The 139,865-nt window shown below is 54.4% G+C and overlaps 5 protein-coding genes and 1 long non-coding RNA gene across 11 annotated transcripts in view; 2 read left to right on the top strand and 4 right to left on the bottom strand.

Annotated features, from left to right (window-relative positions):
* The window catches only part of FKBP4 (FKBP prolyl isomerase 4), an 11,762-nt gene extending 9,918 nt beyond the window's left edge, over positions 1-1,844 (bottom strand). The window contains exon 1 of the mRNA XM_038768045.1: positions 1,710-1,844. Coding sequence (XP_038623973.1) covers positions 1,710-1,805 — 96 coding nt within the window. The 5' untranslated portion in view covers positions 1,806-1,844. The remainder of the gene's footprint in view (positions 1-1,709) is intronic.
* A 9,826-nt stretch (positions 1,845-11,670) lies between these two features.
* Positions 11,671-36,243, bottom strand: TSPAN11 (tetraspanin 11). 3 transcript variants are annotated; one of them, XM_038768033.1, is made up of 9 exons: positions 36,159-36,243; positions 25,644-25,738; positions 21,050-21,241; positions 20,261-20,335; positions 19,768-19,872; positions 19,250-19,408; positions 18,493-18,579; positions 16,006-16,089; positions 14,114-14,195 (listed from the first exon to the last, which is right to left on the bottom strand). In XM_038768033.1, the coding sequence occupies exons 2-8, from the start codon at positions 25,728-25,730 to the stop codon at positions 16,009-16,011; spliced, it is 786 nt and encodes a 261-aa protein (XP_038623961.1). In that variant the 5' UTR covers positions 25,731-25,738; positions 36,159-36,243; the 3' UTR covers positions 14,114-14,195; positions 16,006-16,008. The 3 variants fall into 3 exon arrangements, with proteins under 3 accessions (XP_038623963.1, XP_038623961.1, XP_038623962.1); XM_038768034.1 differs by lacking the exon at positions 36,159-36,243 and adding an exon at positions 36,034-36,103; XM_038768035.1 differs by lacking the exon at positions 16,006-16,089 and having other exon boundaries at positions 11,671-14,195.
* On the top strand, positions 19,035-19,618 carry LOC119946618. The gene is made up of 2 exons (XR_005456431.1): positions 19,035-19,176; positions 19,263-19,618. It is a non-coding gene; the product is annotated as an uncharacterized LOC119946618 (long non-coding RNA).
* An 8,064-nt stretch (positions 36,244-44,307) lies between the features above and the next one.
* Positions 44,308-64,321, top strand: PRMT8 (protein arginine methyltransferase 8). Of its 2 annotated transcripts, none has more exons than XM_038767877.1 (10): positions 44,308-44,385; positions 52,634-52,828; positions 53,512-53,667; positions 54,602-54,665; positions 55,530-55,672; positions 56,226-56,313; positions 59,173-59,288; positions 60,409-60,496; positions 61,793-61,914; positions 63,489-64,321. In XM_038767877.1, exons 1-10 carry the CDS (start codon positions 44,311-44,313, stop codon positions 63,570-63,572), a joined length of 1,131 nt encoding a protein of 376 aa, XP_038623805.1. In that variant the 5' UTR covers positions 44,308-44,310; the 3' UTR covers positions 63,573-64,321. The 2 variants fall into 2 exon arrangements, with proteins under 2 accessions (XP_038623805.1, XP_038623804.1); XM_038767876.1 differs by having other exon boundaries at positions 60,346-60,496; positions 63,489-64,317.
* Positions 64,322-68,698: 4,377 nt separating this feature from the next.
* CRACR2A (calcium release activated channel regulator 2A) lies at positions 68,699-87,051 on the bottom strand. Its single transcript, XM_038767980.1, has 17 exons — positions 86,857-87,051; positions 86,025-86,136; positions 85,126-85,294; positions 84,634-84,780; positions 82,646-82,736; positions 81,770-81,865; positions 78,301-78,488; positions 75,718-75,789; positions 75,466-75,511; positions 74,280-74,386; positions 73,139-73,496; positions 72,278-72,410; positions 71,528-71,609; positions 70,796-70,910; positions 69,581-69,682; positions 69,142-69,218; positions 68,699-68,948 (listed from the first exon to the last, which is right to left on the bottom strand). The coding sequence occupies exons 1-17, from the start codon at positions 87,049-87,051 to the stop codon at positions 68,858-68,860; spliced, it is 2,181 nt and encodes a 726-aa protein (XP_038623908.1). The 3' UTR covers positions 68,699-68,857.
* A 14,626-nt stretch (positions 87,052-101,677) lies between these two features.
* On the bottom strand, positions 101,678-127,184 carry PARP11 (poly(ADP-ribose) polymerase family member 11). 3 transcript variants are annotated; one of them, XM_038767896.1, is made up of 8 exons: positions 127,110-127,184; positions 105,641-105,781; positions 105,211-105,331; positions 104,746-104,821; positions 103,722-103,794; positions 103,460-103,590; positions 102,640-102,791; positions 101,678-102,245 (listed from the first exon to the last, which is right to left on the bottom strand). In XM_038767896.1, exons 1-8 carry the CDS (start codon positions 127,110-127,112, stop codon positions 101,929-101,931), a joined length of 1,014 nt encoding a protein of 337 aa, XP_038623824.1. In that variant the 5' UTR covers positions 127,113-127,184; the 3' UTR covers positions 101,678-101,928. The 3 variants fall into 3 exon arrangements, with proteins under 3 accessions (XP_038623824.1, XP_038623823.1, XP_038623825.1); XM_038767895.1 differs by lacking the exon at positions 127,110-127,184 and adding an exon at positions 115,025-115,071; XM_038767897.1 differs by lacking the exon at positions 127,110-127,184 and having other exon boundaries at positions 105,211-105,351; positions 105,641-105,676.
* Positions 127,185-139,865: the final 12,681 nt, after the last annotated feature.

Below are 139,865 nucleotides of genomic sequence, written 5' to 3'. Positions count from 1 at the left end.
CTCATCTGTAAAATGGGGATTAAGACTGGGAGCCCGACATGGGACAACCTCATCACCTTGTATCAATCAATCATATTTATTGAGTGCTTACTGTGTGCAGAGCACTGTACTAGGCGCTTGAGAAGTACAAGTTGGCAACATATAGAGACAGCCCCTACCCAACAGTGGGCTCACAGTCTATCCCCTCCCAGGGCTTAGAACAGTGCTTTGCACATAGTAAGCACTTAACAAATACCATTTTTAGACTGCAGAGCACTGTACTAAGCGCTTGGGAAGTACAAGTTGGCAACACACAGAGACAGTCCCTACCCAACAGTGGGCTCACAGTCTATCCCCTCCCAGAGCTTAGAACAGTGCTTTGCACATAGTAAGCGCTTAACAAATACCATTTTTAGACTGTGAGCCCACTGTTGGGCTTACCTGTATATATGTATTTATTACTCTATTTATTTATTTATTTTACTTGTACATATCTATTCTATTTATTTTATTTTGTTAGTATGTTTGGTTTTGCTCTCTGTCTCCCCCTTTTAGACTGTGAGCCCACTGTTGGGTAGGGACCATCTCTGTATGTTGCCACCTTGTACTTCCCAAGCGCTTAGTACAGTGCTCTGCACACAGTAAGCGCTCAATAAATACGACTGATTGATTGATTGTTGGGTAGGGACTGTCTCTATATGTTGCCGACTTGGACTTCCCAAGCGCTTAGTACGGCGCTCTGCACACCGTGAGCCCTCAGTAAATACGAGAGCCCGCTGTTGGGTCGGGCCTGTCTCTCTGTGTTGCCGACTTGGACTTCCCAAGCGCCTAGTACAGTGCTCTGCACACAGTGAGCGCTCAATAAACACGAGAGCCCAATGTTAGGTAGGGCCTGTCTCTCTGTGTTGCCGACTTGACCTTCCCAAGCGCTTAGTACGGCGCTCTGCACACAGTGAGCGCTCAATAAATAGGAGAGCCCGCTGCTGGGTCGGGCCTGTCTCTATATGTTGCCGACTTGGCCTTCCCAAGCGCTTAGTACAGTGCTCTGCACACCGTGAGCGCTCAATAAATACGACTGATTGATTGTTGGGTAGGGCCTGTCTCTATATGTTGCCGACTTGGCCTTCCCAAGCGCTTAGTACGGCGCTCTGCACACAGTGAGCGCTCAATAAATGAGAGCCCGCTGTTGGGTCGGGCCTGTCTCTCTGTGTTGCCGACTTGGCCTTCCCAAGCGCTTAGTACAGTGCTCTGCACACCGTGAGCGCTCAATAAATACGACTGATTGATTGTTGGGTAGGGCCTGTCTCTATATGTTGCCGACTTGGCCTTCCCAAGCGCTTAGTACGGCGCTCTGCACACCGTGAACGCTCAATAAATGAGAGCCCGGTGTTGGGTCGGGCCTGTCTCGGTGTTGCCGACTTGCACTTCCCAATCCGTAGCATTTATTGAGCGCTTACCGTGTGCAGGGCACTGTACTAAGCGCTTGAAAGAAGGCACCGTCCACCCGGGGTGGGACACGAACCCACGGTTCCCCAGCGCTTAGTAGGGTGCTCTGCACACAGTAGGCGCTCAATAAATCCGACTGACTGATTGATTGATTAAAAACAAAAAACAAAAAAAACCCTCCCCACGTGCGGGCGCGCGTGTGTGTGTGTGTTTTTGGGGGGGCTGCAGCCTCGGCCTCCCCCCCCCCCCCCCCCGGCTCCACGCGCTTGCCCTTGGCCCAGTACCTTGAGCACCCCCCCATCCTGCTTGGGGCTGATGTCCAGCCCTCCGAGGGCCGGCCGCGGGCCGCCCTCCGCCGCCTTCATCTCCTCCGCCGTCATCGCCGGGCCCTGCTCGGCCGCACCGGAGGGACCGGAGGGAGGGAGGGAGGGAGGGAGGGGACGGGAGGGAGGAGGAGGTGCCCTGCCCTGCCCTGCCCTGCCGCCGGAGGAGGAGGAGGAGGAGGAGGGGCCGGGGACGGGGAGGACGGAGAACTTTCTAGAGACGGAGGCGGAGGCGGCCGGGGCTCCGCCTGACGCCACCCCCTCACCGGAGGGGACGTCAACCCGCCCCTTTAAATCCCCCGACCTCACTCGATCAATCAATCAATCGTATTTATTGAGCGCTGACTGCGTGCAGAGCACTGGGCTAAGCGCTTGGGAAGTCCAAGTTGGTAACATTTAGAGACAGTCCCTCCCCACCGCTCCTCCCTCGACCTCAGTCGATCAATCAATCAATCGTATTTATTGAGCGCTTACTGCGTGTAGAGCACTGGACTAAGCGCCTGGGAAGTCCAAGTTGGCAACATTTAGGGACAGTCCCTACCCACCGCTCCTTTAAATCCCTCGACCTCAATCAGTCGTATTTATTGAGCGCTTACTGTGTGCAGAGCACTGGACTAAGCGCTTGGGAAGTACAAGTTGGCAACATTTAGAGGCAGTCCGTACCCACTGCTCCTTTAAATCCCTCGACCTCAATCGATCAATCAATCAATCGTATTTATTGAGCGCTTACTGTGTGCAGAGCACTGTGCCAAGCGCTTGGGAAGTCCAGGTTGGCAACCTTTAGAGGCAGCCCCTACCCACCGCTCCTTTAAATCCCTCGACCTCAATCAATCAATCGTATTTATTGAGCACTTACTGCATGCAGAGCACTGTGCTAAGCGCTTGGGAAGTCCAAGTTGGCAATATTTAGAGACAGCCCCTACACACCGCTCCTTTAAATCCCCCGACCTCACTCGATCAATCAATCAATCGTATTTATTGAGCACTTACTGTGTGCAGAGCACTGGGCTAAGCGCTTGGGAAGTCCAAGTTGGCAACCTTTAGGGACAGTCCCTACCCACCGCTCCTTTAAATCTCTCGACTTCAATCAATCAATCAATCAATCGTATTTATTGAGCACTTACTGCGTGCAGAGCACTGTGCTAAGCGCTTGGGAAGTCCAAGTTGGCAACCTATAGAGACAGTCCCTACCCAACAGTGGGCTCACAGTCTATAAGGGGGAGATGGAGAACAAAACCAAACATACTAACAAAATAAAATAAATAGAATAGATATTCACAAATAAAATAAACAGAGTAATAAATATGTACAAACATATATACATATATACAGGTGCTGTGGGGAACGGAAGGAGGTAAGATGGGGGGATGGAGATGGCACCTCGTTCTCGCCTGTCCTGCCATCAACCCCCGGCCCACGTCATCCCCCGGGCCTGGAATGCCCTCCCTCCCTCTGTCCATCCGCCAAGCTAGCTCTCTTCCTCCCTTCAAGGCCCTACTGAGAGCTCACCTCCTCCAGGAGGCCTTCCCACACTGAGCCGCTTCCTTCCTCTCCCCCTCGTCCCCCTCTCCATCCCCCCATCTTACCTCCTTCCCTTCCCCACAGCACCTGTATATATGTATATATGTTTGTACATATTTATTACTGTATTTATTTTACTTGTACATATCTATTCTATTTTATTTTGTTAGTATGTTTGGTTTTGTTCTCTGTCTCCCCCTTTTAGACTGGGAGCCCACTGTTGGGTAGGGACTGTCTCTATATGTTGCCAACTTGGACTTCCCAAGCACTTAGTACAGTGCTCTGCACACAGTAAATGCTCAATAAATACGATTGATTGATTAAGCACTTACTATGTGCAAAGCACTGTTCTAAAGGCTGGGGGGATTCAAGGTGATCAGGTTGTCCCATATGGGGCTCACAATCTTAATCCCTATTTTACAGGTGAGGCAACAGAGGCTTGCCCAAAGTCACACAGCTGACAAGCGGCGGAGTTAGGATTTGAACCCACGACCTCTGACTCCCAGGCCTGGGCTCTTTCCACCGAGCCACGCTGCTTCTCTAAGTATTATAATAATAATAATAATGTTGGCATTTGTTAAGCACTTACTATGTGCAGAGCACTGTTCTAAGCGCTGGGGGGATACAAGGTGATCAGGGTGTCCCTCGTGGGGCTCACAGTCTTAATCCCCATTTTACAGATGAGGTAACTGAGGCCCAGAGAAGTGAAGTGACTTGCCCAAAGTCACACAGCTGACCAGTGGCAGAGCTGGGATTAAAACCCACGACCTCTGGCTCCCAAGCCCGGGCTCTTTCCACCGAGCCACGCTGCTTCTCTAAGTATTGTACAAGTATTGTACTTTAATAGTACTACTAATAATAATGATGGTATTTGTTAAGCACTTACTTTGTGCAAAACACTGTTCCAAGCGCTGGGGAGGTTACAAGGTGATCAGGTTGTCCCACGGGGGGGCTCACAGTTTTAATCCCCATTTTACAAATGAGGTAACTGAAGCACAGAGAAGTTGTGACTTGCCCAAAGTCACACAGCTGACAGGTGGCAGAGTCGGGATTTGAACCCATGACCTCTGACTCTAAAGCCTATGCTCTTTCCACTGAGCCACGCCGCTTCGTACAGTGCTAATAACAATAATAATGATGGTATTTGTGAAGCGCTTTCTGTGTGCCAAGATGCAAGCTAATCGGGTTGGACACAGGGACCCTATCCCAAATAATAATAACAGCATTTGTTAAGCTCTTACTATGTGCCAAGCACTATTCTAAGCACTGGGGTAGATACAAGGTAATCAGGTTGGGGCTCACAGTCTCAATCCCCATTTTACAGATGAGGATACTGAGGCACCGAGAAGTTAAGTGACTTGCCCAAAGTCACACAGCTGACAAGTGGCGGAGCCGGAATATCTATCTATAATTCTATTTATCTTTTGATGGTATCTACGCCTGTCTACTTGTTTTGTTGTCTGTCCCCCCTTCTAGACTGTGAGCCCGGTGTTGGGTAGGGATTGTCTCTATCTGTTACCGAACTGTACTTTCCAAGAGCTAAATGCAGTGCTCTGCACACAGTAAGCGCTCAATAAATACGACTGACTGACTGAATGAATGAAGTGACTTGCCAAAGGTCACAGAGCAGTTAGGTGGCAGACGTGGAATTAACACCCAGATCCTCCGACTTCCAGGCCCGTGGTCTATCCGCTGAAGCCCCGGATACCCTGGGCCGATGTGAGCTGTTCACACTCCCACAGGGTCATCGCCCAGCAGCGTGGCTCAGTGGAAAAGAGCACGGGCTTTGGAGTCAGAGGTCATGGGTTCAAATCCCGGCTCCGCCACTTGTCAGCTGTTTTGACTTTGGGCAAGTCACTTCACTTCTCTGGGCCTCAGTTCCCTCATCTGTAAAATGGGGATGAAGACTGTGAGCCCCACGTGGGACAACCTCATGACCTTGTATCCCCCCAGCGCTTAGAACAGTGCTTTGCACATAGTAAGTGCTTAATAAAATGCCATTATTATTATTATTATTATTATTATTATTATTATTATCTCCCAGGGGCTCCCGTGAAGCCTGCCAACTCCGGCTTCCCCGAAGCTCCCAGAGCTCATGCTGCACCACCCTGGGGCCTGAGGATCCCAGACCCATAGGAAGGGAGCTCCTTTCCATAGCTGGATCTGGAAAGGCCGGCGGGAATCAGACATTGGGGGTCTGGGGTTCCATACTGAGCCTCCTCTTCCCTCCCCACTCCCCAGGTGTCACACAAGCCCCCCGCGGACCTGGCATTGGATGGAAGGCACCCCTTAGTGCCCAACGTGAGAGTGATACCCGCAGCCTCCCTGGGCCCCAGGGCCGGCCGGCTTCATGCCTCTCCTCTGGGCGCCGAGAAGCACGATGCTGCCAGCTGTTAGACTTACTCGTCTTGTCCTTGCCCGCAGCCCGATTTCTTCGAAGGCCAGACCAACTTCGCCCAGGCCCTGTGCCTGTGCTTACCGACCAGACCTCCATGTGGAATTTAGGGTCCCCCTCCAGACAGTGGGGGTTGGGCTGAGAAGGAGAGGGAGGCGTCAGCCATGTCCTCAGGAACAGGACCGTCCCGGCCAGTACACTGTCTCAGACAAGTGGCGAGAGGCCACACGCAGGCCAATTCCAATAATAATATTTACTGAGCCCTTACTGTATGCAGAACACTGCACTAAGCGCTTGAGAGAGTATAATATAACAGCATTCTATGCCACCAGAACCTTACAGTCTAGTGGAGGAGAGAGACATTAATATAAATATATTATGGATGTGTACCTAAGTGTTATGGGGCTGAGGGAAGGGTGAAAAAAGGGAGCAAATCCAAGCGCAAGGACTCCAAAGAAGGGATTGGGAGAAGAGGAAATGAGGACTTTGGGAAGGCCTCTTGGAGGAGATGTGCCTTCAGTAAGGCTTTGAAGGTGGAGAGATTAATTGTCAGATATAAAGAGGAGGGTGTTCCAGGACAGCGGTGGGACGTGGGTGAGAGGAAGGCCGTGAGATAAACGAGACTGAGGTACAGTGAGTAGGTTGGCAGGCTGCATTATAGTGGGAGGGCAGTGAGGTAAGGTAGGAGGATGCAGGGTGCTTTAAAGTCAATGGTAAGGAGTTTCTGTTTGATTTGGAGGTGGATGGGCAGCCACCGGATGTTCTAAGTGCTTACTATGTGCCAAACAGTATACTATGAGCCCTGAGGTAGATATAAGATAATCAGGTTGGAAACAGTCCTTGTCCCACTTGGGGCTCACAGTCTAAGAAGGAAAGAGAATAGGTATTTTACTCCAATTTTACAGAGGAGGAAACTGAGGCACAGAGCAGTTAAGCAACTTGCCCAAGGTTACACAGCAGGCAAGTGGCAGAGCCAGGATTAGGAGCCGGGGCCTCTGACTCCCAGTTCCTTGCTCCTTTCAATTATCTTCAATCTTTCTATAGTGATAGCCCACAGTCTTTACACCCAGCAGCCTGGTAGGTGAGGGTTGTAGACGACTATAAATTCCTTTAGGGAGGGAATGTGGCTGTCAATTCTGTTGTGCTGTACTCTCACGGGCACTTAGTACCATGCTTTACACACAGTAAATGCTCAATAAATAACACTGATTGATTTGGGGTGAGGGGAGTGGGGATATTCTGGCAGAGGGCACTGGGCTGGGAGTCTGGAGACCCAATTTCTAATCCCAGCACTTCAGATGAAGAAACTAAGGCTCAGAGAAGTGAAGTGACTTGCCCAAAGTCACACAGCATGCAAGGAGCAGAGCTAGCATTAAAACCTTACTATGTTTTAATAAATGCCTTAATAATAACAATTAAACCATACTAGGAAAAACTCATACTGTGCCTGATGCTATGTAAGGACTTACATGTACTACGTAGTACTTACGTGTACTTCTCCAAGTTCCTTCTCCAAGGAAGTTGGAGAAGCAGCGTGGCTTGGTGGCCAGAGCACGGGCTTGGGAGTCAGAGGTCGTGGGTTCTAATCCTGACTGTACCACTTGTCTGCTGTGTGATCTCGGGCAAGTCACTTAACTTCTCTGTGCCTCAGTTACCTCACCTGTAAAATGGGGATTAAGACTAAGCGCCCCACACGGGACAACCTGATTATCTTGTATCTACCCCAGCACCTGGAACAATGTTTGGCATAGAGTAAGCGCTTAACAAATACCATCGTTATTATTACACGTATACTTACCATGTCCATCAGAACAGAATACAGCCCCCCACAGGGTCGGACAGTGCTCTACACACAATAAGTGTCCAGTACAACACTGCATGTGGTGGGCTTTCAGTTCGGCACTCTGCATATATTCGGCACAAGTACTCTGCAGTCAGTACAGTGCTCTGCACACAGTAGGTGCCCAATCCATATGGAAGATACTGACAGTGTAAAGGTAAATGTCTTGGGCCAACTGACCAGAGAGGCTCCCTCTGCAGAGACCTCATGACACTGTTGGGTAGGGACTGTCTCTATATGTTGCCAACTTGTACTTCCCAAGCGCTTTGTACAGTGCTCTGCACACAGTAAGTGCTCAATAAATATGATTGATTGATTGATTGATTGATAGGGGGTGGCGTGGAGGGGGTGGGGTTCTGCCCTGGCTCTGAGTCTGGTTCTCCTTGCTCTCTAAGCTGGCAGCTGCCAGGGACCTTGTGGTCCTGGAGGAGGCTGGGAAGGGCTTTGTTGGACTCTCTCTTTCTTGTACCTGTGGCTGGCTGCCGGGTCTCCACTGAAACCGGCTAATCCAGTTTGCTCAATGAGAAGGTGGAGTCAAAAAAGGAGAAGCAGGCCCCCAGAGTCCCCCTATCAGAGCCTCTCCAGGATATGCTGGCATTTCCTATTGCCTGCACCCACACGTCCCCTGCCTTCCTCCCTGCCCAGCCATTACCTACCACCATGCCTACTCCTTGTCCAGCCTGCCCACACCCATCCACCCCCTGCCCTACTCTCATCCCAGGGTCATTTCCTGGCCCCAACTAGGACTGTGCAGATGAGACAAGGAGACCTGGAGTGGGGAGGCTCTTGGCCTCAGCCCTTGGCTTCCCCAGTTAGAGGCTGTGGCCAGGGAACCAGATACAATAGATCGGGGCTCGGCTTCTTGCCGGGGGCGGGGAGGAGAAGGAGGTAGGAGGAGGAGGAGGAGAAGGAAAGAAGAGGGTGAAAGCTCAGAAGAGAAAGGATAGTGCCAACTAATACCTACGCCCTCCCTGGGAGTTCCAGATCCCCAGTTGATTCATTCATCAGTATTGACGGAGTGCCTACTTTGTGCAGAGTGCAATGTTGGGTCCCTACTGTGTGCAGAGTATTGTACTGGGTTCCTGCGGTGTGCAGAGCACTAAACTGGGCATCTACTGTGTGCAGGGTGTTGTGCCGGGCCCTTACTGTATGCAAAATGCTGTCCTGGGTGCCTACTGTGTATAGGGTACTGTGTTGAGTGTCTAATGTGAACAGAGCACTGAACTCTGTTTCTATTGTGTGCAGAGACACAGTCCCTGCCCTAAAGGAGGTCACAAGCTAATGAGGTAGACAAAAATAGTGTACAACCGTGGGAACAGGAGTGGTAGTATGGAAAAATCAGATAACTGAATAAATCAGTGAAGCAGTATATGAATGGAATACATAAATCAATGAGTATATAAATTCTAACTAATCAGGGAAGTCATTTTGGGAGAGGTGATATTTTAGAAGAACTTTGAAGGGGAGAATAATAATAATAATAATGGCATTTGTTAAGCACTTACTATGTGCAAAGCACTCTGGTCTGGTGGATGTGGAGTGAGTGTGTGTCTCTTTCTTTGTCTGTGTGTGTGTATAAGGCTAGTTCCAGGCAAGAGGGAAAAAGGAAACAAAAGGTCAGAGATGAGAGAATGGAGAATGCTGCGCTGGGCCCCTCTAGACTGTAGGGTCATTGTGGGCAGAGAACGTGCCTACTAACTCTGTTGTACTCTCCCAAGTGCTTAGTATTATGCTCTGCACACAGTATGCACTCAATAAATACCACTGATTGATTGAGAAAGGTGAGTGGTTAAATTTGCTCGGGAGAGGGAGGAGAAGAAGGAAGAAGAGGTGGGGTGTGATGGCAGAAGAGAGCCAAAAGGTGACAGATGGAGAGAGATAAAAAGAGAGAGAGATAAAAAGAGAGAGAGAGAGACAGAGACAGAGACAGACAGAGAGGGAGAGAGAGGGAGAGAGAGAGAGAGAGAGAGAGAGAGAGAGAGAGAGAGCGCTGCTGGAGAGCAGAAAGGCTTTTAGGGAAGGGCTCTCTGGCCTGCGATTTTCCCTGTACTCTGAGGGCAGGGTCAGTCTCCCAGCAACTCTGCCCGAAGCCCAGTGCCACCCATTGGGGAATGGATAATAATAATAATAATGGCATTTGCTAAGGGCTTACTATGTGCAACACACTGTTCTAAGTGCTGGGGATGATACAAGGTGATCAGGTTGCCCCACATGGGGCTCACAGTCTTAATCCCCATTTTACAGATGAGGTAACTGAGGCACAGAGAAGTTAAGCAACTTGCTCAAAGCCACACAGCAAACTGCCATCAACTGCAGAGTTCTCTGGGCTCCCTGGAGCCACTGCAAGGCTAAACTACGGAGAGGGGTCGGGTGGGGGCCTGGTGAGCAGACTGTACATCTGTGAGTGGGTGGGAGAAGGCGGGGCGACGGGAATATCGCCGGTTCCGCTTGGCCAGCTTTGCTAAGGGGGGGCAGGAGCTTCAACTCCCAAAACTTCCGCCCTTTCCCAAAGCCCAAAAACCCAAGGATTTGAGCCCACCGTGGAACATTCACAGAGCCAGATGAGAAAGGCTCTGGGCCCTGATCAGCTCTGGCCAGAACTGCAGGAACACCCAGGGAGGGGAGGGCTACCCCTGGCTCACCCCCATGCCATCACCCCCTCACCCCTAGGGAGGGAGATCTCTAGGGTCTAGGGTGGAGGCTGGGAGGAGGTGATGGTGGAGGGCAGGAAGAGGGAGGAAGAAAGGGGCTGGTGGTAAGGGACAACTGTCATCCCAGGCCTGGAGAATGGCGAGCTGCGGTCCCACCAGCTCCCAGCGTAGCACAGGGCAGTATCGCGTTAGGAACACTTAGGAACACGTTAGGAACACTACCCAACGCTTTCTGTTGCTCACCAAAGATGTTCAGGCCTCATTCCAGGAAGCAAGGGCCAGCCAGGCCGGCCTCTGGGCTCTGGGCCTCGGCCCCCAAGCCGGGCATCAGCATCACAGCCGGGAGCCTTAGCCTTCCCACTTCGATTCCACAACTCTTCAACTCCCCGTCCTGTGCTCTTTCCACTCTGCCCTTCTGCCTCCCTGTCCCCAGTTCCTGCAAAGGACGAGGTGGGGAGGGAAGACAAAAGCACTGGGCATCTGTTATTTTTATCCTTGTCCTAGTCTTTTGTTTCAGGGTTCTTATTTTTATTTTTTCCTGATGTGTCACTAATCTCCTTTACCTTTCTGTCTTAGATCGAGAGCCTGTGTTTGAAGTTTTCAGCGCTTGATGGTGTTTTCTCTTTTGCCTTTCTCTCTCTCATACAAAGCTTTTGCTCAGAGAGCCATTCTTCGTGATGGCATCGTGCCATGCTGGTCTACCTTTGGCAACTGACTCCCACTTCCATCCCCCCCAAGCTAACTCTTCTTCCCCTTGGGGACAGTAGAAAATGTCATCTCTACACCCAGAGTCAATATAACCCCCAGCCCCTCTCAACCGGTCTATATAATGTTTAAACATTAAACACTAGACCATAAGCTCCTTGTGGGCAGGGATCATGTCTACTAACTCTATTGTACGGTACTCTCCCAAGCTCTTAGTACAGTGCTCTGCACACAGTAAGCGCTCAACAAATATCATTCACTCATTGATAAATACGGTCCTTTGCAACAATGACATCTGTCCAGCTGACTTCCCATACACAAAAGGGAGAACAAGAATGGTTCTCTTCTTTCCTCCCTTAATCAATCATTCAATCCTTCCAATCTCCCTCCTTTCTCGAGTATTTCATAATGACATCACCGCAGGGGAGTAAGCTACGTTAAAGTTAATTTAATATGTGTTTTCTTTCTGAGTGTTTCTTTGCAAACCAACTGCTTAAAAATTTCAGGTTTTTGGTTCTTCTGCACAAAAACACTGCAGTCCTAAAGGACCTAGGACTCCGTAAGAATGGCAAGGGGTCCCCACATATGTCCTAAAAGAATGGTGCATATTAATAAGAAAAATGATCATTATTATAATGATGATATTTATTAAGTGCTTACTATCTGCCAAGCACTGCACTAAGTGCTGCAATAGATACAAGATACTCAGACCGGACCCGGTCCCTGTCCCACATAGCCTTAGTGGGAGAGCAAGGATTTTATCCCCATTTTACACATGAGAAAACTGAGGCATACAGAAGACACCTGATTTGCTCATGGTCACATGGCAGGCAGATGGCAGAACCGGGGCTCTGCAAATCTCCTGACTCCCCATCCTGCACTCTTTCCACTATGCCCTTCTGCTTCCCTGCCAACAGCACGTCCCCAAGCAAAGGGCTGGAATTGGCAGAGTCGTAACAACTGTGGCATTTGTTAAGTACTTACTATGTGCCAAGCACTGTACTAAGCCTGGAGTAGATACAAGATAATCAGACAGGACACAGTTCCCATCCCACCTGAGGCTCGCAGTCTAAGGGGGAGGGAGAACAGGTCATAAAATCCCATTTTACAGATGAGGAAACTGAGGCACAGACAAGTGAAGTCACTGGCCTAAGGTCACACAGAGGATGTGACAGAGGCCACATGGGAACCCAGGTCCATGCTCTTTTCACTGAGCCATGCTGTTCCTCAGTTGACACAGCCCCAGGTGAGAGCCAGGGTCAGAGAGTAGAAAATGTTAGTGTGGGAAAAATGACTCAGTGCATCTCCCTTTAAAGCTACCTTCCCAGAAAGGCCAAGGAAAGACTTCTTTGCAGGCGATGGAACGACTAACTCCTGTCTAAGAGTAGAAAACACCCTTAACCTTCTGGGAAAGTAGTCCCTGAAGGTGGTTTGCTATGTCTACCAGCCTAGGGCCGGAACTAGCCCTTTGCTTTCCGGGAAATGTAGTCTCCTGAGGGTGTAATCCCCTTGGGCAAACTCTTCTTCCACTAAATCCTTTATTTCCACCTCCAGCAAGTGCTGTGCATGGCTGTTAGCAAGAAAACACAGTTTACCACAACTTAATCACGGGATTTGTGTTTCATGTTGGAATGTGCATCTTTTGTGATGGCTCCTTTCTCCTGAAAGGATTTTGTGATTTTCCTTGTATTCCCTATGGCGGTTTGTGGGGGTTTTGCATTTGTACGTGTGTTTCTACAGATCACATGTCGTGGAGGGGAAGTGTTAGAATTATGTGACACAGAAACCCAAACCTGGTTATTGGCGAAATCAGTGGAATTAAATGAAGTCAAATTTCAACGGGCCTGGGTGCCGTCCCACTGTAGGTGATGAGCTCCACAGGGCTTCAGACCAAGTACACGTTAAGGGCCTAGGTGAGCTAAAAATTGGAATACCAAAAAAAGATGTGGTTTTAGTGTGGTTTAGGGATATTGCTGCTGAAGGCCTGCAGTGACTAACACGTCATTTTGGAGGGTTCCTCAGTATCCTCCTTGCATTTTGGAAGCTAGAAATGTGTCCAGCAACAAATGAAAAGGCATTTGGCCAAGTTGGAGGTAGAGACCTGGCTGGGTATATTTGTTTTTGGATTGTTTGTTCATACATTCTCTTATTAAGTGCCTACTGTGTGCAGAGCACTGTACTAAATCCTGGGGGGGAAACCCATGGGTGAGACTTACACTTGGTCAAAGGGCTCCACGACTGAGAATGGAGGACAGGGTTGATGAGAGACATATCAGCGAAGACGGACTCATAGGGAGACAGAGACAATGCTAGGTACCTTAGGAGCAGTGGGGTCGTCTGTGGGGGAGTCGAGAGTTGCCCAAATTTGGAACCCGAGAACAGAAGCAGCTCGCCTGACCTGGAGAGGGGCTCAGCCAGATGGGGGGGACAGAAAGATGGGTGGATGGCTGGCTCAAAGGCAGGGCTGTGGTCGAGGAGAGTCCACGAAAGCCCAACAGTGACAAGCCCAAAAAGGGTCAAAGGAGGGGAGGGTGGGGATGTTAAAAGGGGTAGGGGAAAGGAACAGTTTGGGGCTGAGGAAATGGAGGGAGGGGGAAAGAAGAAAGGGGAAGGGGCGTGTGGGAAGGAGCAAGGCTGCCAGTGGGGTGAGGGAATGGCCGGGGGGCTGTGGGGTCAGGGGCCAGGGCTGGGGCCAGTACCATAATGTCCTACCTATAATGCACCTGTCAAAGCAGGGCTGGAGTGGAGGGTGGGGTGGGATGGGGAGAGACAGAGCAGGCCTCCAGAAGGGTCGGGGAGTGGCCAGGGGACCGTAGGGTCAGAGGCCAGAGCTTTGGCCAGTACCGGAATGTCCCACCTGTAATGTGCCCGAAAAAACAGGGTAGGGGATTTGGGGGCAGAGCAGGCCAAGGCAGAGTGGGAAAGTGGCCAAAGGACTGTTGGGTCCGGGGCCAGGGCTGGAACCACTATCATAATGTCCCACCTGTAATGTACCCATCAAAGCAGGGCTGGGGGGGTGGGGGGCAGAGCAGAGTTGGCGGCTTACATGTTGCGGCTCAACTTTAAGGCAATTTAAAATCTGTTTCCTGGGCGGAAACTAACTTGGCATTTGGTGCTGCCTCTCATAGATGGGGAATTACGGCAGTATGCCCCAATGAGCTCTGAGGGCGGTGACTTCCGAGATACCAGAGATAGATCTGTCATCTGTCCGTCAGCGAGCAGGGATGGCAGCCGAGTGTGCGGGGGCCGCGGTGTCTCGGCCCCGATGCGGACCCTCAGTACGACTCCAGCTGAAAACGCCGGTGTAGACAGCAGGTGAAGACCATCCCGCAGATCTGGGCCGGGGAGAGAGGTGGGATGGGGCAGGGGAAAGTAACTCTGTTACACCGCTGACCGTTCTCCCCCAGACCAGATTGAATCCACCCCAGTCAGTTCGGGTCTCATGAGCTCCCCCCGACCCCCACCCCCGACCCCTCACTGCAGGTCTGCTCTTTTGGCTGAGACACATCTGCAGTGGACCCTGCAGCTCCCCTGGGCCAATGCCTGAGGCCCAGAGAGGGGCGGTCCCCTGCCCCAGGAAACACAGCAAGTCGGTGACTACTGGGACATGGCTCAGGGTGAAAAGACCCAGGTTCCAGACCCAGCTCTGCCCCTGGCCTGCTGTGGGACCCCGGGAAAGTTACTTACCCTCTCTGGCCTTGTTTCCGCCCTTTAAAAGTGTGTTCCAAAGTGTAGGAGCAGGGGGACAGGCATGATTTTCCCCAAAGCTGCATCTGCCCCCTTCCTGATGGGCCAGCCCCCCACCCTGCTCAGGTACCTTCCCACAGCTGGCACCAAAGAGACAAAGGCCCTGGGCAGGCTAGCCATCCTGCCACCCACTGGCCCTCTGACTGCTGGGGAGGGGCTTTTCTCGAGCCATCTCCATCTCCACGCTCCCCCCGACTCCTGCCCAGGCATTCGGCTCACATCCTCTGTCCCGAGGACCCAGGGCTGAGGCTCCAGTGGCCGCCTGGCCAGGAGCCCCTCCCTGGAGGCAAATCACAATTTCATTGTCAGGTACCCAGTGAGGGCTTGCAGGCCTGGTTGGGCCTGAGCTTATTTGGACGGCTGGGCATGGGGCACAGAACAGAGAGTGAAACCTGCCGTCACCAGGCCCCCCGACCCCACCGACTCTAGGGTGAGGTGCTGCCGGAGTTGGGGTGGGGGGAGGGCGGAGAAGCCATTCACACTCCCCACCTGTCCTGGGTGGTCACCTTGGGCCCAGAAGGCTCCAGGGGCTGAGGACTGCTGGGGAGGAAGGGCAGGGGTGACTCCAGCTGCTCCAGGGACGGCCCGTGGAGGGGTTGGGGGAGGTGCACCAGCCCCTGTGGCTGCCAAAGATGCAATCACTAAATCACAGGGATGGAATTTACAATTTCCCGCCAGTCTGGAAGCTCCTGTAGGGCAGCGAGCATGTCTACTAACTCTACTGGACTCTCCCTGGTGCTCAGTACAGAGTTCTGCATTCAGTAAGTGCTCAATAAATACTATTGCTGGATTGACTGAGAGGGAGCCAAGCAGAGGCTGGGGGCGGGGCAGATTGTTGGAAGGGACAACCTGTGACTAAGGGGTCCCTCAACCGGGATAGGGACACCAAACAGCCAGCGATAGGGGCGGCTCCAGCCCACAGGTCATCTGGTCCAGTCCCCTACCTTCACGCCACTCAGCACTGACCTTTTGGAAAGTGGTCTGGAAACAGAGGAGTCCACAGCAGGAGCCCCCCCAACCCCACCCACTGCCACCTGGGGACTCCAAAAGGCACAGGGCAATTGGGTGCTGTGGGCTGGGTAGTCTAGGGTAGACCAGGTGCCCCCGAGAGCCCCAATGTCACTGGCCAGTGCTGGCATGGATTCGATAAAATCATATGTCAACAGCACCAGTATGCTGATAATGGTGATAGTGGCTGCCAGAGGGTGGGGGCTGACCCATTGGGGAGGGGCCCAGGGGGCAAAGGGTGGGCAAGTTAGTTTTGGCATTGCCCTCAGAGAGGGTAGGTCTGACAAGGGGCAGTGTCTCCCAGGCGTGAAGATACGGTAGACACAGACACACACGCACGCACAAAGACGGACATGCACACAGTCATGCAGAGGGGGAAAGTGAGCTGACCCATCAGATCCCAGAGGACACCTCCTCTTCTTCCTCTTGAGAGAGAACACAGAGGAACCAGCCTGCAGAGGTCACTCCAAATAACTGCCATGGAGCGAGCAGACACAGGCACAGGTTAAGAGGGAGGGGTGGGAAGGGCCGGAGACGGCCCGGGGGAGGATGGGAAGGGGAGGCGTGGGGGCACATGCTATCTAGGATCCCCTCCCTCCAGGAGGCTTTCCCTGACAGGACCCACCTCCTTCCTGGTCATAGGCCCTTCAACCCCACCACCCTCCTATGGACCGATCACTATTCATTCAATCGTATTTATTAAGCGCTTACTGTGTGCAGAGCACTGTACTAAGAGCTTACTATTGATTGATACTGGGGACCTGGTCATAGGTTCCCTCTACTGATATCAGTTTCCATGCTCTTCCAACCAAGAAAAATTTTCCATGGTGTGTCCACTGCCTACTCCGTTAGATTTAAAGCTCCTTGAGGGCAGGGGACCTGTCTTTTACTTCTTCTCTACCTTCCTCAAGCTTGTAGGACAGCTCTGCCTGCAGTAGGCATCCAGTACAGTGCTTTGCCTGCAGCAGGTCCCCAGTTCAAGGACCAGCATACAGTAGAAGCTCAGTGTGATCCTGATTTTGCCGATCCTGGCCCTCTTCCTCCCGGCAGCTCCTTGTTTTTAGCAATGGCACATGGGACTATCAGGCCTAGGGCAATGTCCTTCCTAACCCACCTCCAACCGCCACCAGCTCGGCTCTGGTCTCTGTCACTGACAGGGGCATCAGGACACTGTGAGGAACACTGACCCACATGGTTAGGGATGGATCATACAACAGGTCTGACTCTCCCCTAGGGATTCAGCACGGACCACCCAATACCCCTGATTCTCCCCTCTTCGTCCCTCTCTCCAAATGACCCACCACAAACCATTCAACACCTTTGACTGTCCCTCACTTACCTAGCACAGACCATCCAACACCCCTGACTCCTCCCCTCTCCATCCCTGACTCTCCTGCACTGACTCAGCATGGACCATCCATCAACCCCGACTCTCCCCCTCCATCCCTGATTCTCCCACACTGACCAAGCAAAGGCTATCCAACACCCTTGACTCTCCTCTCTCCTCTCCACCCTGACTCTGCCCCAGTGACCCAACATAAACATTTGTCCAAGGATCTCTCCACTCCTCCTGGATCCTGGGGTGCCCATGACAGTCCAGGACCAGGTTTTAGGGGGCTAACACTGGCCAGAACCTGGGTTTTATGGAGGAGTTTCCACATCAGACAATGGACATAGTCTTAAAGTGTCCAACCTCCTCCTTCCAGCCTCTTGGTTCCAAGCCCGAGAGCTTGCGGAGGGTTTTCACAGTGATCCGGGCCCTGGGAAGGGGAGGGAACGGGAGAGTATCCATGGCTTAGGGTTCCAGCATCACCTCGCCTCTGACTCCTGCAATGAGTACAGTGCATGGGGAGACTGAGTCCCTGGGACTCAGGGATCGTAGCAGAGCTGAGAGGCGGGGCAGGAGGGTCAGTCAGTCATATTTACTGATCACTTACTGTGTGCACAGCACTGTGTTAAGCACTTGGGAGAGTACAGAACAGTGCTTTGTACATAGTAAGCGCTTAACAAATACCATCATTACAGTATAACAGTAATATGAGACTTAGGCAGAATGACCGACCTTTAAGCATTGATATTCATCCGTCCTTCAGCCTCACTGCCCTTCTGTAAACATCCATATTTTATTTTCATGTCTGTCTCTCCCTCTAGGCTATAAGCTTCTAGTGGGCAGGGAACATGTAAACCAACACTCTCTCAAGTGCTTAGTACAGTGCTCTGCATGCAATAAGTACTCATTACATACCCCTGGTGGAGTGATTAATTGACCTGACTCTTCTCCAAGTCTCCTTCTCTTCTCCAGCTCCAGGTGGGAGCTGGGTGGGGACGGGAGCAGGGGAGAGGGGAGGGCACAGCGTGGAGTGGTGAAAACAGGGACTCCTTTTCTGACCAAGGAGGCCCTGCGATGTGGTGGTGTGGGAGAACTCTCTACGAGAAGCGGAGGCCAGCCTGGACACCCCTGAGGAGGTCCTGGCACCGTGGGCTCTTTTGGATCAGGCCCCAGACGGCCGAGCCTCACCCTAAGGGCTGGGCCTCAAGCCGCAGGTGGGATTCGGGTCCCTCTGTCTTTGGCAGGAGGTGCACTCCGCGGGTGAGAGGGCACCGCGGGGGTCGGGGGGAGGACATCTCTCCATGTGCCTGAAGTGGGGGGCCTCTCGTGTGCAGCTCGGGACGGGTCTCCTCGCTTCCCTGACTCTTCTCTGCATGGTACGCTGCCTGTACCCCGCTCCTCCTGTCCCTTCCCTGTTGCCCGCCTCACCCACCTGCCCCCGGCCCCCGGGGTGGGGGGCGAGATCCCGGCCAGTCCAAACAGCGTTCGGGCAGGGCCGGGAGTTGGCTGGGTGGGGCCGGGGTCCACGGCTCATCTCTCGGACTCACCTGCAGACAGGCGACGCCAATTCCTACGGCACCCATGAGGAGGAGATGGTCAGCCAGGAACTGCTCGAGTTTGGTGATGCAGCCGCCCTGCCAGACATCAGAGTTAACTTGATGGCAGGGGATGGGGCAACTGGCTGGCTGTGGGGCTTTCCTCCACATGGGAGGAACTCCCAGCTCCCATTTTCTAGAGGGGTGCATTGTGCGAAATCACTTGCCCACCCTTGGCCTGGAGGCCTGAAACACCAGGCAGTGTAGAGAGAGCTCAAAGCCGGGGGATCCGAGACCCATGTTCCAGTAGAGCTCTGCCTATGGCCTGCTGTGAGACCTCAGGCAACCCACTTAGCCTCTCTGGTCTCAGTTCCCCATCTGTAAAATAGGATGAGATTCCCCACTCTCCCTCCTTCTGAGATCAGAAGCCCAGTGTGGGGTAGGGACCGGGTTAGATCGCCTTGCTCAGCATTGACTCTGGTGCCGAGCGTGGAGCTGGGCACATAGTGCCAAACCCAGACCGAAACTGAACTTAGTGGGGAAGGCTGACCGGGGCGACTAGGGGCACCTCTTCCCATTTTGTAGCTGGAGGTCCAGAGACCAGAGGCGATGTGCCTGAGGTCACACCACGGCTGAAGCTCTGCCCACCGGCTGGGTGTCCCAGCGTGCCCCGAGGGGAGCCGCCAGGATGCCAAGGTGTGTGTGTGTGTGTACGTGTGTGTATGTGTCTGTGTGTGCCCACGATCCCGCGGAGGCCGCCGCTCCTCACCTCCACTTTGTAGATGTTCGAGGGGTGAGCCCGCTGACCACAAAGCTCTACGAGTGTCTTGCAGCAGCTGTCGGGTACCGCACGGCCGGCGGCCTCGGGCGACTGGATGTAGGCGCTGTACTGCCAGTCGGCAGAGCTGTGGCTGCCGCAGCATCTGAACTGTACAAGGGGACAGTCCCGGCTCATTCTGCCAAGCTGTGCTACTTACTGGGCACCGACCACCTGCAGAGACCCCGACCAGGTTCCGGCCTCCAGCAGAGCAGTGGGTGGCCACCTACTGAGGGATCGGGTTTGCTAATTCCCAGCGCTTAGTACACTGTTGCTCTGCACAATCAATGCTACTCAAACAATACTGATTACCCATTTAAACTTGAGGACGTTTACTTCTCTATGTTCCCCAGTGGCTAGTAAAATGCTCTGCACAGAGTAGCCGCTCATGAAGCACTCTGCCCTCAGTTTGTGGGGAAGAAAGGGAGGGAAAGCCAGGGAGAAGCGGGCTGGGGTGGGGAAGCCCTTACGTCCTGCTGCAGTCGGTCGACTGAGTGTGTGATGTCCTGGGCTTGGGGCTGACCGTAGCTCTCCACCAGAGTCCGATTCAGGTGCTGCTTGAGTTCCTCGCTCAGCTGGACGGGACATGCTGAGGTCAGAGGCCCTGACCCCCCAGAGCCTTTCACCCCCACTCCATGCTGTCTTTTCCATCTTTTCATGTTTCCCAGCCCATGTCCAGTGGGGGGGGGTACCACAAGGGCAGGAAGGGGCGGGCACAGCAGTGGGAAAAGCCAGCCAACCCCCGGCCGGACTGGACTCCTCCCTACAGCCACCCCACACACCAGCGATTGGAGACTCCCACAGCCTCAGCCCAACCCCAACACTACTAGCCCTGTGCCCAGCCCCTATGGTTCCCAGCCACTGACTCTCCCACCTCCCACCACCCCAGCCTCTGCCCACCCACGGCCCCTAGTCCTCTGTCCCCATCGCTCCCAGCCTCTGCCCACTCCCAAAGCCACTCACCCTCTGATAGTACACGTGAGCGAGGACCCCAGCCACCAGCTCGACCAGGAAGATGCCGAGCAGCAGGCAGAAATACTGCGTGGAAAAGTGGGGCGGTCAGGTGGCAGAACCTCGGGTCGGCCTCCGAGACCTTGCATAGACTGAGACTCCCACCCTGCACACTCCTCCAACAGGGGATGGTCCAGTGAAACTCCCCCGGACTAAAACCCACAGAGTTTCAGTCATTCCGGTGTACACAGTAAGCGCTCAATAAATACGACAATGAATGAATGAATTTATTGAGCGCTTACTGTGTGCAAAGCATTGTACTAAGTACTTGGGAGAATACAATATAACAATAAACAGACACATTCCCTGCTCGCAACGAGCTTACGGTCTAGAGCTTCTGAAAAGGGTTACTCTAGGAGTGGGGACAGGGGTGCTGCACAGAGTTAGGGCTGGGGGCTGCAGCAGCTGGGTGGGTGGGTGTGTGGAGGTCGGGGCAGGAGGCTAGTGCAATGCCTCTGGTGAAGCAGTTTGGCTTAGTGGACAGAGCATGGGCCTGGGTTCTAATCCTGGCTCCGCTACATGTCTGCTGTGAGGCCTTGGGCAAGTCACAACTTCTCTGTGCCTCAGTTACCTCACCTGTAAAAAATGGAGATTAAGAGCATGAGCCCAGGGACTGTGTCTAGCCTGGTTACGTGGTATCTACCCCAGCACTCAGAGGAGTGCTTGGCACGTAGCAAGCACTTAACAAGTGTAATAATAAGAATAAATAAGATTGAGGCACCCCAGCCAGGACAGACTCACCACAGACAGACAGTCCCGCTGTTCACGGACCACGGCGCAGAACCCCAGGAAGCCGGTGACCAGGACGAGGCTCCCGGCGAAGATGAGGATGTAGGCGGAGACGGCGAAGGTGCTGGAGGGCAGGACGCTCAGGTAGTGGCTCTTCTCCACCAGGCTCCAGGCGCCCACGGCCGTCACCGCTGCCCCACCCACCTGTGACCCAGAGAGGGGACACAGGTGGGGTCAGAGTCCGACCCCGGTGGTGGTGGTGCTGAGAGCCAGGGAGGGGTCGGGGTCCGAGGCAGTGGGGCAGACAGTCTTTCAGACTGTGAGCCCACTGTTGGGTAGGGACTGTCTCTATATGTTGCCAACTTGTACTTCCCAAGCGCTTAGTACAGTGCTCTGCACACAGTAAGCGCTCAATAAATACAATTGATGATGATGATGATGATGACCACAGGAAAGGGCCAGCGGGAAGGTGGGTGGGCGCCGTCAGTCCATCAGTCAATTGTGTTTACTGAGAACGTACTGTGTTCAGAGTACTGTACTACTACTACTACTACTACTACTACTACTACTACTACTACTACTACTACTGATAGCATTTATTAAGCACTTACTATGTGCAAAGCACTGTTCTAAGTGCTGGGGAGGTTACCAGGTGATCAGGTTGTCCCACGGGGGGCTCACAGTCTTAATCCCCATTTTACAGATGAGGTAACTGAGGCGCAGAGAAGTTAAGCGACTTGACCAAAGTCACACAGCTGACAATTGGCAGAGCCGGGACTTGAACCCATGACCTCTGACTCCAAAGCTCGGGCTCTTTCCATTGAGCCACGCTGCTTCTTCTAGTCCGACTGTGAGTCTGTTGTTGGGTATATGTTGCCGACCTGTACTTCCCAAGCGCTTAGTAATCAATCAATCGTATTTATTGAGCACTTACTGTGTGCAGAGCACTGTACTAAGCGCTTGGGAAGTACAAGTTGGCAACATATAGAGACGGTCCCTACCCAACAGTGGGCTCACAGTCCAGAAGGGGGAGACAGAGAACAAAACATATTAACAAAATAAAATAAGTAGAATAGATATGTACAAGTAAAATAAATAGAGTAGTAAATACGTACATACATATATACAGGTGCTGTGGGGAGGGGAAGAAAGCAGTACAGTGCTCTGCGCCCAGTAAGCGCTCAATAAATACGACTGAGTGAATGAATGAATCCATACCCGCCTCAGTGCTTGGGGCAAAGTAAGCACAAGCAGTTAACTACAGTAATGAATTATGTTATGAATTTTTAGACTGAGCCCACTGTTGGGTAGGGACTGTCTCTATATGTTGCCAACTTGTACTTCCCAAGCACTTAGTACAGTGCTCTGCACACAGTAAGCGCTCAATAAATACGATTGATTGATTGATTATCCCTGTGTCCTGTAAGTGGCGCTGTCGAGCCGAGGGACCCGGCGCTGTCGGCGGAGGTTCAGTGTGGCCTGCAGGTGGCGCTGCTGAGCCGGCGGCCCGGCCGCTCCCGGGGTCGGAGCACATGTGCGGCCTGCAGGTGGCGCCATTGAGCCGGCTCCGGGAGCTGGCCGCGGCTCCTGCCTTGGGGCCCGGGGCTTCAATCAATCAATCAATCAATCAATCGTATTTATTGAGCGCTTACTGTGTGCAGAGAACTGTACTACGCGCCTGAGAAGTACAAGTTGGCAACATATAGAGACAGTCCCTACCCAACAGTGGGCTCACAGTCTAAAAAGGGGGAGACAGAGAACAAAACCAAACATACTAACAAAATAAAATAAATAGAATAGATATGTACAAGTAAAATAAATAGAGTAATAACTATGTACAAACATATATACATATAGACAGGTGGTGTGTGGAAGGGAAGGAGGTAAGATGGGGGGAATGGAGAGGGGGACGAGGGGGCGGCCTGCTAGCCCGTTAGACACCCAATAAGGACTCTTAATCCCCTCTTCCTCCAGCTGGAGCTGGGGTAACGACCAGAAACACCCCTGCCCCCTCTCCCCGGGCAGGAAAGCACTCATCAATCAATCAATCCATCAATCTATGGACTTTATCGAGGGCTTACTGTGTGAGCCCTGTGCTCCTGGAGGGGGAGACTCATTCTCCCCTGTCTCCAGCGCCTGGGCTGCTCACGGCTGTGGAGAAGAGAGAACCATTGCTCATAAAGTAACATTACTAATTAAAATAATTAGGCAGGCTGCTAATTAAAATAATAAACTAGAGAGCCGAAGGCGCTCTGGGGCGGCCCAGGCTGGCTGAGGGAGCAGAGGAAACCGTATTTTCTAAGCAGTGCCAGGCTCACTTTCAAGAGAAGGAATTTTCCCACAGTGCGCTTGGCTCGTCATTAAGAAACTGTGGTACTTTTTCATGCCCACTCTGAGCCCAGTGCCGGGGTGGATTCGGGATCACCAGGTCGGACACAGTCCCTGTCCATATATACAGTACCTGTATATATGCTTGTACGTATTTATTACTCTATTTATTTATTTATTTTACTTGTACATATCTATTCTACTTATTTTATTTTGTTCGTATGTTTGGTTTTGTTCTCTGTCTCCCCCTTCTAGACTGTGAGCCCACTGTTGGGTAGGGGCTGTCTCTATGTGTTGCCAACTTGAACTTCCCAAGTGCTTAGTACAGTGCTCTGCACACAGTAAGCACTCAATAAATATGATTGATTGATTGATTGATCCAGGCTCACAGTCTCAGAGGGAGAGGGAACAGGAATTTTGTCCCCATTTTACTGAGGAGGAAACTGAAGCCCCAGAGAGAGTGAGTGACTTGCCTAAGGTCACACAGGGGGCCAGGGCGGAGGGAGGGACTAGGACCTGGATTCTCCCTGCTTTTCCCCCTGGCTAGGCTATCCCCCCATAAATACAGCCCTCTGGTCATCAGCCCGGTGGCCATTTGGAAGGCTCGTTCTCCACTGTCTCCCGGTGGGGAAGGAGAGTTGGGAGGAGTGATCCCCAAAGGTGACCACGGGGTAGAAATGAACTGTGCTGCATCTTTGGCCCCACGGTTGCTGAGTTCAGAAAAGGGACAGCTGAGGGGGGAGGGGAGGAGAGGGAAAGGAGACTGGGGGGTAGCCTAGAACAATCAATCAATATATTTATTGGGCACCTATTACGTGCAGAGCACTGTACTAGGCACTTGCACCATAGCGACCCTCAGTCCTCCACTTTACTCCAGGGTGCAGTGACCTGGACCAATCAATCAATCAATCAATCGTATTTATTGAGCGCTTACCATGTGCAGAGCACTGTACTAAGCGCTTGGGAAGTACAAGTTGGCAACATATAGAGACAGTCCCTACCCAACAGTGGGCTCACGGTCTAGAAGGGGGAGACAGAGAACAAAACCAAACATACTAACAAAATAAAATAAATAGAATAGATATGTACAAGTAAAATAAATAGAGTAATAAATATGAACAAACATATATACATATATACAGGTGCTGTGGGGAAGGAGGTAAGATGGGGGATGGAGCGGGGGCGAGGGGGAGAGGAAGGAGGGGGATCAGTCTGGGAAGGCCTCCTGGAGGAGGTGAGCTCTCAGTAGGGCCTTGAAGGGAGGAAGAGAGCTAGCTTGGCGGATGTGCGGAGGGAGGGCATTCCAGGCCCGGGGGATGACGTGGGCCAGGGGTCGATGGTGGGACAGGCAGGAACGAGGCACGGTGAGGAGCTTAGCGGCAGAGGAGCGGAGGGTGTGGGCTGGGCTGGAGAAGGAGAGAAGGGAGGTGAGGTAGGAGGGGGCGAGGTGATGGACAGCCTTGAAGCCCAGGGTGAGGAGTTTCTGCCTGATGCGCAGATTGACTTGTAGCCACTGGAGATTTTTGAGGAGGGGAGTAACATGCCCAGAGTGTTTCTGGATAAAGACAATCCGGGCAGCAGCATGACGTATGGATTGAAGTGGGGAGAGACACGAGGATGGGAGATCAGAGAGAAGGCTGATGAAGTAGTCCAGACGGGATAGGATGAGAGCTTGAATGAGCAGCATAGTGGTTTGGATGGAGAGGAAAGGGAGGATCTTGGCAATGTTGCGGAGCTGAGACCGGCAGGTTTTGGTGATGGCTTGGATCCCCAGAAATCCCAGGGGCTCTGTGGGGGACCAAGGCTCTGGCCATTCTATACCCATTTTATAGAGGAGAAAACTAAGGCCCAGTGAAGTTGAATGATCTGCCCATGGTCACTCAGCAGGACAAGGACAGAGCACAACTAGCACCTGCGTCCTCCTTGCCTATGGGGGGTCGTGACCTTACAGGGAAGGGATCTAAAACCCAGCTCCCAGAGGCCTCCCTGAAAGGCCCACAGTGTCCCACGCCTGCCAGGATCCCCACCCGGTCTGTGGGGAGTGCAGTTCACAGGGGAAGAGAGAGAGAGAGAGCACCAAAGGGTGGTGAGGTGGAGGAACAGTAGGATAATCAGTCTGTCTGTCCGTCTGCCAGTCAACAAAGCCGAGCTCGTGGTCTCCACCCCGCCGGACATGGCTCGGGGCCTTCCACTGGGATCCCAGCTGCGTTGGGGGGGGAGTGGACGGGCAGTGTGGTGGGTGGGAGGGGCTCTGATGCAGGGCAGGGGGTACACTCACCCAGAACAAGAGGTTGAAGATGAAGAGTAAGTATTTGAGGTAGGCGGTCAGCCAGTCTCCCGACTCCACCTTGCTGATATGGACCATGGCGGCAGCTGGAAGGGGAGCACGGGCTATGAGTTAGGAGTGTGGCAGGGGCACAGGGAACCCTCTCCCTGCCAACTTGTTCCCCCACCCTCAGAGACTAACAAGGACTAAAGCTGGCGGTCGGCATCCTGCTTTTCTCCCTGCACCAGCCCCGAGTGCCCAGATCCACACTCTCTGGCCACCAGTCCCCACCTTGCTCTTTCTATTTTTCTTTGTGGTATTTGTTAAGCGCTTACTATGTGCCAAGCACTATTCTAAGCACTGGGGTAGTACAAGGCAATCAGGTTGGACACAGACCCTGTCCTACATGGGGCTCACAGTATCAATCACCATTTTACAGATAAGGAAATGAGGCACAGAGAAGTTGAGTGACTTGCCCAAGGTCACACAACAGAAAAGTGGCGGAGCCGGGATTAGAACCCACTTCCTCTGACTCCCAAGCCCGAGCTCTTGCCACTAGGCCATGGAGGGGCGAATCACTTGGCATCATTCCTAGGGCCGGACCCCAGCTCACTGTGCCCCCCGCCCCCTCACCCCGTGCCTGGTCGGTGAGATCATGGGTTTGGCACTTTGGTTGGCGCCGGGAGGCAGGATGTGAAATGTCACGAGCAGGGGGTTGGAGGGGGTGCTCCCCATCCTCCCCCAGAGCACCCCTGCTCAAAGCAGAGAGGAAGCATGAATGGAAGGGACAATCGCCCTTTGATCTGGCTGGTCTGGGGTAGTGTTGCCGGGTGGAGCCCATCATCATCATCGTCATCAATCATATTTATTGAGCGCTTACTATGTGCAGAGCACTGTACTAAGCGCTTGGGAAGTACAAATTGGCAACATATAGAGACAGTCCCTACCCAACAGTGGGCTCACAGTCTAAAAGGGGGAGACAGAGAACAAAACCAAACATACTAACAAAATAAAATAAATAGAATAGATATGTACAAATAAATTAGAGTAAAAAAATATGTACAAACATATATACATATATACAGGTGCTGTGGGGAAGGGAGGGAGGTAAGATGGGGGGATGGAGAGGGGGACGAGGGGGAGAGGAAGGAAGGGCTCAGTGTGGGAAGGCCTCCTGGAGGAGGTGAGCTCTCAGCAGGGCCTTGAAGGGAGGAAGAGAGCTAGCTTGGCGGAGCTAGCTTAGCTAGACCAGGCAGAGCAGTTAGGGGAGCCCCAGGGTCGACGGGGCAATTTGGTGCCCACCGAGGTCTGGGACGGCCTGGGTGGTTTGCAGACAGTGTGGTCCAGTGGAAAGGGCCTAGGGCTGGGAGGCAGGGGAACGGTAGTGGTCCTGCCCTCCCCCAGGACAGACCCCCAGCAAGAAGAAAATCTGCCACCAGGTCCTTGCTCAGGTGCTCTCAAGTCTGGCTGGAATTTTGGAGGAGCAGGGCTGAAGTTCAGCCTGGAGAGGTATGGGGGAGACAGTGAATTTGTCTGCCCAACCGCGACCCGGAGCCACCGGTCCCATCACCCCCACAGCCAGAACCCAGGGGCACCAGCCCCACCACCCCCCGGCTGGGGCACTAACGTCCTTGTTCCCCCACAACCAGAACCTGGGGCTACCAGCCCCACCCCCCCCAACAGCTGAAGCACTGATGCCCTCGTCCCCCCCACAACCGGAACTCGGGGGCACCAGCCCCTTCGCTCCACGGCATTGCCACTTCAGCCAAGGAAGGAAACCCTGAGCCCAAAGAATCCAAATGGATCTGATCCCAGGGACGTCACTGCCTGATTGCGCATTTCCCAGTTTTGGATATATATATTTTTTTATCAACCCACAGTTCCTTCCGTTTGCGTTTTCCCTCTTAGAAACGTGTTTCCCGATCTCACGGCCTCCTCAGTGGGCAGGGACAGACAGAGGGAGGAAGGGAGGGTAGAGGGAAGGCTCCAGCTGTTGGAAGAAAAGGCTTATCCCAAAATAAGGTGTGACTTTAGCCTAAAATACAAACATGCGGACAGCCACAATTAGATACAATCTCTTGTGGACACATACACACACACACACACACACAAAAAAAAAAAAAAAAACCAACCCCCCAACCCTGCCCTTTGTCACCTCCAACCAGAGGGAGCTTAATGTTTTCAAAATGGCAGGGGCCCACAGACCCGAAGAGAATTCTCTGTCTCCCCCCACAAAGTCAAATGGCCAGGCCCCTGTGGCTGGATGCATTTTAGACCCCGAGCCCAGAGAGAGCAGAGGCGGCTTCCCCAGGGACTCTGCTGTCCGCTGGTCTGGGCTATGCTGCTGGACACCGGGCTCGGGTTGAGCTCCCTGACATGGAAGCAACCCTTGTTCCTGTGAGCCTGGCCCCCACCCCTTCTCCCCCCTACCCCTTCTCCCCTTCCAGGGTGGAGATCATTTTCCAGCCAGCCCAAGCCCAGTCTTTCTTCCAGACTGGATGGACTGGTCTCAACACTGTCCCCTCACTGCCTGCATCCTGGGCATCCCTCGCTTGCCTGCTGCCAAAAGCTGGGGCTCCCGTTACCCAGACGTCATGGTGGCGGTGGGGCAGGGGGGAGACTAGGTTCTCACAGGGAGCTGTGAAGCTGGAGATATGTTGGGTCACCGGGGGAGAATCGGGGGTGTTGGATGGCCTGTGCTGGGTCACTGGGGGAGAGTCAGGGGTGTTGGATGGTCCGTGCTGGGTCACTGGGGGAAAGATAGGGATGGAGAAGGGAAGAGATAGGGGTGTTGGATGGACTCTGCTGGGTCACTGAGGGAGAATCAGGGGTGGAGAAGGTGAGTTGGGGGTGTTAGAGGGTCTGGGCTGGGTCACTGGGGGAGAGTCAGAGATGGAGAGGGAGAGTTAGCGGTGTTGGAGGGTCCGGGTTGGGTCACTGAGGGAGAGTCAGGGATGGAGAGGGAGAGTTAGGGGTGTTGGATGGTCCATGCTAGGTCACTGGGGGAGAGTGAGGGATGGAGAGGGAGAGTTAGGGGTGTTGGAGGGTCCGGGCTGGGTCACTGAGGGAGAGTCAGGGATGGAGAGGGAGAGTTAGGGGTGTTGGATGGTCCATGCTGGGTCACTGGGGGAAAGTTAGGGATAGAGAAGGGGAGAATTAATAAACTGACCACTCCCATGCGCTACCCTGCAAAATATGGGTTCCAAAGTCTCTGCACAGCCACCCAACAATGCTCTCACCTGAACACCCCAGTGAGCTCACAAGCCAATCATGCGCGTCCCAACCCACATTTCCTAAGCAATTTTCCATTGGGTAATTCGAAACCTTACTAAAGTCGCATCTCCTCCGAGAGGCCCTCCCTGATTAACCTTCCTTTCCTCACCCTACTTGCCCTCTCCTCTGTATCGCTTATGCACTTGGTCTACTCTCCTTAAGCCCACTGATATTACACCCCCAACCCCACAGCACATATGTCCATATCCTTACACTCCACCATTCCCCCTATCTAGCTCTCTTCCTCCATTCCCCCTACCTAGGCTCCCTTCAAAGCCCTACTGAGAGCTCACCTCTTTCAGGAGGCCTTCCCAGACTGAGCCCCCTTTTTCCTCTCCTCCTCCCCATCCCCCCAGCCCTACCTCATTCCCCTCCCCATAGCACTTGAATATATATATTTTTAAAGATTTATTACTCTATTTTACTTGTACATATTTACTATTCTATTTATTTTGTTAATGATGTGGATATAGCTTTAATTCTATTTGTTCTGACGATTCTGACACCTGTCTACATGTTTTGTTTTGTTGTCTGTCTCCCCCTTTTAGACTGTGAGCCCGTTGCTGGGTAGGGACCGTCTCTATAGGTTTCCGACTTGTACTTCCCAAGCGCTCAGTACAGTGCTCTGCACAAAGTGCTCAATAAATACGATTGAATGAATGAATGAATCTATACTTTATTTTAATGTCTGTGTCCCCATGTGGACTGTAGCCTTTGTCTACCAGCTTTATTAATAATAATAATAATGGCATTTGTTAAGCGCTTACTATGTGCAAAGCACTGTTCTAAACGCTGGGGGGGAGATACAAGGTGATCAGGTTGTCCCACGTGGGGCTCACAGTCTTCATCCCCATTTTACAGATGAGGTAACTGAGGCTCCAAGAAGTTAAGAAGTGATTTGCCCAAGGTCACACAGCAGGCATGTGGTGGAGCCGGGATTCAAACCCATGACCTCTGACTCCAAAGCCCGTGCTCTTTCCACTGAACCACACTGCTTCTCTTTTGTACTGTACTCTCCCAAGAGCTCAGGACCATGCTCTGCACAGAGCAAGCACTCAAAAAATACCATGGATTCAGTTGTGTACACATTGGAAAGAACTGCTACCACACAAACTATACCCCCCACACAACCAACCGAGTTTACACACCCAAGAGCACACAATCCCCAGGGAACACAAGACCAGGCCCCCACAGCTCCATACCTTGCTCTTCCACACTCACAGGGCACAAAAGAGAGCACAGATTTGGGCAGCGACAGAAAAACCCACTAGGCCCAAGTGAGCTGGTGCAACACAACAACTGAGTTTACACACCCAAGGGCACACAATCCCCAGGGAACACAAGACCAGGCCCCCACAGCTCCATACCTCACTCTTCCACACTCGCAGGACACAAAAGAGAGCACACACTTGGGCAGCGACAGAAAAACCCACTAGGCCCAAGTGAGCTGGTGCACGTGTGCACATACACACACACACACACTGTCACCACACCTCCACAATTCGGTCCTTTGAGAACAGAGCGAGCACCACCAGTCATAACTACTCCGGCGCTCCCATCGCCCACACACATAAATATGCATGCGTGTGCACACACGTATACACACACGATTGCTCCTAAGTGTACACATGAAGGGCACGTGTACAGACATACACCCAGACACACACTTTCTCACACTCTCTCTGTCAACTCCCCTAGATGCTGTGCTGGGGGGGGGGGGGGGGGGGCGGGGCTGAGGCCTTCATCCACACCTGCCCACAGCGGCCTTCTCCCCCAACCCCGTCACCCAAAGCTGAGGAAGGGTAGTTGGGCACAGGGCGGGGATGCTGAGGCTGGGGAGGGGAGTCGGGCACAGGACAGGGATGTTGAGGAAGGGGAGTTGGGCACAGGGCGGGGATGCTGAGGCTGGGGAGGGGAGTCGGGCACAGGGCAGGGATGCTGAGGTTGTGGAGCGGGCGTCGGGCACAGGGCAGGGACGCCGAAGCAGGCGAGTTGGCCGTTGGCGTGCCTCTTCTCTTTCGTCCCCTGTGGGCAGGGGGCTTGGGGGTCGCCCCAGGCGGGCCCAGGCAGGACGGTGGCACCCCCTGGCACCGTCCCCGCTGGGCACCTCCCCTGGCACTTACCGGTTCAGGAGAGGGGGCGATCGGCGGGTCTCTCGGCTAGTGCCCCGTGTCCGGAGCGCAGTGGGTCACCGATGGGGCAGCCCGCCGTCCTCGCCCCTCTCCCCGCCCCCCTGGGGGCGGCTCGGTCCTCCGGGGGGGGGGGGAGGCATCCCCCACGCCCCTCCCGTCTCCCCCGCTCCCCGGAGGAGTCCGGGCCCCGGGGTCAAAGGGCGCCGGCCACAGCAGACTTCGGAATAATAATCAGGATGGCATTTGTGAAGCGCTTACTAAGTACTTAGACTGTGAGCCCACTGTTGGGTAGGGACTGTCTCTATACGTTGCCAACTTGTACTTCCCAAGCGCTTTGTACAGTGCTCTGCACACAGTAAGCGCTCAATAAATACGATTGATTGATTGATTGCAAAGCACTGTTCTCAGCGCTGGGGAGGATACAAAGTGATCAGGTTGTCCCACGGGGGGCTCACAGTCTTCATCCCCATTTTACAGATGAGGGAACTGAGGCACAGAGAAGTTAGGTGACTAGCCCAAAGCCATGCAGCTGACAAGCGGCCCAGGCGGCATTTGAACCCATGACCTCTGACTCCCAAGCCAGGGATCTTTCCACCGAGCCACGCTGCTTCTTCTCCCCGCCCCACCCTCCCCTCTAAACTGTGAGCCCGGTGTGGGGCTCAGAGAAAATTTGCTGTATTGTGCTTCCCCACCGTACTAAGGTACGGTGCCCTGCATACAGTAAGCGCTCAATAAATAAGATGGAATGAATGAATTCCGCTGCGGGGAGGGACCGGCCTGGCACCGCGGGCAGAGCAGAGGGCACCGCCCCCCATTCCTCCCCCAGGGCCTGGCACTCTGGACTCCCATCTTCCCCACCCGACCTGGAAGCCCTCTCCTTCAAACCCACCCAACCGCCGGCCCGTCTCTCAATCAATCAATCGTATTTATTGAGCGCTTACTGTGTGCAGAGCACTGTACTAAGCACTTGGGAAGTACAAGTTGGCAACATATAGAGACGGCCCCTACCCAACAGTGGGCTCACAGTCTAGAAGTGGGAGACAGAGAACAAAACCAAACACATTAACAAAATAAAATAAATAGAATAGATATGTAATGATGGCATTTATTAAGCACTTACTATGTGCAAAGCACTGTTCTAAGCGCTGGGGAGTTTACAAGGTGATCGGGTTGTCCCACGTAGGGCTCACAGTCTTAATCCCCAGTCTTCTAGACTGTGAGCCTGCTGTTGGGTAGGGACTGTCTCTGTGTTGCCGATTTGTACTTCCCAAGCACTTAGTACAGTGCTCTGCACACAGAAAGCGCTCAATAAATACGATTGATTGATTGATCCCCATTTTACAGATGAGGGAACTGAGGCACAGAGAAGTGAAGTGACCTGCCCAAAGTCGCACAGCTGACAAGTGGTGGAGCCGGGATTTGAACCGATGACCTCTGACTCCAAAGCCCGGGCTCTTTCCACTGAGCCATGCTGCTTCCCCAATGCCATCATTATATGTACAAGTAAAATAAATAAATAGAGTAATAAATATGTACAATCATATATACATATATACAGGTGCTGTGGGGAAGGGAAGGAGGCAAGATGGGGGGGATGGAGAGGGGGACGAGGGGGAGAGGAAGGAGGGGGCTCAGTCTGGGAAGGCCTCCCAACCCCAATCTTTAAAGCCTCCTCCTCTTTTTTTTTATGATGGCATTTATTAAGCGCTTACTATGTGCAAAGCACTGTTCTAAGCACTGGGGAGGATACAAAGTGATTAGGTTGTCCCATGTGGGGCTCACAGACTTAATCCCCATTTTACAGATGAGGGAACTGAGGCACAGAGAAGTCAAGTAACTTGCCCAAAGTCACACAGCTGACAAGTGGCGGAGCCGGGATTTGAACCCATGGCCTCTGACTCCAAAGCCCATGCTCTTTCCACCGAGCCACGCTGCTCCTCTTCCATGAGGGCTTCCCTGACTGTTTCCCCCCACCCCGTTCCTGGTCATGCCAGCTCCTCAGCAACCTCAGAACTCTCGGATTTATCTAATATTTAGCCCTCCTAAAAAAACATTTCCTGCAAACAATAAGCAGCTCAATAAATACGACTGAGTGAATGAATGAACGTTCCTTTTCTAAGCCCCCTCCCTTCCGTTGGGCCTGTGGCTCTGTACCCCTTCCACACTCTGATACTCACTCCAGCCCCAAAGCACTTACAATCAATCAATCGTATTTATTGAGCACTTACTGTGTGCAGAGCACTGTACTAAACACTTACCTACATATCCATAATTTATGTTAATGTCTATCTCCTCCTCTAGTCTGCAAACTCCTTGTGGGCAGTGATCCTGTCTACCTACTCTTGTATTATGCATTCTCCAGTGCTTAGTACAGTGCTGCATACAATAAGAGCTCAATAAATACCACGGATTGATTGATGCTTTTAGTTTGGTGTTGATCAGACCCTTACTTTGTGTCAGCTCTGTGCTAGATACAGAATAATCTGATTGGACCCAGTCCCTGCTCCACACGGGGCCCATGGTCCAAGGGGGAGGGCTGAAAACAAATGATCATCATTACAAAGTTACAGTTCTACAGTCCAACGCAATAATGTCTTTTTCTTCTTTATTTCCCAAGTGCCCACTCCTGCCGCCTGCACACTGTAGGTGCCCAGTTCGGCAACTGCACACAGTAGGCACTCAGTACAGAGCACTGCACACAACAGACACCTAAATGCTCTGAAAACAACAGACATCCAGTGCACCCCTAGAGCTCTGGAGCTCAGCTGGAGGTTTCTCTCTGGAATGTCAGACAGGCTTGGCCAAGCTGACAGGAAATGCTCAGATTGCAAACAGATGTCCAAACTGCTGAGGCAGAGTTCGCCTTCACGGGGTGGGGGTGGCGTCCACGTGTGTGTGCGAGCATGTGTGCTTGTGAGTGTGCTTCTATATAACGATAGTATTTATTAAGCGCTTACTATGTGCCAAGCACTGTTCTAAGCGCTGGGGAGGTTACAAGGTGATCAGGCTATCCCACGGGGGGCTCACAGTCTTCACCCCCATTTGACAGATGAGGGAACTGGGGCCCAAAGAAGTTAAGTAACTTGCCCAAAGTCACACAGCCAACAATTGGCAGAGGCGGGATTTGAACCCATGACCTCTGACTCCAAAGCCTGGGCTCTTTCCACTGAGCCATGCTGCTTCTCTATGACTATATGACTTCTATATGACTATATGTCTCAGTAGTCTCACTGAGGAGTGTGTGTGTGTGTTGTGTGTATGTTGGGAGGCAGGGTTGTTGCTAGTCCTAGTTGTTGCCAGAAGCAGTATGGCATAGTGGAAAGGGCCTGGAATTCAGAAGGTCAGGGGTTCTACTCCTGACTCTGCCAGATGTTTGCTGTGTGACTTTGAGCAAGTCACTTTACTTTTCTGTGCCTCAGTTAATTCATCTGTAAACTGGGGATTGATAGTGTGAGCCCCATGTGGGACAGGGACTGTGTCCAACCCGATTTGCTTGTATCCACCCCAGGACTTAGTACAGTGCCTGGCACATAGTAAGCACTTTTCATTCATTCATTCAATCATATTTATTGAGCGCTTACTGTGTGCAGAGCACTGTACTAAGCGCTTGGGAGGTACAAATTGGCAACATATAGAGACGGTCCCTACCTAACAGTGGGCTCACAGTCTAGAAGGGGGAGACAAACAATAAAACAAAACATATTAATAAAATAAATAGAATATGTACAAGTAAAATAGAGTAATAAACATGTACAAACATATATACAGGTGCTGTGGGGAGGGGAAGGAGGTAAGGCAGGGGGATGGGGAAGAAGCGGAGAGGAAAGAGGGGGCTCAGTCTGGGAAGGCCTCCTGGAGGAGGTGAGCTCTCAGTAGGGCTTTGAAGGGAGGAAGAATACCTTAATTCACTTAATGAATACCACAATTATTATTATTATTAGTGTCTCTGTGGGGGGCGGTGGACAAAGGGTCCAACCCCAGGCAAAACTAAAGCATGCTTCCTCAGAACTTGGCCAAGCTGTTAACCTCTGCTCCCGGGAGAATTCTGGGACTGTTAGACCACACAGTTACCCAGCCTTCTGGGCCACCATTTAACACCTACAAGGTCCCCGGGCCAAGGCTGGTAGGGCGCATCATCCAGCAGGTTCCTGCTCCCTCCTCCCACCCCCCTCTCTTCCCTCCATCACCTCCCCTCCCCCCCCACCCACGCTCTCACCAGCAAAACTCCTTTCTCTGCCTCTCCATCTCTGGCCCATTGCTCACACACTGCCCGTGTGTGGGCTTCCTTCCCTCCCTCAAATCCCCACCCTCTGAAAAACGCTCCTGGTAAAAACAACTTCTCCAGGAGGCCTTCCCTGATTACCACCCCCAACATCTACCCAGACACGTCTTCCCATCATTCCTCCACACTGTAAACTTGTCGTGGGCAAGTGACTTATCTACCAACTCCGTACTCTAGAGTGTAAGCTCATCATGGGCAGGGACTATGTCTGTTCTGTAATGCTGTGCTCTCCCAAGCGATTAGTACAGTGCTCTGCACATAGTAAGCGCCCAATAAATATGACTGACTGACTTGGTGCAGTGCTCTGCACACAGTAGGTGCTCAATAAATACGATTGATTGACCCACCTCGGCAGGCCTGGGCTTAGCTGTGCGCTGACCTGAGTTTGCCCATCTTAGTGCCTGGAGAACGTTCCGGTGTCTACTCTCCCAGCCTCCACGACATCACATTTGGGGCTGGAGCCAGCTTGCCCCATCCTCTGGGCTGATTAGCCTCAGCCCAGCTCCACCTGGGAGCCTCCAGGATTGCCCTCTGATTCCACCCTGCCTGCACCTGCCCAAGTGTTCCTATGCTGGGAGCCACTAGCTACTCACACTTCTCCGCCTAATCACTGCTCACTACATGTTGCCAACTTGTACTTCCCAAGCGCTTAGTACAGTGCTCTGCACACAGTGAGCGCTCAATAAATACGATTGATTGATGGATTGATCACCACCTCGGGTCCTGGTTTAGGCAGATAGGCTGTGGCTGAGTTGGCAGCCCCCTGACCCCACTGTCCCCCAAGAAGCCTTCCTGATTCTGACCAAGACATGCTCGCTCTCCAGGAGAGACTGCACTTACCTAGCAGGGATGTGCAGCACGCTCAGGGTGGACCTACTGGGCATGCTCCGTTCATGTTCCTGCCACCCTCGGTGTGGAGCATGCTCAATCCACGCTCAAATTCGAGCATGCTCAGTCCACACTCAGGGTGGAGCATGCTCAGTCCGCACGGCCCGCCTGAATTTGACAGAACTTGGAGTCTGCAAAAGTCTGAAAGGACTCATGAGACTGAAGAACACCGTGGCAAACCAGAACACTGGGCGAGGGCACCCTGAATAATGAGGTTCCTTGCCAGGGGGGATGAATGCTGGCGGGAAACCAAGTCACAGGTTCCAGGATAACAGAGCAGGGCTGGCGAGAAACTTTTCTTTATCTCCATTCACGGCAGGGCAAGGGCATGGCCTGAGTGGATTCTGGGAGGTGACAAACTGGGCAGGGAACAGTTTTCCAAGGCTCTTTTCCAAATTTAAGATTCATTCTCAGGGATTCTCCCTACAAGGCTGTCCGTGAAGCGGTTAAGGAGCAGAAGAATCTTCATGTGGAAGAATTACTTCTGTTTCTTCAACGGCTCCCCACTGGTAGAGGCCAATGAACCATTGGTCCCGGGACTGCAGCCCGTCTCCGCAATGACCACTCCTCCCTGTCAGGGCAGGCACTCTTTCATTCGTTTAATCACATTTATTGAGCGCTTTCTGCGCATGGCGTACTATATTACACGCTTGGGAGAGTACAAGACAACAATAAACGGACACATTCCCTGCCCACAACGAGTTTACAGTCTATGGGGGAGACAGAAATTAATATAAATAAATAAATGACAGATGTGTACCTAAGTGCTGTGGGGTTGGTGGGGGGATGAATAAAGGGAGCAAGTCAAGGTGATGAAGAAGGGAGTGGAAAAAGAGGAAAGGAGGGTTTAGTCAGGGAAGGCCTCTTGGAGGAGATGGGCCTTCAATAAGACTTTGGGGGGTGGAGAATAATTGTCTGTTGGATATGAAGAGGGAGAGCGTTCCAGGTGGGGTGGATACAAGGTAATCTGGTTGGACACAGTCCCTTGTCCAACGTGGGGCTCAGAGTCTCAATCCCCATTTTACAGATGATCCCCATTATACAGATGAGGTAACTGAGGCCCTGAAAAGTGAAGTGACTTCCCCAAGGTCACACAGCAGACAAGTGGCAGAGCTGGGATTAAAACTCATGACCTTCTGACCCATGTTCCAAGCCCATGCTTTCTCCACTATACCATGCTGCTCTTGAGCAGGGTAGAGAAATTGGGCCACTTCTCCTCTCCAGCCTTCCGGATGCACCTGTGGAAGTGGAAAGGAGCTGCCATAGGAACCAGAGTGACAGGGGCCAGAAGGCGGAGATTGTCCAGTGGGTTGATTTTGGGAACCGTTCAGGAGGGGAAAGGAGCAGCCTCTGAGTCAGAGAGGAGAGGGAGGAGAAGGCTACAGTATTTGTGGAAAAGAGTGTTTTAAGGACAAGCTGTGTCATGGACCAGCTGGGTCTGGGCAGAGACTAGAAAGAGCCCGGAGAGGCACTCGGTAGCGGAGATTTTGATCGTGTGTCTGAGGGCGATCTAAATGGCTATTTAAGTATCTGGAGCAGACGGTGACAAAGAGAGTTCCGGGGCAGAACGGTACAGGATATTTTGGTGGGAGGCACACCAGCGGAAGAAAGAAATTAGACAGTGACTTTTGGGACGATTTCAGAGTGAGAGGGAGAAAGATGAAATGTTCAGAGAGGAACACTTTTCTATCCCTGAGTTACCAGAGCCTTTCAAGGGGAGCTATTGTCCGTGCTTCACTGGGGTAGAGAGAGGATAGAGGGAGACAAAGAAAATGACACAGGGAAAGAGACAGAGATGGAGGGAGATGAGACAGAGGCAGAGGAAGAAGAGAAGCAAAGACAGAGATGGAGCAGAGAGAAGGGAGGTCAGGTCAAGAGGAGGGTGCAGATGAAGAGAATTCTTCTCTTAATTTTAATTGAGACACTTATTGAGCCCTCATGTGACCCGGCACTGACAATCCACCATCCTATCTCTTCTCTCCATCTCTGGATTTTCCCAGTGACCCAGCACAGATTAGCCAAGACCCCTGACTCTTCCTCTCCATCCCTGATTCTCCCCCAGTGACCCAGCACAGACCATCCTGACTCTCCCATCTCCATACCTGACTCTCCCCCAGGGACCCAGAAGGAACCAGCCAACACCCCCGACTCTCCAGAAGAAGACCATTCCAAGATCATGTGGGCTTGTGTCTAAGGAGCGTGGGAAGGTGTTTGGCTCCCAATCTGGGTCCTGCCTGCTGGGATGCCCTGCCTGGCCCTGGCCCTCAGAGAAGGAAAGCGTGACAAGCACCCCGACTGGCATTGGGGGGGACCTGGAACGGAGCAGGGCCCCGGTGATTGTTCTAGAATAGTGTGGGGCAGAGGTCAGCTGGCACAGAGCAGGACACCCGTGGTTCTTCCTGGGCTGGTGATCTGATCGCATTGCCAATCATTGGCTCTGATGTCCAGATCAGGGCCAGGGGAAGTGGGACAGGGACCTTGGAGGAGGGGCGGGGCCCATGAAGGAAGGAAGAGGACCGTAGGGGAGGAGCAGGGCCCACTGAGGCGGGGCAGAGACAAGGGGGAAAGAGTAGAGCCCATAGGAGAGGGGGCGCTCAGGGGGAGATGGTGGAGAAGTGTTGGAGGGGGAGAATTTCAGTGCTGAGGTGGGAAGCAAATGTACCGAGATATTTTGAGGACTCAATTTGGGCTTCAAGTTAAACGCACCGAACGTGATGAGTCAGAAGTTCGAGAATCACTTGAGATTTTGAGAGTCGGTGGGTTGCCCGGGAGACGCAGACGTTGGGGAGATGGTGGGTGGTCGCCGATAAACGCTGACATGGCCCGGCGTGTGGGTGGGGGGATCTTAGCCCTGCCCAGAGGGATCACGCTGGAGCCAGTTGGGACTGGAGTGGATCCTCCCAGGGTGCAAAAGGGTGGCGAGCACCGGTGGATGGGGCCACCGAGCTCTGAATTGAGTGCCTGCTGTGGGCCGAACACTGTACTGAGCACTTGCCCAGGATAAGGCACTGTCCTGAATGCCTACCCAGGGTAGAACACTGTACTGGGTTTCTGGGAGAGCCCTCATTACTCCCTTGGTTGGAATCTGAGGTAGAGGTGGTGAGAAGGGACGTGGGCATAGCAGAGATGGGGGAGGATCCAGATGAATCTGGCCCTCAGCCTTCCGGCCTAATTTATGCCACCTGATGGTCGAAGAGTCGGGAGGGCTGGGGCTCGCTGACCTGCTCTGCCACTGCTCAACTGTGCGGCCGCCGACCAGCCGCCTCACACCTCTAGGCTTCCGTTCTCTCCCGTGTTCAAAGGGGCTCTGTGACTGTAGCTGGAGTCCAACCCTAAGCTCAGACCTCTACCCCAGCGAGGCAGCTAATGAACTTCCTTCCCATCAGCACACGAGACTCGCAGCTTGCTTTCTCTAAACCGCTAAAGTTGCCTGTCCCTCAGCAGCCTGCTTTCTCTAAAGGCACTAATGCCTGTCCCTCCAGAGCTTGTGTAGGTGCTTGTGCTGCGTCTACCTGTCTACCGTTTGACTGGCCTGGCCACCTTCTCAGGTCCCACCAGTCAAAACGTGGTTCCTTGCTCTGTTAAGAGAGGGCAGACAGATCCTCAGGGTGGCTTGGCCATTCTTTGGGGACCCCAGACCCCGTGGCCCCTCTGTGCGTCAGCTGGGCGGGTGAGGGGGCCTCCGGGAGGGGCCGTGGGGGTGTCAGAGGTGGAAGAGAGCGACTGTGGGGAGAGACCGAGAGAGAGAGAGACTGACTCCCCCTCAATCCAGGACCCTTTGAGTTGGTCCCTCCCGAGATCCCCTCCCACTCTGTGGTCCAAGACTCCTCGTGATAACTGCAGGTTTTCGGTCCCACGATGGTCCCGCTCAACCAACTACTGTTTCCAAGCTGCCCCAGAGCACTCCAGGCCGGGGCCTCTGACGCCCCATCGGCCCGGCTGGAGAGACAGAGCGGAAGGGCCTCCCTGCCTCGAGTCCCGCCACTGTGACCGCTGCGGCTGCTGCTGGCCGTCGCCAACCTGTCCACTCTGCCCGATGCGGTGCCCTGGCAGAAACCCGGGGTCCTCTCCAGGCCGGGCCTATCCTCCTCCCACAGCCTTACGAGGCCCCGAGCGTTGGCCGGGCGCGTTCTCCGAGAGCCGGTCGCTTTGTGCCGCACATCAGGGAGGAGGCAGGCGGCGGATCGCCTGCATCACAGGCCAAGGTTGAAGAGATGAACGGGGATGAATCACCGGCGTTGGATGAAAGGCCATATTATGTGAGGGAGCAGGAGAAAGGGAGAAGGGAGTGGGAGGGGCAGCGAGCTCCTCTTTACCCGCCACAAAGCAGCGTATTCACCGCCCGGCGTTCGCCGAGGCGAAGGCGGGCAGAAGAGCAAGGAGGAGGGGAGGGGACATTTGGCAAGAGGGGAAGGGTCCCTGGATGGACGCCCGCCTGGCCAGGCTGGGGGCGAGAGGGGGCACGAAAGGGATTAGGGTTGGGGGTGCCAGAGGGGTTGGAGGGCAAGGTGGGCCGTGTGGGAGGGGGAGAAGGAAGCAAGGGTGCTGGAACTGTAAACTCGCTATAGGTAGGGAACGTGTCTGTTCATTCTGCTGTATTGCACTTTCCAAGCCCTTAGTACAGTGCGCTGCACAGAGTAAGCCCTCAAAAAATACAATTGATTGATGGATTGATTGGGTTGGGGAGGAAAGGTCACGGGGTCAGGAGTCAGATGTGGCGAGGGAGGAAAGGTTACGAGGTCAGCAGTGGCTGGGGGCGAGGGGCAGCTTTGCTGTTGCTGGAGCTGCTGTTGCTGCTAAGCCAGTTTGAGGACAAAGCCGGCAGCTTCCGGCCCCAGCCCCTAAAAGGTGGAGTTCAGTCACTGGCAAATTTAGAAACGAATCTTGCCCCTCTCCTGGTTCACTCCTCAGACCGGGGCCTCCTCAGATATCTTTATCATTTGTCCAGCAGCAGCAGATGTGCTGAGGCTCACTTCGGAAATGCCCCACACTCAGTCCCACAGCATCTATGTACATATCTGTAATGTATTTATATTAATGTCCGTCTGCCACTCTAGACCGAAAGCTTGTCATGAGTAGGAACATGTCTACCAACTCTGTATTCTCCCAAGCCCTTAGTACAGTGCTCTGCACACAGTAAGCATTTAATAAATATAATTGATTGACTGACTGACTCTTGCTGGAGCAGCCGAACCCCCAGAGCCTGCCCCTGGTTCCAGGTAAAAAGACTCTTCACAGCCGAACTAGAGAATGGTTTCCTCTATTACAAACAAACAAAAACACAACTTCTGGAGGAGAGCCTAGTACTTCTCTTAAATCCCCTGCAGCCAGGAAGGCCACTGCAGACCCTAAGAAAATCTAGCCCTACCTTTTGGTGATGGTCCATATGCTCATTTAGGTAGAGAGATAGATAGATACAGAGAGAGAGAAAGTTAGGTGGATGGATGAATGAAGGAGTGAATGGACAGATAAATGAAGAAATGAATGGATAGGTAGACAGATTAATAAATGAATGAATAAATGGATGGCTGGGTGGATAAACAGATGATGGATAAATGAACGAATTAATATATAGATAAATGAGTGAATAATCAGATTAATATCTGGATGGACAGATGGGTAGATGGACAGAGAAGAGTGATTCGAGCTACCGGGAATCAGAACTAGCGAGGCTTATCCCCATTCAGTGGGAGCCTCCAGGTCCGCCCACTTCCGAAGACACACGTGTATGTTCTGTGACGTGACATGGGACGGACGGTCACATGCACAGTGACTGCAACATGACTTTTGTCCCACCGTGTCAGTCAGAGTGTCATCAAGACCCCCCCCCCCCACCACGAGGCAATTCCCCGTGGCCGTTCACAGCAGGACCCTGAAAGAGACCACCCAGAAGAGACCCAAGGGACCCAAGTCCTCTGCCCCCCTGAACCCAATTCCAGTTCCTGAAGAGAGCAAATGCCTTCAGACTGCAGGCCTGGGATGCAGAATCGGGGAACGATCTGCCCTCGGCCTGAGCGGGTCCCGACTCTTCCCTTACTCTCTCCTCTTCTAGCCACACTTCTCACTCTGGGTAGTCTCTGTGGCTTTCCCCTCGCCCCCCATCCTTCCCCCATTCCGGGCTGAACCAAGCACCTGCCTGCAGCCGGAGAGGCCGAGGTCACCAAAGGACGAGGCCAATTCTCCTCCCCTCCTGTCGGAGGCTGTCAGCCTGGGGCTGAGAAAATAGGCAGCGCCAACTGACTCTCCTCAAACGCCAGTGTGTCTGACCCAGGGCCAGGGCCAGAGCCAGAGAGAGGTGGAGACACAGAGGGGGAGACACAGAGGGGAAGAGACAATAGGAATGAAAGAGCATGTAAAAGTGAATACGGAGGAGAGATGCTTTGAATAATAGCACACACCCCCTCCACCGCCCATGCACACTTAAAAATGAGTAAGAGAACCCTGACTGGGATCACACAGGCGCACGCACACATGCACGCGCGCAGGCACACACACAACTCACTCATAATCTCACGTGCACGACTCCCGGAGAGATCAAATGGAGAGTGAACAGAGAGGTCTCCTGTGAGCTCGCCCAAGGAGGAAGGAGGTCGGGTAAAATCAGGGAACAAAAAAAATAAACAAAACCTCACACACCCAGTTACACACACACACACACTCACACCTACAGACTCACATTCACACACACGCAGACGCAGATGCACAGATATACGCGCAGATACACACAGACGTTCTCGGAGAAACACACATAGCCCCGCACGGATTCACACCTAAGAATAGAGACGCACAGACACCCACCCAGATAAATGCATAGGCACACAATACACACACACACACACACACACACACACACAGAGTCACCCAGAGACAAACACAAAATGGACCCCCACACATGGGGAAATCACACATACGAACGGACACACACAGACACAGAGACGAGATCAGAAACACAATAACACACACACACAAAGGCACGGTCACACATTCGGGTCGCCCCGCCTCTCAAATCCCTGGAGAGGCCTCTCTCGCCCCGAGCTCCTCTGTTCGCCGCTCTTGGGGGCGGTGCGTGGCGGGGGGCTGGGGGTGGGGGCCTGTAATAGAGGACGCCGCGACCCTCCGCTCCGATGCAAGCCGCAGCCGAAGGAGTTAACGGCCCGATTCTCCCTCCCCAATTCCCTTTCTCTCCTCCCCTCCCCACCCCTTCCCCCTCCCCTGTCCTCTCCTCCCTTTCCCTTCTCCAGATTACAATTTGCTTGGGAAGGCTGAGAGCTGGAGAGGAGAGAGAGAGAAAGAGCGAGCGAGGGAGACACAGAGAGAAAGAGAGACACAGAGGCGGAGGGAGGGCAGAGACAGGGAGAGAGGCAGAGACGCAGACACCGAGAGAGTGTCAAAGGCAGGAGAGACGGAGGAAAGTTGAGGGTGCGGGGCAGAGGTAGCCCCCACCCCCAATCCTCCAAAACCTGGTCCTTTGGCTTCTGGAGGGGGATACTTTGTTCTTGGAGCCCATCACCCGGACGGCGGCCTCTTTCTCCTCACAAGCCCCCGAGCTGGGAGACCTCCTCGCCCCCCACACGGAGCCTTGGGGAGGACGAAGAGGGGGCGTCAGAAGGGCGCTATACAGGGGGAAGGGGCGCCGGGCCCCTAGCCCCGCCGTCTTGGGTCCCGTTGCTGGCCCTGCGCCCTTCTCCCTCGCCCCCATCCCAAACTCTGCCCCCCCCCCGAAGACGCCCCTTCCCACCTCGCCCCCTCCGGGAGGCCGAAGTTGAGTCGAACGGCTATCCCGCTTCGAGGAACCCAGGCCGGGGCCGAGCGAGGCGGGCCTGGGTTCGAGGTTACCCCCTGCGCGGAGCGGGGCCGGGGCGCGGGAGGAGGGGAAGGAGAAGAAGTTGAAAGCGGCTGAAGGGCTCGAATGAGAGAGAGGAGTCGTGGTGTCGGTGGAGGCTGCGGCAGGGCGTCCTAAGCGGAGACGGGGCGCGGGCCGAGGGTCCCGGGTCCCGGATCCCCGTCCACCCCCGCCGGCCGGTCGGGCTGCCGGCCCTTCCCCCCGCCCCTCGCTCCTAGCCCCCCGTCTCCGGCCCCCCGGCGCCCCCCGTGTCTGACGCTTATGGGAATGAAGCACTCTTCCCGCTGTCTGCTCCTCCGGAGGAAGATGGCGGAGAACGCGGCCGAGAACCTCGAGGTAAGGAGCGGGGAGACAAGCCGGGGGCCCCGGCGTCCGGGCCCCCCGCCGTCGCGCCGTGAAACTTTCCCCAACTCCGTCCCGCTGCGGCGGCGGCTGCGCCCTGGGCGCACGCGTTTGTGGGGTGTGTGTGTGTGTGTGTGTGTGTGTGTGTGTGTGTGTGTTGGGGGGGCATGAGTTTGGGCCAGGGGCCTGGAGAGGGGGGTCGTCGGGGAGGAGAGGAGGTGGTCTGTGTCTCCGCCGTTCTCTTGGTAACGCAAGGGCATGGAGATCAGCCGCTCCTCCGCGCCCCCACCCTCCGCCCGCCTCCCTCGACCTTGGGGGGCCCCGCGGGCTCTCGGCCCGAGTCTGTGGGTTCAGGCCTCCGGGGGAGGAGGGGGCAGAGCTGGAGGCGTCCAGCCCGAGTCCCGGGCTGGGCCGTGGCCGGCTCCGCCGGCGGGCGCGGGGCGCGTCAGAACCGCGGACAGCGCCGGCCGCCGCCCGGGCCCGGCCAGGTGGCCGCGGGCCGGACGGGGCCCACCCCCCTCCACCGCCCCGCCCCGCCCCGCCCCGCCTCCCCCTTGGGCCGGCGGGCGGGGACGGGGCGAGCTGGGCTCGGCTGGGACACAGGAGGGGAGGCCCTCGCAGAGGGAGAGCCGCGGCCCGGGCTGCTCCCCCGGCTCTCCTCGCCTCCTTAGGTCGGGAGGCTAGCACCCGTCCTTTCCCTTCCCGCCCCCGCTCCCCTCCGGCCTCTGGGCAGAGCGGGGGGTCCGGGGACGCAGGGCTCGGGTGGCTTTACTTGGCACCGACAACTGAAGTCGGGGGGCGTAGGGAGGGGGGAAGGGGCGTTTCCGATAAAGTCTGCCTTGTCCCTCCACGGGAGAGGGGCAGCGGGGAGCCTTCTGCTCCCACAAGCCCGGCTCCCCCCTCCCCTCCTTGGGGCAGGGGCTCTGGTCCCTTTGCTAAGACCCCCGGAGCAGCAGCGGCGCGTTTCCCACTCGGAAAGCCCCGCTCCGCAGCGCGGGGGAACCGGCTGCGGGGACCGGGGCCAACCCGGGGTCAGCCCTCCCGCATCCCACGAGAAGCAGCGTGGCTCAGAGGCAAGAGCCCGGGCTTCGGAGTCAGAGGTCATGGGTTCGAATCCCGCTCCACTACATGTCTGCTGTGTGACCTCGGGCAAGTCACTTAAATTCTCAGAGCCCCAGTTCCCCTCTCTGTAAAATGGGGATGAAGACTGTGAGCCCCACGTGGGACAACTTGATCACCTTGTATCCCCCCCAGCGCTCAGAACGGTGCTTTGCACATAGTGAGCGCTTAACAAATACCATCATCATCATCATCATCATCATCCCACCCCGTCCCGGGATTTAAAACGAGATTCCACTTGCCAGGCGCCGCCGAGCCAAATGGCCTCTCGCGCGTACGGTCCGAGGCGGGATTGGAGAGAGCGAGGGCTACTTGGGGCGCCGCTTCCCCCAGAGCGGGAAGAGATTGCTAAAAATAGGCCCAGTCCGGGGGCCCCTCTGCCCACCGGCAGCAGCGGGGAGGCCCGGGCCGGGAGCGGGGCGGGCGGGGGGAGACAAGGGGACCGGTTGGGCCTGGCCCGCGCCCGCGCCGCGTTGCGCAGAGGGTGCGGGAGCGCAGAGGCCAGGCGCGGCTCTCCCGTCCGCAGTCGGCACGGGGCGGGCGCTGCACAGCCACGAGGGAAAGAAAGGTGCCCCGGCGAATGCGGAGCCGAGCACGGCTATTTTTAGTCCTCGCTTCCTCCCTCGCCCCTCCTCTCTCCCCCGCCCCCTCGCCTCCCACCGCTCCTCGTGCGGCCGGCCTGCTGGGCCGGCAGGGCTAGGAGCACGACAAGGGCTAAAATCGGCAGCTCCACGACACCCGCCCCCCGCTCCCCCACGCCACACACATCCCCCAAACCCTCCAACCTCGCAGCTACTCGGCTCACAGATCCTGGGGTCGCAGCTAAAGCCTTAACGGAGGGGTGGCGCGCGGGGGAGGGGGTCTGGGACCGGGGGAGAAGGCAGCATGGGTGGGGAGTGGAGATCAGATCCTGCGGAGGTGATGGAGAGGGCAGCCCGGATCTTGGGGGCGGGGGAGAGGGGGTGAAGAGGGGAGTCCTCATCCTTGGTTGGAGTTGGGGGGCGGAGGGGATCCTGGGTCCTGGAGAGTGATTTGTTCCCTCTGAAAGTGGAAGTAGGGAAAGAAGGAGCAGGAAGGGAGGCTTGGATGGAGAAAGAGCAGGAATGTGTGTAGGGAGTGGGGTGGGTGGGGGGACGGTGCATCTACAATCAAGAGGTCACTCTGGGATCTTCGGGAAGCCAGTGGCCCTCCCTGGGCCTCAGTGGCTGACTCCGTCGTACGGAGATCGCACCAGCCAGTTTGCACTTGACCGCTTTTGACCCAGTCCGCTTGACTGGGCTTTTCTTAATGGTGTTTGTTAAGCACTTACTATGTACCAGGCAGTGTACTAAGCGCTGGGGTAGATACAACATAATCAGGTTGGACACAGTCCGTGTCCCAAGTAGGGCTCAAGGTCTTTACCCCCATTTTACAGCTGAGGTAACAGACACAGAGAAGTGAAGGTACTTGCCCTAGGTCACACAGCAGACAAGCGATGGATCTGGGATTAGTACCCAGGTCCTTCTGAGTCCCAGGCCCGTGCTCTATCCAGTAAGCCACGGTGCTTCTCAGGACAGGACAGGATCCTTCCAGGGGTGTGGGGGCGGAGGGAAGGGGAGGAATTCTGGGAGCTCAATCAATCAATGGTATTCATGGAGCACCTACTGTGTGTAGAGCACTGTACTAAGTGCTTGGGAAAGTACACTACAATGGAAGATGGTAGGTACAAGTCCTGCCCACAAGGTCCTTACAATCCAGGTGGGAGAGACAAAAATGGAAATAAACTACGCAGAGGGGACACAGCAGAGTGTAAAGATAAGTACCTAAGTGGTGCAGAGTCGGGGGTGAAGTGAATACAGCTCTTTGTATGGTTTTCTGCACACAGTAAATGCTCAATAAATATTACTGACAAAGTATCTAAGTGTTTGGGAAGTGCAGATCCAACTGTGTAGGTGACATAGAAATCAGGGCAAATAGGGTGGGGAAATGAAAAATTAGGCAAGGGAGGCTTCTTGGAGGAGATATGCTTTTAGTCAGGCTTTGGGGATGGGGAAAGTGCTGGTCTGTTGGATCTGCCAGTTCTGTTGTACCATACTCTCCCAAGCGCTTAGTGCAATGTTGTTCAAACAGTGTGTTCAATAAATACCTTTGATTGATGGAAGAGGGAGGAGTTCCAGGCCAGAAGGAGGAGGCAGGCAAGGAGTCCATAGTGAGCAAGATGAGATCAAGGTGCTGTGAGTCGGTTGGCTTTAGAAGAGCAAGGAGTAAGGGTTAGGTTGTAGTAGGAGACCAGCATGGTAAGGGAGGAGGGGGCGAGCTGAATGAATGCCTTAAAGCTGCTGGTAAAGACTTTCACTTTGATGCAGAGGTGGATGGACAACCAAAGGAGGTTCCTGAGGTGTTGGGAGACGTGGATTGAACTTTCTTTCGAAAAATGATCCAGGCAGCAGAGTGAAGGATGGACTGGAGAAGGGAGAGACTAGAGACAGGGAAGTCGGTGAGGAGGCTGATGCAGTAGTCAAGGCTGCATGGACGAGGGGGGATGGCTGCGAGGGTAGAGAAGGGACCTTAGAGAAGAAGGGGGTCTCCCCTATCTGGAGCTGCCCTGAGGATCAACTGTGTTGACTGGTCCCAGGGCTCAGGGAGAAGCTGCTGGTAATGACAAACCCTAAGCTGGCCCTGGCTCCTGAGATTCCTGGCCAGTGTGGTGTGCTGGATTTTGTCTGCTTTCTCTGCTTTCTCCCCAACTGGAAATTCCTGGCTTCCCTGCCTGGAAAGCACAGAGGTATCTCACTTGGGCATCAGAATCTAAATCAATATTTACTTTGCCCTGCTGTGTGCACAGCACTGTAATAATAATAATAATAATAATAATGGCATTTTTTAAGTGCTTGCTATGTGCAAAGCACTGTTCTAAGCGCTGGGGAAGTTACAAGGTGATCAGGTTGTCCCCCGGGGGGCTCACAGTCTTAATCCTCATTTTACAGACAAGGTAACTGAGGCCCAGAGAAGTGACTGTACTAGGTGCCTACTGGGGGCAGAGCACTGTGATGAGAGTCTACTGCGAACAGAGCCCTATACTGGCTGCTGAGTACTTTACTGGGTATCTAGAAGTAGTAATAGTAGTAGTAGTGGAGTAGTAGTAGTAGTAGTAGTAGTAGTAGTAGTAGTAGTAGTAGTAGTAGTAGTGGAAATTGCAATATTTCATTTCCTCCCCCAAGGAGTTTACACATAAATATATTTACAAACAGAATAACCAAAATAAATAATTGAATGTAAGATTAAACATGTTAGTGCTGAGAATGATTGTGGATACATGCGTAAGTGCTAGATTTGGCTGTTGGGTTTCTTTGACTAGGAATACAGGGAATTAATCAGGGAAGGCTTGTTCAACCAATCAATGGTATTTATTGAGCACTTACTTTGTGCAGAGCATTGTACTAAGTGCTTGGGAGAGTACAACAGAATTAGCAGACAGGTTCTGTAGACTGTTGGAGGAGATGGGGTTCGAGGAGGGTTGTGAAAGTGGGGAGAGAGGAAATTCCAAGCCAGGGGAACAGCGGGAGTGAGGGGATCGAGGTGGGAAAGTCAAGACTGAGGAACAGTCAGAAGGTAGGCCCTGGGAAGGATGAAGAGGGTGAGCTGAGGGGTAGTAAGAGGAGACAGCAGATAAGTAAAGTGGGTCAAGGAAATGGACTCTGAATGACCTTTCCAAAAAAAATGATCCTTACAACAGGACAGGGTATGTATTGGAAGGGAGAGAGGTTGGGGGCTGGGAGACCAGTGAAAGGCCGCAATATGGCAAGAGCTTGGACTCAGATGGTAGCAGTTTGGGTGGAGAGGGAAGGGAAGATACAAGAAATGTGTAGGAAGAACTAGCAGAATTTGGCAGTAAATGGATGTGAGAATTGAAGAAAAATGAAGCATCTAGGATAACACCAAGGTTGAGGGCTTCTGGGACAGGGAGAGCATTGAACTGAAGGCCTACTGTATGCAGAGTTCTTTCCTGGGCACTTTTTGTGCTGCGTTTGGGACCTTACCGTAGATGTAAAAACATAGAATTCCTACCTTTAAGAAGCTTACAGTCTAAGAAAATATGAGCAGATCAGACACAGTTCTTGTCCCACAAGGGGTTCCCAGTCTAAGGGAGTAGAAGGACAGATATTTTATGTCCATTTTACAGATTATGTAACTGAAAAACAGTGAAGTGAAGTGATTTACCCAAAGTCACACAGCAGGCAAGTGTCAAAGCCGGGGTGAAAACCCAGGTCCTCTGATGCCCAAGTCCGTGCTCTTTCCACTAAGCCAGGCTGCTTCAGGAGGCTTTGAGGAGACTTTGAAGGGGTGAGTCAGATTTGGGTAAGGAGGGCTGGTGGAGGAGAAGGATCAGAAATGGGAGAGCTGTAAATGACAGAGGTTTGCTGAGGGTGAGCTGGTGTGTAGCGAGAAAAGAGCAGCAAGGAACCTTGAAGCCAATGATCCAAAGTTCCTGACCTCTGGAGCTTGCAGAATAATAACCTTATCTTGATAACACTACTGGGGATACAAGCCCCATCATCCTCACAACTGGAACCCGGGGGCACTGCCCCATCACCCCCACAGCTGGAACCTAGGGACAAAAGCCCTATCACCCCCTTGGTTGACACTTCTGCTTCCAACTTTACCCCCTACCCCCGGCTCCCGTTAGTGCCCCGCTCAGTTCCTGACTCCCTCAACCTGGGCTGCTTTGACTCAAGTCTTGGCCCTCTTTGGTTCTGATCTTTGGCCTCCTTTGGCTCGACCCTTGCTTCGCAGGCAGGTCGGCAAACAAAGAACCAGGGCCTGTGACCTTGCGTCACCCCTGCTCCTCCCAGCTCCCCTCACGTCTCCCTGCCCCTTCTGTCCACATAGAGGTCTCTGTTTTTGATTGCCCTCTTTCCTTACTCTTTGACCACCAACACCCCCCGCCCCCCCCCCCCCCCCCCGTACACAGGGAACAGGGAAAGGGTTTTGCTCCTTCTGGGAGCCCGTTTGTTCTCAGCGAAGTCATTTTTACAGCCTGGGCCCGGGCCAAAGGGAGCCAATTATAGCTGAGCTCGCTGGGGCCTTGCAGCATCGAGCGCGCTGTCCTCTCTCTCCCCAGTCTTCCCTCCCACCTCTCCCCGTTTTCTCACTTCTATGCCCTCCTCTCTGTCCCTCTCGTTCCTCCTCCTTCCTTCTCCTCCCTCTCCCTCCTGCTCCCTTCTTCTCTGCCCCTTTCCCCTTCCCTCCTCCATCTCCCTCTTCTTTTCTGAACGACTGCCTCTTTCCTGTCCCCTCCCTCTTCCTCTCTGCCCTGTCTCCCCCTTCTTTTCTGCCCCCTCCCGTTTCCCCTCTTCCTCCCTTCCTCCCCCACTCTCTGCCTCCTCATCCTTCCTCCTGCCCCCACCCCTTTTCCAGTCCTAGCTCTACCCCCACCTTTGCTGTGTGACACTGGGGAACTCACTTGGCCTCTCTGAACTTCCGCTGCCCCATGTGTAGAACGAGTCGGTCCGTCAGACCGTCGGAGGTCCATCATTCTGGGGAGAGTCCCCCATTCTCTCTGTAAAATGGGGAGAAGAACTCCTGGCTGACCTGCAGGGATAGGATGAGGACCGGGAGAAATAAGTGATGTGCGACTCCTCTGGGGGAGCAGGACGGTGCCACAAATAAAGGCCGGTCTTATAATTCACGGGGGTGGGGGCAGAGAGGAAGACCCCTGGCCCAGTCTGTGGATCCTGGGGAGAGGGCAGAGGGGTCTGGGCTCGCCCTCGGGGACAGTGGGCTCTCCTGGAGCTGGGACCAGTGGTTCTGGAGGTGACCGAGCTGACGCGGGCTAATTTTAGCTGCAGCGACCACCCTGCGGCCCCCGTGCAGAGCCCTGCACTGGCTGCTGCAACCAAATGAGGAGGAGGAGGAGGAGGCCCGCACACCAGCCCCAGTTCTGCAGCTGTGGGCCGGCGAAACACGGCCCAGTCCTCAGGGCCGCAGCCTGGATTCTCCACAAAATGGGTCATTACCCTGAGCCCGTGGCCGCTCCAGCTCGCTCTGTCCTTCCCTCATTCCGCTCCACCACCTCTGCCTTTCTCTTCTCCACATTTCTTCCTGGGAGTAAAGGCGTAAACGGCCTTCGTTCTCACCCGCGTCTGTCCATCTCCCCTCTGCCTGTCCATCTTCCCCTTTTGTCTTAGAGAAGCAGCATGGTGTAGTGGCTAGAGCACGGGCATGGGAGTCAGAAGGTCATGGGCTCTAAGCCAGGCTCTGCCACTTGTCTGTTGTGTGACCTTGGACAAGTCACTTCACTTCTCTGGACCTCAGTTACCTCATCTGGAAAATGGGGATTGAGACTGTTAGCCCCATGTGGGACAGGGACTGGTCCAACCTGATTTGCTTTTATCCACCCTAGCGTTTAGTACAGTGTATGGCACAGAGTAAATGCTTAACAAATACCATTATTATTATTATTATTATTATTATTACCTGCACACCTGTCCGTTTCCCCCCTGCCTGTCCCATCTGTCCATCTTCTTTTTGCCTGCCCATCTCTCTTCTGCCTGTCCATCTTCCCCTCTGCCTGTTCATCTGCCTGTCCCCCAAGGTCTTAGATCTGTTTCTCCCCTTTTCTCCATCTTTCCGGGTATGTCTCGCTTTCTCACTCGGACTCCACCTCTTTTTTTTTTTAATGGCATTTATTAAGCATTTACTATGTGCAAAGCACTGTTCTAAGCACCTCTTGGAGGAAGCCCCTTCCCTGGTAGCCTGCTCCCCGTTGTGGGGTTCGGATATAGGTTTCCTTCTCCCCTTTGGACAGAATCCTCGAGCTAGGCACCCCCGACCCTCCCTGCCCCACTGTCCTAGCATGTCCTGGGTCAGGACCGTTGGGCTCGTGCTTACTTTGATGGCCTATGTGGGCCTCACCTGCCCCGAGGACCAGGGGGTTGCTCCAAAGGAAAGGAGGATGTCCTTCAGAAAGCTCTCGGAGGCAGCGATGCTCTGAGTGGTGGACAGGCCTGGTGAGGTCCAGAGATCTCTGTTGAGAGAAAGATGGTGAACCGACGCAGGAACCGGGGTTGGGGCAGCAAGTGTCGGGGCTCAGGGGGCTTTGGCCTCCTCCTCCTCCTCTACTCATGGAGGCCATGGCTTACAGGTCAGCAATGGCCCGTCACAGCCCGCCCCACCCACCCAGCCCGTCACGGCCTCCAAGCAGACCCCCGGGACCCGCCACGTGTCCACGCAGCCCTCCTGCCCGGGCCGGGGAAAGCTGTCCAAGTTGCTGAACCCGGAGGAGATGACATCCAGAGACTACTACTTCGACTCGTATGCACACTTTGGCATCCACGAGGTAGAGCAGGGCAGTCTGGAGGGCCAGGGGCGAGGGGAGGAGGCCATGGGACACATCCCCGGGTTTGTGCTTTTGTCTCATTGTCCTCTGGCGGCAGAGATTCCCCTCTCCTGGCCAGCTCCACTGCTCCACTGTCCCGCCCCTCTGTGTGGGGCACCTACTGTGCAGAGCACAGTTCTGGGCATCTACTATGTGCAGAGCACTGTGCTGAAGGACAAGTCCCAGTCCCTGACCTCGAGGGATTCACAGTGTGATGAGCGCAAAGAGCCAGTCACACACTGGGGTGGCAGAATATGAGAAGAGCCACAAGTGCTCACAAACAGAAATGAGCAATGGAACAGATACACACAACCTGTGGTGCCCTGGAGTGCTCAGGGAGAAGGGTGGCTGGGCTGGGTGGGAGTAACCAAGCAGGGCAGGCCAACCTAGAGTTTGCCTGGTGCCCAGTGGGCAGACGGCTAGCAGACAGCGGGTCCTCGGACCCCATAATCCCTGTCCCCCACCTGCTGACCCTGAATTTTTTAACCACTGTCTGCTAGACCCCCATTCCCAGTCTGCTCCCCTCTGAACCCACACTCTCTGTCCACTGACCTCTGACCCCAGATTCCCACGGGCCCCATGCACCCTGCTCAAGTCTGACCTCCCCACTGACTCTCCACTGCCCGCCCCCCAACCCTCCGCAGGAGATGCTGAAGGATGAAGTGCGCACGCTCACATACCGGAACGCCATGTACCACAACAAGCACGTGTTTAAGGATAAGGTGGTGCTGGACGTGGGCAGTGGCACTGGCATCCTGTCCATGTTCGCTGCCAAAGCCGGAGCCAAGAAGGTGTATGGGGTAAGACTGTCCTCGTTCATTCTTTCGATCGTATTTATTGAGTGCTTGCAAAGCACTGTACTAAGCACTTGGGAAAGTACAATATAACAATGAACAGACACATTCCCTGCCCTTCCTGTCCTCTCTTATCTTATCCCCACTAGTCCTGGGCACCTGCCATGTTCAGGGTGCTGTTTTGGGTGCCAGCAGGGTGCAAGGAGCTGTGCTGGGGGCCCCACCGGGGGCAGTGGAATGTGCTGGGGCCTGGCTCAGTGCAAGGCTCTGGAATCAGGCCGAGATCAATAACCTTGATGTAATCATGTCAGTGATCAGGTGGTAAGAGGTAATCAAATGCACAGCGGCCCAGGAGGGAATTGAGCCTGGAAACAGGCCTCATGACTGCTAGTCTACACTGTATGGTTAATCTCTGATTGGGTACCCCATCACGCTTCCCCGGTGGACAGTCACGACCCGGCACACAGCCCTTCCTGGGTAGGGAGCACCCCCAATCCACACAAGCACAGTTGGCCTGGCTCCCTTACTCCGGAGCTTCTCGGAAAGCCCCCACCTCCTTCATCCTCTATGCCACCCCCTCCCTGGAGATCAGGCGACCTCTTATTTCATCTATGAAGGGAGCTGATCAGGAGCTGCTATGAACCACTGGTTTATCGGGATCATCTTGAAGGATTTTGCCTGATTAACATGCAATAGCGCAACATGCGCCAATGCATCGTGGAACCACCCAGGGATTTTGCCCCCCCACCATATGGTGGCCATAAACCCCGATCAGGACCTCCCCTGGGGTACATATAGCTGAGGGCTAACAGGTGCACGAGTGGCCAATAGATTTCCACTACCTTGGCACCGCTACCTTGGTGGTGCAATGTGCGAGGGGGCCAGAGTGAACGGACGTGAAGCCAACCAAATACAAGGTGCCTGCTCTGTTGCTTTTCAGATCGAGTGCTCAAGCATTTCAGACTACTCGGAAAAAATCATCAAGGCCAACCAGCTGGACAACAGTAAGACCGATTTCATACCTTTTACCCAAGGTGGGGGCTTGAGTCAGGGGGGTTCAGGGCCTGATGAAGAGAAGGTCCTGGCTGGGGGTGTACTCTGGGAACTGCTTTGGTTCAGTACCTGGTGGTCTCCTGCCCTAAGGGTGCTCTAATAGGCGGGGTGACCTTGAGACAGCCTCTGGGCCTCTCTGGGCCCTCCCCTTTCCAGTCTGCAAAAGGGGAGTCCTTCAGCCCTCCCCCTCTCCAGGCCAACCAGGTCACTGGTGGCAAGGTGGAAGCTCTGGGGAAATCTCTGTGAGTAGGGGCTGGGTGAGGACCCTACCACTAACAGCTCCCTGGGGAGAGGGAATGAGGAGGGAGAGAGAAGGACAGAGGAAGGGAGAGAGGGCCGGAAGGAAGCAGGAAGAGTTGGGAGGAAGGGAAAGAAGCAGACAGGTCATTCTTTCCTCCACACTTCCCATCCCCACTGCAGCCCCATCCCACCCCAACCTCGGGCCCTCAGCCTGGCTCCCTGTGGCCCAGCTTGGCTCCCTGTGATTTGGCTTGGCTCCCCATGGCCTGGATCGGCTCCCTGCAGCCCAGCATAACTCCCCGTGGCCCAGCTTCCCGTGGCCTGGCTTATTTCCCCATGATTTGGCTTGGCTCCTCGTGGCTGGGGTTGGCTCCCCACAACCTAGCTTGGCTCTCCATGGCCTAGCTCACTGTGGCCCTGCTTGGCTCCCTGTGGCCCAGCTTGGCTCCCCGTGACTTGGCTTACCGTGGCCCAGCTTGGCTCTCCGTGGCCCAGCTCGGTTCCCCGCGTCCCGGCTCGGCTCCTCGCGGCCCGGATCAGCTTCCCATGGCAGCCTGGCCTGGTTGGCTCCATAGCAATCAGCATCTTGAAGGGGAAGGTGGAGGAGGTGGAGCTGCCCGTGGACCAGGTGGACATCATCATCAGCGAATGGATGGGGTACTGCCTCTTCTATGAGTCCATGCTCCACACCGTCATCTTCGCCCGGGACAAGTGGCTGGTAGGTGTCCTCAGTGCCCCCCGGCCTCCCCAGCCTGACCCCCATTCCGGCCTGACCCACCGCGGGCCTGCTCTCCCACAACCCAGCCCAGGACCTCTCTGCTGAGACAGGATGCCCTGAGGCTAACTCGGCTAGTCCCCTGCCTCTAGGCCAGTACTGAAACAGAGTTGAGAAGGTTGACTCGACCCCACGGGGAGACCTCCACCTCCTCTGACTTTGAGCACCCACCCTGTGCTTGGTCCTTCCCTCTGCCTCCACCAACCACTCCCCTGGACCCTCAATCACTGTACCCCTTCCCTGGACTCTCCCCCACTCCCTCCCCCAAACGTTTCCCCACTAAACCCTTCCCTGCCTACCATGTAGCCCTCCCAAGATTCTCCCTTCCCACTGTACTCCACCCCTAAACCCCACAGCTCCCAGAAGGCTTTGGGGAGGGGAAGGTGCGGCCGGCCGGTGTGGGGCTTGTTTGCTTATTCCCTGTGCAGTTCAAATTGTGGTGTCTTTGTCAGGTGATATAGATTACAAGATCCATTTCCCCACAATTCGTCAACAGAAACCCGGTGGGCTGATGTTCCCAGATCGGGCTGCATTGTATGTGACAGCCATTGAAGACCGGCAGTACAAAGACTTCAAAATTCACTGTGAGTCCTCCCCAACCCCTCGCTCCAAGGCCTCTGGACATGGGGGTACCAATGGTGCGAAGGAGATAGACTCCCCATGGTGTCTCTGCCCTGGGCTAACAGCTAACACAGGTTGGAGTCTCTTGCTTTGCTCCCCAGCATGGCACTATGCTAAGGGCCTGCAGACAGGTTTGTTTTTTTTCTGAGAGATGATATGGTGGCTTCTGATTGGCCAAGGGGTGGTCTGGTGGACCGTCCCACCTGGAGGGGCTGGTGGGTGGCACGACCCCCTTGACCTGCGGCCAGCCTTTCAGGATCAGCGTGATTGCAGTTTGGTTGGAGAGGAAAAGGCAGGTTCTAGAAATGTTGTGGAGGTGAAACCAACAGGATTTGATGACAGATTGAATAAGCCAGTTAAAATAAAAGAGATGAATCGAGGAGAATGCCAAGGTTCAGGCTTGTCAAACAGGAAGGATAGTGGTGCTGTCTACAGTGGGAAAGTCGGGGGAAGACAGGGTTTGAATGGGAAGATGAGTTCTGTTTTGGAGTGTTTGAAGTTTTTGAAGGGTCAGAGGGACTTTCAAGTAGAGGCAGGAGGAAATGCGAGACTTCAGAAAAGGAGAGAGGTCAGGGCTGGAGATACAGATTTGGGAATCATCAGTGTAGAGACGGTAGTTGAAATCATGGGAGCAAATGAATTCTCCAACAGAGTGGGTGTAGATGGAGAATAGAAAGGGACTCAGAACTGAACCTTGTGGGACTTCTACAGTTACAGAGTAGGAGGCAGAAGAGGAGCTCATGAAAGAGGCTGAGAATGAGAGGTCAGAGGGATAGGAGGAGAACCAAGAGAGGGCAGGGTCAGTGAAGCCAAGGTAAGACCATTTCTCCAGGATTAGGAGGTGGTCCACAGTGTTGAAGGCAGTTGAGAAGGCAAGGTGGATTAAAATGGAGTTCAGCCCAACGGAGTTGGCGAGAAGCAGGTCACTGGGACATTTCCATGGAGTGGAGAGGGCTGAAGCCAGATGGGAGGGGGTCGAGAAGAGAATTGGAGGAGAAAACGTGGAGGCAGTAGGTGTAGATAACTCACTAGAGTTTGGAGAGGAATGGTAAGAGGGAGATGAGGTGATGACTGGAGGGAGCTGGAGGGTTAAGAAGTGTATTTTATTTAGGATGGGGGAGTCTCAAACATGTTCAAAAGCAATGGGGAAGGTGTTATTGTTGAAGATGGCTGGAGGAGCGGAGTGGGCTTCTCAGGCTGAGCACTGTAGTGCACAGGGATTTGAGAAAAGCACTCACCCCTCCCAAAATGGCCTAGAGGAGAATGCACAGAGATGTGGGGGTAGGGAAAAGCAGAGCAGGGGGAAAGCAGAGTGGGGTCCTGTAGGGGCACAGATGGGTTCCAGTTGAAGTGGCCAATGGGGCACAAACGGACTGTGGACCTTCGTCTGCTGTGGTAAAGTTTGCTCTCATCTGCCGGGGGAGGCCTCGCTCAGGCCGGCCCGGCCCAGACCCGGGGCTGAGCTACATCCTGCTGGAAACCAGACAGTGGAGTCCAGGGTGACATCCCCTCCAGCCCACTTGTCCCCGGTCTCTGTCCCCAACTCCTCTGATACACAATGCCCACACCCATCTCACTATTCTGTCTGCACTGCACCCACCCCTTATGCACTGCACCCCCTGTGCACATAACCCCTTGTGCACCACAAACCCCCACAGACTGCACACTGCACACATATGGCATGCGCTACACCACCACTACATACACACCCACTGTGTACTATGCACCCCCTGCACACAGCCTACCCTCACTTTGCACAGCACACACCCCCTGTGCACTTCACACCCCCACTGCCCCCATACATACCCATACTCACTGCATGGTGCGCCTGCTCCCCCGAAGATCCTGAGAGAACTCGGAGTGCTCAGGCTGCAGGGCTCTCCTGCCAGACCCTTGGCTTAGGGTTGGTCCCTTGGTGGCTGAAGAAGAGTTAAATCATGGCTGTGGAGCCACTTCTATCCCAGGGACCAGGGAGAGACAAACAAGAAAATGGGGATAGTGTGTCAAACCTGACTATCTTGTATCTAACCCAGCGCTTAATGCAGTGCCTGGCACATAGCTGCACTAAACAAATACCATTAAACAAAATAATAATAATAATAACTCTGGGAAAGCGAATTATTCCCATTTCATAGATGAGGAAACTGAAGCTCAGAGAGGTGAAGTGACTTGCCCAAGTTGTGTGTATTTATGGTTGTGTACACAAGTGTGTTGGTGGGGTGTGTGTGTGTGCAGTGCGGAGGGGACAGGGGGTGGGTTGTTGTTGAACAGAGAACTGAATTTTGTGCCACTGTAGGTAGAGCACTGTCCTGAGTGTCTACTGTTTGCAGAGCACTGGGTTGGGCTTCTCCTGTGTGCAGAGCACCATGCTGTGTGTCTGCCATGGGCAGAGCACTGGGCTGAGGGTCTGCTGGGTGCAGAGCTCTCTACTGGGCACTCACTAGGTATAGAGCACTGTGCTCGGTGCCTGTGGTGGCCAGGAGGAGAAGATCTAAAGCCATCCTTTTCACTTTCCAAGTATTGGATAGCCCTGATCTCATCCACATTTCCAGGCAGAAAGTCCCTCACCCACCCATTTGTGAGGAGAGAGGTAGGGGGAGGGAACAAGAGAGCTGCTGCTGAAAGGTCTCTGGGACAGGGTTGCCTCAGTCTCCCCATCCCCCACATACACCTCCTTGGCCCCTGGAATTCCTGGCTCCCAGCCCCCCTTCCCCCTGACCCCCAGGGAGAGCCTTCTGGCTGAGCAGCAATAGGGGGTGGCCAACTGGGAAAGGGGATAATGCTGATCTCTGGCCTCTGACATCTGACTCCTGCCTCACCAGGGTGGGAGAACGTGTACGGTTTCGACATGACCTGCATCCGCGATGTGGCCATGAAGGAGCCTTTGGTGGACATCGTCGACTCAAAGCAAGTGGTGACCAACGCCTGCCTGATAAAGGTCTGGCACAGAGGGCAGGGTCATTTGGATGACCAACGCCTGCCTGATGAAGGGTTGGCACAGCAGTCAGGGTCATCGGGGTGACTGGGCCCTGTCTGATAATGGGTTGGCACAGAAAGCAAGGCCATCAGGGTGACTGATGCCTGTCTGATAAAAGTCTGGCAGAGTGGGCAGGGTGATTGGGGTGATTGGGGCCTGTCAGATAAAGGGCTGGCACAGCGGGCATGTGTGACCGATGCCTGTCTGGTAAAAGGCTGGCACAGTAGGCAGGGTCATCGGGGTGACCAAAGCCTGTCTGAGAAAGGTCTGGCATAACGGGCAAGGTCATTGGAATGACTGATGTCTGTCTGATAAAAGGCCGGCACAATTGGCAGGATCATCAGGGTGACCAGGGCCTGCCCAATAAAGGTCTGGCACAGCGGGAAGGGTCAGCAGGAGACTGACACCTGTCTGATAAGGATCTGGCACAGCAGACAGGATCATTAGGGCGTCCGAGACTGATAAATTTCTGGGGCAGTAAATACAAGGGCACTGTCCTCCCAACCCACTCTCCTCTTCCTCCCTCGGTCCATCCCCCTTTCTCCTCCTTCCCCACTTCCACTTCTCTCCCTCCCACTTCCCTACTCCTTCCCAGGGCTCCCGGGGATCCCAGTCCTCATCTCCCACCAAACATGGGGACCTGGGCCCTGTATCTCTGCCCAGGAGAGAGCAGGCAGGGCATAACTGTTGGCTGCCTCAAGGCCTGGGGAGGGGCACAGAGTGTCTTAGGCCGGGGAACTTGGGCTCCAGTCCCAGCTCTGCTTGCAACTTGCTGTGTGACCTTGGGCAAGCCGTATGCCTCCTCTGGGCCTCAGTTCCCCTCTGGGTCCCAGTAGAGAAACTTCATCACAATATCATGACCAGATTTGGGTGCAGGCAGGGGTGAGGGAGGGTTGGGGCGAGTCTGGCCTATCTGAGTGGTGAGTTGGTGATGGAGCAGGTTCTAGAAGTGGCCCTAGGGGATCTCATTGATGCAGGGAACTGAATTCCCAGGTTTGTCTCTCCCCTGGTGGTGCAGGAAGTGGATATTTACACGGTGAAGATTGAAGAGCTGTCATTCTCCTCCGCGTTCTGCCTCCAGATTCAGCGCAATGACTACATCCACGCTCTGGTCACCTACTTCAATATTGAGTTTACCAAGTGCCACAAGAAAATTGGGTTTTCCACAGGTAAGTGGCGGGAGAAGGCAAGATGGCGAACAGATGCTTGTCGGCCTCAGTTGAACGGGTCCTGGGGTGGGACCAAGGCCAAAGGGAGCTACCTCTGGACCCCAGGGTCTTGAGGGATGCTAAGACTGAGGAGCCCAGCTGCAATCACTCTCCATTTAGGGAGAGCTGGTCGACCAGGACTGAGGGGGAGGAACCAGGAAGAAACTCACATATTCCCTCCAGCTGCCTCCTAAATGCTCAGAGTGCAGACACAGTGAGGTACAGAGAGAAGGGAGTGCTAGACCAGAGCACAAGGCTGACCCACCCCAAGGCCTACAGGTACACAGGATATACAGGCTGTACAGACTGTACAAAGTATAAAGGGTGTAAAGGGTGTACAGCATATACAGGGTATAACAGTTGTATGAAATATACTGGGCATAACAGGGTGTTCAGGGTATACAGGGTGCAGTGTGGCTCAGTGGAAAGAGCACGGGCTTGGGAGTCAGAGGTCATGGGTTTTAATCCCGACTCCACCGCTTGTCAACTGGGTGACTTTGGGCAAGTCACTTAACTTCTCTGGGCCTCAGTTACTTCATCTGTAATATGGGGATTAAAACTGTAAGCCCCATATGGGACAACCTGATCACCTTGTATCTCCCCCAGTGCTTAGAATAGTGCTCTGCACATAGTAATAGCTTAACGAATACCATTATTATTATTATTATTATTATTATATATGGTTTACAGCGTGCGTGTGGTTTCTACTTTGCACCCACACTAACTACCATGAATTTACAAGCAAACTTCCTTGAATATACATGTGCACTCACAAGGCAGTACGTGAATCAAGACACCTGCCAATGCTGCCAGAGAGTGCTCGGGCAGGCAGGGAGTGAAAGAACACCTATGTCCCTTTCCTGCATTTAAAGGCACTGTCCAGCCCGCTGACTGGCTGTCATTCCCAGAGGATCCTGGAAAAGTAGGCCTCTGGCTCCTGGGAAATGCAGTTCTTGGGCAGAGGGTATCATGAGAAGGTTTCCTACTTTCCCCTCAGTTCCCTGAGCTCAGCTCTCCTGCAGTATAGGCCCCAGGCAGCCTCTTCCATCAGTTGGCGAAGCTCTGGCCAATCTGCCTGTTCCAATTTGGGGGGCATTGGACTTTAACAATATTGATAAAAATAACAATAATAATAACAACAATAATGGTGGTACTCGTTGAGCACTTACCCTGACTGAAGCGCTGGAGTAGACACAAATGAATCGGGTGGGACACGGCCCCCGCGACAGTCTGTTTCTTCCATGGTTTTCCCGGCAGCTCCGGATGCACCGTACACGCACTGGAAGCAAACCGTCTTCTACTTGGAAGATTACCTCACGGTGAGGAGGGGCGAGGAGGTCTATGGAACTATATCAATGAAGCCAAATGCAAAAAACGTGGTGAGTGAGGTCTGCAGAACCCAGTGGACCAATCCCTCGTCTCCCCACTGGCTTTTAGTCCCAGCTTCTAAACACTTGGGTTCCCATCCCATTGAGGAGCATTGTGGTCTAGTGGAAAGAGCATGGGTCTGGGAGATAGAGGCCCTGGGTTCTAATCCCCACTCTGCCACGTACGTACCTGCTGTGTGACCTTGGGCAAATCACTTAACTTGTCTGTGCCTCAGTTACCTCATCTGTAAAATGTTCTCCCTCCTACTTAGATGGTGAATCCTGTGTGGGTCAAGGGAGTATGTCTGACCTGACTATCTTGTGTCTTCCCCAGCACTTAGCACAGTGCTTAACACATAGTAAGTGCTTAACAAATACCACAATTATTATTATCGCTCTCCCCACGGTACTTTTGGAAGTATCCTTATATTCTGCTGCTTCCTCTACCGGTAATTTATCTTCATGTCCGTCTCTCCCACTAGACTGTAAGCTTCTTGAGGACAGGGATGATGTCTAGTTTAGCAAACTCTCCCAAGTGCCTAATACAGCACTCTGCACACAGTGGACTGTAAGCTCCTAGGGGGCAGGGATTGTATCTATGAACTCTACTAGAGTGCCCTGTACACAAGAAATGCTCAGTAAATACCACTGATTGATCGATTGATTATAATTTAGTGGAGACTGAGTTCTACACTAAGAGCCTACTATCTGCTGAGCACTATGCTGGCTCCCTACTGTGTACAAAGTGCTGTGATGGATGCCTAGAAGCAACATAGCATAGTGGAAAGAGCACAGGCTTGGGAGTCAGAGCATCTTGGTTCTAATCCTGGCTCTATCACTTTTCTGCCGTGTGATCTTAGGCAAATCACTTAACTTCGCTGTGCCTCAGTTTCCAAATGGGGCTCTAATACCTGTTCTCGCTAGACTGTGTTCCCCACGGGGGACAGGACTCTGTACGACCTGATTAGCTTGTCTCTACCCCAATACTTAATACAGTACTTGGCCAAAGTAAGCACTTAATAAATACCATATTACTGTGTGCAGAGTGCTTTACTGGGTGCCTGCTCGGTGCAAATCACAGGGCTGGGTTTCTACTGTGTGTAGAATGCTTGCTATGTGCATCGCTGAACTGGATGCCTCCTGTGTGCAGAGCGCTGTGTTGGGAGCCTAACATGTGCTGAGCGCTGCGCTGGGTGCCCGTTGCGTGCAGAGCACTGAACTAGGTGCTAGCTGTGAGCTGAGCACTGTGCTGGGTGCCCGTTGTGTATGGAGTGCTGTGCTGGGCACCAGCTGTATGCAGAGAGCTGTGTTGTGTGCAGAGCACTGTGCTGGGTGCCCATTAGGTGCAGGGAGCTGTACTGGGCGTCAGCTGTGTGCAGAGCGCTGTGCTGGGCGCGGAGCCCTGAGCTGAACGCCTGCTGTGCGACCACTGCTGAGTGCGTGGGAGAGTTCAGCGTGGGAGAAAGAGGTTAGTGACCTTGCCTGCCCGCCAGGAGCTTCCGTTCTGATGATCCATCTTGGCGCGCCCGTGGGAGCTGGGGACCCTCCGGGCCCCACCCGTGCTGACGCTCCCTCTCTCCCGACAGCGGGACCTGGACTTCACGGTGGACTTGGATTTCAAGGGCGAGCTGTGCGAGACGTCTGTGTCTAACGACTACAGAATGCGCTAGCAGCCCCCCTGGGGGGGCGTCGGGAGAGAAGACCCCGGCCCGCGGCGGACTGCGGCCCGCGGAATGACGGCAGGAGGGAGGCCGGCTCGGCGGGACTGGCGCTGGGTCGCGGTGGCGGGGGCCGGCCCGGCCCGTCCCGCCCTCGGGGCTGGGCCCCCCACCTCCGGACGCCCCGGGGGGCCCCGTCGCCGGCCTCGACAGCGCGGGGGAGGGGGGCTCGGGCCGCGGACCCCTGGGGCGCTGGGCTAAGAACTGTGACACTTTGGAGCTGTCCCACATTCTGCATGTCGGGAGCAGTCACGGCCGACGGCCAACAGGAGAGCCCTGGCGGCCTAACAAACCTCAGCCGGTTCTCCCTGTGCCTGTGTGCGGCGGGCCTGCGGGGCCCCGATGAGCGGGTGCGTGCGGACATGCCTGTGCGAGAGTGCGAGGACGTACATCTGTGCTGTGCGTATGGGGGGACATGAGGGTGCCAGTGGGTATGGGGGCAGCCCACGCCTATCCACACCCCCCTACCCACGTTCGCTCAGGCGGCCTCGCGGTGCCCTCGCGTTGCGCACCCCCGGGCACCAAGCGGGTGACGATGGAAAGGGTTGGGGCGGGGCACGAGCGGTTTAGTGACACGCCGGAGCTCCCCCGGTCCCATCCTCGCCAGCTCCCCCTCCCCGCCTCCCTCCTCCCCCGGACTCACCTTCCGTGGCCACCGCCCCCGGCTGCCCCCGGCCTCGCTCTCCCCGGCTACCGTCGAGCCGGGCTGGAGGGTTTCCGAAGGGGTCACTGCGGCTGGCCCGGTCGAGGCGAGAGACCCCGGAGAGCGTTGGCGGGGAAAGACCACAGGGCTCCGAGACCCTCGGGAAACCGGTTTAATGGAAGCGGCTTTGAAGCCGGTCCACAGGGCAGGCCCCCCGCCACAGAGGAAACCTACTCGGGCTGGTCGGATCCCCCGCTGTCTCCCTCCCTCCCTGCCTCTGGCTCCCGCCCCGGAATGCCAAGCCCCAGACCGAGTCTTCCCCACCTGGGCCGGTCTCCTCTCACTCCCTCGGCAGGTTTTCGGGGCGCCTCCGGGCTCGGGTGCCCCGGGGAGAATCAAGACCACCAGAAGATCGGGGGTTTGACGGCACTTTCCTCCTCCTCCCCAAGCTCCCTCGCGTCCATCGCACCCCGTCCATCCCCCCAGGTCACTGCGAGGGAGACAGGGAGGGGCAGAGACGACTGCTCCCCCCCTTTTACGGCTCGCCCCTCTGACTCTGCTCCAACCTCCAGCCCACGGCCGGACTGCACCTGGGGTGGGGGTGGGGGTCGCAGTGTTTGCTCTCCGCCCCCTGCCACCAATCTGAGGTCGTGGAAGGCCGCGGTCCGCAGAACGTGGGATCGGCTCTGCCAGGACACCCACATACACACACCCGCCCCCCGCCTGGTTCCTGCTGAGGGTGCAGGGTCCGGAGCCCGGCTCTGGGTGTCGGAAGACCTGGGTTCTAGTCCCGACTCAGCCTGCTGGGCTGGGTCCTTCATAAGGAAGGTTTCTGTCCAAGGATCACCTAAGGGCGTCCCGTGAGGTGGCAGCCCCCAAATGGGCAGGGGAGATCGCAGCAGCTCCCGAGTCCTGGTGACGAGGCCCAGGGTAGGGCCCCGGCTGCGGTCACTGCGGCCACCCCTGGGCCCTGAGCGTGTGACCTTCGAGGGTGCCCCTGCCCACCTGCTTCCTCGTTGCAGCCCGGGCCCTGGCCGGGCACAACGGGAAGAGAAGAAAGAGTGTGAATAGCACGGCGCAAGCCACCGGCACTAGAAGCGACTCCGTGCGGGGCCTTGTTCCCCCATCTCTCCCTCCGTTCCCCACGATAGATTGTGGGAGAAATGGACTCTGGCTTCCACCCTGGGCGAGCCAGCCTGCATGTCCTGCTGGTCACTATGGCTATGGCCCTCGTGTCCTCTGCTGTTTCCCCCGACCGCGCTGAGACCGCGACTCCCCCCGAGAGTTTCCCGTTCTTAGAGCGCCTGGGGTTCACTCACTGTTGAGCCGCCTTGAGTCTCTTTGGTCCCCTTCTGGAGGTGTCTCTGGAGGGTTTCTCTGGAGCTGTCTCTGGGGAAAGTCTCTGGAGGATATCTCTAGAGCTGCCTCTGAAGAGTATCTCTGGAGCTGTCCCTGGAGGATGAGACTGGAGAAAGTCTCTGGAGGATTCCTCTGGAGATGTCTCAAGAAGCGTCTCTGGAGTTGTCCCTGGAGGGAGTCTCTGGAGGAGTACCTTGAGGGTGTCTCCGGTTGGTCTCTCTGGAGGTGTTCCTGGAGGGTTCGTGGTGGGTGTTTTTGGAGAGTGTCTGGTGGGTGTTTCTTGAGTGCCCAGTAGACGTCTTTGGCGGTGTCTCTGGAGGATGGGGATAAACTGGACTCGGGCCGGAGGCGTTGGCTGGGTAGAACCTTCTGTGGATCTGGATCGGGGAAGCTCCATTTCCAGCGGGGGGCCAAGATAACCCTGGTTTCTGTCCAACGTTTCGCTTTCCATCGGTGACCCTCATTTTACTCTCAAGCATCCCCGGTGTAGAGAGAGGCAAATTCTACGTACTACCCCCACTTGACAAAAGAAGAAATGAGAAGACTGAGGCCCAGAGAGACAGAAAAGGAGCTGGAGAACATGAGGGCAATTAGACGTTGGGGCAGCTTCCGGGCGAGGACGGGTGGGGAAGGGTCAGGGTTCTACAGTCTGGAGAGACCCAGGTTGAGAGGAGGCGGGAGTGGGAGGTATAGAGGCAGGAGGGGAGTGGACAGGGTGAAACGGAATTGCTCTTCCCCGACGGGAGCTGAAAAGGGTAGGGTCAGAGCAAACAGCAAGAAACACGTCTTCCACCAGCATGGGCGGAAATCCGCCCCTATAAGGGGCTGTGCAGCCCGAGACACTGGCAGGTCCAGAGGGATTTGGACGGATCATGCTAGGTCACTGGAGGAAGAGTCAGGGATGGAGAAGAGAGAACCAGGTGTGTTGGATGGTCCGTGCTGGGTCACTGAGGGAAGTGAGGGGTGGAGGTTTGGGATGGGTCATGCTGGGGCCCTGGAAGAAAGTCAGGGATGGAGAGGAGAGAGTCGGGGTTCTGGATGGACCATCTCTAAACATGATAGGGATGCCCAGGAGGGCTACCGGCACAGAGTCCCTCCCAACATCCCAGTGACCCCGTCTGAGACAGAGTGTTGGGCCGAAGGGGCAGGGGCTAGCCCGGGGTGGGGGACGGGATGGGGGGTCGGGGGTTGGTTGGCGTGCTCAAAACTCCCCGCCACACACACTCACCGGAACCAAGCTGAGGGCTGATGGAAGATGGCTCTTGTCCCATGGAAGGGCTGGGAAAAGCCATCAAAGCCGCTCAGATTCAGGGAGAACAGGGGTCACCCGGGGTGATACCTCCGCATTTCTTCAACCCCGTGAAGCTGCCCCGAGTCCTGTGGGAAGCAGCTCGGGAACAGGGCCAACAAAGTGGAGGTTTCCATTGCAGCAGCAGGCAGCATTTAGGTGAGACATATGGTAAGACTTCCTGGAACTTGGGGTGGGGAGAGGTCCCAGTTGGCCTGCTGAGCTTTCGGGTCGCCCCCTACTCTGCAGGCAGAAGTGGGAAGAGGAGAAAGAAGTTTTGGGAGGAAGAGGAGAGGAGGCTGCCAGAGAGTGGCTGGGCAGGGAATAGAGGGGTACAGTGGCTTCAGGAACAAAGTTGTTTTCCTCACCATTGCGAGGTGGGGAAAGCGACCAAAGGAATAGAGGAAAGAGACTTTGGCGGCCTGCCCGTGTTGTCGTGTCTTCAAAATTCTGACTTGGGGTGAAACCCGGCCAGGGAATTTTACTTGCACTTCGAGGAATGCCCAAAGGCTATCACGAGTCAGGAGAGTCAAGACCCAACTCGACCCTACCAATTTCACACACGTGAGAAAAAGCAAGGCCCATGGAGGGACCGACACTGGCGTCTTGTCACACACCACATCCGGAGAGGCCCAGGGCTGCGGATTCCCGTCTAGGGAAAAGAAGTGGGTGCGAGGGGTCAGGGTCTCTTTCCCCCTCCCAGAGCTGAAAGAGGGGCCATGGGAGACCCCTGGCCGAGTGATGGGGTGGATAGCGGAGAAACTTCCCATTCCTCCCCGCCCTCCACCGCCTGCCCCAATGTCTCTCGGTCCCTCCCCTCTCCCCACCACACCAGATTTCCGAGCAGGAGCAAAGGTCACAGGCGCTGCAGGCCCCAAATAAATCCTTTAATCATGGACGCTCCACGCTGGCCCAGCCCCCGACATCTCCCGCTCAGCTAACAGCTAGCAGGCAGTGTCTCTTGCCCCCTCCTTCCCTTCTTCTGTCCCTCCTCTCTCTCCCCCTCGATCGCCTTCTCTCCCTTTCACTCCTTCTCTCCCTTTCTCGATCACTCTTTCCCTCTCAAATCGCTCTCGCTCTTAAATACCACCTAGGGGAAGGAAATAAAGTATTGTAGCTAAATCCCGGACTAGTGTTTGGCCTTTCAGCCTTTTCTAAAAGCACAGTGATTCTGTTCGCCTGGGTTTCCATCTATTCATTAATCACCGTAAATTACTTTTCCGTCTAAAAGCTATTTTGGGAACCGGTTGGAATATTGGCTTCGAAAAGAGAGAGCGGCTCAGAAAGCGGCTATTCCTCCCAACGTAGCGGCCTCGGCGACAGGCCCGGAGACCCTCGGTCCAGGTGGCGAGCAGAACGAACTCTCTTCCGTCCCCCTCCCCGTGCCAGCCCCGCAAGACGCTGGACCACCGCCCACAGACCCAGGGCAGGGCAGCAGAAATTCAAAGGTCCTGCTCCGCTTCTGCCCTTCCCCCCGGTTTCCAAAGGTGGGTCACTCCTGACCAGAGGCCGGGGAAGACTTCAGGCCTCGTCTTCCTTCCTGAAGTTCTGTCAGGGTGGTCTGGGGACCTGGAGAGGACCCCGAGCAGAGGAGGCGGCGGGACTGGCCGCCAGACGATAAGAACAAGTACATTCTGTCCAGTTGCCCCGAGTAGGATTCAGCGGGGAGGCCGCCGGACCCCAGGGGCTAAAAGGCACACGGTGATTTGAGTGATGCGCCCCCCCCCCCCCCCCCAACAGCCAAGACCCCAGGAATGGCCGCTGGGAGGTGGGGCGGGGCGGGGGGAGAGGATGACCACCCCACACTGATTCGTAAGTCAGTAAGTCACTGGTGGAGAGCCAGTGAACGGAGGTGAGTCTCTGAGCGGGGGACTCCCTGCGGCAAAGGTGGGGACGGGGTCCCGGGGCTGAGCCGGCTCAGAGCCCCCCACGCGGGACCCCTGGAGACTACTGCCGCCCGCAGCACGAGCTGTTCCTCGGAGCCTGGTGGATCTGGATCGTCTTGGCTGTCACCGTGTCCTCCTGCTCCTTCAAGACCCTTACGGGAGAGGACAGCGCTGACCAAGCTGGAGGAGGGCGGGCGGCCCTCTGCTCCCCCCGCGCCCTTCGCCCCACGCCCCGGGGGGCTGCAGTTCGGCCGGCGGGAGGGAGGAGTTTTGGGGTGGTGGGGGGCTCGGTCGGTCAGGGGGGCGGGATCGCGGGGGTGGGGGGCGTCCCCTCTCTGTTCTCACCGCGCCAAGTGGAGGAGGGACTCCTTCGCGTTGTGGCCGGAGAAGGCGCTGCACTCGTAGAAGATCAGTCCGTTATCCTGCGGTGGCGGAGAGGAAGCGGGGCATTCCGTTGCTAGGCGACACCCCCCCCCCCGCCCGCCGCCGCATTTCCCATTACGCCCACCACCCTGATTCCTTTTTGGCCCTGGGCCCGCGGGCCCCAGCTTATTTTCAAGGCTGCTGTTGGATGGGCCTCTCCCGGAAGCCCAAGGAGAAACCAAGTGGGTTGGAGGAGGAGACCAGGCCTCGCCCCTTCGCAGATGGGCTCTTGGAAGGCCGAGGGACGGCTCGGACCCTCACGACCTCCCTCCCTCCCTTCCCCCCCCCCGGGACACGCACTCAGCGCTTCCGAACCGTCCCCCATCCCCACGCCACCTCCCACCCCATCCCACCTCCTTACCTTGGCCAGCTGTTCGCCCAGAGCCCGGGGGACCTCCCGCTGCTGGTCATTGTCCACTTTGTTGCCCAGCAACAGGACGGGCACGCTCCCTCCCACGGCCTCCTGCAGAATAGGCGGCAGTAGGTGCCCAGTACAGCGCTCTGCGTATACAATAGGCGCCCAGTACAGCGCTCCGCCTGTTGCAATAGGGACTTAATGGAGGCTGTTGATGACGAGGACAAGCCGGGGGAGATGGTGTTAGAGGGGCCTAGATGGGCGGATTCGCAGTTTAGTGCACAAGGGTCCATAAAATGGGGGTGGGGGAGGAGATAGGGAGAAAGAAAAAAATTCCTGCCCCCCCAGGAACGATGTTGAGGACAAGAGTGAGAGAAGAATGAAAATGTTTAATGGGAAAACCTAAACAAATTCAAGACATTTTCGTTATTACCCAAACCCAGAAGTAGGATGAGGGGCGGGGGTGGAGGGAGCATTGTGGGACGATGTGGTGAGGGCCAGCTGATCAGTTCCCCCCTCCCCCCCCACGTCCCTTCTCGGGGAGCGACGGGAGCAGTTCTGTGGAAAGAAACGGAGCTCTGCGGCAGAAGCACAAAACACCTATAATTACCGGCCTCCCTCATATCAAGCTAGGTGTCAAATTTTAATACATCATCTGACACCTCCGATTGCCGGTTGCCAGGACAGAATGACGCGGCTTTTCAAGAATCCAGAGAATGGGCGCCTCCGCCGGGCCCATAATTTCAAAGCTAGAAAAGGCACCGTGGGGTTGAGGGCTGGAAAGTGCCTTCCCCAGAATAAGGCTCGGGGGCGAGGGCTCCTGTTCTCTCGAATGCTCCGGACACCGATAGGGATGGGCAGAGGGTGCCCCCTCCCACCCCTCAGTGTCACCCCGAGGCACGGGCTTCTCAGGGCTTGCACCGGCCGGGACGGCGAGCAAAAGCAGCACGCTCTCTGCTCCTATTCTAGACCTCAATGGACTGAAACCCAAAGGGCCGCGCTCCACCCTGCTCTGCTACTCCGAGGACTCGGAGAAGCGCTCCGAGGGTCCCTTGGAGGCCGCATCCCTTACCTCCTCCCCTCTGTGGCTTTTCCGGGACGCCCTGACCGTGGCTGCCCGCTCCGGTGTGTGTGGGTGGCGGGGGCTTCCCCGGAGTTGGGGGCGGGGAGTGAGTGGGCTCAGGGCGACGGTCGGTCTGTTTGGAGGGCGAGGTCCCTCACCTCGACGCTGGTCAGCCACTGCCGAACGGAAGTGAACGTCTGCTTGGCCGTGACGTCATACATCACGATGACACCATCCGCCTTGCGGAAAAATTGCTGGGTGATGCAGCGGTACCTATGGGCAGCGTAATAGACCTCTCTCAGCACCTCCACACACAGCTTTCAGCGCACTAAGAGAGACAGCATGGCCTAGTGGAGAGCACACGGGCCTAGGAGTCGGAAGGACCTGAGTTCTAATTCCAGCTCTGTACCATGTCTGCTCTGTGACCTTGGGCAAGTCACTCAATTTCTCTGGGCTTCAGTTATCTAATCTGTAAAATGGGGATTAAAAGTGTGAGCCCCATGTGGGACAGGGATTGGGTCCAACCTGATTCCTTTGTATCTAGACCAAAGCTTAGAACAGTGCTTGACGCACAGTAAGCGCTTAAAACCATTATTATTATTATTACCCTTAAATCCTCCCAAATGGGTAGCACACACAAACACCTGACCTACCCCCCCGCAGCAGTAGGTGCTGCATAGATTCCCCCCTCCCCGCTCCGAACCCTTCCCCTAGAGGGGCCGAGGACTCTAGGAACAGAACGTAATAGCCCGCAGAAAGCCCCCTCTGTTTCTCCAAGCCCTGGGGTCCCGGCAGGAGGGGGAACCCCTCGACCCGCAGGTGCGCGGGAAAGGCTTCACGGGGGGTGGGCGGTTTGGAAGAGAGAGAGAGAAAGTGGCCGTCGTCCTCACCTCTCCTGGCCGGCCGTGTCCCAGAGCTGCAGGGCCACCTGGGCGTTGTCCACACTGACCGTCTTCACCCGGTAATCTATCCCTGAAAAACAAACAGGGCTGCCTCTGCGCCGGAATCCAGGCGCCCTGACCTGGGGCATATAATAATAATAATAATAATAATAATAATAATAATAATAATGGCATTTGTTAAGCGCTTACTATGTGCAAAGCACTGTTCTAAGCGCTGGGGGATACAAGGTGATCAAGGTTGTCCCCCTGGGGCTCACAATCTTAATCCCCATTTTACAGACGAGGGAACTGAGGCCCAGAGAAGTTAAGTGACTTGCCCAAAGTCACACAGCTGAAAATTGGCAGAGTCGGGATTTGAACCCATGACCTCGGACTCCAAAGCCCGGGCTCTTTCCACTGAGCCACGGGCATGAGCGCAGGACGCAGACACATCTGGGAGCGTGCTGCTCAGCTGGCCGGGGTGGCCGTCCACAGTTACTGGGGCGATGGGCCAGATTGACTGGGGTGACTGGGATGGCCGACCTGGACAACCAGGGTGGCTGGCCAGGGTGATTGGGATCACAGGGGCGGCCGGCCGGGGCCCCTGGGGTGACCTAGGTGAAAGTGGCAGCTGGCCGGGAGACCGAGGAGGAAACCAGAGATCAGAGAGGTTAAGGCACTTGGCCGACCTCCCACAGCAGGCAGGGGTGGAGCCGGAACCAAATCCCGGAGCTCCCCAAGCCCCGCGGACAGACTCACCCACGGTGGCAGCTGTCCCCGGAGAGAACCGATCCTCGCAAAAGCGGCGTAGAAGGGAGGTTTTCCCCACGCTGGAGTTGCCCACGAACACGATCTTGAAGAGGCGGTCCAGGCAGGCGGGAGCATCCTCGTCCTGAAACGGGGCTGTGCATTGGCTGGGGCTAGGCGGGGGGGCGAGCGGTTGACGCCGAAATTTTCGGCCACTTTCTGGGGAAGTGCGATGAGTGTCTAGGATTGGTAGGGAGCCTCTCCGGGTAACGTGTCTGCACTTGATCCCCTGCGGGAGACCCCACGGTTCCCACTTGCGGGACATGTGCGGCTAGGCTAGGGGGGTGGGGAGGAGACAGGTGGTGGTTGGATTGGGAGGTGGTGGAGGGTTGAGACGGGTTCTGGGATGGTGGGGAGGAAGGCCTGGAACCTGGATGTAACTCTGACTCCAACTTGCTGTGTGGTTACCAAGACGGATTGCCCAGTGATCCAGCACGGACCATCCAACACCCCAAGTCTTCCCTGTCCATCTCTGACTCTCCTCTAGTGACCCAGCACAGACCATTTGACACCCCTGACTCTCCCCTCTCCATCTCTGACTCTCCCTCACTGACCCAACACAGACACCCTCTCGGTCACGGATCTGTCCAACCCCCCCGGACGTGCCGGTGTTTCGGGCTGCACAGCTCGCTGTGGAAACAGATTCCCTGCGCCGCCCACCCCACCGTTGGCCTGCTTTCTGCTCTTTGTTCTGGCGCTGCTCTGCTCTGGCTCCAGTAGTGCCCTCGCCCTGGGCAGGGGGAGTTTTGGGGCACAGTGATTCTGGGCTGGCCCTGTGGGCGGAGAAGCGCTGGGTTGGCGTCGATTCCTTACATTTGCGTGCGTTTCCTTCCCCACTGGCCGGCCGCGGGGAGAGAGCGGAGTGGGCTCCGAGGACGGACCTCTGCCTGCCTTCTCTCCCCGCCCTCCAACGACGCTGCTCTCCACCTCCTTCTCCTCCTCTTTCTCGGGCCACTGATACAGCGGCCTCCCGGGCTGGTGGTCCAAAAGCTGCGGCAGGGGGTCTTCCTCGATGGAGATGATCCTCCCGAGAGCGCGGGGGCCGGGCCCGTGGGCCCCGGGGTCGCTGTCCTGTCCGGTACCCCAGCTCCCGGAGCTCCGCCTCCTCCGGCAAAGGAAGCCACCCTCCTCAGCCTCCTTCTCCTCCTCTTCCTCCTCCTCGGTGGTCTGGCTGGGGCGGTAACACTGAGATGAGCAGGGGGACCCGGGGCTGGGGGGGCGTTGCTGACCAACGGGGGCACCCCGAAACTGACGAATCTCAGGAGGAATCGGCCCGGTCGCCCCTCAGAGACCGAGCCACTGCCGGTTGTATTGTACTTTCCAAAGCGCTTAGTACAGTGCTCTGCACACAGTAAGGACTCAATAAATACGATTGAATGAATAAGTGAAAAAGGAGTCCTGGACCAGCTGCCCAGTCTAAATCAGCATTAGCCCAGGGCCAATGGGCGAGTGGAACCGCCCCGATCCTTGGGAGGGGGTAATGGGTCTGTCTCAGCCTGGCTCTCTCTGTCTCGACCTCTTTCTGTCTCCGTCTTTCTCTCCCCCTCGCTTCCTGAGTGTCCGAAACTGTCTCTCTGGGTCTCTGCCTATCTCTGTGTCTATGGCCATCTCTACGTCTGAGGTAGCCGTCCCTGTCTTCAGTGTCTCTCTGCGGCTACCTCTGTCTCTCTCACTGTCTCTCCTCATTTAATGGTTCTGCAAGTCCAGACCAGCGCTCTGGGTCTTCGGTCCGTTCATCTGTCCGTCCACTGTTACACCACACCCCTGCTCCCCCCCGGCCGCCGGCACTGCCCTGGGCCAAGGAGGGGAGCAAGGAGAGGGGGTTATATATTCCCCAGGGCCCGAAGTAGGGGACGGGAATCATGGAGTCTGACAACTGGACACAGACCTCCCCCTATTCAGGCCGGGTGGTCCGCACCCTTTGCCTTCGGCCTGCGGCCCGGCCCGCCCTCACCTTTCGAGGATTCCTTTGCCCGGGAAGTATGTGCCGATCACAGAGCCCGATCTTTGCTTCCAGCCTGCTTTGGGGGCGACGGCGGTAGCGGTGGCGGTTTGACCTTTCTGGGAATACAAAACGTGGCTTGATGTGGCCCGCGGCTCCCCGGGGGGAGGTGGGAGGGGGCGCCGACCGGCTTCCCGAATCAGCGGCAAAGAGAACGATTCCCGGACGGACCCCGGGGCCGCCCTCGCCCTCTCGGTCTCCCTCCGGAACCAGGGCTTTGGGAAGAGGCTCCAAGACGGGCTCTTCCACGGAGGCGGGAGGATGAAATTGGGCCAGGCCCGCAGCCGGGCCCTGTAGACAGGGCGTGGGGCTGGAGATCCGGAGACCCGGGTTCTAATTCCGGCTCTGCCCCGATCTGCCAGTCACCTTCTCTGAACGCCCACTCCCTCTTCTGAAAAATGGGGATAAAAAGCACTTAGTACAGTGCTCTGCACACAGTAATCGCTCAGTAAAGACGATTGAATGAATGGATGAATGAATGAAAATCCCCGACCTCTCTCCCTTTAAGGCGGTGAGCCCCGTGTGGGGCAGGGACAAAGGCTCCGTGTTTGATCTCATCATCCTGTATCTACTCCTGGCCTTGGCGCAGTGCTTGGCACACAGTGAGAGCTGACTGCGTACTTTCCACCATCAGTTATTGTAGGATTCCCTGTCGCCCGTCTGGGATTGAGAGGGAAATCCGGCCCAGGGCTGCCTTGAACAAACTCCTCCCTCTCTCCCAAACTGAAGACACGAATTATGCTCCTGACCGCCCCCCGCCCCCACCCCACCGGTTTAGGGGAGAAGGGTCCTGCGAGCTGTTGACCCCAGGCCTCTAGACTGTAAGATCGTTGTGGGCAGGGAATGTGTCTCCCAATTCTGTTATACTATACTCTCCTAAGAGGCTATACTCTGTTCTGTACACAGTAAGCGCTCAATAAATACGAATGATTGATTGCGGGGGTGCTGACAGATGTTGAGGAAGAGGGCTATAGGTGTGACATTTCGGTAGCCCTTAGTGAGGCCGCCCCAAGAAGAGGCACTGGAAACGAGAAAACAGGAGGGAGACCCCCCCGCCCCCCCGTACTAACTCTGACCCCCGGCTCCGGTCCCGGGGCTCTGAGAAGCCTCTCGCGGCAGCGGCGGTGGTGGCGTTTACCTGCAGACACATGTCGCGTTCGTCCCTGAGGTGCTTGTTCCGTTCCCTGCGGGCAGATAACAGACACGTGGGGCCGTTGTGCCTGCGGGGGGAGGGAGAGGCCCTGGGGTGGGGGCGATCAGGGGCGGGAGGGGCTCAGCCCTGCGGGATGCTGAAGGGGCAGGCGCGGGGTCTGCGAGGGCGGGAGGCGACCAGGGCCAGGGAAGTGGCACTGGCGTTTGGGGAGGAGGGCAGGACGGCTGTTGCACTGACCTCAGGAAATCCAGCTGTTTGAGGAGCCCCGACTTCTCTCTCTGCAAGGCCTCGGTCACTCTGTACACCTCCCTGGGTAAGGTGGACACGCGGAGCTCATGAGTCCGGTGGGCCGGCAGGAACTGTCCCGGGGGCGAGGCCGCGATCGGGACTGGACGCAGGTGGGGCGAAGGTGCCCAGATACCCCCGGGCCCATCGCCCCCACAGTCGGAACCCGAGGGCACCGGCCCCATCCTCCCACAGCTTAATCTCAGGGGCACACGCACCGGTTTAACAAGCAGGGAAAGCTTCCTGGAGGAGGGGGCTTTGAAGCACCTTTTCAAAGGGCAGCTCTTAGCCGAAACGAAGGGAGGAGCTGTTCTGGGACGGTAGCCTAAGCCCCTTCTCCTCCCGCAGCCCCCTGCCAATATGAAATCATAAAGACCGGTCCCTCGGGTATCTAGCTCATCTCCGCCACCTGGAAAACGGGCTGGGGTCAGTCAGGGAAATTTTGCAACGGGATTTTTCCCGGGTTGAAGGGGAACCGACCCTCTCGGCAGAGCGAACGGAAACGCGGTTCTCCGCGGAGACCACGCCGCTCCCCGCGCCCCCCGGCCCATGGAATAATTATAGAACTCATTTGAAACGAGAGCAAACTAATTCAAACTTTTAAATTCACGCCAGACTATCCTAATTAAGCAACTAAGACTCTTCGTGTCCTGCAGTGCGGGGAACGACGAACGCTTTATTCCCAATTATATTAAATTTGGGCTGGAGGGAAAACAATGTACTTCACATTATCCAAATTAGCTCTCCTAACTCCCCGCTGCCTTCTCCTGCCTGGTTAGCGCAGTGAGCATCAGGGTTGGATTCGTTACCCTCCCAGCTCCCCCGAAAATTCCTCTCTCCCCCCGTTTTTATATTCTGCCCTTCTCAGAAGCCTGGCCACTCCTCCTCGTGCCACCGCCCCCCCACCCCGGCTTCCCGAGCATCTTAGGCCGTGGAGCAGATCCGTGGCACCTGACTCTGGGATGGGAAGTGAGGCCTAAGGCCTCCCTTCTCTCATCCGAGCATTTCCCTCACCCTCTACTGCTCAGGGCCTTCTGCCCGGGGCTGGATGCATGCGGTTCTGATGGGCCGGATTTAACGACTCTAGTTACCGCAGTCATTAATTCATTATGACATTTTAAATCAAGGTATTTATTAAGGGCTTCCTGGGTGCCAAGCACTGTACTCGACGCTGAGGTCGGTACAGGCAAATCAGGTAGGACTCAGTCTCCGTCCCCGACGCGACTCCTTTGGACAGCTGGGGAAACTGAAGCCCAGAGAGGTTAAGTGCTTTGTCCGAGATCACCCAGCTGCCCAACGGCTGAACCGAGATCAGGTCCTCTACCCCTTGACTTCTCCTTTCGGGCAGGAACAGGCCGGCCGAAAACGGGGTTCCGTGCTCAGTTCTTCGGGGGGAGGGGGCCACCCGAGAGTGAATAAGGGTGTCCTCACTTGGCCCCGTTCTCCACTTGGGGAATTGGGGTCGGGGGTACTCCAGGGGCTCCGAGCCCCCTTCCTCTCTGTCCTCAATCCATCTCACCAATCTCCCCCCTCCCCGGTCGAGTAGGGAGACCTCGCATCGCCACCCCCACCCCGCCCGTTCCCCAAAACTACAGTTTGGGGGTTTGCCCTTCTCTCCCCACCTCAAACGCACGACCACTGAACCTTGGGCCCACGCCAAGTCTAACCCGCCCCCTCTCCTCCATAGATCCCAGGAGACGGTGACAGGGAGGGAGAAGATGGGGAGGGTGGGAGAATCGGGGGGAAAGAAGGAGAAACGGCTGGAGGGCGAAGTAGACTAGACTGTGAGCCCACAGTTGGGTAGGGATCATCTCTATATGTTGCCAACTTGTACTTCCCAAGCGCTTAGTACAGTGCTCTGCACACAGTAAGCGCTCAATAAATACGATTGAATGAATGAAGTAGGGGGGAGAACGATGGAAAGAAAGGGAATTTCGGGGCAGGCGGGGCAGCGCCGCCTGCTGGCTGCCTGAGGGAGGGCAGACTGTCACCTGTCGTCGGGTCCCAAGCGGAGAACGACTCGGCCCTCGGTCGGAGGCTCTACCGCAGCCCCCAAGCTTTCCTCGCTCTCGTCCCCCCACTCATTGGGATCCCAGGAGAGTCTGACTGTGCCCTGGGAGGTTTGGGGGGTGGCGTCTGAGGAGCCAGAGGGCACCCCTTGAAGTGGACTCAATCTCTGGGTCAATGGAGACCTCCTTCCCTTCCCCACAGCACCTGTATATACGTATATATGTTTGTACATATTTATTACTCTATTTATTTTACTTGTACATATCTATTCTATTTATTTTATTTTGTTAATATGTTTGGTTTTGTTCTCTGTCTCCCCCTTCTAGACTGTGAACCCACTGTTGGGTAGGGACAGTACATGTTGCCAACTTGTACTTCCCAAGTGCTTAATACAGTGCTCTGCACACAGTAAGTGCTCAATAAAAACGATTGATTGATTGACTGTAGGAGGGGAGATGGAAATAGCCGCATCTGTCCAAGACCCCCGTCTCCCCAGCGTCCGCGATCCCCGAGCTGAAGACTCACAGCTCCTTCTCCTGGTGCAGTTTGCAGGCCTCGTCCTGCAGGCTGTGCAGCTGCAGCTGGGCACAGCGCAGCTCGGCCGAGATCCGGTCCAGCTCCTTGGCCAGCTCCTGGTTCGTGCGCCTCAGCTGGCTGTTCTCTGCCGTCGTTTCGTGCTTGTCATTGTTCAGGGCCGTGCACTGGCCCTCCAGCTGCGGGGGAGGGGGACGGTTGGACAGATCGACAGACAGGTCAGCACAGTTGGACTGGCAACCCACGGCACGGGGACAGACCCACAGACAGGTCAGTACAGCCGGACGGACAGCCCACGGCAGGGGGACAGATGGACGGGTCAGCACAGTCAGACTGGAGATCGAGAAGCAGGGTGCCTCTGTAGAAAAAGCCCGGGCTTGGGAATCAGAGGTTCTAATCCCTGTTTCGCCACTTGTCAGCTGTGTGACTTTGGGCAAATCACTTAACTTCTCTGTGCCTCAGTTATCTCACCTGTAAAATGGGGATGAAGACTATGAGCCCCACCCGGGACAACCTGATTACCTTGTATCCCCCTCCCCCAGCGCTTAGAACAGTGCTTGGCACATAGTAAGCATTTAACAAATACCATTATTATTATCGGAGTGGAGAGGGGCCGGGTGCGATGCAGCCTCCTCTTCTCTCGGGCAGGCCCCTACTTTGCCAATTCCCCCTCTCCACCCCGGACGTTGTTGCCAGGTCCAGACCCAACTGCCGGAAGGGCCGGAAAGCCCTTCCCGAGGAGGACCCTGATCTCTTCTGATTGCAGAAAGCAGCCTAGCCCCCTCCCCTAGCCTTCCGCGGAATCAGGGGGCAGCTGGGTGCCAGCCACTTAAATTCTCAAAAGCACCTGAGTGCTTCCTGACTCCACCCTCACCCTTCTTTTCTACCGGAATAATTGGGATCAAGGTAGTTGCTCAGCTCTTACTGTGTGCCGAGCACTGCTCCGTGCACTGTGCTGAGCACTGGAGTGGATGCTGAATAATCTGACTGGACTCAGTCCCTGTGGAATCGCGTCTAGCAATTCTCTTGTACTGTGCTCTCTCCAACACGTAGTTAGAGAAGCAGCGTGGCTCAGTGGAAAGAGCCCGGGCTTTGGAACCAGAGGTCATGGGTTCAAATCTCAGCTCCCCACTTGTCAGCTGTGTGACTTTGGGCAAGTCACTTAACTTCTCTGGGCCTCAGTTACCTCATCTGTAAAATGGGGATTAAGACTGTGAGCCCCCCTGGGACAACCTGATCACTTTGTAACCTCCCCAGCGCTTAGAACAGTGCTTTGCACATAGTAAGCGCTCAATAAATGCCATTATTATTATTATTATGTAGTTCAGTGCCCTGCACACAGGAAGCGCTCAAGAAATGCCAGATTGATTCTCCATTGTGCTCGCAGTCTGAGTGGGAGGGAGAGCAGGGATCTCAAATGAAGAAACTGACATCTAGAAAGGTTAAATAACTTAGTCCTGAGGTCACTCAGCAGGTCAGGAGCATTCATTCATTCATTCAATCGTATTTATTGAGCACTTACTGTGTGCAGAGCACTGTACTAAGCGCTTAGGAAGTACAACTTGGCAACATATGGAGACGGTCCCTACCCAACAGTGGGCTCACAGCTCTAGGAGCAGAGCTAGGATCTGAACCCCAGTATCCAGTGGGCACCTCGAGCACCCCAGAGACCTCTCCCCCAACCTCCCACCCACTGTCAGCCTCTCCTAGCCTCCAGGCCAATGGAAGGGGCGGGCCAGTAAATGATTTTGCTCCTCTTCTCTCTGGGGAGACGGCTCACTGCATTATCTCCGGGCCCAGGAAGAATGAAACCGTGGAAAAAAACTCCTCGTCAATTTGGCCTAATTAACGCGGCCGGTCGGGGGATGGTGGAGGGAGAGAGGAAAGAGAGAAATTGGAGGAAAAAAACAGTGGAGGAATTTCATGCGCCCTCGGGTGGCTGCCAGACAACAGGAGAGAGTGAGGGCGTGAGATTAGCCAAATTTATCACCGAGGGACAGATCTCACCCTGGCTAAGACAGGCTTGGAGTACAGTGGAAGATCCTGGAGGACAGGAGACACGGATCTTGCTTTCACTGAACTCTACACAGTGCTCATCACAGTGCTCTGAGGCCAGGAGATAATCAATCAGCAGCACTGATTTACTGGTGGAAGGGAGCCTGGGGAATTTAGTACAGTGTCCAGTGGCCAGACTTGGGGATTGGGGTAGCAATTCCTGATGGCTTTCAGTGCGGGGCAGCTGGCTCAGCAGAGACATTATGGAGCTGGGAGTCGGATGACCTGGGCTCTAATCACAACTCTGCCATTTGCCTGCTGTGCTGGGAAAGTCACTTCAATTTTCTGTGCCCCACTTCCCTCATCTGTCAAAATAGATTGGGATCCCCTTGTGGGACAGGGACTCTAACTGACCTCATTATCCTAGCTCTTACTGTAGTGCTTAGATCACAGTATGAATGTGCTTAAGAAATTCCACAATCATTAAGTCCCAGACCCACTTCTACCCCTGGCCTGCTGTAAGACCTTGGGCAAGTCACTGAGTGACGCTGGGCCACAATTTTCTCCTCTGTATAATGGGGAGAAGAGCTCTGCTCTCCCTCCTGCTCAGACTGTGAGCCCCGAGCAGGTCAGGGAAGGCCCATATCTTCCCCCACACTTAGCCCAGAGCAGGAGCTTAATAAGCAGCAGTTATAGTGGAGGTCTGAAGAACAGCAAGTCAGCTCTGGGCCCATGACTGGGCACAGGGATCCCTGTGGTCCAGGAGGAATTGGGACTTACTCCAGGGAGGTGGCATGCAGGATATGGGCAGGGACATGGCAAGGGGTCACACTTGGGATATAAAGACATCTGGGGCCTTGCCTGTAAGGGACAGTGGGCAAGCTCTTTGCGAACAGGAACTGGGACTTTTGCTTCTACAATACATATTTATTACTCTATTTATTTATTTTACTTGTACATATCTATTCTATTTATTTTATTTTGTTAATATGTTTGGTTTTGTTCTCTGTCTCACCCTTCTAGACTGTGAGCCCACTGTTGGGTAGGGACTGTCTCTATATGTTGCCAACTTGTACTTCCCAAACGCTTAGTACAGTGCTCTGCACACAGTAAGCGCTCAATAAATACGATTGATTTCGAGCTCATAGAGCAGTGCTCTGTACAGAGTGAGCACCTAGTATAGGGCTCTAAACACAGCAATTGCCCAGCCCAGAGCTCTGCATGCAGCGGGTGCCCAGCCTGGAGCTCTGTACACCTCAGATGCCTAACCCAGTGTTTTGCACACAGCAGGCACCCAGCCCAGAGCTCTGCTCACAGCAAGTGCCAGCCCAGTGCTCAGAGAGGATAATCACAGCGCTCATGGATGGGAAAGAGGTGGTGGTGGTGGGGAAGCAGCAGGTGGGCCCAGACTTGCTGGACAGGCTCGTAGGGTTATTTGGTTGGGGGCAAGGGGGGTCCACCATACCCTTTTCTGTTTCTGAAACAGTTGCTCCAGCTCCAGCTCCTTTGCCGCCAGCTTGTGCTCCAGCTCCTGGCTGCGGGTCTGGAACAGCTCAGTGTCCTGCCGGTGGGGAGGCATGTCAGGCCGGGGCTCCCCACCCCCGTCCCCTCTCTCCTGGCCCCCTTTCCAGGAAATTCCATCCACAGGATCCCCCTCAATCCCCACCCCACTCCTCCCTCTACCAACACCTTCTTGGACCTGCAGTTCTACCTAAGGACTGTGTGGCCCTGGACCGATCCCTAGCTCTCCCCTGCCCCATTGCTTGCTGGGCGACCATGAGCCAGTGGCTGCACCTCTCTGGGCCTCAGCCTTTCCATCCATAAAATGGGAGCCATTTTCTGAGAATCGAAGTAAAGAGTAGGGAAACAAGAGTGGGTCTCTCTCACATACACACAAACACAGACGTGTAATTTTACTTATATTAATGTCTGTCTCCCTCTCTAGACTAAGTTCATTATGAGTAGAGAATGTGTCCATTATAATGTTAAACTGTACTCGAGGGCTTAGTACAGTGCTCTGCACACAATAAGCACGATTATCACACACACAGCTCCATAGCCTAATTCACGTTCACTATCCAGGATCAGTGTCCAGGGCCACTGTCCAGTCACTGCTTGGGGTCACAGTCACAGGCCACTGTCCTGCCCAGCTATAGCCCGGGGAGGGGGAATGGTTCCTTTCTGGGGTTGTATAGCCAGGCCCCCTTGAAGGAGTTGGGGCTGGGGGTGGGACTGTGTCCTGGGCCCAGAATGGGTGATGTCTGGACTGGGCCGGAGGTGAGGGGACACAACAGAGATGTCGGCGGGGCCTCCGACCTGGACCGGACAGACGGACACATACTTTCAAGAGAAACTGCTCTTTTTCATTTTGAATTTGCTGCTCCATCTCCTCGTAGAGGTGTCTGATCTCCTCATCATAGGCCGCAATTTTCCTGAAGGGCACAAGGGGAAACAATCAATCAATCATATTTACTGAGTGCTTACTGTGTGCAGGGCACTGTACTAAGCACTTGCAAAACTACAACACGACAATATAACAGACACATTCCCTGCCCACACGAGCTTGCAGTTTAGAATGGGAAACAGACATCAATATAAATACATACATTAAAGATATGTACATAAGTGTTGTGGGGCTGGGGGCGGGGGTGTGAATAAAGGGAGCAAGTCAGGGCAACTGCAGAAAGGAATAGGAAAAGAGGAAATGAGGGCTTAGTCAGGGAAGGCCTCCTGGAGGAGATGTGCCTTCATTTAGGTTTTGAAGTAGGAAGAAATTGTCTGTCAGATATGAGGATGGAGGGCATTCCAGGCCAGAGGGAGGACGTGGGTGAGAGGTCAGTGGCCAGACAGGCAAGACCGAGGCATAGTGAGTAGGCTGACAATAGAGGACTGAAGTGTGCGGGCTGGGTTGTAAGTACGAGAACAGAGAGGTGAGGTAGAAGGGGGCAAGGTAAATGAGTGGAATCAAGGAAAGAGAGGGAGGAGACGGAGGGGGCAAAGAGACAGGGGGACTGGGTCATCACCACCACCGATCACGTCTGACCAAGAACTCTGCCTCCTCCAGCCCCTTCCCCATCCACTCCCCCCACCAGATTCACTGGACCACAGCTTTCCCCATCTTCAAGGCCTCCCCAAGTCCCACCTCTTCCAGGAAGCCCTCCTGGATTGAGTCATAGCAACCAAAGGGCCGTCCCTATAACAACTGTACTTGTCCCCATTCTTCTGTATGGATGGAGATTGGATTGCTCTTTTGCGGGTTCTGCTTCCCTCCGGCATACTCACTTGTATCAGATCAATTCAGCGCTTAGAACAGTGCTTTGCACATAGTAAGTGCTTAATAAATGCCATTATATAAAACTGCCTCCATCCTATCCCCAATTAATTACAAATAATTTGTGCCTGTCTTCCCATTTGAGTATAAACTCCTTGAGGACAAGCAACAGGTATTTTGCTTCTGTAGTTCTCCCCCCAGCTTTCATTATGGTACCTAGCACTCAGTAATACCCTCAATTAATTGGTTGAGCCCTTGGGTTTGTAAACCCAGCTCCAATAGTGACCTGCAGTATGACCTTGGACAAGTCACTTAACCTCTCTAAGCCTCGGTTTCCGCCTTTGTAAAATGGGAAAGAAATCCCTGGTCTTCCTCCTTAAGCAGTGAACTCCACATGGGCCAGGGCTGGGTGTCTGACCTGATTATCCCTATGTAAGCTCGTTGTGGGCAGGGATCACTTTTCCCAAAGCTGTTGAGTACAGTGCTCTGCACACGGTAAGCACTCAAAAATAGCATTGATTGACCACAGTGCTCGGCCCAGTGCCTGACCCACAGAGTAAGGGTGGAATAAGGCCCATAATTATCACCCTGGCATGCCACAGTAGTAGGCACCAGAACAATGCCGAGGACAGTGCTGGACAGTCACATTAACAACCTAAGTCACCACCACAAACCCACTAGGGGTGGCAACATGACCCACGGAGCTGTGTTACTGCCTTAGGTGCCCTCCTAACACAACAGCAGCCTTCACTGATGCTGTGCCCGTCCTGCTATGAGGCGCACCCCTGCAGAGGGTGGCAGGGACCGGGGAATGTAGCAGCCGGGCTTGCTGGGAGCGTGCCACCAAACCAGCCCATCCCTGCCCCCCGGGTCCCTGTCCCCCAAGCCCCTGCAGGGACAGGCCCAGTCGATGTGCTGGGGACCGGACGGGGCAGCGTCACGCTGGTCGGCCGCAGACCGGGACAGGCTGTTACCGGGTGCGGGGAGGGTCCTGCCGAGTCCCACCGGGCCCTGCCGGTGGAGGGGTGTGTTTGTGGGGGTGGGAGTTCTGCACCTACTTTTTCAGGGCACTTTCCATTTCGTCCTTCTCCTCGTGGGCCTCCTGCAGCTGGCTGACCACACGCGACAGAAACTCCTCAAAATTGGCCAGCAGATGTGGCTCGTCCTTCTTCAGCTGCAGCCACAGGGGCTTCACGTCGTTCTCACTGTGAAACATGGGACAGCGGGGCCTAGCTTGGGCTGGGGGCGCAGGGCCTGGGAGCCAGACTTGGGCTGTTCCCATCCCAACCCCCTTTTTCCCTCTGCCCACCCATTCCCGGGGAGAGCCAGGAACTTCCTGGGGGTCGGGGAGGGGGCCGCCCCCACCCCCTGCCCTCCAGCGGGAGGCACATTCGTCTGCCAACTCTGCTTTCCAAATGGGCTGGGTCTCTGTGTCCTAAGGGCTCGGTGGGCTAGCTATTCCAAATTCCCCCTACCTCCCTGCTCCTCTCCCTCATCCTCCTTCCCCATTGAGAGGGGCAGGGCTGGGGCCTGCCCAGGACGCCTCTTACTCTTCTAAGACCTTCCGGGCTCCTAGTCTGTCCATTAGCAAGCGGAATTGGCCTTCCTCGTCTTCCTCCTCTCCTTCGTAGCCTTCCTCTTTCCCTGCAGACTGGTACACCTTCTCATCCAGCAGCGGCGAGGCCTGCTGGTCCTCGTCCTGGCTGTAGAAGAAATGGCCTGGGGACCCACGGGGCCCAGGGAGGGTCAGGAGAAGACCCTCGCCCCTGTCCCCACGAGTACCTCGTTGTTGTGGCCTTCGACGTATATTGGGGGGCGCGAGAAGGGGGGCATTGGGAGCCTAGTGCAGAAGGCAAAGATGGGGGCCGGCCCAAGGGAAGGATCAACCTGCAGGGGAGATGAGTAGATGCTAAGGGAAACGATGCCACAGAATAAGGGTAAAAAGCTGATCAAAGGCTGATCAAAACAAAAGCAATCGTTAAAAAGAGTACAAACAGATACATCTATAGGGGCAGAGGGAATGAAGGGAGTGGTGAGAGCAAGAAGGTGAGGGGGTGGTGGTAATCCGGGAAGGCTTCTTCCAGGAAGTGACTAAAAGACTTTGGAGAAGAAGGGAGAGAAGAGGAAGAAAGACTTGGGGGGGGGGGGGAACAGGAGAGAGTTGAAGGGAATGAATGGAGGAGGAGTGGGGAAGGAGGAGGGGAGAGGAGAAAGAGACATGGAAGGGGAAGGAGTTGGGGGGAGGAAGACGAAGGAGGAGGGAGATGGAGAGGAGGAGTGAGGAGTCGGAATGGGCAGGGGGAGCCCGCATCATACCATCCCCACCCTCACACCCCATTCCTGGGGTCTCGGGGCTTGCTGGGGTGAGACTGGCCCCTCGCCGAGCTTGACAGAGGGGACCCGGGGTTGAGGAAGGGCGGGTGGGGTGTGTGTGTGTGCCTAAACCTACTGAATCCGGAGGTGAACTCGGCTGGCGTCAGGAGGCCGTTGCCGTCGGTGTCCAAGGCGTCAAAGACGTCCTCCAGGTCCCGCAGGCTGAGTGGCAGCTCGCTGTGCAGCCGCTGCAACGGGAAACGCGGCCGCGGACCCACCGCGGTACAGCAGCGCCCACCGCCACCCGGGGAGACAAGGAAAAGCCTCTTCCTCCCGCCCGGGTCTTCCCGGGACCGGGAAGGAGGGGGTGTGTGCCCCGCCGCGGCCCCCGATTGCTACCGACCCCTCTGGACGATTGGCTGCAGTGAGCGGGGTGGAGGCTAGACGGTTGAGAGTTCTGTCTGAGATAACACCTGTCTACGTGTTCTTTTGTCCGTCTCCCCCTTCTAAACTGTGAGCCCGTTGTTGAGTAGGGACCGTGTTTATATGTTACCAACTTGGACTTCCCAAGCGTTTAGTACAGTGCTCTGCACACAGTAAGCACTCAATAAATACGACTGAATAAAGAATGATGAATGAATAACGGCGGAGCCCCGCTCAAGGGTTGGGAAAACCCTTTCCTGGGGCATTGGGAGCTGTCCCGAGACGCAGGGGGATGGACTCGGTGACCCCGGTCATAGTCGGGAGTCGTAAAAGGCAGATGCAGCGCGGGTCAAGGATCCCGGCCCAACCTCGACTTCCAGGCATGGCTCCCGGACAGGAATCCCAAGGCCCAGGTGGAAGGTTACTGGGGGAGGGGCGGGGGGCGTGTGTGTGTTTGTGAAGCCGGGGGGGTGGGGGGGGACAACAGGGAGTGACCACCAGACCTCTGCTTGGGGAGGGGGCGAAGGAGGCCCTGCCTCTGTTACCTGCATGTCTCTGCGGGCGATGAAGCCCTTGCCCTCGGGGTCGCAGGCCTGGAAGAACTCCTGAGCCTTCGTCAGCATAGCCAGCTGGCCCGGGTCCTGCGTTCCGGTCCGGCCCCACGGTGGGGTCGCCGCGGGGCCCCTCGTCCCGCTGGGCCCCCTGGGCCGTGGACCAGAGTCCCTTTCCGGGGCTTCCATTCTCTGAGCCGTCCGAGTCCCGTGAAAATCTGCGGGGAGGAGAGCGGGAGAGGCGGGAAAGGGAGTGAGCCAGAGGGGGAGAGAATGAGCAAGGGCCCCCTCCACCCCGCGACGCTGCCCCACATCTCTTAGCAACCGTCTCCTTAATTGGCTGCCGGAGCTGGGAGAAGAAAAGGGATGCTTTTGAAACTCCCGGCCACGGTCACCGATTCGCCCGGAAAGCCCCGAGAGGGAGAGCTGGGGAGGGCGAGGTCCAGAGGGAAAGTCACGAAGGGCGTCCAGAAAACAGCCATGCCGGAGCGAGGGGTGCGAAGCGGCTGTCCACGGTCCTCAGGGGTAGCGTGTCCTTGACCCAAAAGCAGAACACACGGCCGGATCCTGCTGGCCTCCCTCCCTGGGCACCACCAAGTGAGGTACTGAGGGACAATCCTCCCACCGACCCATATGTTTGGTTTTGTTCTCTGTCTCCCCCTTCTAGACTGTGAGCCCACTGTTGGGTAGGGACTGTCTCTGTATGTTGCCAACTTGTACTTCCCAAGCGCTTAGTACAGTGCTCTGCACACAGTAAGCGCTCAATAAATACGATTGATCTCTGGCGGCGGCACCGGGAGGCTGGGAGAGGACCCATGTGCCTCTCGCAGGGTTAGGGTTGAGTTCCCCAACACTCCTCACTCTCCCCCTGGGACCCATCACGGAAACAGTGACCAAATCCCTCAGGGATCTATGTATACATCCCAGGGGATGAGGGTACCGACAAATTCTCGGTCAGTGTACGAATGAGCACACAGAACAGCACTCTGCCCATAGTGGGCACCCAGCACAGCGTTCTGCACACAGCCGGTACCCCAGCGCGGGGCTCTGAACACAGTTGGCGCCCCAGCACAGCACTCTGCACACACAGGGGGCACCCAGCACAAAGCTCTGCCCCCAGGAGGCGCCCAGCACATAACTCTGCCCACAACGGGCACCCAGCACAGCGCTCTGCCCCCCAGCTGGCGCCCATCCCGGCGCTGTAGGTGCTGTGCTGATGGCAATGAGTGGGACGCCAGCCTCCGACAGACCCTCCCAGGGAAAGCTTCTGTCTGGCAGGCCGGCCGGCCAAGCAGGGATATTTTACCCCCCATTCTGAGACCTTTGGGGGCTCTCCCTGGGGTCATGTTGTGCCACCAGCCGGCATGGAAACTCGGCCGAGAGAGACAACTGACACAGGTCGTGGCCCCGGGACAGCCCTAGGGCCTCACGGGGACAAAGCGGCGGGGGGATGAGGAGGGGGGCTGGGACTGAAGCCCTCCTTGCCAGAGGACAGGGAGAGGGGCTCCAGTGATCCTTCATTCCCTGGAATGGGCTGTTCTGGAAGCCGGCTGGCCTTCCAGTCCTGGAGGCGGAGAGACCTGTACTAGGTAACTATCGGATGCAGAGCGCGGTAGTGGTGGCCTACTGTATGCTGAACTGGGAGTCTACTGTGCGCGGAACACTGTGCTAGCTGCCTGTGCAGAGCGCTGGACCAGGCTCTTGACAGCGTTCAAAAGCAGCAAAATGCTGGGCCGGGCCCTCGAAGAGAGATGGGTTGGGGGCGGTGACAAGTACTAAGGGCGGAGGCCCGCAATTCTTCACACACAAGTAGGAAAACAAACCAATCAATACCAGATCAGCTGATTCCCCTACGAGTGCTGAGGTGGCTGATGCTGATGGCAGGCCCGGACCAGCCACCCCGCCGGCCCCAGTGCCCCCAGTTCCTCCCAGTGGCCTAGTTTCTCCTAGCAACCCATACAATCTCCCATGCCCCCAGCCTCTCCTAGCGACCCCAGGTTTTCCTAACAGCCCTTACATCTCCGGCGCCCCCAGCTTCTCCTAGCAACCCCCACGTATCTTGTGCCCCCCAGCATCTCAACGCTTCCAGTGTCCAGAGCCTTCCAGCACTCCAGCTTTTCCAGTTTCTCCCAGCACCCAACTGTTTCCCGGCATTTCCAGTGACTCCAGGGACTCTCACCAACTCCTAAGGCCCTTCAGGTTTTTCCAGTGACCCCAGAGCCTCCCAGCACGCCGGGGAAGAGGGTCCCTCCCCGAACTAGCGGCCCCAGCAGTCCGTAAAACCCCTCGATCGCAGCCACAGGCCTCCGGCCCCTGCTCTCCTCCCGCGGGCGTCTCCCCGCACCCGGGGCTTCTCTCCCAGGCCTTCTCCTGCCATCGCACTTTCTCTGCGGAAACGGACACGGGCAGGACAGACCCGAACCCAGGTGACCCAACGCGGGACGGACGCCAAGGCGGGCGGCCCGTCCGTTTGTCCCGCGGCCTGTTCGCTCCCGCCTCCCGACATCCTCTGTATTGGGCTCGGGAGACTGCTCTCCTCCAGCTCCTTGAAAGGACGCCCCCTCCCCTCCTTGGAGGGGGTGGGGTGGGAGGGGGCACGACCCTGTCCGGCTGGGAAAGGCCGGGGTGGCGGGAGTCACCATGGGTTCCACACTCTCTGTAACTGGACAAACCCCTGGAAATATCACCAGACCCCTCTTCTCCCCCGACGCACCCCAGGCTGGGCCGGGATCAAACCGGGAGCCCCCTCCGACCCCTGTTAAGAGCCTAGTTTGGCACAGACTGGCCCGAGGGAGACCTTGCTGTGGTCACTAAGGTGACTTCCTGCGCATGTGTGGTCAGGGCTGGGCAGGGCCACTCCTGCCACACCGCTGGAAGCCTGTGGTTTTGGTCTGCAGATGAAAGCCTCCAGAAGCCATGGCTGAGGGTCAGCTGAGAGCCAACGGTCAATCTGCTCCTTCGTACCGCTGGCCCCCACCGGCCCCCTTCCACCCGGATCCCTGGCCACAGCCTTTCCAACCAGCACAGCCCTGCCCCGCCCAGACCCACCAACAGGCCATCCAACACCCTGATTCTCTCCACCCTTGACTCTCCCCAAGTGACCCAGCACAGAATATCCAACACACCTGATGCCCCAGTGACCCAGCATGGCCCATCCAACACTCCTGACTCTTCCCTCCCCAACCCTGACTCTCTCCAAGTCACCAGCCCAGACAACACCCTTGACTCTCTCCTCTCCATCCTCAACTCTGCCCCAGTAACCTAGCAGAGAATATCCAATATCCCAGCTACCCAATCCATTACTAAATCCTGTCGGTTCGACATTTGCAACACTTCTAAAATCCGCTCTCTCCTCTCCATCCAAACTGCTACCACATTAGCCCAATGACTTATCCTAACCCACCTGGATTACTGCATCAGATCTCCTTGCTGACCTCCCTGCCTCCTGTCTCTCCCCACTCCAGTCCATACTGCACTCTGCGAACCTCAAGTGGTTGCCCATCCACCTCCTCAAACAGAAATCTCCTACCATCTGCTTTAAAGCATTCAATCAACTTGCCTCCTCCTACTTCACTTCACCACTCTCCTACAACCCAACCTGCAACCTTTGCTCCTCTAATGCTAACCTTCTTGCCGTACCTCAATCTCATCTATCTCACCGCTGACCTCTAGCCCACGTCCTGCCTCTGGCCTGGGCTGCCCTCCCTCTTCATATCCGGTAGACAATGACTCTCCCCATTTTCAAAGCCTTATTGAAGGCACATCTCCCCCAAGAGGACTTCCCTGACTAAGCCCTCCTTTCCTCTTCTCCCCACTCCCTTCTGTGTCACCCTGACTCGCTACCTTTATCCAGCTCCCCTTCCCAGCCCCACAGCACTTACGTACATATCTGTAAGTTTATTTGTTTATATAAATGTCTATCTACCCCTCGAGACTGCAGACTCGTTGTGGGCACGGAATGTGTCTGTTATATTGTTATATTGCACTCTTTCAGGTAAGTGCTCAATAAATACGATTGACTAATCCCTGACTCTGCTCCAGGGATCCGGCACAGACCATCCAAAACTCCTGACTCTCCCCCCTCCATCCCTGACTCTCCCCCAGCGACCCAGCACAGACCACCCATCCGGCACGGGGTGAGGAATGAAACAGTGTGGCCTAGTGGATAGAGCACAGGCCTGTGAGTCAAAAGGACCTGGGTTCTAATCCCAGTTTTGCCATATGTCCTGTGTGTGACCTTGGGCAAGTGACTTAACTTCTCTGGGCCTCAATTACCCCATCTGCAAAATGAGGATTAAGATTGTGAGCCCCGTGTGGGACAAAGACTGTGACCAGCCTGATGACCCTGTAGCTACCCCAGCACTTAGAACAATGCCTGGCTTAACAAATACCATTTTAAAAAAGATGAAAATTGCTGTGGCCAGGGACCCGTTTTTGGGTGGTCGGGGTGGAAACCGTGGGCGGAGATTGCCCAGCTGTGAGCCGTTAGTCGGGAAGCCCTTTCAGTTTGCAGAGGTTTCCACACACCCCCACAAGGACTGGTGAAGTGAGGGCCCTTAGCACTTACCATTCAGAGCTGGGGCAGGAGCAGGAACAGACAACTTGCTCGCCCCTAAAGGAGACAAACCCACAGAAGCGTCCATTAGGAAAAAAAATCCAACGAGGTCGCCGACTAATTATAAACAGAAGAGGAAGGGACCTCTCCCCATTCTTCCTTCCTACCCTCCCCCAACACCAGATTGAGGGAAAGAGGAGAGAGGAAGGGTGGAAAGAGGATCTGCGGTATTTATTGAGCACTTACTAGGCTTGAGAGAATATAACAGAGTTGGTACAACGGTCTGGGTTCCCCTTAGGCACTTGATATTCACACCAGCCCCACATAATTTGTGTCTGTACCCTTATACTGTACAATTTTTGCTATCTATAATTGATCTTAATGTCTGTCTCCTGCTATAGACTGTAAGCTCCTTGTGGGTGGGGATGGTGTCTACCAACTCAACTGTATTCTCCCAAGTGCTCAATCCAGTGCTCTGAACACAGTAAGTGCCCAATTGATGCCACAGATCAACTGACCGACTGAGGAGCGGAGAAGGACAGAGTAATGGGGAAGAAAGAAGGGGTGGGAGTTTGCGGAAAGGCGGGGGGAGGGGAAAAGAAGGGGGGAAGGAAGGGAAAGTGTGAGTGCAGAAGTGATGCGCTGGGAGTGAAGGATGTGACCGAGGGAGAAGAAAATCAATCAAGGAAGACTTTTTTTTTTCAATGGTATTCTGTAGGTGAGTACTATGTACCAGGCTCTGTGCTAAGCGCTGGGGTAGATACAAGCTAAACAGGTCCAACATGAGGCTCACAGTCTTAACCTCCATTTTACAGATGAAGTGACTGAGATACAGGGAAGTGAAGTGACTTGCCCAAGGTCACCCAGCAGACATGTACTGGAGCCAGGACTAGAACCCAGGTCCTCTGATTCCCAGGCCTGGGCTTTTCCCACTAGACCATGCTGCTTCTCAATCAAACGCATTTCTTGAGCACTTACTGTGTGCAGAGCACTGTACTAAGCGCTTGGGAAGTACAAGTTGGCAACACCTAGAGACAGTCCCTACCCAACAGTGGGCTTCCAGTCTAGAAGGGGGAGACAGAGAACAACACCAAACATATTCACAAAATAAAATAAATAGAATAGATATGTACAAGTAAAATAAATAAATAAATAGAGTAATAAATATGTACAAACATATATACAGGTGCTGTGGGGAAGGGAAGGAGGTAAGACGGTGGGGATGGTGGAGATGTACTTTTAGTAGGTTAGTAGGACTTTGAAGATGGGAAGAACTGTGGTCAGTGTGACAAGAAGGAGGAGGGAATGCCAGGCCAGGAGAAGGGCATATGATCATGGGGTCGATAGCGAGGCAGAGTGAATAGGTTGAGGTGGAGGGGAGGAGGAGGAGGAAGGAGAGGAGGTGGAGGGGAGGAGGAGAAGGGGGACGGGGGGGGTAAGAAATGGCAGGGGAGAAGGAGCAGGTGAGGGCACCATGGTAAGAAGGGTGTTGTGGTCGCCCTGTCCGGCCTCCTGCTCAGAGCGGATGGGCCGTGGCCTGGATGGGCTGTGAGGGTCAGGACAGTCTGTTGCGGCCACAAGAGGGGACGACGACGGCCCCCTCGGCCCGGCCGGTCCCCCAATCAATCAATCGTATTTATTGAGCACTTACTGTGTGCAGAGCACTGTACTAAGCGCTTGGGAAGTCCAAGTTGGCAGCATATAGAGACGGTCCCTACCCAACAGCGGGCTCACGGTCTAGAAGGGGGAGACAGACAACAAAACAAAGCATATGAACAAAATAAAATAAATAGAATAAATATGCACAAGTAAAATAAATAGCGCAATAAATATATACAAACATATATACAGGTATACATACCCGTATATATATATATATCCTTTCATAGCTGTGTATTTAACTAACTACCCTAACTTACCTAGTATCATAGTTCTTCTACCCTCTGGGTCTGCTGGACCCCGGCGCTGGGACCTCGGCCCAGCCCCGGACGGAAAGCGCGCCGTGGGGGCCGGGGCACAGAGAGGGCGCTGGGCTGGTCCCAGGTCACCCAGCACTTCGGGGGCAAATTGGGGACCGAGGCCCAGGGGGGCAGGCTCGTCTCCTACCCCCTTCTCGGCTCCACGGGCTGGTCAGCGGAGGGGAGGAGGAGGAGGAGGAGGAGGAGGAGAGCCTGCGGGGCGGACAAACGGGCGGGAGGGAGTCCCCTGGGCTGGCCCACCCACAACGGATCCCCGAGGCAGGAAACAGGCCCCCGGGCTCTCCCGGGGCCCAGCGGAAGCTCCGAGCCGCCACCACCCGCCGCCCCTCCGGCTGCTGGCTTTAGAAGCAACGTGGCTCAGTGAAGAAGAGCCCGGGCTATGGAGTCAGAGGTCATGGGTTCAAATCCCGCCTCCACCAAACGTCAGCTGTGTGACTTTGGGCGAGTCGTTTAATGATGATGATGATGGCATTTATTAAGCGCTGGGGAGTTTACAAGGTGATCAGGTTGCCTCTCAGGGGGCTCACAGTCTTAATCTCCATTTTACAGATGAGGTAACTGAGGCCCAGAGAAGTGACTTGCCCAAAGGTCACACAGCTGACAGTTGGCAGAGCCGGATCTGAACCCATGACCTCTGACTCCAAAGCCCGTGCTCCTTCCATTGAGCCACGCTGCTTCTCACTTCACTTCTCCGGGCCTCAGTTCCCTCATCTGTAAAACGGGGATGAAGACCGTGAGCCCCCTGTGGGACAACCTGATCACCTCGTAACCTCCCCGGCGCTTAGGACAGTGCTTTTTGCACATAGTAAGCGCTTAATAAATGTCATTAGTATTATTATTATTACCTGCCAGCGACTCCCGAAGCCGTGCCCGGCTCCTTCCTCTCCGCCCGCGGGGCTCCCGGTTCGGTCCGGCCCGGTTCGGCGCTCCCACCGTCGCGGCTGCGGGAGAAACTCCGCCGTCGTCCGCCCTTGGGGCCCAGCGCCTTGCACAAGTTGGCAGCGGCGTTGCGGGGCTGGGACTCCCTGCCGGCCCGGTGCGGGGCCGGAGAGGAGCCAGCGCCGCTCCCAAACCCGTCTGCTCCCCCGGGGCCTCGGCCCCCTTCCTCCCGCCCCTCTTCTTCCTCTCCCCGCCCTGCGGGCCGCGGCCCCACCGGGGGTGGAGTGCACACGAGCACCCGCGAGCCGATCTGCACAGCGGTTTTCCTGTGCGGGGTCTACGTGTGCATTGTGCGTCCAGTGATGCACTCTGTGTCTAGGTTGTGACCCGGGGCGCGCCGCGTGTGCAGTGTGTGTGTGTCAAGGGTGCACTGCGTGTGCAGGTGTGCCCATGGGTGCCCTGTGTGAGTGAGGGCATTGTAGGTTCTGCGTGTGCATCGTGGGGGCACCGTGTGTCCGTGTGTGTGCGTCTAGGCTGGATGCACTTGTGGGGGACACGAGGGCAGGAGGGGGAGATGGGGCCGGTGCCCCCATGTTCCAGCTGTTGGGTGGCACCACTGTCTCCCCCCACACACACACACCTCAGCGGTGTGGGCCGGACTCCAGCCTTTTCCCTTTCGGCCCCGCTCTCCCCTCCCCTGTCCTGCCAAGGCCTGCCAGTTCTTCCTGCAAGACGCCAACCGGATCCGCCCCCCTCCCTCCCCCGCTCGGGTCATCTTTGGTAACACTGGTATTTGTTAAGCCCTTACTATGTGCCAAGCACGGGACTAAGCTTCCTGAGGCGTCGCTCGGCCCGCGACTCTCCTCAAAATCCTCCACTGGTTCCGCGACTCTCCTCAAAATCCTCCACTAGTTCCCTGCACCTCCGCATCAAATACAAACTCCTCACAGTCGGCTGCCAAGCTCTCTCCCCACCCTCCGCTTTCTTCTCAATCAATCGATCGTATTTATTGAGCGCTCACTGTGTGCAGAGCACTGTACTAAGCGCTTCCCCCGCGATTCCCCAACTCGCTTGTCTTTGCCGCGCCCAAGTCACGCTGCTAGCCGTCCCTACCTCTCGACTCCCCCTTTTAGACTGTGAGCCCGCAGTTGGGCAGGGACTGTCTCTATATGTTGCCAATTTGTACTTCCCAAGCGCTTAGTACAGTGCTCTGCACACAGTAAGCGCTCAATAAATACGATGATGATGATGATGATGACTCTCTTGCTTCCATCCCCCTCGATCACGCTGTCCTCCCAACCTGGATCTCCCTCCCTCCCTCCCCAACTAGGACAAACCCCAGATCTCCCCACCATCGAAACCCTCCTGAAACGCCACTTCCTGGAGGAGCCTTCTCAGATTAATTTCCCAGTCATCATCATCATCAATCGTATTTATTGAGCGCTTACTATGTGCAGAGCACTGTACTAAGCGCTTGGGAAGTACAAATTGGCAACATCTAGAGACAGTCCCTACCCAACAGTGGGCTCACAGTCTAAAAGGGGGAGACAGAGAACAAAACCAAACATACTAACAAAGTAAAATAAATAGAATAGATATGTACAAGTAAAATAAATAGAGTAATAAATATGTACAAACATATATACATATATACAGGTGCTGTGGGGAAGGGAAGGAGGTAAGATGGGGGGATGGAGAGGGGGACGAGGGGGAGAGGAAGGAAGGGGCTCAGTCTGGGAAGGCCTCCTGGAGGAGGTGAGCTCTCAGTACGGCCTTGAAGGGAGGAAGAGAGCTAGCTTGGCGGATGGGCAGAGGGATTGGGGGCATTCCAGGCCCGGGTGTCGATGGCGGGACAGTCGAGAACGAGGTACCGGACCACCCCTCTAGTTTATGAGTTGATTTTCCCCCTCCTCGGCACTCATTCATATAGATCCGCTCTGCTATTTATTTGGACCATCAAGTTATCGGCCTCCTTCGTTCGAGTGCAAAGCGCTCCTTACTCTGAACTTTCCCAGCGCCTACTCCAGTGTGCCTTCCCAGGTGGGAGGGCGCTCAGTCAGTGCTATTTCGACGACTATTACTACTCCCTCTTCTCCCACCACCACTTCTGGGGGTAGGTCTCCCGTCGGAGGAGGCCAGGGCCGGCGCATACCCGCACAGTGCCAACGCTGCGTTTCCGGGTGGAGGAGGCCGAGAGCAAACAGACCTTTAAATATTGACTCTCCGGGCCCGGACAAGGGCTTCAGCACCTGTCCGGCTTCTCACACCCTCCAAACCGAAGCCAAACTAAACAGCCGGCGGCTAGGGGGAGAGGGGAGGGAGGGGACAGGTAGGAGGGGGGAGTGGAGAGAGGTAGAAAGTCGGGCAAATAATCAATCAATCATATTTATTGAGCGCTTACTGGGTGTAGAGCACTGTACTAAGCGCTTGGGAAGTACATGTTGGCAACTATAGAGACAGTGCCTACCCAACAGTGGGCTCACAGTCTAGAAGGGGGAGACAGAGAACAAAACCAAACATACTAACAAAATAAAATAAATAGAATAGATATGTACAAGCAAAACAAACAAATAAATAAATAAATAGAGTAATAAATATGTACAAACATATATACATATATACAGGTGGTGTGGGGAAGGGAAGGAAGTAAGATGGGGGGATGGAGAGGGGGACGAGGGGGAGAGGAAGGAAGGGGCTCAGTCTGGGAAGGCCTCTTGGAGGAGGTAAGCTCGCTTAGTACAGTGCTCGGCACACAGTTCCTCAGTTCCCTCATCTGTAAAATGGGGATTAAGACTGTGAGCCCCACGTGGGACAACCTGATCACCTTGTATCCTCCCAGCGCTTAGAACAGTGCAGAGAAGCAGCGTGGCTCAGTGGAAAGAGCACGGGCTTTGGGGTCAGAGGTCATGGGTTCGAATCCCAGCTCCTCCACGTGTCTGCTGTGTGAACTTGGGCAAGTCACTTAACTTCTCTGAGCCCCAGTTACCTCATCTATAAAATGGGTATTAAGACTGTGAGCCCCATGTGGGACAACCTGATCACCTTGTATTCCCCCCAGCGCTTAGAACAGTGCTTTGCACATAGTAAGTGCTTAACAAATGCCATTAAAAAAACAAACAAAAAACCCAGCGCTTTGCACATAGTAAGCGCTTAACAAATACCATCGACATCATCATCACACAGTAAGCACTCAATAAATACGATTGAATGAATTGAATAAATTAATGGATTCAGCTACAGCCGGTACAGTTGGATGGGCACAGGGGGGATGGATTAGATGACCTCCCCAGAGCCATCCTGTCCCCATTGACCCTGGGCAGAAAAGACCCCCCATCCCCCCTGCGCGGGCGTCCCACTCTCCTTTCTCAGTCTCAAGGGTCTCGCTTTGCCGGCCAGACTGGGGAGGGGCTCGCGAAGCTCCAGGGGCGGGCCCTGCTGGGGCAAAAACGTTTCCCCCGTGCGAGGGGGGAGAGGTTGATCAGTGATTCATTCATTCAATCGTATTTATTGAGCGCTTACTGTGTGCACAGCACTGTACTAAGCGCTTGGGAAGTCCAAGTTGGCAACATATAGAGACGGTCCCTACCCAACAGCGGGCTCACAGTCTAGAAGGGGGAGACAGACAACAGGACAGAACATAACAAAATAAAATAAACAGAATAAATATGTACAAATAAAATAGAGTAACAAATACGTACAAACATATATACATATAAACAGGTGCTGTGGGGAGGGGAAGGAGGTACAAACATATATACATATAAACAGGTGCTGTGGGGAGGGGAAGGAGGTAAGGCGGGGGGATGGGGAGGGGGAGAAGGGGGAGAGGAAGGAGGGGGATCAGTCTGGGAAGGCCTCCTGGAGGAGGTGGGCTCTCAGTAGGATCATCTCCTACTGAAGCAGCGAGAGAAGCAGCGTGGCTCACTGGAAAGAGCCTGGGCTTTGGAGTCAGAGGTCATCATCATCATCAATCGTATTTATTGAGCGCTTACTGTGTGCAGAGCACTGTACTGAGCGCTTGGGAAGTACAAGTTGGCAACATATAGAGACAGTCCCTACCCAACAGTGGGCTCACAGTCTAAAAGGTCGTGAGTTCAAATCCCGGCTCCACCACTCGTCAGGTGTGTGACTTTGGCCAAGTCACTTAACTTCTCTGGGCCTCAGTGACCTGTGAGCCCACTGTCTTTTAGACTGTGAGCCCACTCTTTTAGACTGTGAGCCCACTGTTGGGTAGGGACTGTCTCTAGATGTTGTCAACTTGTACTTCCCAAGCGCTTAGCACAGTGCTCTGCACACAGTAAGCGCTCAATAAATACGATTGATTGATTGATTGATTCTCTGGGCCTCAGTTACCTCATCTGTAAAATGGGGATTAACACTGTGAACCCCACGGGGGACAACCTGATCACCTTGTAAATTCCCCAGCGCTTAGAACAGTGCTCTGCAAATAGTAAGCGGTTAATAAATTCCATTATTATTATTATTATTATTATTATCTCGGGACGCCGAGCACCGCTAACCTCGCCGGGGCGGGATCGGTCCCTCCGGCCCGGCGCCACCTGCCGGCCGCACGCAGCCTCGCACGGCCGCCCGCTCCGCCGCGCCACCTGCCGGCCACTCTCGGCCGGCCCCGAAACCCTGAAGGCCGCCCGCTCCGCAGCGCCACCTGCCGGCCCCACTCAGCCTTGTACCCTAGAAGGCCGCGGGTCCGGCAGCGCCCCCTGCGGGCCACACTCCGCCTCGCACGGCAGGACCGGATCCCCGACCCGGGGACCTGGAACACCACCGGCTCAATGAAACGTCAGCTCCGCTGGGTGAATAATAATAATAATAATAATAATGGCATTTATTAAGGGCTTACTATGTGCAAAGCACTGTTCTAAGCGCTGGGGAGGTTACAAGGTGATCAGGTTGTCCCACTTGGGGCTCACATCTAATCCCCATTTTCCAGATGAGGGAACTGAGGCACAGAGAAGTTAAGTGACTTGCTCAAAGGCACCCAGCTGACAAGTGGCGGAGCCGGGATTTGAACCCATGACCTCTGACTCCAAAGCCCAGGCTCTTTGTGGCAACCAACTGGACGGCAGCGGCAGCAGGCCTCAGCAGCTGCTCTCTGGGCCGCCAGAAAGGGCCCGTACAAACCGGGGGCACAGGGGGTGTCTAAAGATGCGGCAAAGCCCTGTCTCCGACCCAGCAACCCAGCCGAGGGTTGCTGGGAGACCCGCGATAGACAGACTAACCCAAGGCAGCCATCGAGCCGTATTGCACACAGTAAGCACTCAATAAATACGATTGAATTAATGAGAAGGGCTGCCCGCCTCGACACCACCCTGGGAGTCGGAAGGACCTGGGTTCGAGTCCCACCTCTGCCCCTTGTCTGCTGTGTGGCCTTGAGCAAGTCACTTCACTTCTCTGTGCCTCAGTTACCTCTTCTTTAAAAGACCGTGAGCCCCATGTGGGGCACGGACTGCATCCAACCTAATTAGCTTGTATCTACTCCAGTGGCTTAGTACAATGCCCAGCCTCGACACCACCCTGGGAGTCAGAAAGGACCTGGGTTCGAGTCCCACCTCTGCCCCTTGTCTGCTGTGTGGCCTTGGGCAAGTCGCTTCACTTCTCTGTGCCTCACTTACCTCTTCTTTAAAAGACCGTGAGCCCCATGTGGGACACGGACTGCATCCAACCTAATTAGCTTGTATCTACTCCAGTGGCTTAGTACAATGCCCGGCCCACAATAAGCACTTAACAAATACTATTTTAAAAAATACATGCTCATCCAGGAATCGAACCACCAGCATGTCCAGGAGCGGGCATTCCAGGCACATAGGATGGTCAGCCAGTCACCATCCATCTGTCCAGTCACACCCACCCAAGCCTCACCATCATCAGCAATACCTTCAAGTGGGACAGGTATGCATATATTACACAGATACAGATGAAGCTATCTCCAAATTCTCTATCGGCCTGTGAGTCACCTAATTTCTCTGGGCCTCAGTTTCCCCATCTGTAAAATTGGGATGATACCTGTTCTCATTACCTCTTTAGACTGGGAGTCCACTGTGCCCAACCTGAGCACTGTACTTGGCACACAGCAAGTCCTCACTTCCCCTCAGGCCTGGAACTCCCCCCTTCATATTTGACAGAATGCCTCTCTGCCCATCTTCAAAACCCAGAGGATGGAGCACAGGCTTGGGAGTCAGAAGGACCCGAGTTCTAATTCTGGCTCCAATAAGTCTGCCGTGTGACATTGGGTAAGTCACTTAACTTTTCTGTGCTTTAGTTTCCTTCATCTGTAAAATGGGGATTAAGAGTGTGAGCCCTATGTGGGAATGATAGTAAGTGCTTAGTCAGTAACACCACTATTACCCTCCAAGTGTGAAATGATTCCTTTGCTCTTACACTGCCAGTTAGTGTTCCAACAAATTCTGTGCATCCTCAATGGGACACTCCCCATTTACCAGAGGAGGAAAACAAGGCCCTGAGAGGTTTGGTCACTTGCCTCAGGTCACCCAGCAGGCCAGGGGTAGAGCCGGGACCCGAAGGTGCATCACCCGGGCCTACCTGGGCTTCATGGTCGAATGCCTTCCTGCTGCATCCTCATGACCCCAGTCAGACTTCCCTGTTTCTCCTGCAGGGAAGTGGAGGGGCCCTGGGCCTTGGGGAGGGGGAGAGGGAACCAACAACCATGTGCCAAGGCAGAGAGGAAGGTTGTCGCGCAAAGGGTAAGACCGGGGCAGCCCGGGGGGTATTTCAAACAGTTACTGCCCTAGTGTTGCCGTTCCCCCCGCTGATAAGCAAGCGGCAGAGAGGAAAGGAGAAGAGGGGAAGAGGAAATGGTATTGGCTTTGAGGTCTTGGGTCTAGATTAGAGGTAGTAAAGCCCAGAGGCCTTGGAGTAGGGACACAGGGAAGGGGACACAGGGTTGACTCTGTGGACTTGGCCAAGGTGGTCAGAATCCAGGGTCTGTGGCGGTTGGTATGGGGGTCCATGGTTATCAGAGTGCAGGGGGTCACAGTGGTCAGAGCAAGGGGAGCCATGGTGGTTGGAGTGTGGGAGGGGGGAAGGGGGACAACCGCAGCTATCGGATCGTGTGGGGCTGCGGTGGACGGAGCACGGAGGGGCGGCCCCAGCCGTCAGAGGGGTATAAGTGGTTGAAGCCGGGGGAAGGTGTCAGTGGCAACTGGAGCACGGGGGGCCGTGTCAGTCAGGCTCCCTGCACCCCCTGGGGTTGCTGATGTGGAGAGGGCAAGCGAGGATCCCTGCCTGAAGCCCAGGCAAAGCCTGGAGGGGAGGCCGGGGCAGGAAGCCGGAGGACAGGTATTCGGCAGGCAGAGGGCGGGGGCCCCTGGGGCAGGATGGGCGGAGTGGTGCCCCACCTGGAAGACCACGCAGACCCCCAGGCTCAACAAAACTCAAAACTCTTTGTTAAATAAGATTGCCTCCACCCACTGGGTTCAGACAGTCACAGTATAGCGGGGGCCCCCACAGGCAAGAAGGGGGACCCCGCAGCGGGAGGCCAGAAGCCCCCCGAGATGGGCTCGAGCGCAGGTCGGATCCCGCGGCCCCCGCCCCCCAACCCCTTGCCGCAGTCCTCCAGTCCGTCCCCGCCCGGGCCCCGCCCCCAGAGGCCCCCAGGCAGGGCAGCAGCGCCCGTCAGAGGAACTCGATCAGGTACTCGGGGTAGATCTGGTTGGAGTCGAAGAGGACGAAGATGGCCGGGTTCCAGGTGTTGTCCACGCAGCTGTCGTACAGGTTGACGAAGCTGCCGTCCTTGGAGGGCGGCCGCACATAGCGGGCGTGGCCCGTGATGTAATCGCCCACCAGCACGCGGGCCAGAAACATGGACTTGTGCGGCCGGCGCGCCGGGGCCGGGGTCAGGGTGACGCCGTGCGTGGGGAACGTGCTGTTTTGCTTCAGGTCATCCCGGCAGAAGCGGCTGGAGTAGGCCGCATCCCTGGCGAAGTAGGTGCCTGGTCGGGGGGCCGGAGAGGGCGCTCAGAGGGCGGGCAGCCGGACAGTCGCCCCGACGCAGGAGATGGGGCTCTGCCAGCCATCCTGAGGGTCTGTGCGGGCAGAGATCTGGGAAGGGCAGGTCCCCCTGCCTCCCACCCCCCAACCAGTGGGATGTGGCCAAGCCGTCCCGGAACCAGGCATCCCGGGGTCTCAGGCAGTCTCTGAAGACACGCCAGGAAGCCAGGCCGCCGGACCCGTCAGCTTACGGCCGAGATCCCTCGTAGCGACAGGCGAGGCCACCCTCCCCCAGCGCCCGAGCTGCCCTGCCCTCTTTACCCCACAGCGGTGCGGGGGCCCGCAGAGCCCACGGGGAGGTGCCAGTCCGTTGCGCGGGGGTGACGGCCCCCTTACCCTTGCCGAAGACGGCGGCGTGCACCCCGTTGATGCGCCAGTCGAAGTTGTGGATGCAGATGGCTTCCACAAACTCCCCGCTCGTCCCGTGGAAGAGCATCTGCTCGTTGATCCTGGGGACCTGCCGCTTCTTCTTCAGCTGGGCCTTCTTCCTGCCCACACACACGCGACCAGCCCCCAACACTGAGAACCCCAAAGCCTGACCCCCGCCCCCCCAACTACACAACGGACTGCTTCCAGGAACCCCCGAGACACACACAGTCAGCTGCTCACACTGCGGACCCTAAGGGTGGTCTCCCTGCCCTAAACACAGCATGGATGGCATGCAGGAACCCCCGGATTCAGACAGTGAGGCCCCTCCCCGGGTGCGGAGCCCTTTCAGCACGGCCAAGGGGGATGGACAGATGGACGGACAGTGGGGACAGTACACCCCAACATGCAGTGGGGCTGCCGAGTCCACAAACCCTCCTTGCTGCACCCTGCCCCAGCCCCAACTAAAATGGGACAACGCAAGAGTCCGGGCAGGTGAATCCCGGCCCCTGGGTGGACGAAATGTGGATGGCCTGACAACCGACCGGCCCTGGGGGAAATGCTAAGGGGCCACGCACTGCTGGGGGGAGGGCAAGGGCTGACATGGGCCTGGGCCATGAGCACAGTCCTGTTGCGGCTCTTCCTACATGCACCCAACTCAGGATTATGCCTAATTACAGCCGCTCCAGGAGGCTCCGACCAAGTCTAGGACCCCGTCCGCCCCTGCAGCGCGCCTCCCCACTCCCTGGACCAGGCCGAGGGGATGGGTCGGCGGGGAAAACGGTCTCACCTGCAAAACAGCTCCCACAGGTCCAGGTTTTGAATTCTCTGAATTCGTTTAATTCGGTTGCTCTCCATGCTCTTTCCAAAGAGGCCAGCCACTTCGCTGTACTCATTGCTTTGCTTGTGCAGAGAGACCAGCTGGAGGGCAAGGGGCAGTATCTCTAAGGGCATGCGCGGGGCTCACAGATCCGGGAGGGTTCGAGGGGGAAGAGAGAGGGAGGAGAGAGGGAAGGGGGCACGCACCTGGAGCAGGGGGAGGGGCTCCTCACCTGGTACGGCTCTTCGGGGTTCACATTCTCCCAGTGGGACGGCATGGGGATAGCTTCATTCTCACAAATGTAGCTTTAAACACACAAAGTGGGCCGGTGAGCTGGGGACTGGCCAGGGGCCAGTGGGCGCTGAACAAACATGCCGACCTCTGGCCGACTCCCCCAGGGCTCCTCCGCCGCCCACGGCTGCTGGGCTCTGGAGCGGGAGGGGAAGACCCACGAGGGTCCCCTCCCGGGCAGCTCACCCTCGTCCTCCTCAAGATGCCCAGGTCCTCCCCGGTTGCCCTGGCAACCCTGGTTTGGGCCTTGGCCCAGCTCTCCCCATCTTCTGTGGGGACCCCAACCCAGGGAGGGCAAGGAGGGGGAAGAGAGAAGGATGTGGAGGAGAAAGAGGAGGAAGAGGAGAAGAAAAGGAGGAGAAGGAGGAAGAAGAAGGAGGAAGAAGAAGGAAGAAGGAAGAAGGGAGGAGGAGGAGGAGGAGGAGGAGGAAGAAGAGAAGAAGAGGAAGAAGAGGAGGAAGGGGAAGGGGGAGGAGGAGGAAGGGGGAGGAGGAGGAGGGGGAGAAGGCGGAGGAGGAGGAGGAGGAGAAGAAGAAGAAGAAGAAGAAGAAGAAGAAGGGCTCTGTTCCTACCCCTGCACTAACCCTGAACCATCTGCCCTGGAGGAGGCCTGGGGATCCCCTCCACCCCATGGCCAGATGGTTCTCCCGGGCTGGGAGCCCTCCTCAGCCATGCCCCTCTGGCCCCCCGCAGCCCAGCCCTTTGGCACCGGCGGGGGTTTTGGGCTGCACCACTCCCTGTGGGAAAGGATTCCCAGCGCGCACTGCTGTCCACCCCGCTGTTCACCCCACTGTCGGCTCTGAATTGGCCACCCTCCAGCCCCAGTAGGGGATACTGGGGGGCGGGGGGGATTTGAGGAAATGCATTTCTGGGTTCCTCCCATCCACCCGCTTGCCGGCTTTCTCCCTACAGGCAGGCAGGCAGGCAGGCCGCCACCGGATGGGAGTGTCCCCTGAGCTGCTCACCTGAAGGCACTGATGGAGAAAGGGGCTCTCCTGATGACCCGCTGCTTCCCCGTTGTCAGGTTCAACTGCTTCATCACTGGAACAGAGCCACCGCCACCACCACCATGCCTGCCATCGCCACCCGCACGGCCGCCAAGCCCAACACCACCGCCACGGTCGCCGCCCACCTCCCCCACCATTGTTGGGGGCACCGGGACCCAGGCCTCGGCTAAGAGGGGCAAGACAGCCGCTCTGCTGAGCCGGAGCGCAGGTTCCCGCCCCGTGGCCCAGCCAGAACACCACGGCAGGGATGGGCACCGTCCACCTGGACACAGTCCCGCGCATGCCCTTGGCAAAGAACTGACTGCTCCACCCCAGAGAAGCACCCTGGATATGCTCCGGGCCCCTCTGCCCCTTTCTGGAAGAGAAGCCCCTTGGCAGCGACCCCCACCCCAGGACACCGGCACCGGCGGAGAGGCAACGCACCGGCAAAGTCGATCTTGTAGCTGAACTTGGAAGTGGAGAAAGTTAAGGAGCCCTGGGGGTTGGTCCTGAAGCTTCTCTCGATGTCCTCGCTGCTCACCGAGCACCGAACGTTGGCGTCGGCCTGTGTCACCCGCCGGGTCGCTGCGTCTCGCCGGCGACCGGGGAAACGCAGAGGTGTGGTGGGGGGGCGGGTCAGGGACCCCAGCCCCCGGCTTCCGCCAGGGCCGCCCGTCCGGAGGCCCGACGGCGACCACGCCTAGAGGCCAGACTCGCACGCCTTGGCCCGGTTCGGGGGCTTCTCCCTCCTGCTCCCAGCCCCCCAGTCACCCCTGGGGAACCGGGAAGGTGGACATTGGGAAGGTGAGGCTATCGAGCCTATAGCCTGCCCTAAGTCCCCGCTACCGTAGCCGTGACCCGAGAGCGCAGGTACCTGAAACATGTGCCACTTTCCACACTCGGCCAAGTAGAACCAGCCCCACTGGGTGTCCGACGTGTCCATGTCATCCACCGCACTGTCGTCAGCCTGGGCGCAGGGCTCACCCGCCGCCCTGGGGACCATCTCCTGCAGGGTCTGGGCGAGAGCCGGGCGCTCCGTCGCATCGGGTCCGCGGGTCGGGGCCGCTCGACCCTCAGAGCGAGCCTGGCTTCCGGGACCTCCGTGTCCACCCTGGGCGTGGCTTGGCCGGTACGGAGGTCAAGGGGTTGACGAACGTCAGGGCTTCCTGGCCCCTGTTTACAGAAGGGGCGGCCTGGCCATCTGGTCTACAACTCTCCTGGCCCAGCCTGGGCACCGGCCCAGACCCCGGCCCCCGCCGCCTGCCCTTTTACCCTTTTCGTGGGGCCCGAGCATCACCCGATTTGCCTCTGCTGTGCCTCTTCAGGGGATGACGGTAGGGCAGAGGGGCTGAAGGCCTCCCTTCCCCTCTGCCAGACCAAGGGGATGAGACCCAGAACTGGGCTGGGCCCCTGCTTCCGGCCCCAAACCAGCTTCTGAACCATCTTTGTCAACTCACTCCCAGCCAGGGGTCTGGAGGCACATCTCCTCCAACATTAAGGAGGAGACTAATTCCCTGTTCAGTCAATTCCCTGATTAAGCACCCCTTTTCTCTTCTCCTACGCCCTTCTGCATCCGCCTGACTTGCTCCCTTTATTCATCCCGCCTCTCAGCCCCACAACACTTACGGTCATATCTGTAATTGATTTACTTGTATTGATATCTGTCTTCCTGCTCTACACTGTAAGCTCGTTGTGGGCAGGGAATGCATCTGGTCACTGCTGGACTGCACTCTCCCAAGCGCTTAGTACAGTGCTCTGCACAACGGTAAGCACTCAATAAATACGACTGACTGACAATGAATGAATGGATTTCTGCTCCAATGATCCCACCCCTCTTCCCACTCTCCCTGGCCTGGCCACCTCACCCCAGCACCAAGGGTTTGGGTGGGGGGGCACCCCGGGTCATTCCATCCTGGCTTCGGGAAGTGCCATTTCACCCCACCTCCGTGGGGCCTCCTGGACTGTCCACCCACACTGTGCGGGGGCACACGCGGCCCGGTGCCGCCCCGAGATCCGGTCCCCACGGGCTAGCCTTGGATCCCTTCTCGGTGCCGTTACTCCCTGGCAGTCCCCGTCTCCACCTGTCGCTGCCCATCTGCCACTATACTTCACCCACGGCCTCGGGGCGACGGATGGGCAGGGAGGCCACGGGGCCATAGCAGGGTGGAGGCCAGTGGGCCACAGCAGGGCAGAGGCCAACGGGCCACACCAAGAGACTGTGCTGTGGCGAGCTGGACTAGGGCGATGAGGAAAAGGGTGGACAATCACCTGGGAAAAGACTACAGGGCTGACTCTGCCGGGGGGCAAGAAATTAGAGGCCCGCCCCACTCCTGGGGGGTGGAGATGAATTGGGGGGGGCTTAGTGAGAAGCAGCGTGGCTCAGTGGAAAGAGCACGTGCTTTGGAGTCAGAGGTCATGGGTTCGAATCCCACCTCCGCCACGTCTGCTGTGTGACCTTAGGCAAGTCATTTAACCCCTCTGAGCCTCGGTTACCTCATCTGTAAAAATGGGGATTAAGACTGTGAGCCCCACATGAGACAAGTTGATTACATTGTATCCCCACCCCCCCGGCGCTTAGAACAGTGCTTTGCACATAGTGAGCACCTAATAAATGCCGTTATTATTAGAGAGGCAGCGTGGCTCAGTGGAAAGAGCCCGGGCTTTGAAGTCGGAGGTCATGGGTTCAAATCCCGCCACTTGTCAGCTGTGTGACTTTGGGCAAGTCACTTAACTTCTCTGGGCTGCAGTTCCCTCATCTGAAAAATGGGGATGAAAACTATGAGCCCCCCCGTGGGACAACCTGATCACCTTGTAACCTCCCCAGTGCTTAGCACACACTAAGTGCTTAATAAATGCCATTATTATTATTATTAAATCCCAGCTCCGCCACTTGTCAGCTGTGTGACTTTAGGCAAGTCCCTAAACTTCTCTGTGCCTCAGTTACCTCATCTGGAAAATGGGGATTAAGCCTGTGAGCCCCACATGGGGCAACTTGATTACCTTGCATGGAAAATGGGGATAAAGCCTGTGAGCCCCACGTGGGACAACTTGATTACCCTGTATCTACCCCAGCGCTTAGAACAGTGCTTTGCACATAGTAAGCGCTTAATAAATGCCATCATTATTATTATTTACCGGGGTGGGCGGGGGGGGGATTGGGTTAGGGGGCGGTGTATGGGAGAGATACAGGCTCTTCCTCCGGGTTGCTGGCAGGGCTGGAAGGGGGGATGGATGGTTACTCGTCGCTCCCAGAGGTGGGACCCCCCGAACCCCCTCCGACGGCAACGGCCAACCGTCCCCGCCCCCGGGGCAGCCTTGTCGGCGGGGCCGTCAACCGTCTCCCCCAGGCCGGATGCCCACAATCAATCAATCAATCAATCGTATTTATTGAGCGCTTACTGTGCGCAGAGCACTGTACTAAGCGCTTGGGAAGTACAAGCTGGCAACATATAGAGACAGTCCCTACCCAACAGTGGGCTCACAGTCTAGAAGGGCCCACAGCGCCCAACGCCGTCCAAGCCCAGCCGGGAAAATATGTATATATGTTTGTACGTGTTTATTACTCTATTTTATTTGTACATATTTATTCTATTTAGTTAATATGGTAGAGAAGCAGCGTGACTAGGTGGAAAGAGCCCGGGCTTTGGAGTCAGAGGTCATGGGTTCAAATCCCGGCTCCGCCAACTGTCAGCTGTGTGACTTTAGGCAAGTCATTTCACTTATATGTTATGTTATGTTATAACTCTCTGTTGACGGCACTACCATCCTTCCCGTCTCACAAGCCCGCAACCTTGGTGTCATCCTCGACTCCGCTCTCTCGTTCACCCCTCACATCCAAGCCGTCACCAAAACCTGCCGGTCTCAGCTCCGCAACATTGCCAAGATCCTCCCTTTCCTCTCCATCCACACCGCTACCCTGCTCGTTCAAGCTCTCATCCTATCCCGTCTGGACTACTGCATCAGCCTTCTCTCTGATCTCCCATCCTCGTGTCTCTCCCCACTTCAATCCATACTTCATGCCGCTGCCCGGATTGTCTTTGTCCAGAAACGCTCTGGGCATGTTCCTCCCCTCCTCAAAAATCTCTAGTGGCTACCAATCAATCTGCGCATCAGGTAGAAACTCCTCACGCTGGGCTTCCAGGCTGTCCATCCCCTGGCCCCCTCCTACCTCCCCTCCCTTCTCTTCTTCTCCAGCCCAGCCCGCACCCTCCACTCCTCTGCCACCGCTAATCTCCTCACCGTTAGGCCTCGTTCTTGCCTGTCCCGCCATCGACCCCCGGCCCACGTCCTCCCCCGGGCCTGGAATGCCCCCAATCCCTCTGCCCATCCGCCAAGCTCGCTCTCTTCCTCCCTTCAAGGCCCTACTGAGAGCTCACCTCCTCCAGGAGGCCTTCCCAGACTGAGCCCCCCTCCTTCCTCTCCCCCTCGTCCCCCTCATCTTACCCCCTTCCCTTCCCCACAGCACCTGTATATATGTATATATGTTTGTATTACTCTATTTATTTATTTTACTTATACATATCTACTCTATCTTATTTTATTAGTAGGTTTGGTTTTGTTCTCCGTCTCTCCCTTCTAGACTGTGAGCCCACGGTTGGGTAGGGACTGTCTCTAGATGTTGCCACCTTGGACTTCCCAAGCGCTTAGTACAGTGCTCTGCACACAGTAAGCACTCAATAAGTACGATTGAACGAATGAATGAATAAGCGCTCAATACGATTGATTGCATATATATATGTATATATGTTTGTACATATTTATTACGCTATTTATTTATTTTACTTGTACATATCTATCCTATTAATTTATTTTGTTAATATGTTTGGTTTTGTTCTCTGTCTCCCCCTTCTAGACTGTGAGCCCACTGTTGGGTACGGGCTGTCTCTAGATGTTGCCGACTTGGACTTCCCAAGCGCTTAGTATAGTGCTCTGCACACAGTAAGCGCTCAATGAATACGATTGATTGATTGACTGTCTCTAGATGTTGCCGACTTGGACTTCCCAAGCGCTTAGTCCAGTGCTCTGCCCACAGTAGGCGCTCAATGAATACAAGTGATTGATTGATTGACTGTCTCTAGATGCTGGCCGACTTGGACTTCCCAAGCGCTTAGTCCAGTGCTCTGCCCACAGTAGGCGCTCAATGAATACGATTGATTGATTGATCGACTGTCTCTAGATGTTGCCGACTTGGACTTCCCAAGCGCTTAGTCCAGTGCTCTGCCCACAGTAGGCACTCAATGAATACGATTGATTGATTGATCGACTGTCTCTAGATGTTGCCGACATGGACTTCCCAAGCGCTTAGTCCAGTGCTCTGCCCACAGTAGGCGCTCAATGAATACGATTGATTGATTGGTCGACTGTCTCTAGATGTTGCCGACATGGACTTCCCAAGCGCTTAGTCCAGTGCTCTGCCCACAGAAGGCGCTCAATGAATATGATTGATTGATTGATTGATCGACTGTCTCTAGATGTTGCCGACTTGGACTTCCCAAGCGCTTAGTCCAGTGCTCTGCACACAGTAGGCACTCAATGAATACGATTGATTGATTGATCGACTGTCTCTAGATGTTGCCGACTTGGACTTCCCAAGCGCTTAGTCCAGTGCTCTGCACACAGTAAGTGCTCAATGAATACGACTGATTGACTGACTGCCTCTAGATGTTGCCGACTTGGACTTCCCAAGCGCTTAGTCAATCAATCAATCAATCAATCGTCTTTATTGAGTGCTTACTGTGTGCAGAGCACTGTGCTAAGCGCTTGGGAAGTCCAAGTCGGCAACATCTAGAGATGGTCCCTACCCAACAGTGGGCTCACAGTCTAAACTGTCGGGTAGGGACTGTCCCTAGATGTTGCCAGCTTGGACTTCCCAAGCGCTTAGTCCAGTGCTCTGCGCACAGTAAGCACTCAATAAATACGATTGATTGATTGATTGTCGGGTAGGGACTGTCTCTATACGTTGCCAGCTTGGACTTCCCAAGCGCTTAGTCCAGTGCTCTGCACACAGTAAGCGCTCAATAAATACGATTGATTGATAGATTGATTAAAAGGGGGAGACAGAGAACAAAACCAAATGTACTAACAAAATAAAATAGAATAGATAGTCCAGTGCTGTGCACACAGTAGGCGCTCAACGAATACGATTGATTGATTGATTGCCAACTTGGACTTCCCAAGCGCTTAGTCCAGTGCTCTGCACACAGAAGGCGCTCAATAAAGACGATTGATTGATTGATTGATTAAAAGGGGGAGACAGAGAACAAAACCAAACGTACTAACAAAATAAAACAGAATAGATAGTCCAGCGCTGTGCACACAGTAGGAGCTCAACGAATACGAATGATTGATTGCCAACTTGGACTTCCCAAGCGCTTGGTCCAGTGCTGTGCATACAGTAGGCGCTCAATAAATATGACTGATTGATTGCCAACTTGGACTTCCCAAGTGCTTAGTCCAGTGCTGTGCACACAGTAGGCGCTCAATGAATACGAATGATTGATTGCCAACTTGGACTTCCCAAGCGCTTAGTCCAGCGCTGTACACACAGTAGGCGCTCAATGAATACGACTGATTGATTGATTGCCAACTTGGACTTCCCAAGCGCTTAGTCCAGCGCTGTGCACACAGTAGGCGCTCAATGAATACGACTGATTGATTGATTGCCAACTTGGACTTCCCAAGCGCTTAGTCCAGCGCTGTGCACACAGTAAGTGCTCAATAAATACGATTGATTGATTGCCAACTTAGAATTCCCAGGCGCTTAGTCCAGCGCTGTGCACACAGTAGGCACTCAATGAATATGACTGATTGATTGATTGCCAACTTGGACTTCCCAAGCGCTTAGTCCAGCGCTGTGCACACAGTAAGTGCTCAATAAATACGATTGATTGATTGCCAACTTAGAATTCCCAAGCGCTTAGTCCAGTGCTGTGCACATAGTAGGCGCTCAATGAATACGAATGATTGATTGCCAACTTGGACTTCCCAAGCGCTTAGTCCAGCGCTGTGCACACAGTAGGCGCTCAATGAATACGACTGACTGATTGATTGCGAACTTGGACTTCCCAAGCGCTTAGTCCAGCGCCCTGCACACAGTAGGCGCTCAATGAAGACGACTGATTGATTGATTGCCAACTTGGACTTCCCAGGCGCTTAGTCCAGCGCTGTGCACACAGTAAGTGCTCAATAAATACGATTGATTGATTGCCAACTTAGAATTCCCAAGCGCTTAGTCCAGTGCTGTGCACATAGTAGGTGCTCAATGAATACGAATGATTGATTGCCAACTTGGACTTCCCAAGCGCTTAGTCCAGCGCTGTACACACAGTAGGCGCTCAATGAATACGACTGATTGATTGATTGCCAACTTGGACTTCCCAAGCGCTTAGTCCAGCGCTGTGCACACAGTAGGCGCTCAATGAATACGACTGATTGATTGATTGCCAACTTGGACTTCCCAAGCGCTTAGTCCAGCGCTGTGCACACAGTAGGCGCTCAATGAATACGACTGATTGATTGATTGCCAACTTGGACTTCCCAGGCGCTTAGTCCAGCGCTGTGCACACAGTAGGCGCTCAATGAATACGACTGATTGATTGATTGCCAACTTGGACTTCCCAGGCGCTTAGTCCAGCGCTGTGCACACAGTAAGTGCTCAATAAATACGATTGATTGATTGCCAACTTAGAATTCCCAAGCGCTTAGTCCAGTGCTGTGCACATAGTAGGCGCTCAATGAATACGAATGATTGATTGCCAACTTGGACTTCCCAAGCGCTTAGTCCAGTGCTGTGCACACAGTAGGCGCTCAATGAATACGATTGATTGATTGATTGCCAACTTGGACTTCCCAAGCGCTTAGTCCAGCGCTGTGCACACAGTAGGCGCTCAATGAATACGACTGATTGATTGATTGCCAACTTGGACTTCCCAGGCGCTTAGTCCAGCGCTGTGCACACAGTAAGTGCTCAATAAATACGAATGATTGATTGCCAACTTGGACTTCCCAAGCGCTTAGTCCAGCGCTGTGCACACAGTAGGCGCTCAATGAATACGACTGATTGATTGATTGCCAACTTGGACTTCCCAGGCGCTTAGTCCAGCGCTGTGCACACAGTAAGTGCTCAATAAATACGATTGATTGATTGCCAACTTAGAATTCCCAAGCGCTTAGTCCAGTGCTGTGCACATAGTAGGCGCTCAATGAATACGAATGATTGATTGCCAACTTGGACTTCCCAAGTGCTTAGTCCAGCGCTGTGCACACAGTAGGTGCTCAATGAATACAACTGACTGATTGATTGCGAACTTGGACTTCCCAAGCGCTTAGTCCAGCGCTGTGCACACAGTAAGTGCTCAATAAATACGATTGATTGATTGCCAACTTAGAATTCCCAGGCGCTTAGTCCAGCGCTGTGCACACAGTAAGTGCTCAATAAATACGACTGATTGATTGCCAACTTAGAATTCCCAAGCGCTTAGTCCAGTGCTGTGCACATAGTAGGCGCTCAATGAATACGAATGATTGATTGCCAACTTGGACTTCCCAAGCGCTTAGTCCAGCGCTGTGCACACAGTAGGCGCTCAATGAATACAACTGACTGATTGATTGCCAACTTGGACTTCCCAAGCGCTTAGTCCAGCGCTGTGCACACAGTAAGTGCTCAATAAATACGATTGATTGATTGCCAACTTAGAATTCCCAAGCGCTTAGTCCAGTGCTGTGCACATAGTAGGCGCTCAATGAATACGAATGATTGATTGCCAACTTGGACTTCCCAAGCGCTTAGTCCAGCGCTGTGCACACAGTAGGCGCTCAATGAATACGACTGACTGATTGATTGCGAACTTGGACTTCCCAAGCGCTTAGTCCAGCGCCCTGCACACAGTAGGCGCTCAATGAAGACGACTGATTGATTGATTGCCAACTTGGACTTCCCAGGCGCTTAGTCCAGCGCTGTGCACACAGTAAGTGCTCAATAAATACGACTGATTGATTGCCAACTTAGAATTCCCAAGCGCTTAGTCCAGTGCTGTGCACATAGTAGGCGCTCAATGAATACGAATGATTGATTGCCAACTTGGACTTCCCAAGCGCTTAGTCCAGCGCTGTGCACACAGTAGGTGCTCAATGAATACGACTGATTGATTGATTGCCAACTTGGACTTCCCAGGCGCTTAGTCCAGCGCTGTGCACACAGTAAGTGCTCAATAGATACGATTGATTGATTGCCAACTTAGAATTCCCAAGCGCTTAGTCCAGTGCTGTGCACATAGTAGGCGCTCAATGAATACGAATGATTGATTGCCAACTTGGACTTCCCAAGCCCTTAGTCCAGCGCTGTGCACACAGTAGGCGCTCAATGAATACAACTGACTGATTGATTGCCAACTTGGACTTCCCAAGCGCTTAGTCCAGCGCTGTGCACACAGTAAGTGCTCAATAAATACGATTGATTGATTGCCAACTTAGAATTCCCAAGCGCTTAGTCCAGTGCTGTGCACATAGTAGGCGCTCAATGAATACGAATGATTGATTGCCAACTTGGACTTCCCAAGCGCTTAGTCCAGCGCTGTGCACACAGTAGGCACTCAATGAATACGACTGACTGATTGATTGCGAACTTGGACTTCCCAAGCGCTTAGTCCAGCGCCGTGCACACAGTAGGCGCTCAATGAATACGACTGACTGATTGATTGCCAACTTGGACTTCCCAAGCGCTTAGTCCAGCGCCGTGCACACAGTAGGCGCTCAATGAATACGACTGATTGATTGATTGCCAACTTGGACTTCCCAAGCGCTTAGTCCAGCGCTGTGCACACAGTAAGTGCTCAATAAATACGATTGATTGATTGCCAACTTAGAATTCCCAAGCGCTTAGTCCAGTGCTGTGCACATAGTAGGCGCTCAATGAATACGAATGATTGATTGCCAACTTGGACTTCCCAAGCGCTTAGTCCAGTGCTGTGCACACAGTAAGTGCTCAATAAATACGATTGATTGCCAACTTAGAATTCCCAAGCGCTTAGTCCAGTGCTGTGCACATAGTAGGCGCTCAATGAATACGAATGATTGATTGCCAACTTGGACTTCCCAAGCGCTTAGTCTAGTGCCGTGCACACAGTAGGCGCTCAATAAATGCGATTGATTGATTGATGGGAGCGGGTGGAGGCTGGTGTGCCGGGCTCCTTCTTCCCTCAGGTCAGCCCCGCCCCCCTCCGGCCTCCAGGCCCCGCCCCCTCCACCGCCCCTCACTCACCGGATTCGCCTCCCACATGATGGCGGCCACCGGGGCGGGGCGGGGCTGAGGGGACGGGCGGGGGCGGGGGGGGGGGGCGTTGGCGGCGGCGGCGGCGGCGGCGGGACCCTCCTGGAAGGTCTCGGGGGAGCGAGGGGAGGGCCGGGCCGGGGCGGCCGCTCGGATACCCCCTCCTCCCCCGCGCCCGTCACAATCCCCGGGCCCGCCGGGACCCACTTCCGCCCGGACTCCACCCTTACTTCCGCCCGGACTCCGCCCTTACTTCCGCCCGGACCCCGCCCTTACTTCCGCCCGGACCCCGCCCTTACTTCCGCCGCCCTCAGAGCCAATCAGCAGTCAGGGGGCGGGGCCAAGAGGGAGGGGCGGGGCCTCCGAGGGGCGTTCCCGAGCCGGGTCGCTGGGTGGGCGGGGCGGGACCTGTAGGGGGCGGGGCCAGCCCGCTAAGAATCAATCAATCAATCATCATTTCTATCCTACTTATTTTATTTTGTCGGTATGTTTGGTTCTGTTCTCTGTCTCCCCCTTTTAGACTGTGAGCCCACTGTTGGGTAGGGACTGTCTCTATGTGATGCCAATTTGTACTTCCCAAGCGCTTAGTACAGTGCTCTGCACATAGTCAGCGCTCAATAAATACGATTGATTGATTGATTGATTGATCATCATCATCAATCGTATTTATTGAGCGCTTACTGTGTGCGGAGCACCGGACTAAGCACTTGGGAAGTACAAGTTGGCAACATATACAGTCCCTACCCATCATCATCATCATCAATCGTATTTATTGAGCGCTTACTATGCGCAGAGCACTGGACTAAGCGCTTGGGAAGTCCAAGTTGGCAACATATAGAGACAGTCCCTACCCATCATCATCATCATCAATCGTATTTATTGAGCGCTTACTGTGTGCAGAGCACCGGACTAAGCGCTTGGGAAGTACAAGTTGGCAACATATACAGTCCCTACCCATCATCATCATCATCAATCGTATTTATTGAGCGCTTACTATGCGCAGAGCACTGGACTAAGCGCTTGGGAAGTCCAAGTTGGCAACATATAGAGACAGTCCCTACCCATCATCATCATCATCAATCGTATTTATTGAGCGCTTACTGTGTGCAGAGCACCGGACTAAGCGCTTGGGAAGTACAAGTTGGCAACATATACAGTCCCTACCCATCATCATCATCATCAATCGTATTTATTGAGCGCTTACTATGCGCAGAGCACTGGACTAAGCGCTTGGGAAGTCCAAGTTGGCAACATATAGAGACAGTCCCTACCCATCATCATCATCATCAATCGTATTTATTGAGCGCTTACTGTGTGCAGAGCACTGGACTAAGCGCTTGGGAAGTACAAATTGGAAACATCTAGAGACGGTCCCTACCCAACAGTGGGCTCACGGTCTAAAAGGGGGAGACAGAGAACAGAACCAAACGTACTAACAAAATAAAATAAATAGGATAGATATGTACAAGTAAAATAAATAAATAGAGTAATAAATATGTACAACCATATATACATATATGCAGGTGCTGTGGGGAAGGGAAGGAGGTAAGATGGGGGGGATGGAGAGGGGGACGAGGGGGAGAGGAAGGAAGGGGCTCAGTCTGGGAAGGCCTCCTGGAGGAGGTGGGCTCTCAGCAGGACCTTGAAGGGAGGAAGAGAGCTAGCTTGGCGGATGGGCAGAGGGAGGGCATTCAATCAATCAATCACCGTCATCATCATCAATCGTATTTATTGAGCGCTTACTGTGTGCAGAGCACTGGACTAAGCGCTTGGGAAGTACAAGTTGGCAACATCTAGAGACGGTCCCTACCCAACAGTGGGCTCACAGTCTAAAAGGGGGAGACAGAGAACAAAACCAAACACACTAACAAAATAAAATAAATAGAATAGATATGTACAAATAAATTAAATAAATAGAGTAAAAAAATATGTACAAACATATACACATATATACAGGTGCTGTGGGAAAGGGAGGGAGGTAAGATGGGGGGATGGAGAGGGGGACGAGGGGGAGAGGAAGGAAGGGGCTCAGTGTGGGAAGGCCTCCTGGAGGAGGTGGGCTCTCAGCAGGACCTTGAAGGGAGGAAGAGAGCTAGCTTGGCGGATGGGCAGAGGGAGGGCATTCAATCAATCAATCATCATCATCATCATCAATCGTATTTATTGAGCGCTTACTGTGTGCAGAGCACTGGACTAAGCGCTTGGGAAGTCCAAGTTGGCAACATCTAGAGACAGTCCCTACCCATCATCATCATCAATCGTATTTATTGAGCGCTTACTGTGTGCAGAGCACTGGACTAAGCGCTTGGGAAGTCCAAGTTGGCAACATCTAGAGACAGTCCCTACCCATCATCATCATCAATCGTATTTATTGAGCGCTTACTGTGTGCAGAGCACTGGACTAAGAGTGCTTGGGAAGTCCAAGTTGGCAACATATAGAGACAGTCCCTACCCAACAGTGGGCTCACAGTCTAAAAGGGGGAGACAGAGAACAAAACCAAACATACTAACAAAATAAAATAAATAGAATAGATATGTACAAGTAAAATAAATAAATAAATAAATAAATAGAGTAATAAATATGTACAAACATATATACATACAATCAATCCCCATTTTACAGATGAGGGAACTGAGGCTCAGAGAAGTTAAGTGACTTGCCCAAGATCACACGGCCGTCATGTGGTGGAGTCGGGATTCGAACCCATGACCTCTGACTCCAAAGCCCGTGCTCTTTTCACTGAGCCACGCTGCTTCTCATAATAATAATAATAATGGCATTTATTATCAATCAATCAATCAATCAATCGCATTCATTGAGCACTTACTGTGCGCAGAGCACTGGACTAAGCACTTGGGAAGTACGAGGTGGCAACATATAGAGACAGTCAATCAATCAATCAATCAATCGTACTTATTGAGCACTTACTGTGTGCAGAGCACTGGACTAAGCGCTTGGGAAGTACGAGGTGGCAACATATACAGTCAATCAATCAATCAATCGTATTTATTGAGCGCTTACTGTGCAGAGAGTACTGTGCTAAGCACTTGGGAAGTACAAGGTGGCAACATATAGAGACAGTCAATCAATCAAACAATCAATCGTATTTACTGAGCGCTTAGTGTGTGCAGAGCACTGTGCTAAGCGCTTGGGAAGTCCAAGTTGGCAACATATAGAGACGGTCCCTACCCAACAGTGGGCTCACAGTCTAAAAGGGGGGGACAGAGGACAAAACCAAACATACTAACAAAATAAAATAAATAGAATAGATGTGTACAAGTAAGATAAATAAATAGAGTAATAAATATGTACAAACAAATATACATATATACAGGTGCTGTGGGGAAGGGAAGGAGGCACTTACTATGTGCAAAGCACTGTTCTAAGCGCTGGGGAGGTGATCAGGTTGTAATAAATATGTACAAACAAATATACATATATACAGGTGCTGTGGAGAAGGGAAGGAGGCACTTACTATGTGCAAAGCACTGTTCTAAGCACTGGGGAGGTGATCAGGGTGTCCCACGGGGGGCTCCCAGTCTTCATCCCCATTTTCCAGATGAGGTAATAAAGGCACAGAGAAGTGAAATGACTTGCCCAAAGTCACACAGCTGACAACTGGCGGAGCCGGGATTTGAACCCATGACCTCTGACTCCAAAGCCCGGGCTCTTTTCCTTGGAGCCACGCTGCTTCTCAACTATGTGCAAAGCACTGTCCAAGGTGATCAAGTTGTCCCACGTGGGGCTCCCAGTCTTAATCCCCATTTTACAGATGAGGTGACTGAGGCTCAGAGAAGTTAAGTGATTTGCCCAAGGGGCCACAACAGGCACGTGGGGGAGGCGGGATTCGAACCCATGACCTCTGACTCCAAAGCCCGGGCTCTTGCCACTGAGCCACGCTGCTTCCGCTGTTGGGTAGGAACCGTCTCTACATGTTGCCAAACTGGTACTTCCCAAGCGCTTAGTACAGTGCTCTGCACACAGTAAGCGCTCAATAAATACGACTGACTGAATGAATGAATGAGTGAGGGCGGGGCCTAAGGGGGCGTTCTCGAGAAGGGTCGTTAGGGGCGGGGCCTGCAGGGGGCGTTCTAGGGCCGCTAGGGCGTGGCCTGTAGGGGGCGTGGCCTGTAGGGGGCGTGGCCTGTAGGGGGCGTGGCCTGTAGGGGGCGTGGCCTGTAGGGGGCGTGGCCTGTAGGGGGCGCGGCCTGTAGGGGGCGCGGCCTGTAGGGGGCGTTCTCGAGAAGGGTCATTCATTCAATCGTATTTACTGAGCGCTTACTGTGTGCAGAGCGCTTGTATTTAATTATGCAGTTTCTTCATTCTGACATATTCATTCATCATCATCATCATCATCATCAATCGTATTTATTGAGCGCTTACTATGTGCAGAGCACTGTACTAAGCGCTTGGGAAGTACAAATTGGCAACATATAGAGACAGTCCCTACCCAACAGTGGGCTCACAGTCTCAAAGGGGGAGACAGAGAACAAAACCAAACATACTAACAAAATAAAATAAATAGAATAGATATGTACAAATAATAAATTAAATAAATAAATAAATAGAGTAAAAAAATATGTACAAACATATGTACATATATACAGGTGAATGAATATTCATTCATTCAACAGTATTTATTGAGTGCTTACTATGTGCAGAGCACTGCATCAAACGCTCGGGAGAGTACAATACAGCAATAAACATTCACATTCCCTGCCCACAATGGGCTCAGAGTCTAGAGCCTGGGAGGCGGACATCAAAACAAATTAATCAATCAATCAATCAATCGTATTTATTGAGCTCTTACTGTGTGCGGAGCACTGTACTAAGCGCTTGGGAAGTACAAGTCGGCAGCACATATAGTCCCTACCCAACAGCAGGCTCACAGTCTAGAAGGGGGAGACAGAGAGCAAAACCAAACATACTAACAAAATAAAATAAATAGAATAGATATGTATAATAATAATAATGGCATTTATTAAGTGCTTACTATGTGTAAAGCACTGTTCTAAGCGCTGGGGAATTTACAAGGTGATCAGGTTGTTCCACGTGGGGCTCACAGTCTTAATCCCCATTTTACAGAGGAGGTAACTGAGGCTCAGAGACGTGAAGTGACTTGCCCAAAGTCACACAGCTGACAAGTGGCAGAGCCGGGATTTGAAGTGATGACCTCTGACTTCAAAGCCCGGGCTCTTTCCGCTGAGCCACGCTGCTTCCCTTACAAGTAAGATAAATAAATAAATAAATAGAGTAATAAATATGTGCAAACATATATACATATATACAGGTGCTGTGTATAATTCATTTATACTGCTGTGTGTGATTTGTACTGCTGGATGCTGTGTAATTTATTTATTTAAATAAATAAATTATTTATTTAATAAAATAACAGATATGCACATAAGTGCTTTGGGGCTGGGGCAGGAGGAGAGCAAAGGGAGCAAGTCAGGGTGACACAGAGGGAGTGGCAGGTGAGGAAAAATGGGGCTTGGTCTGGGAAGGCCTCCTGGAGGAGATGGTCCTTCAATAATGCTTTGAAGTGGGGGACAGTAATCGCCTGTCAGATTTGAGGAGGGAGGGCATTCCAGGCCAGAGGCAAGAAGTGGGCTAGGGGTCCGGGGCAAGACAGGCGAGATGGAGGCCCAGTGAGAAGGTTAGCACTAGAGGAGCAAAGACTGCGGGCTGGGTCCCAATGACTACCTCTCTTCTTCCTCTGCTGCCATTCATTCATTCATTCAATCATATTTATTGAGCGCTTACTGTGTGCAGGGCACTGTATTAAGCGCTTGGGAAGTACAAGTTGGCAACATATAGAGACGGTTCTTACCCAACAGTGGGCTCACAGTCAAGAAGGGGGAGACAGAGAACAAAACAAAACATATTAACAAAATAAAATAAATAGAATAAATCTGTACTGAGAGCTCACCTCCTCCAGGAGGCCTTCCCAGACTGAGCCCCTTCCTTCCTCTCCCCCTCGTCCCCCTCTCCATCCCCCCATCTTACCTCCTTCCCTTCCCCACAGCACCTATATATATGTATATATGTTTGTACATATTTATTACTCTATTTATTTATTTATTTTACCTGTACATATCTATTCTATTTATTTTATTTTGTTAGTATGTTTGGTTTTGTTCTCTGTCTCCCCCTCCTTGACTGTGAGCCCACTGTTGGGTAGGGACTGTCTCTATATGTTGCCAATTTGTACTTCCCAAGCGCTTAGTACAGTGCTCTGCACATAGTAAGCGCTCAATAAATACGATTGATGATGATGATGATGTACAAATAAAATAAATAAATAGAGTAATAAAAACATACAAACATATATACATAGGAAGGATTTGGGGTGTTTGTTAAGCACTCACTACATGCCACACTGTCCTAAGCACTGGGGTAGATATGAGCTAATTAGGTCGGACGAGGTCCAAGTCCCATATGGGGCTCACAGTCTTAATACCCATTTCACAGAGAAGTGAAGTGACTTGCCCAGGGTCACACAGCAGACGATCAGTGAAATCAGGATTAGATTGGGAGCTCCTTGTGGGTAAGGGGCAGGGACACAGAGGCCAGGATAGTTGCCTCAGTTCTCCCCGCACCAGATGCAGCTCGGGTCCTGTGGCAATCCTTGTTTTGAGAGGTGACTCTGTCCACCGCAGCTCTGGTCCAGGCCCACGGATGCTCTCCTCTCCACTCACACTCACCCCCCTCCAGCCCTGACTCTCAAGCCTGAGGGGAGAGACAAAATTGGCCTGAGGCACAGCACAGCACAGCTCAACAGGAGAAGATGAGGCATCTGGCTAAAGTCCAACGATCAATCAGTCGTATTTACTCAGCACCCACCTTGCGCGGTGCACTTTTGCAGCATGGAGAGAAGTAGCATGGCATAGTGGACAGAGCACGGTTCCAATCAAGCTTAGTGGAAAGAGCACGGAGTCAGGGGTTGTGGGTTTTAATCCCAGCTCCGCCACTTGTCTGCCGTGTGACCTTGGGTGGGCAAGTTACTTCACTTCTCTGGGCCTCAATCAATCAATCAATCGTATTTATTGAGCGCTTACTGTGTGCAGAGCACTGTACTAAGCGCTTGGGAAGTACAAGTTGGCAACATATAAGTTGGCCTCAGCTCCCTCATCTGTAAAATGGGGATTAGGACTGTGAGCCCCACGTGGGACAACTTGATTACCTTGTATCTACCCCAGTGCTTAGAACAGTGCTTGGCACATAGGAAGCGCTTAACAAATGCTGCCATTATTATTGTCTGCTATGCGAACTTGGGCAAGTCACTTTGCTTCTCTGGGCCTCAGTTACCGCATCTGTAAAATGGGGATTAAGACTGTGGGCCCCACTTGAGACCGGGACGGTGTCCAACCCGATTACCTTGTATTTACCCCAGCGCTTAGAACAGTGCTTGGCACAGTGTAAGTGCTTAATAAAAAAAACTGTGCTAAATCCAATGGAGTTAGAAGACATGATCCCTGCCTTCCAGGAGCTTTCAGCCTGCTGTGTGCAGAACACTATACTAAACACTTGTGGGAGTATAGTAGAGTTAGTAGACACAATCCCTCCCCTCAAAGAGTTTACAGCCCACTGTTGGGTAGGGACTGTCTCTATATGTTGCCAACTTGTACTTCCCAAGCGCTTAGTACAGTGCTTTGCACACAGTAAGCGCTCAATAAATACGATTGATTGATTGATTGATTTACGGTCTAATGAGCAATCAACCAGTAGTATTTATTGAGCACTAACTGTGTGTGGAACCCTGTGCTAAGTGCTTGGGGGAGTAGACACAATCCCTGCCCTCAAGCTTAAAGTCTACCGTGTGCAGAGCACTGTGCTGAGCTCTTGGTAGTGTACAATGGAGTTAGTAGACATGATCCCTTCCCTCAAGGATCTTACAATCTACTGTGTGCAAAGCACTTAGCGGAGTACAATGTAATCAGTGGATGCGATTCCTGCCCTCGAGGAGCTTATAGTCTAATGGGAGGCGACAGAAATGATTTCCAAATGGGGGAAGAAGGACTATGAGTGAGTGTTGAAATAAAGGGGAGAGTAAGATAAGGACACCAGCGCTACGAGCAGTTGAGTAGAGTCGACCTGGGCCTGAGAAAGCAGGACAGACAAAAGCACTTCACATCACCAACCTCCGCAATGAGGAAACACGATAGGAAATGAGTGTCCGCTTCAAGGAGCAGGGGCTTTGCAATTCCCGCGGCGGAGAATTGCTCCATTGAGAACATTTCCTGATGAGTGTTAGCTTAACGGCAGGGGAAGTGGTCCAGGCACAATGGCGGCCATTGGCAATCAGGTCACAGCCGCGGTCTGCAGCAGCTGCAGACAAGACAAGAGGTTCTGCTAATTGGAGGCCCGTTTGGGGACTACAGCTCTCATCCGCAGGGTCTTTGGGGTGGCCGTTGGCCGTTAGCCGGTTTCCAGCAGGCCTGCCTCCTTCCCAATAAGGATTGAAAGAGAGGAAACACTCCTAGGTGTCAGTGAGCCCCCCACTGTAATAATAATAATAATAATTATGGTACTTGTTAAGCGCTGACTGTGTGCCAACCGCTGTTCTAAGCACCGGGATAGATACAAGTTAATCAGGTTGGACAGAGTCCCTGTCCCACATGGGGCTCACACTTTTCATCGCCATTTTACAGATAAGGTAACTGAGGCCCAGAGAAATGAAGTGACATGCTCAACGTTAAATGGCAGACATGTGGCAGAGCCAGGATTAGAACTCAGGCCCTTCTGATTCTCAGGCCCATGCTCTATCCACTAAGCCATGCTGCTTCTCCAGTTTCCACTGTTCCACTGTAGTGGAAATGGCATCTGTTGAGCAAAAATAACTTCTCCAGGAAGATTTCCCCGACTAAGCTCTCCCCTCCCCACCTCGCTGTCCTTCCCTTCTGCGCCCCTTAAGCTCTTGAGTCGAATCCTCTAAGCACTTGAGTGCTCACCCTCCTCCCACCCCTATGGCATTTATTTACATAATTTTATCCTTGGTTGCTTCCCCTATATGTAAATAAATTTCCCGTTGGTCATTCCCTGCTACATTGTACGATCTTTGAGGACAGGGATTGTGTCTTCTTCTTGCCCTCGTGTTCTCCCCCAAGCATTCAGTACGGTGTGCACTGAAGAGAAAACGCTCAATTAATGCAACTGATTGTAAGCTTGTTGTGGGTAGGGGGCATATCTGTTATCTCACACAGTGAGCGCTCACTAAATACGACTGAAAGAATGAATGAATGGTGTATCATACCCGCCTCAGCACTAAGTACAGTGAATGGTGTATCATACCCTCCTCAGCGCTAAGTACAGTGCTCCACATATAGATAATAATAATAATAATGGCATTTGTTAAGCGCTTACTATGTGCAAAGCACTGTTCTAAGCGCTGGGGGGATACAAGGTGATCAGGTTGTCCCAGGTGGGGCTCACAGTCTTAATCCCCATTTTACAGATGAGGTAGCTGAGGCCCAGAGAGGCGAAGTGACTTGCCCAGAGTCACCCAGCTGACAAGCGGCGGAGCGAGGATTGGAAGCCCCGACCTCTGGCTCCCCAGCCCGTCCTCTCCGCACTGAGATAAGCATTTAATATTATCAATAATAACAGTAATAATAATGGTGGCATTTCTTAAGCACTTACTACGTGCCAAGCACTGTTCTAAGCGCTGGGGTGAATGGTGTATCATACCCTCCTCAGTGCTAAGTACAGTGCTCCACATATAGATGATAATAATAATAATAATAATAATAATGGCATTTGTTAAGCGCTTACTATGTGCAAAGCACTGTTCTAAGCGCTGGGGGGATACAAGGTGATCAGGTTGTCCCAGGTGGGGCTCACAGTCTTAATCCCCATTTTACAGATGAGGTAGCTGAGGCCCAGAGAGGCAAAGTGACTTGACCAAAGTCACCCTGCTGACAAGCGGCGGAGCTAGGATTAGAAGCCCCGACCTCTGGCTCCCCAGCCCGTCCTCTCCGCACTGAGATAAGCATTTAATATTATTAATAATAACAGTAATAATAATGGTGGCATTTCTTAAGCACTTACTACGTGCCAAGCACTGTTCTAAGCGCTGGGGTAGATGCAAGGTAATCAGGTTGTCCCACGTGGGGCTCACAGTCTTAATTCCCATTTTACAGATGAGGTAGCTGAGGCCCAGGGAGGCAAAGTGACTTGCCCGAAGTCACCCAGCTGACAAGTGGCGGAGGTAGGATTGGAAGCCCCGACCTGTGGCTCCCCAGCCCGTCCTCTCCGCCCTGAGCCACGCTGCTTCGGTCGGTGAGTAGCCCTGATGGATGGGTCGTTTTGGCCGTGGCTCAGGCCAGCCAACTAGCCATCTGAAGGGGAACGCTCGCCATCCCGAAGCCCAGTCGGCCACTAGATGGCCCTGGCGATTGGGCTGCACGCTCACGGTGACCGACAGGACTGTCAGGATGCCCGGAGGAACTATGTGCTGGACACCCCCCGCCGCGGTTAGGGACGGATCATCCCAAGCGCTCAGTCCAGTGCTCTGCACACAGTAAGCGCTCAATAAATACGATTGAATGAATGAATGAATCATCCAATACCCCTGACTCCCCCCCAGTGACGCAGCACGGACCAGCCAACACCCCTGATTCTCCTCTGTCCCCCGGTAACTCAGGACAGACAGCCCCACACCCCTGATTCTCCTCTCTCCACCCCTGAGTGTCCCCCAGTAACCCAGAACAGAGTGCCCCACACCCCTGGCTCTTACCTCTCCATCCCCGACTGTCCCCAGTGACCTAGCACAGACCATCCAACACCCCGACTCTCCTCCAGTGATCCAGCCAGGACCATCCAACACCCCTGATTCTCCTCTCTCCATCCCTGACTGTCCCCAATAACCCAGCAAGGACCATCCAACACCCTGACTCTCCTCTCCCCATTCCTGACTGTCCCCAGTGACCCAGCAGGGACCATCCAACACCCCTGATTCTCCTCTCTCCATCCCTGACTGTCCCCAGTGATCCAGCAGGGACCATCCAACACCCTGACTCTCCTCTCTCCATCCCTGACTGTCCCCAGTGACCCAGCAGGGACCACCCAACACCCTGATTCTCCTCTGTCCATCCCTGACTGTCCCCAGTGACTCAGCAGGGACCATCCAACACCCTGACTCTCCTCTCTCCATCCCTGACTATCCCCAGTGACCCAGCAGGGACCATCCAATACCTCTGACTCTCCCCCCAGTGACCCAGCAGGGACCATCCAACACCCCTGACTCTCCTCTCTCCATCCTTGACTGTCCCCAGTGACCCAGCAGGGACCATCCAACACCCCGACTCTCCTCTCTCCACCCCTGACTGTCCCCAGTGACCCAGCAGGGACCATGCAATACCTCTGACTCTCCCCCCAGTGACCCAGCAGGGACCATCCAACACCCTGATTCTCCTCTCTCCATCCCTGACTGTCCCCAGTGACCCAGCAGGGACCATCCAACACCCTGATTCTCCTCTCTCCATCCCTGACTGTCCCCAGTGACCCAGCAGGGACCACCCAACACCCTGACTCTCCTCTCTCCATCCCTGACTGTCCCCAGTGACCCAGCAGGGACCATCCAATACCTCTGACTCTCCCCCCAGTGACCCAGCAGGGACCATCCAACACCCCTGATTCTCCTCTCTCCATCCCTGACTGCCCCCAGTGACCCAGCAGGGACCATCCAATACCTCTGACTCTCCCCCCAGTGACCCAGCAGGGACCATCCAACACCCCGACTCTCCTCTCTCCATCCCTGACTGTCCCCAGTGACCCAGCAGGGACCATCCAACACCCCGACTCTCCTCTCTCCATCCCTGACTGTCCCCAGTGACCCAGCAGGGACCATCCAATACCTCTGACTCTCCCCCCAGTGACCCAGCAGGGACCATCCAACACCCCTGATTCCCCTCCCTCCATCCCTGACTGTCCCCAGTGACCCAGCAGGGACCATCCAACACCCCGACTCTCCTCTCTCCACCCCTGCCTGTCCCCCAACGACCCAGCGTGGCCCATGCAACACCTCTGCCTCTCCCCTCTCCATCCCCGCCTCTCCCCCAGTGAGCCAACACGGACCATTTCTGGGCAGTGGGTGGGAGGTGTTTCCAGGCCGGGCGGTCTCCGGAGGTGCTGGGGGGAGGGGAATCCAGCTGTGGGCGGGGAAGAGGCCCCGGTTGGCGGTTTAACGACGACTCCACGCCGTCTGCGTAAACAGGAGAGGAGCCGCGGGCCCCTCTCCCCCAGCTCCGAGGACGCTTTCCCTTCTCCGCCGCCGCCCCGGGGAAACAGAACCTGGATTGTGGCGCTGCCTTGGAGACACTGGCGCACTGTGGAGATCAGAGGGGCTTTTCCACTTCTTCTTCCTCCTCCTCCTCCTCCTCTCAGCCCCGGGAGCTCCAGACGGGTTCCCTTCCCCCTTTAGCACTCCCTCCCCGCAGCCCCTGTGGGTCACAGCGCGGACACCCGTGTTTGGGTTTTGTGGAAGGAACCAGCCACTTGGGCAGAGCCCCCCTGGGGACGGGCAGGACCCTACTGACTGGCAGGCCTGGGGTCTGGAGGCAGGGCAGGATGGGCCGCTCCTGCAGCCCCCTCCCTGTGGGAGTCTAGTGAGTGTGTTCTAGTGAGTGTGTTCAAGGCCCTACTGAGAGCTCACCTCCTCCAGGAGGCCTTCCCAGACTGAGCCCCTTCCTTCCTCTCCCCCTCGTCCCCCTCTCCATCCCCCTCATCTTACCTCCTTCCCTTCCCCACAGCACCTGTATATATGTATATATGTCATATTTATTACTCTATTTTACTTGTACATATCTATTTATTTTATTTTGTTAGTATGCTTGGTTTTGTTCTCTGTCTCCCCCTTTTAGACTGTGAGCCCACTGTTGGGTAGGGACTGTCTCTATATGTTGCCAACTTGTACTTCCCAAGCGCTTAGTACAGTGCTCTGCACACAGTAAGCGCTCAATAAATACGATTGATTGATTGATTGATTCTGCTAGGCCTCAGCAGTTTACCAGCGAAATGGGGCTTCTCGGTTACCGAATTGATCGTAAGCTTGCTGCATGCCAAGTACCATACTGAGCAATGTGCCAAGCATTGTACGGAATACTCTGCCAAGCAACGCACCGAGCACCGTGCCGAGCACTGTACCGAGCCCTGTGTGGGGCAGTGAGGTGGGTGCAGGATAATCAGACTGGACCATTCCCCTGCCCCCTGCCCCCTTGACTCTCAGTTCAGGTGAGACCATTCCCGAAATCGGACTCTCTAAAGAGCTGTAGTCCCTGGACCCGAAACCTGTGCTGGGCAACAAAAGAGCGGTGAGCGTAAAAGCAGCAGAAAGAAGAGAAAAAGAGAAGAAAGGAGAAGCATGTGTAGGTTGAAATGCTTTCGTTTTTACCAACGGTATCTACGCTCTTCCTCTCCTGGCATGCTTAGTAATTTGGGTTCACTCTTGACTTTTGTTTCTATCCTGTGTTCCCAGGATGGGTGTCTACACACAGCGACAAGAATAAAAATAGCAATAATACTAATAGTGGTATTTTTTAACCACTTACTGGGTCCTAGATAGATACAACTCAGTCAGGTCAGACACAGTCCCTGTCTGTCCTAGGTGGGACTCCCAGTCTAGGAAGGAGGGAGAATAGGTATTGAATCCCCATTTTACAGATGAGGAAACAGAAGCACAGAAAAGTTAACTGAATTCCCCAAGGTCACATAACAGGCTAGTGACAGAACCTGAGTTAGAACGTGAACCTGTCGATTCCCAAACTCGGATTCTTTAGGGCGGATTTTTCTCAAAGCACATGCAAAAACCTTTTAACCTGAATTATACAGACAGCTCACATTTCTTTTATTTTTGTCTTCACACTCTCCCTGTAATATGGGGACTGGTAAGTATTCTTATCCCCATTAGGCAGAAGAGGATACCGAGGCCTGAGAGGTTAAGTGACTTGCCCACAGTCACACAGTCACACGGCAGAGCCAGAATTAGAAGCCAGGCCCTCTGACTCCCAGATCGAGGCACTTTCCAGTGCACGATGCACTCTTCTTGTGTCTAAGTCTTATGTGTAACTGTCCTGGTCCATGTAGCTAAGACACTTCATCCTTGACTTCAACAGCATTGACTGAGCGGAGAGTGCAGTAGTACTATACTAGATATCTCATTTGCAGAGTGCTTTTTGGGGCATCTGCTGTATTCCGGATGCTCTTCTGGGTGCCTAATATGCACAGAATACTGAACTGGGTACTTCGTTTGTGCAGGGGGCTATGCCGGGCAGCTGCTGTATGCAGAGTGCTGTATTAGGCGCCTACTGTGTACAGAGAACACTGTGCTATGTGTCCACTAGTGAGCTATCCAGGAGGCTGATTCTTCCCATGCTTCCCCTGTCTCCTTTCTACCCCCATTCACCCCTCTGTCCCCACCCCACTGTCCAACGTGATTTGCTTGTATCCACCCCAGTGCTTAGAACAGCGCCTGGCACATAGTAAGTGTCTAACAAATACCACAATTATTACCCTCCCACCCCATCCTCAACGACAGGAAGCTACACTGTGACTCCCTCAGCGAGCACCCAACAAGCAGTAGAACTCCGGTTCCTTAGAGCTCTAAAAACCCAACTAATTTCTCATGCTGCAGGCTGCCTGGCTTCAGGGGGCCCCTGGCCAAAGGTAAAACCATCTCCTAACTTTTCCATCAGAATTAGCAACATCACCTTCCTCCCGTCTCACGAGGCTGAAACCTTGGCATTATCCTACACCTGTCTACATGTTTTGTTTTGTTGTCTGTCTCCCCGCTTCTAGACAGTGAGCCCGTTGTCGGGTAGGGACCATCTCTATATGTTGCTGACTTGTACTTCCCAAGCACTTGGTACAGTGCTCTACACACAGTAAGCACTCAATAAATATGACTGAATGGATGAATCATTGACACTTCACTCTCCTTCAACCAGTGCATTCTGTCTGCCACCAAATCTCGTTGGCTCTATCTTCATAGCGCCTTCAGAAGCCACACCTCCTCTCCATCCAAACCTCTACCACGTTGGTCCAGCCACCTGCCATATTCCATCTGGACTACTGTATCAGCCTCCTCGCTGACCTCCCTGCCTCCACTCACATTTCACTCTGCTGTCCAGATCATTTTTATACATCATTCAGCACGCGTCTCCCCAGTCCTCCAAAACCTCCAGTGGCTGCCCATCATCTTCTCATCAAACAGAAACTTCTCACCATCAGCTTTATGGCGCTCAGCTTGCTTCCTCCTAACCCACCTTGCTAATCTCCTACTACAGCCCAGCCCCCACACCTCGCTTCTCTAATGCCAACCTCGCTGTTGCCTCTCACCATCGATTCCTTGTTCATGCCCTCCCTTCTGCTTGAAACTCCCTCCCCCTTCAAATCCAGCAGAGTGCTGTTCTTCTTATCTTTAAAACCCTTCTGAAATCTCATCTCCAAGAATCCATCCTTGATTCATCTTTCATCCCCCACCCACTTTCCCCTCCTTACTGCCTCACCTATGGAAGTGGGTCTGTACCCATTACGCACTTAAAAATCTCAACCCAAATCTCTCCTATGTACAAATCCTTTCCCTGCTTCCCCTACTGTAATTTATTTTAGTGTTTGTCCCCTCCCGGCACCCCCCAGCCCCACACCAGCTAGACTGTCAGCTCCTTGTGGTCAGGGATTATGCTGACCAACTCTATTGCATTGTACTCTCCCAAGCGCTCAGTCCAGTGCTCTGTACACAGAAAGGGCTCAATAAATACCGCTGTTGGATTGATTGACTGGATGACCTGTTGACCTCCTGAAGCCTCCACTTGTCACAGGAGCAGTGGTTTTCCAGGTGACAGCGAGAGATGGAAAATCAGCAGGGGTCCAGGGGCTCTGCTGCTGTCTGGAGGTCTGGTTTCCTGGTATTTGTAAAGTGCTTACTATGTACCAGGCACTGTTCTAAGTGCTGGGGTAGAGTCAAGCTAGTCAAGTTGGACCCAATTCATGTCCCTCATGGGGCTCACAGTCATAACACCCATTTTACAGATGAGGTAACTGAGGCACGGAGAAGTGAAGTGACTTTCTCAACGTTACACAGCAGACAATCGGCAGAGTCGGGATCAGAACCCAGGTCCTTCCAACTCCCAGGCCCGGGCTCTCTCTACTAGGCCAGGCTGCTTCTCAGGTGTCCATGGAAACCTGGCTGGTCCATGGGTTCCCTGTCCCCTCCCTGTCTGGGCCTAACTGGCGGTGGCCTGCCCTCTCCCTTCTCCGGCTTCCCTTCTCCCCTTCCCCCTCCTACCTCCCTGCCCACTCCTCTTCCTTCTTCTCCCCTTCTTCCTTTCTCCCTCTACCACTCCAGCCCCCTCCGCCCCTAGCCAGCCCAGTCGTTAATTAGAGTCGAATGAGGCCTCAGTCCCCAGCCCAGCGCTGATGAAAACGTGGCTGGAGAGCAGCCGAGACGGAAGAATTTGTCGCCGCTCAGAACAGCCCCGGCTCTCAGGACCGAGGGTGCTGTTTATGCAAATAGCCCTGATGAACGTGGGCCTTGTGTGTGTGTGTCCCGGCCTCCCCTTCCCCTCTCCTCCCTCCCCTCCCACTCTCTGTCGAGGCATTTTAATGGGGCTGGGGGGCGGGGAGAGAGAGGGATGGGGGGGGGGAGAGGAGAGGGGGAGACTGGAGGAGAGGGAGAGGGACAGAGGAGGAGGGGGGAGGAAGGGAGAAGGAGGAGAAAGGGGAAGAGGGGGGAGAGGAGAACAGGCAGGGGAAGGGGAGGGCGGAGACAGGGAGGAAGGGCAAAGCCAGCTCTGACGACCCATCCGGGTCTCATCCTGAATTCCAGAGCCGGAAGCCGTTTCTGGAAAGGGAAAAGAGGAGCCAAAGAGTGGTCCCTGAAAGAGGAAAAAGCCCCACCTGCTCAGGGTCTTCGGGAATGGGGCCAGTGGATCCAGCGGCGAGTTCTAGATCTTGCTTTCTGGGGGACCATGGACTCCTGTGGCGGGTGTGAGGGGCTCCACATCCGTTTTCTGGGTCAGAGCCACCCTGCCTCAGTTTCCCCCCCCTTGCATGATGGAGAACTCTCCCCATCTTGCTGTGGGGAGGGGCTGAGCCCGGGCTGAACAAGGCTACAGCAGCCATAATGTCGCTCAGGGAAGCAGGGAGGAGGGGGGCCAAGGACCAGTTGGGCCCCAGAGAGGGAGAAGCAGGCCACTCAAAGGGAACTCTGGTTGCCCAGCCAGGGGCTGGCCAGAAGCTGGAGGGTTGGCTGGGGACTGGCTGATCAGCTGGCCATCTCTCTGGTGGACTGGCCAGCCAGGGCTGAGCCAAGAACGGGCCGAGGAGCCTGGCCGGATGTTCGGGAAAAGGAAGGAGGCATGCCGGTGGTGGGGCTGGGGCATCAAACTTCTGATAGGACTGCCCAACCACCTGCCTCTCTGCCAGGGGCGAAATGGGGTCTCTGTGGGTGACTCCGAGGTCCGGAGTCCCTCCCAGGGCACCCTCTGCTCCATTACCTGAGCCCTGTCCTCGGGGGGCTGTCGGGAACCCCGCATCTGAAGGAGACTCAGCCCTCCCACCCTGCACCCGATCAGCTCTAGCCAGCTCCCGAGGCTCTGGAGGACAGGGACTGGGTCTCCAGAGCCTTTCTGTCTGCAGGCAGGGGCATGATGGAGATGACCTCCAGAGGTCCCTTGCTGCAGTGTCTGTGCTGGGGGGGCAGGGCAGCCGGACTGGCTCTCATTTCCCGTGGAGCCCCTTCAAGCTGAACTACTGGAGACCCCAGGAAAGGCCCCTCCTCTTTTTATTAGCAGTCACAGGAACCATCCCCCCAAAACACACACACACACACACACACACACACACACACACACACACACGCGCGCGCGCGCCATGCCTGCAGACAAGAGGAAGGAAACTGTGTGTGCATGTGAGGGGGAGGAGCAGGGAGGAACCAAAGAAGGGGAAAAAAAGGTGTTTAAAAATACATGCATCCGGAAACGGAAGTATCAGTGGGGGCAGGGACCAGCTGGTGTGTTTCCAGAGGTCGGGGCAGGGGGGAAGCCCTTGGCTACAGCAGGAAGAATTTAGGTGAGACAATAGGAAGGACTTCCTCACTGTGGTGGATCCTGGAACCCAGTACCAAGGGAACTTGGGGAAACCTTTAAATGAAGTCCTAGCTTGGCCTAGACAATTCAAACCTCCACACAATCTGTCCGATATGCTCAGCGTCTTCTAATTTTGGACTGCCCCAGTGGCACCAGCGGTCAGCATTTGGAGACAGGAGTTGAGGATCTCCCTTTTAATGCCCAAAGGATCACAGAAAGTTGGGGAGTGGGTGGAGAGAGTTACAGCACGTGCGAAGGGAAGGGCTTTGAACTCGCTCAGTTGATTTCAAGTTGGTAGAGTCTATCCGTTTGGGAGCTGGCAACGGGCAAGCCACTGGACCAATCAATCAATCAGTCAGTGGTATTTACTGAACGCTGACGATATGCAGAGCACTGTACTAAGTGCTTGGGAGAGTACAATGCACCTCAGTGTCCTCATCTGTAAAATGGGTATAATATCACCGTTCTCCCTCAGAGACTGTGAGCCCGATGACGGACAGGGAGTTGGCTCATTCTCACACTCCTGTATCAACCCCAGTGTGCGGGGCAGTGCTTGGCACAGTGTAGGCGCTGGACATGTGGTGATATTTTCAGAGGACAAGGGGGGGGAAGGGGGGAGTATATTGGGGCATACCTTCATATATGTAGGTATGTATATATGTATATATGTTTGTACATATTTATTACTCTTTATTTATTTATTTATTTTATTTGTACATATCTATTCTATTTATTTTATTTTGTTAGTATGTTTGGTTTTGTTCTCTGTCTCCCCCTTTTAGACTGTGAGCCCACTGTTGGGTAGGGACTGTCTCTATATGTTGCCAATTTGTACTTCCCAAGCGCTTAGTACAGTGCTCTGCACATAGTAAGTGCTCAATAAATACGATTGATGATGATGATGATGATGATACCTTCAGCCAACTGTGCGTGACAGGAAGTGACCACAGGGGGGCGAGAGTTACTAAGGAATGAGCCAGCTGACCAGGTGAGCGTCTTAATAATAATAATAATATTATTATTATTAATAATAATAATAATGGCATTTATTAAGTGCTTACTATGTTCAAAGCACTGCTCTGGGCGCTGGGGAGGTTACAAGGTGATCAGGTTGTCCCACGGGGGGCTCACAGTCTTCATCCCCATTTTACAGATGAGGTAACTGAGGCACAGAGAAGTTAAGTGACTTGCCCAGACTCCCAGAAGGTCAGTCAATCAATCAGTCAATGGTATTTATTGACTCTTACACACTACCGAACACTGAACCATAATGCACCTCAGTGTCCTAATCTATGAAATGGCCATAAGATTTCTGCTCTCCCTCCTACTGTAGACTTTGAGCCCTATGTGAGACAGGGACTGTGCCCTACTTGATTAGTTTGCATCTACACCAGGGCTTAGTACAGTGCTTGGCACATTGGAAGTGATTAATTAACAACTACCACGATTATTAAGCAGTGTGGCTTAGTGGAAAGAGCACGGGTTTGGGAGTCAGAGGTCTTGGGTTCTAATGCCGACTCCACCACTTGTCAGTTGTGTGACTTTGGGCTTAACTTCTCTAGGCCTCAGTTACCTCATCTGGAAAATGGCGATGAAGACTGTGAGCCCCACGTGGGACAACCTGATTACCTTGTATCTACCCCCGCACTTAGAACAGTGCTTGGCACATAGTAAGCGCTTAATAAATACCATCATTATTATTATTACTATTATTGGCAGAGTACCATGCAACAGAGTTGGGAGACAACTGCTCATAAGGAGCTTACAGATCTGTTGGGGAGACAGACAGTAATATGAATTTCAGATAGGAGATGGGGCAGAGCGTAAGGATATGGACATGAGTGCTGTGGGGCTGGGGGTGGAACGAGCATCAAAGAGCTTAGGTGACACAGAAAGAAGGACGAATAAATTGGGAAGAGATTTGACTTTAGGAAGGTTTGAAGGCGAGGAGAATGGTGATCTGTCAGATACGAAGTGGAAGGGAGTTCCAGCCCAGAGGGAGGAGGATGTGGGCAAGGGTTTGGAGGTGAGAGAGAGAGAGAGACGAGGTCGAAATAGAGTGAGTAGGCTGGTGTTAGAGGAGCAAAGTGTGAGGGCTCGGTTGTAGTGGTAGATGAGCGAGTGAGGTAGGATGCGGAGGATGCTTGGGCGGGAAAAGGAGGGGTCCAGAAGGGGATCCTATCTTCACTGGATCCTCCGGAGGATCCTTGCCTTCAAGGAGCTTACAGTCTAGCAGGGGAAACAGACATTTAAATAAATTACAGCTAGTAAATTACAAGTACATTCCCTTGCTGTCAAGCAAGACTGCCACTAATGATCCCAGAGAGAAAGATCATGTCACAGCAGCCAGAGCTATGTCCCACTCGATACCACCATTCTCCCAAGCCTAAATGAATGGTAATTCTTAGTACAGTGCTCTGAGCAAAGTTAGTGCTCAATAAATACCAATGATTGATTGATCCATCTCTCTCCCTTAACCCGCAGATTCAGTCACCAAATCCCTTTGGTTCTGTTTTTACAGTATCTCTGGAATACTGCCTCTTCCAGTCCATCCAAACAGCGTGGACCACCACACTGGCCCAAGCATTTCGTATCCCATTTCTCCTACTACAACAGCCTCCTCACTGATCTCCTTGCCTCTAGCCTCTCCTCTCTCCAGTTCACACTTCAATCGGCTGTATGGATCATTTATTTCACCAAAAAGCCCCCGTTCATTGTTCTGCACCTGTCTCCCCACTCCTCAAAATTCTCCAATGGGGGTCCGCCCCTCTGAGCCTCAAGCAGAAATTCCCAACCATTGGCTTTAATAATAATGATGATGATGATGGCATTTATTAAGCACTATGTGCAAAGCACTTTTCTAAGTGCTGGGGATGTTACAAGGTGACCAGGTTGTCCCACGGGGGGCTCACAGTCTTAATCCCCATTTTCCAGATGAGGTAAGGCACAGAGAAGTTAAGTGACTTTCCCAAAGTCACAAAGCTGACAATTGGCGGAGCTATGATTTGAACCCAAGACCTCTGACTCCAAAGCCCGTGCTCTTTCCATTGAGCCACGCTGCTTCTTTAACTCACTTGGTCATCTCTCCCCCTCCTATCTAGCCCCACTCCCCTGCCACTGCAACCCGGCCGCACACTTCACTGAGCCAACTTACTGTGTCTCCTTCTCAACTCTCAATCGCCCCTTTGCTTACTCCCTCCCCCTTCATATTCCGCAGAACTACTGTTCTCCCCATCTTCAAAGCTCTATTAAAATCATGTCTCCTCTAGGAATCAATTAATCAATTGTATTTACTGAGCTCTTACTGTGTACAGAGCACTGTACTAAGCACTTGGGAAAGTACAATACAACCAAATTAGCAGTCACGTTCCCTGCCCATGACAAACCTACAGTCTAGAGATGAGTTTACAGTCTAGAGGAAGCTTTTGCTAATCTCTGAGCTCCCCTGCCCCCAACTTTTCCCTCCCTACTGTGTCATGTATGCCCCTAAGCACTTTGATACTCTCCCCACAGCACTTATGCTCATATCCTTAAACTCTGCTGCTTCCCCTACGTGTCATTTATTTTAATGTCTGTTTCTTCTGCTAAACTGCAAACTCCTTGAAGACAAGGATCATATCTGCTAGCTCCATTGTATTGTACTTTCCCAACCACTTAGTCCACTGTTCTGTGCAGAGTAGTAGTTGCAATGGTATTATTAAGTGCTTACTATGTAGAGAGCACTGTACCAGGGGCCTGGAAAGAATACACAGATGGGAATTAAACATGGTCAGTAAATTGTAAACTCACTGAAGGCAGGAATCAAGTTTTCTTACTCTGTTATACTCTCAAGCACTTAGTATCGTGCTCTGCACTAAGTGCTCAATAAACACCACTGACGGATTGACGACAGACCCAGGTAAAAAAGAATGAGGAAGATGTGCTATCAACACATTTTGTCTTCCTGCATCAGTGTCTCTGTCTGTAGCTCTGCCTCCCTCTCGGTCCCCCCTCCACCTCCCCACCACATGGGTGTGTGCATGCAACATCACACACACACACACACACACAGTGAAAGGGAGGCCCTGTTTGCTCAATCTCAAGTTTGGTGACCAAGAGTCTAGCAGGACGTCAACTCACAGCAAAATCTCCTTGGAACAAACTTCTTTCAGTCAATCAGTGGTATTTATTGAGCGCTTACTGTGCATAGAGCACTGTCCTGGATACTTGGGACAGTACAATACAATAGAGTTGGCAGACATAATCCGTGCCCATAAGGAGTTGACAGACTAGAGGATTGTCCTGTCTGATAAAAACCTCTATAGAAAACATATTTTGGGGGGACCCCGTACTTGGTAAACTACATGAGGCCCCCTTGAAGGACCTCAGGGTCTGGAACTCCCAGAGTGTGCCCCACCTCCATGCCACCACTGTTGGGGTAGGAAGCAAGAACCACCCCCCTCCACTTCGAGAAGTGGACACCAGGGCCCGAGGCTCTCTGGCACCCCGGTCCCCTACCCCCCAATTCCCTCTCTGCTCCCCAGGAAGTTTCACCCACAGTGTGTTCCGAGCAGAAAGGGTGGTCCCAATCCCCCTTGGCACTCCCATCCCAAGGCTACTGACGTTCAGGCTGTCCTCAGACAGTTGGGCCAGAGTGGGCACCGGGCTGGGGTGGGCACCTGAGCTGATCCGGGAGGTCTGCGGACTCCATGGCCTGAGAACTCCGCGGGTGGGAGTGGGGCAGAAGTCAGGAGCAGACCCTGAATTGGAGGGCGAAAGGTGAAATAAGGAAAATACAAAATTTGGCATTTCCCAGATGTGCCTCTCCCCCGCCCCCTCCCCTCTCCTCCACCCCTTCCCCTCTTCCCCCTCCCCCGGCCCCGTGCCTCTCGCCGCGGCTCAATCAAAGAGAAATCATTGTCACAAATCAAGGTTTCCGGTGCGGCACACACTGCCGCCTTCTTATTTTAGACCTCGTGTTCCAAAATAGCGTGGGGCCACCTCGGGGTCGAGCCGGGTCGGGCTGGGCCGGGCGAAGAAGTGGAGCCTCCTATGAAGCTCCCACACGTGGCTGGGATGCTTCATGCTCGTTAGAGGGTAAGGGGGTGTCTCTCCCCTTTCCTCTTCCTCCCCTCTTCTCCCGCCCCCCTCTCTTTCCTTCTCCCCCTCATCCTTCCTGCCTCTCCCTTCCCCACTTCCCATCTCTCCACTCTTTCCTCTCCCTTCCTTTTTTCCCTCCTCCCCCACCTCCTCTTTCTCTCTTCCCCCTTTTCTTTCTTCCTTCCCCATCCTGCAGCATACCCTCTCCATTTCCCCTCCCTCCCCCTCCTCTCTGGCCCCTCCTCACCTCTTTACTTTCCCCCACCCATTTCACCTGAAAGAGGCCTTTGCTGCAGCAGAGAAAGGGAAGGTAGGCGAAGGGAGAGAAGGGCATCGGGCACCAGTTGGACTGTCAACCCTAGTCCCTGGCTCGCAGAGCAGCCATCTGGTCACCCTCAAAGAGCTGGACCGCCTGCTCCCTTCCCCCATCCAGCCTCCTCTGCCTGCTGGCCCGCGCCCTTTGACCCCTCGGATCTCCCCCTCAGGTCACGGTCTTCACCTTGCTCCCTCCCCTCGTCTCCCTCTTGGTCAGGTTACAGTGCCATGGTCCCTTGGCCTGGGCTTGGCAACTTGGCTGTGGACTCGAGAGCCAAGCGTCCTGGCTTTTCGAACCAAAGACTTCCCCCAGACTTCCTTGACAGGTAATCTGTTCATCTGTCGGACAGTCCATCTGTCAGTCAGTCCATCTGTGGGTCGTCGGCCCATCAGACAATCAGACAGTCAGTTGATCGGGCACTCGGATGGACAGTCAGTCCATCTATCGGACAATGTTAGTTGGCCAATGGGTTGGTAGGTTGGCCAGGCGGTTGGTCTGTCGTTCGTCAGAACACGTCGCATCTGGTTGCTAGACGTCATGTAATGCATCAACCAAACATATTTACTGAGCACTTATTGTGTGCTGAGCACTGTACTAAGCACTTGGGGAAGTGAAGTTCAATAGAATTGGTAGACATGCTCTCTGCCCAAAATATCTTGGTCTTTCCAATAGTAACAGTAATAACTGTGCTATTTGTTAAGCTCTTACTATGTACCAAGCACCGTACTTGATGCTGGGGTATGCACAAAATAAGTCGGATACAGTCCTTGTCCCACATGGGGTTCACAGACTAAGGGAGTGGGCAAACACCTATTTCATCCCCATCTTAGGGATGAGGAAACTGAGGCCCAGAGAAGTGGTGGCGCCTAAGGCGGTGGAGTCGGCATTAGAACCCCGGTCTTCTGAATCCCGGGCTTATGCTCTTTCCACAAGGTTACACCCATCACTCTGGGTGATGCTATCCTGGATTGAGGAATATTTTATAGGCGCAATCATGGGGCTCAGAGAGGATGGGAGGTGGCACAAAAGGCAGCCAGCATGTCAGCCGGAGCCCTTGGGTCAGATCTCCAGCCCTGCGTACCCTCCCATGAGAGGGCACATCCTTGTTGGGTTCAGGAGGGGTTCTCTTCTTACTTGCTGTTGACTTGCTGTGTGACCTCTGTCAACTCTCTGCCCCTCTCTGGGCCTACCATAAGGACAGTTTCTGAGGAGAAGAAAGGTTCCAGGGCCCCTAAGAGTCCTTTAAAGTTAGAATGGAAGCTCTTTGTGGGAACTTAGTTATTCTAAACTTCCCAAGGGCTTAGTATACTGCACCAGAGAGGCAGCGTGAGAAGCAGCATGGCTTAGTGGATA

This window comes from Tachyglossus aculeatus, chromosome 27, assembly GCF_015852505.1.
Source record: "Tachyglossus aculeatus isolate mTacAcu1 chromosome 27, mTacAcu1.pri, whole genome shotgun sequence".
NCBI lineage: Eukaryota > Metazoa > Chordata > Mammalia > Monotremata > Tachyglossidae > Tachyglossus > Tachyglossus aculeatus.
Note: the sequence above shows the minus strand (reverse complement) of the source record. Positions and strands in the feature narration are given on the sequence as shown.

Excerpts from the sequence above, each read along its gene's own strand:
- PRMT8 (XM_038767876.1), top strand. The coding sequence starts at position 44,311 with ATGGGAATGAAGCACTCTTCCCGCTGTCTGCTCCTCCGGAGGAAGATG. Across the intron at positions 54,666-55,529 it reads GGCCAACCAGCTGGACAACA|CAATCAGCATCTTGAAGGGG; the intron begins GTAAGACCGATT and ends TTGGCTCCATAG. Across the intron at positions 60,497-61,792 it reads GAAAATTGGGTTTTCCACAG|CTCCGGATGCACCGTACACG; the intron begins GTAAGTGGCGGG and ends TTTTCCCGGCAG.
- PARP11 (XM_038767895.1), bottom strand. Across the intron at positions 104,822-105,210 it reads CTACAAGATCGACTTTGCCG|TGATGAAGCAGTTGAACCTG; the intron begins GTGCGTTGCCTC and ends GCTCTGTTCCAG. Across the intron at positions 103,795-104,745 it reads TTCTCCATCAGTGCCTTCAG|CTACATTTGTGAGAATGAAG; the intron begins GTGAGCAGCTCA and ends GTGTGTTTAAAG.
- CRACR2A (XM_038767980.1), bottom strand. The coding sequence starts at position 87,051 with ATGGAAGCCCCGGAAAGGGACTCTGGTCCACGGCCCAGGGGGCCCAGC. Across the intron at positions 78,489-81,769 it reads TGTTTCAGAAACAGAAAAGG|CTGGAGGGCCAGTGCACGGC; the intron begins GTATGGTGGACC and ends CCTCCCCCGCAG. Across the intron at positions 75,790-78,300 it reads CTGCACCAGGAGAAGGAGCT|GGAGGTGTACAGAGTGACCG; the intron begins GTGAGTCTTCAG and ends CACCTTACCCAG.
- TSPAN11 (XM_038768033.1), bottom strand. The coding sequence starts at position 25,730 with ATGGTCCATATCAGCAAGGTGGAGTCGGGAGACTGGCTGACCGCCTAC. Across the intron at positions 20,336-21,049 it reads AGCGGGACTGTCTGTCTGTG|TATTTCTGCCTGCTGCTCGG; the intron begins GTGAGTCTGTCC and ends TTTTCCACGCAG. Across the intron at positions 18,580-19,249 it reads CGAACATCTACAAAGTGGAG|GGCGGCTGCATCACCAAACT; the intron begins GTGAGGAGCGGC and ends GATGTCTGGCAG.